Here is a 144179-nt window from a genome sequence, read left to right as displayed (position 1 = left end):
TTTGTTTTTTTATTAATTTATTGTAAGGGTGAATATATATATATATATATATATATATATATATATATATATATATATATATATATATATATATATATATATATATATATGATCTTTTCCATATTTATTGGAGATTAGTATTTCTAGTATGTAACAATTGTTCTTATAAATAGATACCAAAACCCACAATGTTGTGTGTGGTTAATTTTATTTAAATATATCGGAGAATTTCATATATGTCCCTCTTAAACCTCAAAATATCATATTTGTCCAACTTAATTTTTTAATATCATATTTACCCTTCATAAACCTTCAAAATATCATATTTGCCCAAATCCTTTTTTATAATGTTTTTAATATTTATAATCATTTTTCATAACTTCAAATTACTATAATAATTAAAAAATTTAACGATATTATCGATAATGGAATGTGAACTTCTAAATTGTTGGAATGTCGTCTTCTTGACAAACAAAAATATTCATCTTCAACCCTCTCTATGGAATGTATATTTTGATTGTTTAGTTTTTTTGTTGATTATGTTGTAGATGAATGATATTTTAGATATTAGTATATTACTATTGATATTTTGATGTTTAAAAAGTGCATTTATGATATTTTGATATTTAAGAAGGGCATATATGATATTTTGATGTTTAAAAAGTACATATATGATATTTTGAAATTTTATGAATGGTAAATATGATATTTAGAAATTTTATGAATGGTAAATATGATATTTAGAAATTAAGCTGGGTAAATATGAAATTAAGTTGGGTAAATATGATATTTTGATGTTTAAGAAGGGCATATATGAAATTCTGCCTTCATCGTTTCTTTCCTGGTATTTGTCTCATCATGGTGTCTTCTTCTTCTTTAATCATGGTGTCTTCTTCTTCTTTAAATGACATATTTCGTATGAATACTCTCTTTCACATGATTCATATTAAATTGTGCTTAACTAATTATCTCTTATGGAAGAATCAAATGGTTCCCTTATTTTCTTATCAGAAGCTTAAGCCTCACATTGGTGGTACTGCTTCCGCACCAACTGGTACCATCCTTGTTGAAGACAAATCAACTCTAAATCCTGCTTTCTTAACGTGGACCAATCTTGATTAGAAATTGTTATTCTTCTTAATTCTCCAATCACAGAAAAAGCAGTTGCTGAAGTCATTGGTCTCCCCACAGTAAAGCATATTTGGATTGTCCTCAAAAATGTATATAGTAGCTCCTTTTTAGCGTATTCATACTCTCCATGACTCACTAAGGCATTTATCCAAAGGTATGCTATCAGTCTCTGAATATGGTCATAAATTCAAGGGTATTTGTGATAAACTTACAACTATTGGACAACCTGTTAGTGAGATAGATAAACTAAATTGGTTTCTTTGCGGTTTGTGAGCCTACTTTGAAACCTTCTCCATTGCCATTCGAACCTCCAAGCCCTCACCATTTTTTATAGATTTGTTATCTCAAGATGAAAACCATAAGATGTTCTTACAAACTCTTAATGCCTCTTCCACTCCTCCTGTTGTGTTTATGTCTTAATAACCACGACCCACCACCAACCAAGATTGCCAACAAAATTTTCGGGGTGGCAGTAGATGTAACACAGATGGTGGCAGAGGTCGTGGGGGTCATCAACCTCCTCATTGTTAGCTGTGTTGAACAAACGATCATTATGCCTCTTCATGTCTCAACATTATGATATGTTTTATAGGTTATAATTCAAATCATGAGGCGAAATAACTTAACCCTTAAGTTCACATGCAACCAATTCGGATCTAAGTTTTCTCTATTGGCAACAATAATCTATGACCCTAAGGAAGCCATACTATTATAAAAAATAACAAGGTATTAGGGTTTACATACCTTTTTATTATTATAGTAAATAATCAAATCAATTCCTTTCTTCAAATGCCTTGGAAAGCAAGCAACAAAAACTTGATGCCTATAATGGTTTGTACCCACACCCTATCAATTAGAACACTTGAGGAGAGAAAACGAGAGAGGCGGAAATTCAACTTTAGTTTCTTAGAGGAAGTGTTGGACGATAATAGGATCCAAGGGATCCTATTTATAACTTATACAAGGAGATTTGGAAACCCTAATTTAAATATCATATTGATATTTAAAATTAGGTAATTATGTTATACTTAGTATGCTTGTTGTCTGCGTGACTCTTGCATGTGTTATGTGTTTTATGTTTACCGAGTGGGGCTCGATGTCGGGCGAGGGCTGATGAGTATATTGTATGCTAGTTATATGTATGCGTTTTTATGATTACAGGGTACGACCTGATGTCGGGCGGGGCCCGATGGCTAGTATTCATGCAATTTATCTTTGTGATTATGACACGTGTTGTGTGTTTATATTTTTATATGTTTATACCGGACAAGGCCTGATGACTAACATATCTGTATACCGAGCGGGGCTCGATGACGGGCGGGATCCAATATATGTTGATATGTATGGTATGTGGTATTTTGGGGAACCCACCAAGCTTTGTGCTTACGGTTTTCAGTTTATGTTTCAGGTACTTCTGTTTTCAAAAGGAAGGGCCCAACTTGATCACAACACATCCACCAACCTTTCTTCATTATAATGATTTTGGGATTGTACTCTAATAACCATTTTCTTACAAAGTACTTTTGAATATTTAGCAAAGGAGTATTGAATGTTGGCTTAAAGATAATTAATGTTTTGGTTGAATTAAATTGAAATTTCTACCTCATAATTTAGGGATGTTACATTTTGGGTAAACATATTGTCTTGTGTAGAAAGTACATTTTAAGTAACATACTTTTGGTAGAAAAGTACACTTTCAGTAGACTTACTCTTTGGTGTAAAAGAACATTTGTGTAAGTTATTACAAACTTGTGAACTCATTAACTTTTTAGTTGATACTCTTTCAAAACACATGTATTCTCAGGAAAATAAGAGCATGATGATTTCAATTATGGAATGAAGTCATGGAGTCACAATCTACTAGATATTAGCTTCAATAGCCTTCTGTTGGAGGGTTACTAATGTATTTTAGTTGATGTAACTTGAAACAAGTAGAAATGTAAACCCTTTATTAGCAATAATATTTCCGATATTAGGTTGTTTGTTGTGCTTGTTCTGTGTATGCAAATAACTGTGATTCATGATGCCGTCTCACCGCCCGATGTTTCTGCCACTAGCTGAGGGTGTATCATTGTTTGTTCTAAATGGTTTTATTGCATCAAATATACCTTTGGTGGCTTCTTTGAATGATTTAAAGCTCGACTTGTAGCTTAAGGCTTTAACCAAATTCCCGGTCTTGACTACTCTCACACCTTCAGCCTTGTTGTCAGAGCTTCAACTGTTCACATTGTTCTTTAGCTTGCAGTTTTACACAAATGGCGTTTACATCAATTTGATGTTAAAACTATGTTCTTACATGACTATCTAAATGAAACGGTCTTTATGGAACAACCCCCAGGGTTACTGATCCTCAATTTCCAAATCATGTTTGTAAGTTATCCAAGGCGTTGTATAGACTCAAACAAGCTCCACGAGCTTGCTTTCACTGTTTTAGTGCATTCTTGCTTGCTAATGGTTTTACCTGTAGTCATGTAGATACCTCCTTATTCATATTTGCTCACAACTCTTGCATCATGTACTTGTTTTTCTATGTGGATGACTTAATTCTCACTAACAATGATGAATCTTCAATCACTTCTTTCACTGCCCATCTAAATTGTGAATTTGCTATTAAAGACCTTGGAGACTTAAATTACTTTTTAGGTTTAGAGGTGAACTTCACTGATCATGGGCATTTTATTAGGCAGTCAAAATATGCTAATGATGTTATTTCACACACAAATCTGTTAGACTCCAAACTAGTGCCAACACCATTAGCTACTCATGAGACATTTACTTCCGATTGAGCTTCTTTTTCTGATCTAACTCTTTATTGCTCATTGGTAGAAGCTCTCCAGTATCTAACCATCACAATACCAAAAGTATCTTATGTTGTTAATCAAGCCAGTCAGTATCTTCATGCCCTAATGGATGCTCACTTTCACCCAGACAAACGCATCCTGCGCTATGTTAAAAGTACTATATACTTTGGTCTTATTTATTATCGACCATACTCGAATTCAATTTTAGGTTACTCTAATGTTGATTGGGCTTGCTGTATAGGAACTTGTCACTCCACTTACGACTATTCAATTTTTCTTAGTGGTAACCACATCTCTTGGAGTGCTAAAAAGCAACCCACTATTTCCCGATCCAGTTGTGAATCCGAGTATCAGGCAATGGCTAATACTGCAACATATATTGTATGGATTACACATCTTCTATGGTAACTTCATGCCTTGCCTCTTGATTGACCAACATTTCTATGTGACAATAAAAGCGTCTTGTTTATGACTCAAAATCTTGTGTCTCACAAGCGTGCAAAATACATCGATCTTGATTATCACTTTGTTAGACAATTTGTTGCCTCCGAAAAACAGTACATCAAGTTCATCTTAACCAAGGTTTAAGTGGCAAATATTTTCACCAAGAGTATTTTGCGCGCTAAATTTGAACAATTTTGTCCAATGCTACATCTCTGTCCAACGCCCAAATCTGACTTCGTATGAGGAAGTTATGATTTTTCGAAGTTTCAGCGTAGCAGTAGACAGCTAAAAACTTGAATTTTAGATCGAGCGATTTTTAGCCGACACAACCTAAATGAGAATTGAAGGTCTCATCATTAGGAGCACAACGGTAAAAAGTCTAACGAAAACGGACGTCGGATGAAGAAGTTATGAATTTTTAACGGATTTCCTGTCCCGGTCTGTTAAAAATAATAATATAAAATTTAAAGTCAAAATTAGCCGACGAAGTCTAAACGGAAGTTGTAGATCGTAATTTTAGCTACGCGTGCATATAAAGAACGTCAAAAACGGAGCTTGTATGCGAAAGTTATGGATTTTAGAAGTTTTGGCGCGAAAACCGAGAAATTTCGCATAGTCACACTTTGCCACGTCACCCTCGCCTCGCATGTGACACGTGTCCTGCTGAGTCACGAAGCTGCTGAGTCATCCGAGCACATGTCCCTATCCGAAGTGGTCTAGTGAAGATCCGACGCGTGCCTTCTCCCTCGTGTCCGAGCCCTCGCAGAAGCCACGTGCTTCCCTCATCGGATCCGAACTTCGGTCCAATCATAGGCCGCCAGCAGCTCCTTCGCACGCGCAACCCTCATGCGAGCCTCCCCCTCTGCGAGCCCTCTCAGCCGTTGGATCAGAAGACTCCTGACCGTCCGATCAGAAGGTCTTCCCTATAAATAGAAGGCTGCGAGCCTTCCCGGGTAACTTTGGAAATTTGCCATTTTTCACCCCTTTCTTCATATTTTCTTCACCTTAACATCCCGCAAAGCCCTGGTATCGATTGTAAAGCCCGGAATACTCCACGAAGTGCCCGAGAAGCCCGGAAAATTTATCTTTTCGGTTTCGAAGCCCGATCTTTCGCAGAGCCCGGTTTCTTAATAAAACTTCCGGTTTTATTAAAAACGATCGTTTTAGGAAACGAATTGCTGCCCGATTATCATCAAATCAAGTGAGTGTATATTCACTTTCAATTTACACATAGATATGAAGTATTTACCTTAAAATACGTGTTACGTGTAAATATGTTAATTGTTTATTTGAGGTGACTGTTGTGTTGATATTCTATACAAGTTTTAAACTGTATATATATTTTTATCTACAAATATGTTGGGTAGAACATGGGTAGTTAGTTGGTGTGTGATAAAATAAAGTGATGAGAGGTATCGATGTTTAAGATGATCTAGTCATCTAACAGAGTATAGACAACGGCCACAGACTATTTTAGATAGTCCAGTGGAACGTTAGTAGACTCGTAATCGGTACATATGTTTGAACTATATGTTCGTAAAGTGTTCTTGAACTATATGTTCATAAAGTGTTCTTGAACTATATGTTCCTTAGGTGTTTTTGAACTATGTGTTCATCCGTTAATTCTTCTTTTTGACACTATTACGTGTCGGGGTACGGGAGCGTACGGGAGTACTTTATTAGTATTTTCCCTATGCTTTTATTTTGAAGAGATTTGGAGTCTTCGTTTCTTTTGTGAAGTGATCGGACGAGCTTCATGAGTCAGTGTTTTCCTTTCCGATGCCGGATAGGGGTGAGTCTGGGGGTTCAGACCATAGCCTAGGCATTAGTTAGTGTTTTCATTTCCGATGCCGGATAGGGGTGAGTCTGGGGGTTATATACCTCACGATACTCAGACCACAACCTAGGCATTAGTTAGTGTTTCCATTGCCGGATAGGGTGCGTCTGGGGGTTATATACCTCACGATATTCAGACCACAGCCTAGGCAAAGTTCGATGCTGGATAGGGTGCGTCTGGGGGTTATATACCTCACGATATTCAGACCACAGCCTAGGCATTGATAACTACCCCTGACTTAATTGTCTTGTGGTTCTTTCTTTTACGAACAAAGGTTCGTAGTTAAACTTAGTCCATTCATTCAATATCTTTATCGATCCTTGTTTACTGCTAGAGGATTTCTGAAGCAGTTTAGTTAGTTAGTTGTTCATATCGATTCTTTAGGTTAGATCTAGTAAGATCACTGTATAAAGTTAGTATGTGGGGATCGATGTTGTTAGTTCCTGTTGAGTAAATCTTGGTGACGATGTGACGTCGTGCCGATTAGATAAATCTTGGCGACAATGTGACTTCGTGTCTATTTGACATAAATTGTTGAAGGAAAACAATGTTGTCACCCCGGTGTTTGTTTTATTTGACATAAATTGCTGAGAAAGCAATGTTGTCACCCCTAATGAAAATCCTTAGGCTAGGTTCCTTGTGATAGTTGTTTTAGGGACGTAACGTGAGGATAATGGGAATGGGTAATTGGGGTAATTTGGTTGACTGATTGATGTTTAAACATAATAAATTTATGTATTGTGGGTTGAAAACCCTATATGCTCACCAGGCTTCCAAGCCTGACCCACTCAGCTTTTTATGATTACAGGTAGTGGACCCCGAGCATAGTCGGATGATGATGATGAGTGATTTTGGATTATAGGCCATTAGTTATAAATAACTGTTGTAAGGCTTATAATGTCTTGTTTATGCTTTTGATCTGTATCGGAACATGACATCCCGAGGTTTTGTTATGAAATAAAAATATATATTTCTTAAAGCAAGGTTTTGATAAATTTTTATCATGTTTGACTTTGGGAACAAATTCCGCAACACTTTTAATGAAATACTCTGATTTTATTTTAAAAAGCATAAACGAAATCGGTCTTTTCTGGCCGTGAAATTGGGGATGTCACAGTATTCTAGTATAATACACTCTCTTTCTCCATATTCCATGCAATTTTATTATATTTTAAGTGAGTGAGTCCTGAAACAAAGTACGAACTCATATATAAAAACCTAGATGCGAATTCATTCTGAAAGAATGTTATTGCTGACATCAATGATGAATTTAATTAGTTTCCATAAAAAGAGAATTATAATTATGAATATCATTTAATATACATATAATTATGGAAATCATTTAATATCTATATTTATTTAATTAAATAATTATTTATTTTACTAAATTCCTATTGGTGCATTCTAGCACACAATAAATGTAAGAAACAAAATAACCTAGCCCTATATATATATATATATATATATATATATATATATATATATATATATATATATATATATATATATATATATAGGGCTAGGTTAAAGTGTTTTTTACATTTATTGTGTGCTAGAATGCACCAATAGGAATTTAGTAAAATTATATTATTATTTAATTAAATAATGATAGATATTAAATGGTTTCCATAATTATATGTATATTAAATGATATCGATAATTATAATTTTCTCTTTATGGAAATTAATTAAATTTGTCATTAATGTTAGCAATAACATTCTTTCAGAATGAATTCGTATCTAGGGTTTTATGTCAGCAATAACATTATTTCAGGACTCACTCACTTAAAATACAATAAAGTTGTATGAAATATGAAGAATGAAGGTGTATTCTAGTAGAATATACTCTCGTTCTCCTAGAATACACTCTTATTATTTTATATATGAGTTCATTCTGAAAGAATATTATTATTGACATTAATGACGAATTAAATTAGTTTCCATAAAAAAAAATGATAAATATAGATGTCATTTAATGTTTACTCAATTTTTATTGGTGCATTCTAGCACACAATAGATGTTAGAAACATTTGAACCTCTCTCTCTCTCTCTCTCTCTCTCTATATATATATATATATATTAGCTTTCTCATATTTATAGGAGATTAGTATTTATAATCTATAACAGTTATTATTATAAATATATACCAAAACCCGTTACGTGTGGTATATATATATATATATATATATATATATATATATATATATATATATATATATATATATATATATATATATATATATATATATATATATTATAAATATATACCAAAACCCGTTACGTGTGGTTATATATATATATATATATATATATATATATATATATATATATATATATATATATATATATAATTGATTGTTGCACCCTTTTTTATGGTCAGTTTAGTTTATGTTTTTTTGTATTTTGTATTTTGTTGTTGTTGTTGTTATCATTATTGCTATTACTATTATTATTATATATTTTTAAAGCTATTGATAATAAAATTAAGAAAAATATTATTATTAAAGTATAAATTTGTTTTAGTAATTATCACATAACCAAAGGGCCCTAGCGTAGCGGTAAGGACTGACGGTCATGGGTTCAAGTCTCATTATGAGACATAGGTGGTATTTAGAAGTAGGTTAGTTTGCCGGTTCAAAAAAAAGCTATCTCACACACACACACACACACACACACACACACATATATATATATATATATATATATATATATATATATATATATATATATATATATATATATATATATATATATAGGGAAAAGGGAGTATGAGGCTCTTAGGTTTCTAATGTTGGGTATAGAACCTGAAACTACTACGTCGTTTTGTGTTAAAAGAAGTGTCCGCCTCTTTTTCTTGTGACTCCACTCTTTGTTCGCTTTTAGTTTCTTTTCGATCTCCGCATTCCATATCACTTTTCTTGTGAAATCGAAATTGGGTTTTGTTTCTGTCGATGTTAATTCCTTAATTCAGTTATGAATATTGAGTATTCCATTTGAACATCCGATTTTGAATATTCTATATCAATTCCATCAGATTGTCGGATACAAGTGCAATGAACATCACAACAATATTGATATGGGCATATCATTTGAACGAATCTGGTGCCATGTTTACGATACATCACTCATTTGGGGTTTGTGATTTTTTTAATAACCAATCTAGTGTTGAGCTGTTTTTTATTCCCTTATTTGGTTTTATAAAAAAAAAGATATCCTTGAAGAATTTGGCTGAAGAAGTGTAATTATAAACTTTTCTTGTTTCTTCCTAGATCTACTAATCAAGAATTTTGATTAATGTGTGCATGAAGCAACTCCAAAGGAGGCAGAAAAAAATCAGCATAACTCAGTACACATCTCAATACCCACACAATTATCCAAAATATTCGAAGCATAACTCAGTACACGAGTACAAACTAAACCACCAATCTTTATTAAAGAGCATAACAAAGTGCATGAGAAGATATAGAAGAATGGTACATATAAAATTACAAGAAAATTAACATTTTACTTGCAACGAGGGCAGTAAGCAGTCATCAAAGTCAGTTCTTCATCACCGATTGTTATTTTATTGATTCTCGGATCTTGGTTTGAACCATACTAGCTTGCAACTCTTCCCTGGTAAAAATATTCATATATGTGAGTTCACAAAATTTTGTTTCATTTTCACAGAAAATTTTCTCTGTCAGTTATGCTCTTTTTGGCCATAGACTCTTTGTTTTTCATTTCTTTTGCAATAGGTCAAGGAGCCATGTGCCAACCGTTAATGATATCCATTCATAGTTTACATCTTGTGTTTACAACCTTTGTTGATATATTTTCATTCCTTTTTACTAAGACAGACATATATAAACCACTAAAGTATAACTATAGGTAAACTTAATGTCTTAAACTATAAAAAATCTGTTGATTTTGATTTTGTTGGTTTATATGACCACATGATAAGCATGTCATTATGGCCACAGGGGTTTAGATATAAATAAAATGGCATCAAACCAAGCCTGCAAATGTAATAAATGTAAATATGTAATTCTCCTGATAAGCACAAATGTAGTAAACAAAAGCTCATATATGGCTCCTTCCATTAAATAGCCATCACTCGTAGGCATTTAATCATACACCTACTAGGCATAACCAAACATAATCTACCCACCTTATCATTTACTTATCTATTATACCATATATAAGCAAAAATTGTGAGTGGATTTAAAATATATCATCTAAAGTGTATGACAAAATCGATTGTCATGGAATTAATCAAACAATCAAGGAATTGGATCATCAACCATGGACAATCAGATTGAACGGGAAGCGGATAATATAAATTAAACGAGACATGGAATTTTAAAAGATAAAACCTATTCGAAATCCACAAAGAAAATTTGATTGGAATGCGAAGAAGGGAAATTGAAATCAGAAAGTAAATGAATGAAAATGCAAGAAAAAAGAAGCGTGCTCTTATTCTACCACAAAACGACGTAGCTTTTTTAGGTTCTACATATAACCTTAGATACCTAACAACCTTATATTCCCTATGCCCATATATATATATATATATATATATATATATATATATATATATATATATATATATATATATATATATATATATATATATATATATATATATATATATATATATATATATGCGTGAACATCTATTATGGTTTTATGTTGGATTAAAAACCATGTATAATACTCGATTAGATGCATATATTCCATAAAGTGCACCACATAAAAAATTTAATAGTTAAATTGTCATATATATATATATATATATATATATATATATATATATATATATATATATATATATATATATATATATATATATATATATATATATGACAATTTAACTATTAAATTTTTTATGTTCCATATATGCATCTAATCGAGTATTATACATGGTTTTTAATCCAACATAAAACCATAATAGATGTTCACGCACATCTAAACACACCACCCTCATCATACATTAAAATAATTTTTGACTCATAGCTTTTTATGTATGTCTTTATTCTTTTAATAACAACACATCCAAAACAATGTACTAGAAAAACAGCCTTTTACGACGCTCATTGAGCGTCGTAAAAGGCTCAGACGACGCATATATGCGCGTCAAGAAAGGCCCTGTCATAAAGAGAGACGACGCGCATTTACGACGTTCATTTACGACGCGCATTTACGACACGCAATGCGTATCAAGGAAGGCTCTGTCGTAAAGTAAGACGACACGCATTCGCATGTCGTAACCTTACGACACGCGTGTTAATGACACGCAATGCGTATCAAGAAAGCCCCTGTCAAGAAAGTCCATGTCATAAATGATGATGACACACATTTTTGCGTATCATAATTTTAAATGTTTAAAAAAATATTATTTATAGATTTACTTATTTTCAAATTAAATTTGTATTTAATGTTTCATAATATAAAATAAAATAGCATATACAAAAAATAAAATCCATTGCATAAATTTAATGTCATACAAATAATTGTTCCATGGAAAGATAAAACAAATCAATAGAAGTTGTAACAAAAATTTACAAACGAATTAGATACAAAAAATACAATCCATTGCCCCTTTGCTTATTCAAGATCAACCTGCAAGTAGCTAACTAATCTGTACAAATTCACCCTTGTTTCTAATCATTTTCTTAAATAATTTACAAACATATTTCATTCATAGTACCTGAACTATAGTTGCAGCCTTGTTTCTTCTTCTTCTGAACTCATCTCTTGCAACCATTGCTCTAAGCCTAGTCGTCGTGTCAATTATGTGAAAAATACAACCGGAGAGTGGCCTGCCTTCATAATAGAAACAACTAACGAAGCAGGAAAGAAAGAGAAGGCAATACTCACAACAATAGCTGCAGTGAATGCATCTAGGTCCTACAAGATCATTAAAATCACTATTTAAATACACACTACATAGAAAGGTGTCAATATTTTGATTGCATGTATTTAATATATAGACTCCAACAATAAATAGATATGTTATGTTACCTTGAGAGACCTTTGAAGGGGATCCAAAATGCCATACCAATTTGGGATCCATTTTGCACTTCCATGCCATAAAGATATGAAAGCAGAAAATTAGCAAATATTAAGAACTTGTGTGAAGTATTAAGAACTTTAGATAACATCTTAATAAATAAAAGAATACCTTGATACGTGGTTGACCACTAATCTTTAGATGTCCCTAAAAAAACCCGAGTTTCTTTGAGCAGCTCTAAGCAAGTATCCTTCAACCAACTTCTGCAATTTTAAGGCAATAGTGAATTATGTACAATTAAAGGGTGTGATCTGACAAAGTATAGGAGACAAGGGAGTTGTTGCCAATACCCACCTCATCATCATACCTGCAACCAAAATAACAATTAGTGAAATAATGGATTAAGAGTTTTCTTTGCTTATCCACTGCACCTCATATGTTTCCATCACATTTGAAGGATTATAATGCTACATAGCTCTATTAAAGATGTTGCAATATCTATTTATTGTTATGCATGAAATCAAGACATATGATCTTCTAATACTAGAAAACAAGAGCAAGGTATAAAGCTACATACCTGAGTTTGCAAGAGGTATCGCAAGGTGCTGCTGACTCAAAACCATGCAGCCTTAGGCACTTATCAAGGACTGAACTGAGGATGCAAATCTGATAGGAAAAAAGATAAAAGTATAATTACAAGGATTAATAAAAGCTATTCAGAATAATAAAAAAAAGTCAAACCTTTAGTGCTTTCCAAGTGGTTGATTTGAGACCTGAAAAGGACCCGAGTTAGAGCAACTCCACTTGATAATGTTGTAGGGATACAGCTAAAAAGAGATAGCCATGTAAGAAAATAAAAACAAACTTCAATTATTGCATTTAACTGTAAAAGTGTACATGAAATTGCATTTCCATTTTCTTTTTCCAAATTCCAGCTTACCCTCCATTGTCTATAATGTGAAGGTCAATCCGGATTGACCAAACCAACTTCCCTGCAATTACACACAGTGATTCTGTATCTACAGTCTTGCTTTCTCTGCAAGATTGATGTTTTCATAAAAAAAGTTGGGAATTTAGAAAGAGTGATATTGATACCTTAAACCACGATCTATGATTCTTCCAAGCTCAATAGCAAAGTTTGTGGGATGACCTGTCTCAAATGAAGGATCTGCCATTGGTGAAAACTCAATGTAAATTGAAAATGATCCTTATTTAGTCTGTCTCTATAAGGTTGAACTAGTTGAGCTGTGAAAAAACCAATAACTTGAGTTTGTCCAATCTGCACCTCTGATGAACCATCTTCACTACACTTATAAACAATGCAACTTTTTTTTAAATGATTCATGTACCTGAATGAAAACTTGCTCAGTTTTGTTGGCAACTTCTAGAGAAATACGATGTTCCATCAGGTCTCAGTTTTGTGCCAGTGAATGACCCTTGTGCCAAGTTGCCTACCAAATAGTTATAAGACCAAAATACCCTCATTATATGAATTAGGTTTAGATCACATGAACAAATCTACAGGAGTTGGAATATTAAAAGGTAACTCACATGAAAGCATATGATCCATGACATCGATCATACAATGAACATCTATAGCTTTGTTAAGGCTCAAGGAGATAGCTGAAGCACCGTCTTTAATGGCTTCATCCTCAAAACAAGATACCATAAATTAACTTTTTGGGGGTCCATGGTAAATGAAACAAAACAAGTTTATGCATTTTTCGTAAGTCAATATTTTAGGGTCCATCAGTCAATGAGATCAACTAGCTACACATATAAGGAATAACCCTTAACACCTAACAGTTAATGTAAACTGTGATCAAAGAAACCATGTACATTACAATATGATCTGGTATGAAAAAAAAGAAACAACATTACAGAAACCCATTTGGAATCTAAGTAAAAAAAGAGTAGGCGAATCTAATAATCATAATTTTGAGGATAGGGTGGGTTAGGAACACATACTGGTCTGATTCTTCTTCTAATCATCTTCCTCTGCAACGTCTAAGGATTAGCATCTCTGTAATGTAGTACTAGCACCCATTACTCTTCTGCAATTCAAATGAGGTAAAGTGTATGATTGAACAAAAAATCAGTCAATTTCAGGGCCTCTAGAGACCTTCATTTGATCAAGTGTGGAAGAAGCAAGAATTGGGAGGTAAAGAAATTGGAATAATCCATCACAACAATCTTTGTAGCCTCCTATGAGGGCTGATGGAGGTGTAGGAGGGAATTACACTAAGCTTTCAGCACAACTATTTCCTCTCCAAGGGCAAATTACTTTATGCCCTTCATCAAGCTGATTGGCAGATTCTTCTCCAAGATCTGATAACTCATAACATTAACAAAAACAATACTCAAGTGCTACAAACAAAAATACAATACATGTAAGCCAAATTATAGCAAATTTCACCTTCTATAGGAGTCCATGAATCTGGTGCAATGTATTTCAAGGTGGCACCACAAGACTCACATTCAATCTTATCAATATCCACATTCACCCAACCTCTTCTTGCACAGGCAAGAGAACTAGCAGCCTGTATGAGAGTCATTTGATCAGTGAAATGATTGTAGAACATGTTAATAAAGGAGAGAAAGGGAATTTTACACGAACCTTAGGCTTTCCAAACCAATTTGCAGGCTGAAATGTAGACAATCGCCTTAAAAGATCACCCCTTTCCCATGGTCTACATGAAGGCTGAGATGAGCCAAGAACTGAACCACAGGCACTTGCACTCAATGAAATCCACATGAGTTGTGAACCAATTCGAGATAGGGAACCTAATTTTGACCCCTGCCCTTGACCATGACCTAACCAATCTGTACTACCAGCGTTAGTGGCAACATCAAGTGATGATTCCCCAGCAGAACTGATAAGAATTATAGAGAAATTCAATGCTCAATCAATCATTTTTGGTATGGAATTTGTAATTTGTAAGTAGTCTACAACAGCCATTAAAGTATTACAGATTATTAATCATATATTCCCTTGTTCATAGCATTCAAAATCGACTAATGGGAATGTCAAAATGTCTCTCCAATTTTGGAATCCCGGCTTTAAATTCCAAACAGACTTCAAACTTGAGTTCCAAATACGATAATTGAGATGCACCAGAACAATATTGATGCTTGGATTCATATCCCCAAATTGAATTGATTACGATATATTGTACAGAGTGACGCTATTGGCTATTGAAGCTAAGTAAATTGATGTAAAGGAGGTTTTGAACCAGAAAACAAAACATTTGTAGATGGCACAAGAACATGGAAATCTACTCCACCTTAAAATGAAGTGCAAAAGCTACAGACTAGGGTTTTTTTTCGTAATTCAACATATATCGAAGCTAAGTATATTGATGGGAAATATCAAATATTTTTCTATTTCTCGGACAAACTTGGGGGTAGCACAGGCTACCCCTAGCTACCAACTAGATCGGCCACAGCTTTCAACTGAAACCATCCTATTTTCACGGAAGCAACAGTCCATATGAGAGTATTACCTGATGAGGTTATTAAATTATATATATATATATATATATATATATATATATATATATATATGAAAATAACTGATGATTACGAGATTTAACAAACCTCAATGGATTGGAAGGGATAACCTCCATTACTATTCACACAAACAAGAAGATGTATGGGCCTTATGGACAAGAAAGTGGAGAAGGGTATGTTTATTGTACATCAGCATCGTCTCCTGGGAAAGTGGTTGGTTTTCAAGGCAGGAATGATGATTTTCTAACTGTAATTGGTGTACATCATCATCTTGTCTCTGTGACACCCTAGTGCTTTTCCATAAACATTAAACAATTATTGATTTAGCACAAAGTGAAAGCAAAAGAATAAAGAATCTCACTCGCCTGAACTTGATTCCAATCCAAATTAACAATAGCGAGCCTGTGAGTTTATTTGTCAATTTCAGGTACATTCTCCTCCAGGTATTCCAAAATTTTCAGCATAAAATTAGTATAATCATTTTTTTGGAACAATTATGATTTTGCATCAAGGCTCTATGACCAAAGATTGTCTGATCACAAACACTGGATCGCCTATCAAGTCGGGCTTGTGGCATGGATGAGTGGTTTTCGGTTCTCCTGCTTCGAGGAGCTTGAAATGAATTTCGGTGAAATAAAGAAGATGTTTTTTTCGTCTTGATGAGCCTTCAAAATCAGCATTGTATTCAGCAACCGGATCAGGGATAAGAGAAGGAGTATAGCAACCACTTCCACCATATGTAGCCACTCGATTGTTCAGTGTCCTAAGGATTAGGGTTACCCATTTTTTTGCAGGGCCTTTGTCTTACGTACACAGAATATTAGCCGCATTTAAGGGAACTACTTCTTGAAATCTGAAACCAAATATTATTAAAATGTCAATTCAAATGTAAATCTGATGGTTATCTTAGCTGGCATGATATAAAGAGCCTGATACACAAGAAGCCCAGTTAGGTACACAACAGACCGTTAGTACATAAACAAATAAAAGGATACATACCCAAGAACATAAATATCTGCAGGTGGAGCAACATGTAACCAGTCATCAAGATTCATATCACTAGAAGGGTATTTTCCATCGGCATTCCACGTAGCTGCAAAAATACTGGACAAAAATTGATCTAACATAAATAATCATTACTTTATCATTCAAGATGCAAAATAAATGTTAAACTAACTTTTCTTTAAGTAGTAGAAGGGCCAGACAAACCTGTAGTAATCAAGATAAACTCTACTCCGCCTGGGACTCTCAGTACTCTTGTGGAATTAAATCAATCACAGAAATATAGTTTGAGATTAAATTAATTTGATGGTTATCTGTTTTAGTCTTCTTGATAGCTAGTGGCTCCATTTAAGAAAAAGTATTCCTCCATTCGCCATCACCACCTATAGTTTTACACAGGACGATGCTCAAATTATCAGTTTGACAGAGATGAAATCTCGATGAGACCAAAAGACAAACAGTTGGTGGGCAGAAGAAAACAAAATTGATGACGTTTGATTGTATGTGTATTAAACCCACAATATAGCATGATCTTGTAACTTGAGAGCCAGAAATGAAGATTCGTCAGATACCCACCTCCATAAACACCTTTATCGGTCTGAAATTCCTCGGATTTGCTCCAAATACTCAACCACTTTCGAACCAATGACTTTGACCAAGAGAACTGTATCAAAGAGAAAAACAAATCATCATTCGACAAATCATCCTGAAAGGACAACGAAGTAAATAAGTGCGAGAGTGAGTTGGGAAAACAAAATAAGACCTTTCCCTTTTTGGCATTTCATCTATCATTCTTCTTTGCTAACGTTTTTGGTCGATAAAAATTAGGGTTTGGGAATCGGGGAATTTTAATGGTGGTGAGAGTTGGGAGCAAGTGGAAACAGAAAACTAGATTGCTTTGATCCGGTGAGGGACTGTGGTGTTCCGATAAGAGAGGAGGCAAGAGCGGATGAACCTGGTTCAAAAAACCAGAAGGGTGATTAGGGTTGTCTAGAGAGAGAGAGAGAAAAAAAACAGAGAGAATGCAGAGGTAGAGGAAGAGGGTTGCTTCAAAAGGATTATTACAGTTTTTTGTTTGAGGGTTTTAGAAGGAGAAGAAGGAGATGAATCAGGCGAAGAAGGATTATTTGGGTTTTTTGTTAGAGGATTTTAGAAGGAGATGAATCAGGCGACTGTTTAATTTTTTGGGATTTCATTTCCCACCATAGATTATTAAAACAACGGAGAACGCGCCTTTCTAAAAATATAAAACAACACATCTACACGACACGCTTTTTATGATAGGTGCCTTGTTTTTTTTTACACTAAATTTAGGCGCGCAAAAATGCGTGTCCTCTATTCTTCGAATTTTGGAAAACTGACATTAATTTATAGGGCACGCACAAATGAGCGTCCTCTATCAGTGTGTGTCATTAATTGCGCGTCGTAAAAGGTTATTTTTCTAGTAGTCATTTTGCATTTATTTCATTAAATTTGCACGGTTATTGAACACCTAACCAATAAAAAACTAAATATTAAAATTTGGTAATACTTACAAACATATAACAACCTAAAAGTATATTAAAACTATCCAACACAATTAATACATTTCATCAATGTAAAAATGTATATGTATTGTTTCTGCATTGCATAAATGTTTGATGTCAATTGTCTATATTCTTGACATTATACTCAAATTATATTCATCAACATTTTATATGGGTGTCATTCTTTAATTAAGATTAAATCTTTATTTTTCTTTGTTGAACAATAAAACCCAAAAAACTTGCGACTATATTCAAATTTTGGTAATTGTTCGGTTACTTGATGGACACCCGGTCGTCTTCCTTATATGGCTAGGAATTCAGAAGTAAAGTCCATACACTCTGATCTCATTTACAACTAAGCCCTAACTTGTTTTAAAATTATAGCCCATAAGAGATGCAATTGTATTCGATTTTGGAAGATTATATGGTTAATTTGTATGCTTAGTTGTTAAGGTGAAGTCCAGGTGGATAATTTGTATGCTTAGTTGGCATTTGGGGACTTAAATATGAAAGAGTAGTAACTCGTAAACTGTATTAGTTTTTTTTTTTTTTGAAATCATTGGTTTCGTCTTCTTTAATCACTCCAAGTGTATAGGCTACTCTAATTTCATGGTAAAACTACTGAATTTTCTTATTTTCCATTTGTAGCTTATGTTTTAGGATATAAAAGTGGGACTTCATAAATGTTGTAATTTTCTATTATATAGGATGAAAAGAACTGTAAGTTTTTTTTCCTTTTGATTAACAAAATTTCCCAAAAAAATAAAAACGAGATCTTCTAAATGTATAATCTTGGAAATGGTGGGTCAATCCAAGAAATCCACATAATGCACATAGCTGGTAGGTCAAGCCAACACCATTCACAAGATTATGTATTCTTTGATGGGTTTTGAGCAATACAACATTCTTAGGGTGTACATGCAACCCTAATGCTTTGGATCTAGGTTTTTCTCAAGTTATACATGCAAATAATCATCCAAAGCATAAACCCTAAGTACTAGCATACCAATTTCGAAATTCATATGTAAAATAGGGTTTGGAACATTACCTCCTTTGTTATATAGCAACAACAGGAACTCCTTGACCTTTGAAAGCTTGGTGCCCCAAGTGTTGCACCTCTAATGGAGTCACAAACACCCAATGCAACAAGATGACTTCGAGAGGGAATAAAAATCGGCTAGGATTCTCTAAAACTCATAGGGGCCGAAAATCCTTATGTTAGGAGGGTTTATATAGTCGAGGCTATTAGGGTTTTCAGGTGGAAACCCTAATTCACTTGCTTAGGCCTTAAGCAATCCATGAACCCCCATATGACAAGGCCTTGGACGAAAACTCTATGGGCTTTGCATAGATTTTCATCCACCCCATATCAATAAGGTCCATTAGCCCAAACTATAATTATTACTGATTTCCATAATCAGTCCCTCGATTATTAATCAGTTTCTTTAATCCCATAATTAATACTAGATTAATTTATGAAGTCCCTCCATTATTACTCAGTTTCTTTAATCCTATAATTACTACTAGATTAATTTATGATTAATTACTAATAAAAAATATGATTTCCAAATAATATATTAATCATATAATATATTAATAAAATCATTCTAAGTATCAATTTATTATTCACATAATAAATCCTACTCTCTCTCTCTCTCTCTCCACTTGTCATCGTATCAAGCTGCATGAGTGAAGGCAACCCAAAAAAACCATGCTCATAATCAAATCAAGTACATACCAAAAATAATTATAGACTTAGACACCTAATCCAACATTGTTAACATCTTGTCTTTACACCGCTTGTTGGGCAATGCTAGGTCAGTCCAAGAAAAGAGTTATAGCCCTCCTTTTCATCATACATAAATAGAAAAATTACAACGTTTATGAAGATTTCCCACTTTCATATCATATGACTTAAGCTAGTAATGGAAAATAAGAAAATCTAGCAGCTTTACCATGAAACCAGGATAACCTATGACTTTGTGCCATTAGCTCTTTGGAGTCCAAGAAGTTCTCATACCACATTTATATTTATGGTCGTACCTAACCCTAGCACCTTACAAAGCTTATTCATAGAGACCACATATACTTGGGGTGGTTGAAGAAGACGAAGCTATTGGTTTAAAAAAATGGAGGTACCCATTTTTATTCTTTCATATTTTAAGTCCACGAATGCTAACTAAACATGTAACTCATCTAGACTCCACCTTAACAATGTCACCAAAAAGAAGTCGGTGGAGACAAAGAGTATCCTTGACTAAGTGGACTGACCTACCATTGCTCAACAAGTCTAGTGTATTCACTATAAGTATATGTGGTATTATTCTTCCTTTAACTTTAACTATTCCACATTTTACATTTGATTTTAATGTTTGTAATTGAGTAAATTACATGGATAGTCCCTATGGTTTGTGGTAATTTGCATGTTTAGTCCCTAACCTTTTTTTCTAACTCGGATAGTCCTTATGGTATGTTTTAGTTGCGTCTATGGTCCCTATCAGATATAAAATGACTATTTTGCCCTTAATAATTATTTTTTATTTTGTATATGTTAATTTATTAAACAAACTAAAATAATAAATAAAAAAAAATATAATATGGACCCACTATTTCTTTCCTAACCTACCCACGTTTTGCTGTATAAACCTCCACACACCCCTTTCTTCCACCTCCATCGTTTGTCTTCACCGGAGGCTGCATCACCCATCCCCTTTCTTGCCGGAACAAATGTTTAACTTGCTTCTTTCGTCAAAAAGCTCTCTGTCGCTGCCTTTGGTCTGATCATCTTCTTCGCCATCGTTTCCTGTTCTTGTGCCCTGTTCTTATGCCAGCTCTTCATGTTTTTGCACCATCATCGCATGTTCTTATGTTACCACCTGCATCGCCCCTCATCTTTCTATTATTTGTTTAGGAGTGAGATTTACATGTTTATTTGATTCCATTTGGCTTGGTTCTTGAGAGATTTCGCTTATGATTTCCATGAATAAAGGAGTCTAGTGCTACGAAGAGAGAGAGAGAGAGAGAGGGGTGCGATTTAGGAATTCGTGAGTGTGTAGGATACGTAATCGAGTCTCAATGTTCAAATCTGGTCTTTGGTGTCGATTCACCTGAATTTAGGTTTGCTTTTATTAATCGATTTTCATTTGGGACTGTATTTGGGATTTTTGATTTTGTGAGTATATCAGAGTTTTTTGCACAAGTTTTGGTTTTTGATTTTTGTTTGAATTGCAACTTCGATGTTGGCTTTGGATTTGGATCGTATGTTCCATTTTGGTTTTTAGATTTGATTTTCAGGTTTTATTTTGCTTTTTGGATTAGAGTTAAAGCTTTTGTTGTAGATGTATTTTCTTATTTGTTGTTGAAGGTCAGGTAGGTAGTTTGTGTTATGTTTATGGTGATTTCCATGGATCTATAGCGGAGAGACGATGATCGGAGCCGGAGATCGTGACCGGAGGTGGTGTCGGGAAATGGAAGAGTATTAAGGTGGGGTGGGTCCCTTTAATAATAATATTTAATACGTTTAGTTTATTTAATAATAATTGAAAAAAATAACAAAATAACAATAATAATTAAGGGCAATATAGTCATTTTATGTCTGGCAGGGACCATTGACATAATAAAAACATACCATGAGGACTGTCCGAGTTAGAAAAAAAGGTTAGAGACCAAACACGAAAATTACCCCAAACCATAGCGACCATTCGTGTAATTTACTCTTTGTAATTGATTGTGAATTTTATTCTTAAACAATTTTGTAATTTATTTTATATAAATCATAATATTATATTTATTATTATAAAGTTTGTCGCGAGGGGTTAAAGAAATTGAATTTACAAATAAATTGAACTTATATAGATAAATTGAATTTATCTATAAACTAAAGACAAAACTGCAAATTTGATCCCTGTAGTATGCATTTTTTTGGGGTTTTAGTCCAAACCCCGACTTTTTTGGATTAGTAGTCCTTTTGAGCTAGTTTAGTTGAGCATTTGGTCCCTCTGAATAGTGAAATGACTGTAATACCCTTGGGGTATTTATTTTCTATTTTTCTTTCATTTCTTTTTTAAATCTAATATTAATTTATTTATTTTAATAATTAAAAAAAATAAAAATGGGCTCTCTCTCTCTCTCTCTCTCTCTCTCTCTCTCTCTCTCTCTCTCTCTCTCTCTCTCTCTCTCTCTCTCGCTCTCTCTCAAGAGGAGCATAGTTTCTACCCCAAAATCCGTTGTTATACATCGTCTTTTCTCTGCATCTTTACGCCTCAATTTGGATTTGTTTTTCTTTCTGGAAATCGATTCAAATAGGTTCACATTTTCTGGTAGGATCAATTTTTCTTTTATGGAAATCAATTAACAGGTAATGTGGAAAGCTATATGAAGATGATCAGCCGATTTTCTAGGTTTGCTCTTCAAGAACAATCAAAATTTTGGTTTTGGTTCTGGAACTAAAAATCAACGTCTGAATCTGAAAAAGGATTATGGGTCTTCAAGAACAATCGATTTCCAAAAATTTGATTTCGTATGTGGGTTTTTATACCATTTATAGGTTTAGGGTTAATTGAATCAAAGAAATAAAGGATGGCATTGAATAAAATCGAAGCTGAATCATCCCATAACTCGATTTGGTCACGATAATCAAAGCTAAAATCGAAGGTGAATCAAGAACACGATATCATAAGAGGCTCATATCTGCAAGTTTGGAATCGAAACCTGAGAAAGGGGATCGAACACGCCATGGCTGCATTTTGTGTGTGTATGTATGTTGGATCAGCAAGTCTGTATTTATGTGTATGTTGAAGAAGATGAACGCATAAAAGTATTATGGTGCCTGAGGTATGAAGATAAGGATGTGGATTTTGATAGATTTTTTTCCGGGTTCATTTTGTGTTCTCCCATTTGTGTTCATAATCACCTTCAACCTCCACCTATATCAACCCAAGAACTATGCGCCCAAGTGATTCTGCAACCTACAATCTTGCTTTGCTCCCTTTTGGTATCAGAAGTAGGCAAGAAGAAGAAGAAGGAGAGAGAGAGAGAGAGAGAGAGAGAGAGAGAGAGAGAGAGAGAGAGAGAGAGAGAGAGAGAGAGGAGGTGGGTCCTCTCAATTTCTAATTATTAAAATGAATAAATAATTATTAAACATTTAAAAACTGATTTTAAAAATAGAAAATAAATACCCCAAGGGTATTTAAGTCATTTCAGTTTATTCGGGGACCAAATCCGCAACGAAACTAGCTCAAAAGGATCACTAATCCAAAAAAGTCGGGGTTTGGACTAAAACCCCAAAAAAATGCATACCACAGGGACCATTTTTGCAATTTTGTCTAAACTAAATTATAAAGACGTTCAAGATTTTAAAATAATCTCATTTTCAAGTTCCTTGTAATTTTGAAAAACAGAAAAATCTCATTTTCCGGAAAAGTTTTAGATAATTTATCAAACCAAACACATTTCATTATTTCAAAATGATTCAATTCCTATTTTTTTTATAACAAATAAAAGAAAATGCCATCTCATTATTTCAAAATGAACCACTAATTCATTGTATCGTATCATATCAATACATATCTTCTCCGAAAACGAGTAACAAAACCCTCTATGCTCTTTTAGAATGATGGGTTCACCACAAAAATGGCATAAACCACATTACAAACTCCAAAATTGAAAGAAAAGCAAACCTTCAAAAAAACTAATTATGCCATTGAATCTACAACAGCTTCTCACCTTTCAACTGATTTCATGCCATCACTTCAATATTCTGCAAATGCATTACCAAACCAAAAACAATGCAAAAAAAAGGTTAAATGCAAGAAACAACAAAGTACTTACATTTTTCCCCATTACAACATTGCACTTTGAAAAATCCACCCAATCATAGCAACATCATCCAAGTAGTATAATTGGATAGAATTCAAAGTACAATGTCTTAATAACAAAATAAAATTGAAGATACAACACTCTAGTTTGGTATATTTTTCAAAGTACAATGTCTTACAATGGAGTTATTAGAGATTTCAATCCACGAATCAAGAGTTTTGATTGCTCTTCCAGATTCTAAAGTCTCACGAGCCAAAACCACTCCTTCTCCTAGGCTCTCTACACACCCACTCACCAAAAGGGCTGCTGCAGCATTGAGTGCCTAAACATAAAGATAGTCAAAAAGTCAAATGTTACTATCTTTTCAGATTTTTCAAGTCACAAAAAAAAAGCAATATACTTTCACCATTTGCCCAAACCTTTCGTAACCATTTAATGTAGCAAACATACCAATTTATGTAATCTTTTCGAATCACCAAATCTCAGTATCCACGTATCAACATAAACATGGTAAAATTCTGAGATATTATCACATGAACACAAACATGTGTAAAGTTCGAACTTTAGCAATTCAAAAGGCTTACAAATGAATCAGCAATAGATCCTTTTTCTCCTGATAATACACGCCTTAGGCTTTCTGCATTGTATTTAGAATCACCACCACGCAAGTCATCTACTGTGCAACGTGGCATCCCAAAATCCACTGTTAAAAAAGAAATCTCAAATTAGTTAAAACTTAAAACTTAAAAGCATGCATCCTAAATATTGCTCATAAAAAATATAAATATAGTAAAATTAGTTCTTGATTCCAACTCCATCCAATTGGCATTAAGTTGATGTGACAAGACATGTGCCATATATGATATACATTTATTGCATAAGTTATACTTTCCAGTTATAGGATTAGTATTTTGAAAGTGAAATTGTAATAATCATATAATCAGTGTTTGAGTGTAGAAAAAATGACTAAAGTGGGCATTCTTATATATTGTTTACTATTTAAATTCAACATACGAAAAACACTTATAAGCAACTATGATTCCAAATATTATTTTTCTTCATACAAATATCAGTATATGAGTTTTTTTAGGTTTTTAATTTAGGGTTCACAGGAAGGGTAATATAGTCTTTTTGTTATGTGTGACCTACTTCAATAAAACAAAAAGTTTATTATCTGGCTCTGGATAATCAGAAGGAACATCATTTCATCAAAAAACACGAATTGATTGTCTACAACTTGAAATTGCAATAATCAGATAATCAAACCCTTGGAGATATAGAATTCATAAAATCATATTGACATTCGTTCTCAAAAAATTGGTAAGAGACTTACATGGATCAAATGAGAACTTCTCAATTGAATTTTGGGTAACATCAAGGGCTAGCCCCGGCCCTACAATTGGAGAAAGATTAAAAGATCAATACATCAAGGGCTCAAACATTTCAATCCATTATAAAAGTATGTTGGTTGTTTATAAAAGTGTGAGGTATAATGATATATAACAATGCTAATATCTCCAAAAAAAAACATATAACTGATCTTACCAAGAGGACTCATTTCATCCAAGCCTTCAGAGTGAACAACAAGTGCTCTTTTCATGCCAAATCGTTGAAGTGCTTTAGCCATTTTATGAACCTATACAACATAAAACCATAATAAACAAACATGAATGCAAGCTTATCATGAAAGGGACATATAGGTAAACAAAGGCTAGAATTCTCCATGTAATAAAAAGGCAATGTTTTCATAACCATGAAGGCACTCAACTAAATCTTCCTTGTAGACACCAACAACTGCAAAAGGGACACGTGCTGGATTTAACATAGGACCAAGGATGTTGAATACGGTTTTCACTTTGAGTTGTTTTCTCACTGGTCTAACAATTTGCATAGCTGGATGGTATATTGGAGACATCATGAAACCAATTCCTGCTTTGTTCACACACCTTTTGACACCCTAACACAATCAAAAGCAAATTAGAGAAAAAAACTTTCAACAAATTCAATCACTTTACAACTGATTCAGTTTTCTAAGCCATAAGCATGAAGGAAAGATGAAGAGCTATAAACATGCAATTCAACAAACCTCAGGTCCTAATTCAATGGCAACACCCAATTCTTCTAATACATCAGCACTTCCACATGCAGATGAGCTTGACCTATTCCCTTGCTACAAGAAATAAAATGGACAGTTATAACCTCAATGCTAAATAACCTTTGAAAACAAGCCAATGGCATTAACGTCTTTTGCACATACGACAGATCGAGAGCCGGTCCTAGTCCCATATTTTAGGTTGTTACAATCTTTCTAGGGCTATTTTCAATGATGAGGATGAGAAGGGCATTTTCGTCTTTTGCACAAGAGACAGATCAAGAGAGAGTCCTTGTCCCACCTTTTTGGGTAGGACAAAAATTGAAACTTTTTGTCCTATTGACATCGGTCTGTGTCTCAGTCCAATGCATGTTGAACGCAGTACAACCTGTTATGTCATGCTATGTGTATGTAACATGTGGGGCCTACAAGTTGAAAGAGGATGCCACCTTTGCAACTCTTGCTCCACAGGCAGCTGCTAATATGGATGATCCGGTTGAGATATTTACAGTGTTTGCACCATCACCACCAGTTCCAACTATGTCAACAGCATCATCTAACCCTTCTACCTTTTTACAGTGTTTGAACATGGCTCTTGCTAATCCCACTACCTGTGTAATCATGATTACAAGAGGGGAATCAATCAAAGTTTATCAGAATTGGTCATTTCAAAGTTCATCTGATATGTCAGTTCATACCATACCATGGTCAAAATCGGTCATTTCAAACATCTCATACCACCCCAAAAACAAGTTCAATGTAGGATACACATTGATTTAGAACTGTAGTCCAAATATACAAATGGACAACAAATATCATCTACATTCTTCCATGAACAATAAATTCTCAATCAGTTGGGTAAACTCTCTTAGTTCAAAATTGGAAATGTGTTGACCTTTTATGGTCAGACAAGACCTTTTTCAAAGAAGATGAAAATCAAGAGCTAGGAAGAGTACTAGGTTAAATTACAAAACAGCTTTAGCAAAAACAAAGCTTTAATCTTCAAAAAGAACATAAATATATGACCCGTTTCATTGCAAACGTCATAACATCGCCAACTTTAGATGATATCGAAAGGTAGATTTGACCACAAAAGTCAAACAATTATATTGAAATGGGGAACAAGATATTGAACTTACTTCTTCATAAGTTTCACCCTTGGCTCTCAAAAGAACAAGAAAAGCACTTATCAACGATTCATTGGCATCTTGCAGCAGAAAATCAAGAGACTCCTCCGCCTCTGCCTCCGTCAAGTTCTTTCTATCAATCAACGACTCAATCAACTACACCCAGAAAAAATTAAACAATTACACAACACATAATCAAATAAAACATTAACCCACGAACAAAATACAAGTTAAAAACCTGGGAGAAAGATGTTGTTTTGGAAATCGAACCGGGTGCGTCTCCATTGGGGTGAGCAGCAGAAACCAAATTGTTAAAACTTCCATTAGCGTGTATATTGACTAAACGGTTTCTCTGAAGCTGAGATTTCAGAAAAGGGGATGAATTTGAAGAAGAGGAAGAAGAAGTTAGAAGTGGATGGTGAAATCGAAGAGCCGCCATTGATGTTAGAGACACAGAGATTGCTGAATTCTATTAAATGCGATTGAAAGAAGTACGAGAGACAGAATCAAATTCAGGCTCTAAAAGGGGGTTGTGTCGATGAAGAGTTTCGCTTCTTGCCATTACTTTTTTTTTAACAAAAGCAGAAATACATTAAATGGTCTGCTCGTATAGTCTGGTTTATTTGGTGAAATACAATGTGCAGTTTTTAATAGATATGGATTTCTTAGTTGGCTAATTTTTATATTTAGTCATGGGTTCCACTTTAGTTAATTTTTATATTTAGTACTTTTATTATCTTTTATCTTTCTTGACAAAGTAGATAAATAATGCCTTTGTCATAAAGACCGTTAATGGAGCTAACAATTAACGACTACACTCCAACACTTATAATAGAATTTCTATCCACAAATCTCATATCTGAACCTAACCCAAAACACCAAGGTTCATGAACAAAAACATCATCTCCACTTTTGAATTTATGAACAATTTAGCACATCAAGACTTCCAAAATCTCTAAGTCGCCTTTCTCCTAAACTGCTAGCACATAGTTCCACGACACCCACATTATTTTTTTGACATCCCCACTAGATTGTCAAAAAACTTAGATTGCAGAGATTCAAGTTTTTTCTGGACATGGTAAAGGAAAAAAACAACATATAATAAGTACCCAAAAAAACCTAGATCGCATGAATTCAAGTTTTTTCCATACCTTTACTAATAAAGGGAAAAATGACATATTATTGCCATTAGTTATTGTATTGATGAAATTTTGGAGATGATATTTAATTTTGAACGACACCTTCTTTCAAAAAGTTATATCTTTATCATTGGTGTTGTACCTGGCCATTTCAGAGACAAAGTCTTAGTCACAGAATTGATCGGTCTCGTCTCCGTCCTCCTCGCTCATATGATTGGTTTATATTCAGACAAACTCGGCCGATATACATCTAAAGGAGACTCATCCACTGCATGGTCAACTTAAATCTTGCTCCTCAAAAGGTGAAATATATTGGAGTTTGAGTTAATGTATTCATTGTCGTAAGTATTTGATCGGTTATTGTCTTGCTATATCATGAAATCTTGTGGGTCTTGAGCGCCAACAACTCCATCTTTGTGTCTGGTATTATGAGATAATTTACAAGAAAATAAATTTCAATAAAATAAGTCACCTACTTGAAATACATTTTATTAAGTTGTTTTCCAAAAATATCAAAATATCGAAATTATTTAACCTTTACCGATGGTGTTCATATCCTATAATAATTAAATGGTGGCCACATACATTTTCTTTTGTAAAATCCTAACCGCAAAACAATAAAAAAAATTAAATATTTTCTTACATTTTGTTCATACCTACTTCCAACTAATATAAAATAATGACATATGAAATCTTTATATTTTTTATTAATCTTCTCTCTTGATTTTGACACTTATCTTGATTAATGAATATTAAAAAAAAGGATAGAAAAAAATATGAGAGGATATTTGATTTCTCTAAAACAATATATGGAAAGACACACAATAATTCAAAAATACAATTTTTGTTGGGACTTCTCGATAATTTCTTGTCATGCAACTACTCTTGGAAATGGAAATTGATGAGAAGTTTACACTCTTCTGATTATGAACTAAAACGTATCATATAAAACGAGCAAACTTTTTATCAATTAAAGTATTAAACTAATTATATCCGAAATATAAATTCTATAACTTTCAAAAATATAGCATCAAATATGGAAACCTTATTACAATTAAACCATTCAACTTCCGGTTCGTGTAAATAACAGAAAGTTTGAGACCGATTTGTTATCTTGCCCAAATCTCCAACTCCAATTTCGCTCTAGGCCTGGCTCATAATGAGCTAAGTAGATATTTTTATTGGGCTGATTTTCGTTGGCCCATCTGAAACAACAAAAAAGCACCATTCTAACGATCTAATCTGTATTTCTGTTCAATATTTTTTCCCTTAACACATTCCTCCTGTACAAATATATACATTGATACTGTTTACTTCTAAACAAATTTAAATCTAACTTATATTTCATATCGAAACTTTTAAATTTACAATGAAGGTTGGACATTGAAAATATTTATTTGGCTTATTTTGGTCAGTGTGGGCTTTTGTTTATACAAAATACATGAATAATATACTCATTTATTCATCTGTCTTTATAGAGGAAGAAACTTGTCCAATCAATTTTTTGTTTGGTCATTCTTGTCCCATGTTACACACATTTATGAGATTAAAAAAAATGGGTTTAGACTTTAGATTAAGATCATGTGAATCGATCGTGTAAAAAGAAAAATGAAAGGGAAAATTTTAAGTAGTTGACAGTGAAGGGGCTTGCAATTTGCAAGTGCTATTGCTGCGGTGGCCAACAATGGTCCCTTTGGTCCGGTCACTTTACTCCCTTTAATAAATCAAAGTGTTTATATATATATATATATATATATATATATATATATATATATATATATATATATATATATATATATATATATATATATATATATATATATATATATATATAAAATGTAATGTTAATTATAAAAATAAAAAAAAAACATAATTTTCTGTATTATCTACTAGTTTATAATATACGAAAACCATAGTGACAAAAGTAATTAAACTTTCATAATAAAAACTCAAAATTATTAATTAGTTTTTTTAAATAAATTATTAATTAAGAGATATTTTTTTTAGTTACATATAAAGTTATAATCATTGATTCAAATAAAATACATGAAATTATATCACCTTATAATTTATATTAATTTTATTTTATTTTTTACTATAATGTGATTAATTTAATGTAATTAGAGTAGAAAATTTTAAATTTGAAATTTGAAATTTGAAAGCTACTCTAATAAACGAAAGTTTTTTTTTGTCACATGTCACACTCTCAATGAATTTGCCAAATATCATTTTGTAGTTATTTTGAATTAATTTTTTTTCTACATATCATTTTATGAGTTTTCTATTTTAATAAATTTCACATAATACTTTAATGTAATAATTACAATAAATGTAGTCATAAATGAATATCAATTTCATTAATGGACTTACCTTCTTATTTCAAAATTCTCAAATTAAAGCTCATTATTTTATTTTGTTTATTTATTTAAATTTAAAAGATAAAAAAATCAATTTCAATAATTCATTATTTTTATTATTTTCTTATAAATCAAAAGGTCTTAAATATTTAGATATTTATGTTTAAGTTTTTTAATTAACCCATATAATACATGAGTTTTACACCTAGTAAATAATTAATAGGTTGACAAGTGACATGACATTAATTAAGATGCCTAATAAGATAACACATGGCAAAAGAACTACTCTTTTATTAGTATAGGGAGATATGAATTTTTTAATGTATTATTCAATATAATAGATTTATCGGTTTTACTATATAAGTTATGTAACATTGACCTTTCACTATAACAAATCTATCATTTTTAACATTTTATATGTATTTTATATCAAACGGTAAAGCATAATAAAAATTTATAAATTCACTACACTGAATAATATTTTAAGGGTTTACTATGATAAAATGTACGGTTAAATTTACATGAAAACGTTAATTGTGTATTTTTCAACAAAGTTTAAAAAAAATTATCTCGCTATTTGTTTGACTTCAACGCCCATCGGAGACAGTGGTTTAATCATAGCGGATCATGTTTTTTTCACTCAATTTGGGTTTTCTCGACAATATCAACAGTGAATTTCAAAAAGTTTGGGTAAATATGAATCACATGAAACACAATAATGGAGGAAGGCAAGGAGTATTTGATCGTTTGGATCCAAGGTTAAAGAATTATGATTGCCCGGGTCTTGAGAAGGTATCATAATATGATTTTGCTACTAACTTTCGAGTGCATTTTGTGGAACAAGAGATCTTTGGAACATTTTGAGAAAACCATGGTGTTGTAGTGGATGTTTTATTTCTCCAAAATTATCCAAGGTGGGTTGGAGATTTGGGTTCATAAGATTCTCTGAGGTCAAAGATGCTTTTGTGACACTTAAATTGGAAAATTCCAACTATTTGCATTTACACCTAGGATCTAAAAGAACCAACAATAATCAAAGTGTGAAACAACATGAGGTTCAATTTGGTGGAAAATGAACCAAAGATCGGAAGGAAAAGGATCTTACACAAGCATCGTAGTGGGGGTAGTAAGAAACAAGGGGATGTTAAGGGTTAAGGACATGTTGAAAATGTTATTATTCTTGAGTTTGTGGGTCAAGTGGTTGGTGTTAGAAGTGACATGCATATATTATGTAATAAGGTGAAAAAAAATAATTTTATAAACGAAAAAATCTAATATACTCCCAAACTATTCATTAAATTCACATATGTCCACGACGAGACTTGAACCCTCAACCTCAAGGAGGGAGGGCAGCACCGGATACCACTGGGCTGGAAGCCCTTTGGTGAAAAAAACTCTTTGAATTCTAGGTTTGCATATATAATTCCTTTGGTTTTTAGTCTTTGTAGATTAGTACCAATGTAAATTATTTTCATTTATTCAGATCATCCATATTAATCCTTTATGTTCTTTCTGTTATGCTATATTCGCTAGGGTTTAGAAAAATCATTCAAATCTTAATATATTGAACTTTTGTCATAATAAAATATATAGGATGATTATAAGTATTATTTGAATTTGAGTCGGTTTCCACATAGATTTCATAAACATGTTGGCGTGTTATCTTGGTTGTTGCAAACTTATTCATTGGTCAAAAAGATCTTGTTCTAATTGAGATGTTAATGTTGATTGATATTGAAGGAATACCTTTAAAGGATTTGAGGTAGGACTCATTTAAAATTTTGTTCAAAGATGGGGTGCAATTGTGTATTTTGATGAAGATGGAGATGACAACTTTTATTCCACTAGGGCGTGTTTGAAACCTAAACATGTCAACATTTTCAAAAGCTATAATAATGGATATTGAAGGAAAAAAAATGTGTGATTCATATAAAAGAGGTGACAGTTGGATTCCTACCTTTAAAAACTAAGTGGAAGTCAATGAGTTGGAACTATGTACGATCAAGAACAATCCAACTAAGTATGAGGTCAAGAAGATGAAGAAGGGGAATTTGTGTTTAATGAAAATAGAGAAGGTAGTGGTGTTAGTGGTGTAACAGATACGTTTCTAAATAAATAACAAAAGTTAATAACATCTTAAACAACTTAGTGAATTTATATGTAGAAGATCTTTTGAAATTTTTTGGAGAATGTAAGATGGGGAGTCGAATAACAAGAGCATCTTGTCAGATTGTCCTCTACACTTCACTCAAAATGAAGTTCCAAGCCTTATAACCACCATTCACAACCCCAAAGTTGTTGCACGCAACTCCGAAACCGCTGTACACACTTTTTCAACAATTGATGTCTACGTTGTTGTTCGAATATTTTCAGTCTATTCGACCGGAAATATTACAATTATACTAATGCGTAGTAAGCAAATAATTCATTATTTTCAAGCTTGAATATTATAAAATAAGACGAATTTCAGTACTTGAAAGTCTATACATAACTATTATTTATGGTACAAGGTTGGGGTATGGTGTGAATTGATCACTACTAGAAAACAGCCATTTAATGACGCGCAAATTATGACACGCGTTGATAGAGGACACACATTTGTGCGTGCCCTAAAAAATAATGTCAGTGTTGCAAAATTAGAAGGATAGAGGACACACATTTTTTGTGCGGCCTAAAATTAGTGCCCAAAAAAAAAAACAGAAGACACCTACATGTCGCTTTATAATTGTAGTCTATGAGCGCGTGTTTTCGTTTTTTAATAGTAGGGGGTAATGAAATCGAAAAAATTAAAAACCCCATTTGTTGCGTCTCCTCCTTCCACAGGAACGCTTGCCTCGATCAGACTCACCACCATCTCTCCCTCTCTCTCTATCTCTCTCTCTATCTCTCTCTCTCTCTCTCTCTCCATGGTACAGACCACCACTATCTTGTATATGTAATGTAATAAATCGGGCCAAGAAGAAAAGGAAAGGGCGATTCCTTGGCTGACAAGCCTCCGCAAAGTGATTCATCTCAATCTTCATCCACTCCATTCTGTTTCTCCCCATTCTTTGCTTCTAATGAATCAGATATCGCCGAATAATAATGTAACGATTTAAGAAATCGCTCTAGAAAAAACGATCTGTTGTGGTTCACGTCTTGCCTCGCCACCGTTAGCAGCGTTGGCCCTAACTTCTTGATCGCATGAAGTATCGTTTTCAGGTAACCTCTGCTCTCCTTCATATACGTATGCAAATGGAGTATGATGTTTACATACAACAATTCACCTTCTTTTATTCCTAGATTTTCTCTCGTTAGCATCGCCAGAGTGGCTGACCCTGGAATCAGTCAGAACTGTACTTCAATTTCGACGAAGTGGCCCGGTTTATTACATTCCATATACATTTCCTTTCCTTCGATTCTAACCCTAGTTCGTTCTCCCCCCCCCCCCCCCCTTTTCCACTTATTTGTTCCTATAGGGTTCACGAAGCGTGGTTTATACGTCTAGGGTTTCTAAGTTTCGAGTATTATGCACATAAATGTCAGAAGAAATACGGTCAACCAACTCAAATATGGTCTGATTCCAGTTCTCAAAGCCCTCAACTCTGATTGACATGTGATCAAGGCTGGAAAATTTCATCTATTGGTTTCGCTAGCTTTGTGACTTCATCTTTTTTGGGAGTTTTGATTTTGATTATTATTCTATTGTTTCCTTATTAGTTCCATTCTATTTTGAGTGAATCACAGTTCTTTTTGTCTGTTTGCTATAAAAATCACATTTTGAATCCTCTTAATGTCATTTACTGTTGTGTTTTGTTTCCATTTTCACCTTTTCATTTTGTAGATTGAACCAATACCTAGTGGAAATTTACCTCCGAGGTTTGATCCAAACACATGCCATAGTGTGTGTTCGCGTCTTGCCCCGCCACCGTTAGCAGCATTGGCCCTAACTTCTTGATCGCCTGAAGTATCGTTTTCAGGTAAACTCTCTTCTCCTTCATATATGTATGCAAATGGAGTATGATGTTTACAAATAAAAATTCACCTTCTTTTATTCCTGGATTTTCTCTAGTTAGCATCGCTAGAGTGGCTGGCCCCAGTGTTTTAAAAACCGGTTCGAACCGGCCAGTTGAACCGGTCGGACCGAGAACCGGAGGTGAGGGCGGTTCGATTTGGACCGGTTTTATAATGATTTCCTGACCGGATTGAACCGGCCGGTTTTGGTAAAAAACCGGTTCAACCGGCCGAACTGAACCGGAATGGACCGGGTTGAACTGGATATTTTTGGATTTTTGTATTTGTTTTGGGCTTCTTTGTTTGATATTGACTTTTATAATGATTGTTTTTATATATTGCATTCTATTTATGTTTGTAATACTAAAAAAATGACAAGTTTTGTAATCACTGTATGCAAGATAATTAAAAACATATCAAAATATAGAACCGGTTTGACCATCCGGTTGAACCGGTTAAACCGGAAAACGTCACCCGACCGGTTCAATTAAAAAACCGGTTTTTAAAACATTAGCTGGCCCTGGAATCAGTCGGAACTGTACTTCAATTTCGACGGAGTGGCCCAATTTATTACATTCCATATACATTTCCTTTTCTTCGATTCTAACCCTAGTTCGTTCTCCCCCCCCCCCCCTTTCCACTTATTTGTTCCTATGGGGTTCACGAAGCGTGGTTTATAGGTCTAGGGTTTCTGAGTTTTGAGTATTATGCACATAAATGTCAAAAGAAATACGGTCAACCAACTCAAATATGGTCTGATTCCAGTTCTCAAAGCCCTTAACTCCGATTGACATGTGATCAAGGCTGGAAAATTTCATCTATTGGTTTCGCTAGCTTTGTGACTTCATCTTTTTTGAGAGTTTGGATTTTGATTCTTGTTCTATTGTTTCCTTATTAGTTCCATTCTATTTTGAGTGAATCACAGTTCTTTTTGTCTGTTTGCTATAAATATCACATTTTGAATCCTCTTCATGCCATTTACTGTTGTGTTTTGTTTCCATTTTTCACCTTTTCATTTTGTAGATTAAACCAATACCTAGTGGAAATTTACCTCCTGGGTTTGATCCAAACACATGCCATAGTGTGTGAATATTATTTTTCTTTTCATTTCCATGCGTGGGCATCATGAAAGCTATTTTTTATAAAAAAAAATAAAAATCCCACTTCTAGTCTCTTTACTTTTAATAAAAATGCAGGTATGTGGGAAATATCCATACACAGGTTACTGAACCACTTCTCCAAGAGGTTTTTACAAGCATTGGTCCTGTTGAAAGTTGCAAACTCATGAGAAAAGACAAAGTACCTATTTCACTACCTTCTTGCTGTTTTTTCAAGAAATTGTGAATAATCTTTACATAAATGTTTTCATGTCTACAGTCATCATATGGATTCATTCACTATTTTGATCGAAGATTTGCTACACTTGAAATAGTGTCTCTAGATGGAAGGCATTTGTAAGTGGTGTGTGTTCATAGATGTATATCCTGCACTGCAATTTCACTTCAAAACATTGCTATTATCATATAATTTTTGTAGGTTTGGACAACTTATCAAAGTTAATTGGGCATATGTCATTGGACAAAGGGAGGACACATCACGTATATGACTTAATACCCTTTTTGGAAATAATTTATATACCTATATTATTTTCTACCTTCTTTCCTCATGACATTATTACTTTCTTCCTTTTCAGGTCATTATAACATATTTGTTGGTGATCTTAGCCCCGAGGTTACTGATGTTATGTTGTATGCATGCTTCTCTGTCTATTCTAGTTGTTCGTGAGTACATGTTTCATCTCTCTATACATACATACATATATAGATTCAAAAAGTTTTCATTTTTTGATATATATTTTTTGTCTTGTTTTGCAGAGGATACTAAAGAGCAAAGTGATAGTGATGCCCCTAAGAATAATCCATAGTACACAACCGTTTATGTTGGCAACCTTGGCCCTCAAGTAAGACCTCTTAATCCTAAAATTTATTTGTATGAGACAAGTCTTGAGCAATTAAGAATTGAAAGTTGTAATAAACTCAAAGTATATGGAATTGTACCCTTACTAATGCTATTAGAAACAAAGTAAGTTAAAAATTACAAATTAATTGACAAATTTCATTCTTTTTGCAGGTGTGTCATTTTTTTCAATTATTTCATGCAATCTGGTGGTGTGAAATACAATACAACTAATGTTTGTCTCACACAACAAACAACAATGGGTGCATTGCCATTAACACAATTAAAATATTTCAAAGTCTGGAAGGTTTAAATATAATAACCAATATTCACATTTTTCTTTTGTATATTATTGTAAATTAGTTATTAATCACTTATTTTGAAATGGAATAATATAAGTGAGATAAATGGATGCAAGGGAATATTGTGTAGATATTGTGTTGTAACTTTGATTTGCAAATGAGATGAGGGAATATTTCTTGTCTTATGGTGAGATCGTAGAACATCAAATAATGCTAGATCATGTCACTAGTTGATCAAGAGGCTTTGGTTTTGTTATATTTGATAGTGAAGAGGTTTTGGTTTTGTTACATCAGATGAACTAGGTTGATATTGTGTTGTAACTTTGATGCTAACTTTTACTTGGATTGTTATTGTACGAAATACATTTTTTGTTATATCATGTATTTTTATGTTGCGTTGTGAGATATTAATTGTCATTTAATTAGAAAAATTAGTAAATCTATATATATATATATATATATATATATATATATATATATATATATATATAATATATTTTTTATAAATTTTAAAATTATGACACGTAATGTGTATCGTAAATGCGTGTCATCTTCCTGTATGACAGAGGCTTCCTTGATACGCATTGCATGTCATCTATGCGCGTCGTAAATAGATGACACACCAGGGGCGGAGGTTATATAGGGCCAGGGGGGCTGTGGCCCCCCTATTTTTTTTTATATATATAGCCTTTATGTATTAAAAAAGTTACATATTATGTCCAAATCTATAAAATTTTACTTTGGCCCCCCTGTTCTTCAATTTTTATACATATTTTATTTTCGGCCCCCCTAATCGAAACTTCAAGCTCCGCCCCTGTGACACACAAAAGCGTGTCGTCTGTCGTAAGACAGGGCCTTCCTTGACATGCATTTGCGCGTCGTAAAAGGTTGTTTTTCTAGTAATGGATGTAGGAGAAATGGAATAAATCATAAGTAGAATAAAGAACATGTGAAATTATGAATTGTTTGTTTATTAATTTGCAAGGGATTGAAAGTGAGGATAAAAAATTACGAGTCTAACCATTTGTGTTAAATACATAAATAAGATCAAAACATTACAAAAAGTCAATTCATGATATTAGTATTTGATAATAAAGTTATAACTAGATTATGACCCGCGTTAAACGCGGGGAACACATAAATAAAATATAAATGTATATAGATATTGCAGAATAATTATAAATAAAAAAAATCAGAGTTATTGATTTTATTGAAATGTGTATAAGATACACTGAGGTTGGTAAATATATATAGTCGTTGAAGGACCTCTTTGTAGACAACATTTTTTGTTTTATTAGTTGAACGACCTTTATCGCCACAAAGTACCTTCAAACCTTTTTTTACTTGTGATACCGGAAACAGCTACACATAGTTTAACTATGCGCAAAAACGGCTCTACGCAAGTATAATCCAACGTTTGACAAAGTACTTTAAAAAAACATTGTTATTTTATGGTTATATTTCGAAATAGAATTGTTTATTTTAAAAAATAGCAACTTATTTATGTTTATTTGAAATGAACCACATAACCCCCCCCCCCCCCCCCACCACCACCACACACACACACATACAATATTAAATATAAAAAAAAAAACTCTAACAAAGAAATATAAAAACATTTATGCTTGCTCGATTTAGATATTGCCCATTACTCATTGAAAATGTCAAAATACATAATTGGCACACAACTTACTTGTTATTATGAGACGAATTAAACAATTTAAACAAATGATGATTTTTTATTTTTATTTTATGACAATGATTCTTTCACATATAACTATTAAATGGTTATTCAAGATGAATTAAAAGTTCATTGCTATTTCTTGCCAATTTAGAAGTACGTTTCGACCACTTTTGCATCAGATAAAAAACATATAGGTTCTTTTAGTATTACTGCAATCATACTTTCATATAAAGTTACCTTTTTCGCATCAGACCAAACTCGGTGTTTTTAAGCATTATTATCCCTATATTATACATTCTTGATAGTTTTTAAAAGTTCGTTGTAATTTCTCATTTCTTTTTGAAAGTTCGTTGTTTTTTCTTGTTGCTTTTAGAAATAAGTTTTAGACTATTTTTTTGTATCAAACCAAATTTGAATGTTATTTTTGCATTATTACCACTGTATATGTTACATTTCATTTTTATTATTTGAATATAGTTTTTGTAGTTCAAAACCGATACAAATATAAAAATAATGACTACATATTAACCGACTATCTATAATGTATAATTAAAAATCAAGACACTATAATCATAATTTATTGATGTTAGTTAATATGTAATTTATTTGGAGATGAGGTTAGTTTTTGGTTACTTATTTGGAAAGTATAATATGTATTCTGCATTACAAGTGTTTATCTTTTAAATTTAGCGTTTGTTACTTTAGAAATTTATTTTGGCTTGAAATAACCATGATCATCCCATATTTAATATTTTTCTCTTCTTGCACCTTTACTTCCTACTGACTTGCATTCACTAAAACAAGATTTAACATTTTTTTTAAAAAAACAAATATGAACAATAAACTATTAAACTCAATGGATATGCTAAAAGAGACATGAGACTTGCCTTTTGTGAGATCAATAATACCAAATTAGACCACTTTCTGCAAAATAATTTAAGAACCGAAGAAAACCTGATTGCCCAAATATCTAATATTATTATTTAAGTCATAACCTGTTATATTCCGATAAAATTGAAAATTTCAGCCAAAACTCTGTTACATGCCATCAAAGTTGAAAAAAATCCTTTAAAGTTAAATGATGGTATTAATTTAAAAAATTATCTTTCACTTTTTGTTGGATGTATTTTTTTATGACAAGAATAATTATCAGTCCAAACATAATCCGTAAAAACCATCATGGCCAAATCATAGATCGCTTCATAGACAAAATAGAACACCACGGTCGTAGATGATAATCCAGTTAGAACATCTTTTTCTAAAAGATCAAGAAATGGACAATTTATTAGAATCTTATCACGTTGATAAAAGTCATAACAAAGTGACATAGATTGAATCGATAGTTTACAATAAATATAAAAAATGAAGCCCAATCAGAGATAGAAAAACCTGAGGATGAGACAAAAAAACATGTAAGACTACAAAGTTGGAAACATAAAAAACACATGATGCTAAAAATCTAGAAAAAAAAACAAAATTTATACATGTTTGTGAGGTGAGCGTAGAGAACTTGTGTCAGATTCTTTGAGACATTTCGTCAAACACCTAAAGTGTTTGTTCTAATAACCCATATTTTGAATGTAACATGACAAAATCCAATGTTACAGGAAAGTATAGAAATGAACTAAATTAACATGTATTTAGATTATACAAATTATTTTGAACAATGTTCCTTCAAAAATATACTTATTGTTGTTTCATACCTGCATACAAAGTTTAATAAAAACAATGTTAATTGTAATTATGCAATTTGATTCTACAATCAAATAAAAAAATTTCTATAATACCATAAATATGATATTCAAGGAAATAAGATCATTCCTAGTTTAGATTCTAACTCCTTAGCCTACTTTTGATATGGTTCATATGTTAATATTTAGAGAAACCGGTAGAAAACGATGTTGATATTAAGTGTTGTATATTGTTGTTACCGATAAAAAACTAAGTTGTAGTTTTAATTAAAAGTTCTTTTTTCATGGTATGTATGTTGCTATAAATTGTAAAAAAAAAATCACATAGCTATTGCAGTTTGTAGAGGTTGTTGAGTATCGAGTCCAAGTTAATAGGTTAAGAATTTAATATGAAAAATTATACATTTTTGTTTTCTTTGACTTAATCTAGACTGAATGATGTTAATCAATTTCATGTAAGCTGTGACAAAGAATATCAAAATATAATATGAATACGTATATTTGATACGGGAACAAAAAATAATCGAAAAAAAATATAAAAAAGCGAAAGAAGGTATTGATCTTCTAATGCACAACAATGAAGGTTTGAAGCAGATAATGATGATGGAAGTGATAAACAATAAGAATGATATTGTAGGAGAAGGTTTGAAGAAAAGTAACGATCGGAAATAAATGTGAGCCACAAATTCAAGGATGAATCATATATGTATGTGATAATTTGAATATGATTTTTTGGTATTAATGGTTTCCTAATAAAAATGAATTTTATATTAATGGTTTGCTAATATAAACATATCTATATTAATGGTTGATATTTAATGCCTTAATTGAAATGGTTTCCAATAAGAGAAAATGACAAAAATAGCCAATTACACTAATTGCATTACAAAAATAGCCAAAAAAAATCGAGATTACATATATAGCCACCCATTTCGCAGATGAGAAGGTCCCATCTGCGAAATGGGCTTCTCATCTGCGAAAGTACAAGTGCCTGAAGCACAGTTGTGCTTTAGGCACTTGTACTTTCGCAGATGAGAATTTTTTTTTTTTAATTTTTCGGTATAAATAGGGGTAATTTCGCAGATGGAAAGGTCCCATCTGCGAAATCCTCTGATCCTATCTGCGAAATGCAATTTTATTTATTTATTTATTTATTTTATTTTATTATTTTTTTTAAGGTTGACTACGAAATGAATTGGTTTGACTACGAAATGGGCTTTGCTATATAAAAACTTTTGTAGAAAAAATATCATTTTGGTTGTTATTTGGTTTGTGAAATACTCTCTATCTCTACAATTTGCTCAAAAAATGATTGAATATTTGGTTTGTCTTGTAACCGGTGGGAGATGGCAAGTTAATGGAACTAATATGGAATACATATGTCCATAGGGAGGTATTTCTGAACTTGCTTTGATATTTTCTGAGTATATTAGTTATAGTGATTTTGTATCTATGGTAAGAAGCAAAATTGGTTTGTTAGACAAATATAGAATTAGTCTTCGTTTCCACCATCCTGAATTAAGTTATTATATAGCTATAGTTGAAGACGTGGATGTTAGAATGTTGATAAACGTAATCAAATGTAGTGGAGGAAGGGCTGTGAAAGTGTTTGTGGTGGTTGATGAAGTTGAGGAGGTTAATGGGGGCGGTGAAATTGGAAACGAAGTTGTTGGTAATTTATGCAGTTTTAAAGGGAGCAACGATCCGATAGGTACTTTCAATACTCCTAGTGTACCTCAGTTTCACAGTGTTGCTGAAAATGTTAATGTTAGTTATTCACCTATTCAATATGTGGATCCCGAGAATTACAAGTATGTTGGTGATGATGATGTTGGTACATATCTTAATCATGTTGGTGGTCGTTGTGATGATGTTGCCGAACAAGAAGTTAAACTTATGAATAGGCGTGTGGTAGATAAAACTAAAAAGAAAAAAAATTCAACTCAAAAAAATAAAAAAAATCATGTTTACGGGAATTATGTTGATGTTGGTGATGTATGGTTAGATATAACCGAGCTACAAAGTAATTCCGATAGAGATGAGTTGGGTGATGAAGTTAAAGCTAAGTATCCCGATAACCTTTTTCACGGTATGCCCCCTGTACCAGCATGGCCAGTTGATAATAATGAAGATATCCCAACACAGATGGTAGACATTAATCTTCAAAAGATTCAATGTGAGAGTATATTTAAAAACAAAGAACTTTTAAAGCGGTGTATTGGTAAAAAATGTCTTCGAGAAGGTTTCCAGACGAGGACAAGTAGATCCACCAAATCAAGGTATGAAGCTGTGTGTGTTTCGAAAAATTGTTCTTGGTTACTAAGAGCAAAAGCAATTAAAAATACTGATGGACTTTTCCAAGTGAATAAATTTGTTGATGTACACACATGTTCTTCAACATTGTTGCAACCTAATCATCGACAAGCAAACAAATATGTTTTGGGTGAATATGTTGCTGATGTTTTGGCTGAAGACTATAGTAGAGTTTATCGGGGAAAAGAAATTGTTAATGATATTAATGCTCAATTGAATATCAATATCTCATACCATCAGGCATGGCGTGCGAAGCAATATGCATTGTTGTCGTTAAGGGGTACGAAAGAGGATTCTTTTACCAAACTTCCGGCGTATTGTCACAACTTGGCCAAACATAATCCGGGTACTGTCACACATATTAAAACAGATGTTGATGATCGGTTTGAGTTTTTGTACGTCTCACTCGGTTGCTCGGTTAGTATTATCATGTCCTAATTTTTTTTTAATATTTATTTTGGTGTATTTGAATAGATATACAATGTATTGTAGGTACGAGCTTTTGTCAATTTTTGTAAGCCGACCCTAGTAGTAGATGGAGCTCACCTAAAGGGCGAGTTCAAAGGTACCATGCTACTTGCAGTTACTAAGGACGGACAAAATCAAATATTACCGGTTGCATATGGTATATGCAAAAATGAGTGTACTGATTCTTGGACATGGTTTTTTCAAAAACTACGTGATTGCATAGGAAATATGCAGGAGCTTACAATTATATCTGATAGGTCTCCATCTATAGCAACATCCGTTGCCAACATTTTTCCTCACGCTCATCATGGAATATGTGGTGTCCATTTGTATTTCAACATAGTATCTAGATTCGGCAAGAGTAAGACGGTTAAAGGAATTTTTTGGGAGGCGTGTAGGGCGTACACAGTTGATGCTTTTGATGCTGCCATGGATGTTATGAAAAAGACAAAAGAACCAGTATGGGAGTACTTAAAAAGTATAAATCCAGAAACCTGGTCAAGGGCACATTTTAAAGGGAACCGATACAATCTTATGTCGTCCAACAGTGCGAAGTCTATAAATGCATTATCTAGACACGCACGTAAGGTGCCAATACTTATGTTGATTGATTTTTTTCGTGCTACAATGCAACAATGGTGGTTTCAAAGACGTAACTTTGCAGGTATTACGTAAATTTGTAATATTAATGTTTTATTAGTTTCGATGTTATTGATTTTAACTTCTTCATTTTGGCTGTTTTTTTAGCGGAAGCAACAACAACACTTACCCCTTGGGCGGATGAAGTTGTAAAAGAAAACAATAAATTTTTTTACCAAATGGGATGTTCGCATGATCTCAAATACAAAATGTGAGGTCAAAAAGGGGGCACAAAATGTGATTGTTGATTTTCAACATATGACATGTACATGTAGGCATTGGCAACTTGATGGGATACCTTGTGGTCATGTCATAAGATGTTTAACAGTGAACAATTACCAAGACTGCTCGAGGTTTGCATTAAATGCTTACTTTACCGAAACACTGAGGAAAACATATGAGGAATCAATAAACCCTCTGCCAAAGCCATCCGAATGGGAGATCCCCGATGATTTGATGATTGTTAAGCCACCTATAATGGATAAACGTCAGCCAGGCAGGCCAAGAAACACAGACCGCATTCCATCCCAAGGCGAGGGTCCAATTATAAAAGAGTGTTCTACATGTGGTCAACTAGGACACACGAGAAATAATTGTACTGGAAGGGCGTCTGGTAGCAGAGCAGGTCACATAATTTCTACTGCAGAAATGGCATATAATATTGGTGGTTCAGCGGGTTGTTCACAAACCCATAACGCTGATTTTGATATAAAACAACCTTGAAATTAAGAGTAATGACGAGTTGTTAGCTTATTATGTATTGTAATATTTTTATTAACTCTTACAAGACATTGCTATGCTTTCATATTTTAGTTAAGTTTGTTGATTATAACAATGAATGAAGCCTTTATATTATAAAATATAGTTTGCAGATTTATTTTAACAGTTACAACATGTTATTTAAAAAAAAACAACAAACGATCCTTTGGCAACCTAATCTGTTTCATGATAATATTACAACAACTTTATAACTAATTTTTAAACTCAGGGAACTGCAACGGGTACTTCTCTTTCTCCATTGTTATATAGTCATCCCTAATTCTCATTTTGTCTTCGAAACGATCCTTTTTTACCATAATGTGTATCAACTGCTCATCCTTCTCAGCAAGCCGTTTTTCAGTCGTTTTGATTGCCTTCTTACTCTTTTTTATCCAATCTTTATGCTCTTTGATTTTGTTTTTATTGAGGTCAATCCATTCTTCAGCTTGTTTGCATTCCGAACCTATATCATTAGCAAGTTAAGTGAGAAGTCGGGATGACTCTTTGTCCTCTTCTTGTTGTGCTTCAGCCTTCTTTAATTCTTCAAAATTTTCATGTGACATATATGACCCGACTGAAGAGAGTGTAAAAAAAGGGTCTACCGAATCACAGTAGTAACAATCTACTTCGTTGCATGAGCAAATTTCGAATTTGTGTGAGGAACTCATAATAAAATCGATGTTGTATTAAACTGGAGCAATAAGTGGTATTTATACATACTAGACAGTAATGAGAAGTCCAACTTTGAAATGACTAGACAGTAATGACAAGTCACTGTAGTAACCTGCACATCCCAGTGGGTCCCTTAAGTGACAAGAGATAAATGACAGTTTGACATGACAAAACACTGCATAAAGCTGAAATTCGTAGTCCAAATATAACCATTTCGTAGTCAAAGTATTATTTCATAGTCTATTTATTTATATAAATAGATGTTTAAGATCTATAAACCAAACACCCAAATCACCTAAACGAAACGAATTCCCATTATTAGAAATGTCGTCGAATGCAGCAAGTTCTTCGAATGAAGTACCTGGTTCCAATTCTGAAAGGCCATGGACGACAAAGGAGGTGTTAGTTCTAACACGGTGCTGGCTAAGTGTTAAGGATGGTGAACCGTTACTTGCTCCCCCGCATTGCCTAATTGGTGATGAATGGAGTCGCATCACATCTTTGTTTAACCATGAGATGGGAGAAGGGCAATAAAGAGAAAAATCAGATGTTGTTACTAAGTGGACGGATGTAAAGGAGGAAGTGACATGGTTCAATCGAGCATGTAGTTATGCGAAACGTAACAATGTTCGTTGTCGTGACGAAGAAGAGTTCTTGGAAGTTGTTACAGAGTTTTACATCTTTGAGCATGAAGGCAGAGACTTCGAATATGAGGAAGTTTGGAAGGTTGTTAGAGATAAACAGTATTTCAAGTAGACCGCTCTAATTTGTGTTAAGAATAAGCCATGGACTTGTTTTTTACGTTAATGCTTTGTTCGTATTATGTCGTTTTTTTCATGTAATTGTTGTGATGTTTTAATGGTTCATGGAATCTTGTTACTAATGTATTCTAAATATTTTTGATAACTAATGCAATGGCCATTTATTAACTAAAGTTAATCATACTAGTTTCTCACATAATAAACTAAAATATATATATTAACTCAACTTAATCATACGAGTTTCTCACATACTAAAGTAAAATATATTTTAAACATATGAAATACATACGAATTACATACGAAATACATGAAAATAACCTAGTACTCACATAATAAACTAAAATAGATTTTAAACAAACGAAATACATACGAAATACATAAGAAATTGTGACATCCCCAAAATCACGGCCAGAAAAGACCGATTTTGTTTATGCTTTATAAAAATCAGAGTACTTCATTTTATAAAAATGTTGCGGAATTTGTTCCCAGAAAAACACGATAAATACGTTATTAAAACATTTTCGAAGAAACGTATTTATTTCATTTTAAAACGTTTGGGATGTCATTGTTAATACAGAAACATAAGCATAAACAGAACTTACAATTATTTACACTAGTGATCTACGTCTCTTTAAATCTCTCAGTGTAATGTCACTTCATATCGTCACCTGTGATGTAAATAAACTGAGTGGGTCAGGTTGGGAAGCCTGGTGAGTACATAGGGTTTTCAACCCACAATAATATAGTTATTATGTTTAAACAATCAAACAATCAACCCAATTACCCATCCCCGTTATCTTCTTTTAGTCTTCCCTAAAGATATTATCTCAAGGTTCATCTCTTATATCATATTTACTTTTCATCTCCTTACATCGTATTTCCTTATATGATTGTTCTTACGAACTTTACCTAAGGATCTTCGCCTACATTGCATAGACAATACTAATCCGGGGATTACTCCCTCAATATGTGTCTAGCAAGAGTTAGGGTATCATCGCATGATTACGCAGCCACAACATCGCCTGGACTTGTAAATCATGATAAGGGTTAGTCTATCATCGCATGAATACGTAGCCACAACATCGCCTGGACTCGTACTTCATAATAAGGGTTAGACTATCATCGCATGAATACGTAGTTACAACATCGCCTGAACTCGTAATTCATCACCTACAGGTTGCTAGCCTGCTGGTGTTTCCACGGGGTTGTCTATAATAGTCCGTGGTCGCCATCTATACTCTGGTAGATGACTACATCTCCAAATTGTCGGACAAGGTTGTAGTATCCTACATCACCAATTCATAGTCACCTATCTATCATCACCTATCTCTCATTATTTTATTTCATCACTCACCAACTATTTCATCTACCCATGTTTTATCCCAACATATTTGTAGATATAAAATAAATATACAGTTTAAATCATTTAAAACATGTATAAATCATTCATCCAGCATACACAACAAGTATTCAAACAATATGCACACATAGCACGTAATTTATATTAAAATACTTCATATCTATGTGTAAGATGAAAGTAACTATGCATTCACCTGAGTAGGTGGTGACTCAGCACTCGGACAGCGCTTCGATACTCTCAAAACGATATTCCTTTGATAAAACCTAGTATCGATACCACTAGGGTTTAGTTTAACGATAACCGCGACAAATTAATTAGTCCGAGTATTATTAAGCGTTAATAATACTCGATATAACTCATAATAATAGCCCAAATAATTATTTTAAGGACCTAATAACATTTCTATAATTATTTGAAAGCTATATTAAAAATTGCGTAGGCGTAGCACACTTGCAGCGAATTTTTATTAAAAACCGGGCTTTGCTGGAGCAGCGTTTCCAAGCCGAAAACTTTTCTTCTCGGAGCCGTCGGGCGCTCCGGGGCTTTCTTCTCGTGCTAGGGAGGTTCCATAGACTTGGGAGGGGTTTAGGGAGGCTAGAGAGAAGTTAGAGAGAGAAAGAGAGGCTTATGGTGTGAAGAAAATATGAGGAGTTCACCCTTGTATTTATAGGAGTTTTATAGTAAGTAGTCTCTAAGCTTCGTCCGTAACTTTTGCATACAAGCTCCGTTTTTGTCTGTCTTTTTACCATTGAGTTCCTATTAATGAGATCTTCAACTTTCATTTAGACATCGTTGGCTAATTCTCATTCTATCTCGGATTTACAAAACTGTATCGAATTCGCCGCGCTCGAAAAGTAGGGACTAAGCTTCGTCCATAACTTTCGCATACGAGCTCCATTTTTGTCTGTCTTTTTACCGTTGAGTTCCTATTAATGAGATCTTCAACTCTCATTTAGACCTCGTTGGCTAATTCTCATTCTATCTCGTATTTACGAAACTGTATCGAATTCGCCGCGCTCGAAAAGTAGGGACTAAGCTTCGTCCATAACTTTCGCATACGAGCTCCATTTTTGTCTGTCTTTTTACCGTTGAGTTCATATTAATGAGATATTCAACTCTCATTTAGACCTCGTTGGCTAATTCTCATTCTATCTCGTATTTACGAAACTGTATCGAATTCGCCGCGCTCGAAAAGTAGGGACTAAGCTTCGTCCATAACTTTCGCATACGAGCTCCATTTTTGTCTGTCTTTTTACCGTTGAGTTCCTATTAATGAGATCTTCAACTCTCATTTAGACCTCGTTGGCTAATTCTCATTCTATCTCGTATTTACGAAACTGTATCGAATTCGCCGCGCTCGAAAAGTAGGGACTAAGCTTCGTCCATAACTTTTGCATACGAGCTCTATTATCGACGTTCTTTATATCCACGCGTTGGTATTTACGAGTACTATAACTTTCATTTAGATCCCGTCGGCTAAAAATCGACCGATCTAAAATTCAGATTTCGGGCTGTGCACTGCTATGCTAAATCTTAGAAAAATCATAACTTCCTCATACGAAGTCAGATTTGGGCGTTCTTTTTATCGATTTTCTTAGTTTAACATATTCTACGACTTTCGTTTAGATCGCTAAGGCTAAATCTCGCTCTATCATAAATTCACTATTTACGCTTCCCGGTATCGTGCCGGTTCCGTCGCGAAACTTCAACGGGTCATAACTTCTTCGTTATAACTCGGTTTTCGGCGTTCTTTATATGTAAGAAAACCTTGTAACATACTATACAACTTGGTTAAGATTATTTATTCTAAATAATCTTTTGTCGAAAAGTCGTTTTCGACCCCTATTGCCTCTAAATTGACTAGCCCGGATTTGCGGGCGTTACAGAAATACATGAAAATAACCTAGTACATGAAAATAACCTAGTACTCAAATAATAAACTAAAAAAGATTTTAAACAAACGGGATATATTTCAAAATATTCCAAGGTGCTTCAAACTGGAATTCCAACCCGTTACTTAATGACTTGTATTCCTCCTTAGCAGCTTCCAAGATGACATCCTCAGTAGCATTTAAACGGGTGTCGTCAATTTTGGTATAAAGATCGTTGAATAATAGAACTTCGGTTTTCATTTCATACCATCTTGCTAAGATGTCTAGTTCGTCACGATCGTTTCTTGTAGCCATTCGGTTTTCAGCATTGAAAATATTTGTTAGACGGCTCCAAAACATTGGATCATTCAACTTGCTTGTCTCGTACACATGAATATAAGCATGTGTAAGAACCAAGAACTCTTCATTGCTCCATGATATAGAAGTCATTTGGATTGAAACAAAGAGGGTAGAATCTAAAAAACAATATTTGAACAACTATATTGGTTAATTTAATAACGTTTTGCATGTAACTTAGGGTCAATTTATAGTAGTTTTTACACAAAATCGCAGTTCAAACTTCTAATATGTCTGCAATTCATAGTCAAAATTAACTGACGAATGCAGTGTACTATACTTATAACACAACAGATCACTGTTCGAGTTGACAATTCATCCCCGGTTGAATGACAACACAATACATTGCTGTTTGAGTTGAAAACTCATTGCACCAGGAAAGTAAGGAGTCGTTATAAATAAATTTCAATATCCGTTGTAATTGTATTCTATTACTTCCCTCCTTGCAATTATGGACTCACCACATATATGGAGGAACGCAGAGGAGGTCACTTTGGTTCAAGCTTGGATTACAACTGTAGAGGTGGATTTTCCACCGGGTCCCCCACAAGTTCGTGCTGGATCATTTTGGTCTCGTGTCTGTCATTTGTTTCACCATTTAATGAACCGCACTCAATATCGAAGAAGAAGAGATGTCAAAGCGAAGTTTCTGGATATGAAAATGAAGGTGAAATAATTTCAACGTATTTATAACGAGTTGGATAACGAACATGCAAATACGGATGAAGACATTCTACGGCAGGTGGCTTTGGAACTATACCGCTTTCAATACGATGGTAGCGAGTTTACCCACTTAGATGCATGGAATGTTTTAAAGAATGTCCCTTATTTTTAATATGCATGTTGGTTAAGTTAATTGTTTTTCGTTATTTAAGTTGCTTGTTGTTGTATGTGTCTAGTCGTTACTATTTAATAAACGTCAATTTCTTTTAATGTATGTTGTTCCCTCAATAGCCAATATTTAGAAAGCAATAAAATAAAACCGGGGTACATAAATAACTAACACATAATACGACATAAAAAATAAACTGGGTACATGGATAACTAATACGTAACACAGCAGTAAAATAAAAACGGAGTACATAAAAAACTAATACATAATACTACATAAACATAAATGTGCTACATGAATAACTACTGCATTGAGGGAGGTAACAGGACCACCGTTTCAGTTGGTATTTCCCAATGCTCATATGATGGTATACCATTCACCAACTCAGATCTATATGCAACTCGATACACATAATTAGTGAACTTGTATTCAACCATTCTCTGAATGGACTCAGATGTACAGGTTCTTAGACATGCTATAGCGTGGCCACATGGTATACTGCTTTTTTGCCATTTACCACAACTACATACCCTTCGTTCAAGTTGTACGTTGCTGGTGGCAAAAGTGTCATGGACTTCAAATGTATCCCCATACAAACGTTTTGCATTACAATTGTAAGACTTGCTGAGACTTTTTTGAACCTTACTCTCAACGTAAGGGGTCAACCCACCAGACAACCTCCCTGTAAAATTTGATATTTTAATAAAAATAGCAGCACAATAAAAAAACAAAATATAACAATCTCCCTTACCAGCCAGTTCGGCCCGTTCAGCATACTTTGATTTTATCGACGTGGTGGTTAACTCAATTATCGTTGTTATAGGAAACTCACGTGAGGATATAATTTGCAAAATTTCAGGGACGTCAATCGATTTAACATTGTAACGTATTTTTGGGAAAAATGCTCTTGTCCATTTTGAAATCGGTATATCGTCAAGCCAGTAAATTGGACTCATAAGCAAGGTGCAGAAAGGTGGTTGCCTACATGTACTTTGCAACCTTTCGAAACACAAGTAAAAATCATCAACGCTATATGCATTGCATAACTTCCAAAACAACAATTCGACTTCCGTATTGTTATGTCTGATAGACTCACGTATCTTTCGAGCTATATCTTTAGGACAATATCCATGATAGGAATCCGGGTAGGCACTGTCAACACCAAAGTCTATGTTATCACACATGTTGCTTATGAAACCAACCTCTGTGTCCTCACCTAAACAATATCTTAACCTCATCATGAACCATCTCCATGATTCTTCACACTGTAAGGTTCCCAAACCAAGTGCTAAGAGTAGTGGCTCATGATTTTCATCTAAAGCCACTGCGAAGTACATTGTTGTCAGAAAGCTCCCAAGAAGGGGTAAATAACCCACATATATCAGCGGTATCATGCACCTAAGGAAGGTACGAATCTACATAAAAACGAACACATATTAGTGTTATGTAAGAATTAATCGACATACATTACCATGAAATATTGTATAACTCAATAAAAGAAGTATGTTATACCACGCAACCTAAAGCCACAAAACAGAATTGAAAGCGGTTGTTATCGGTTTTCTTAATGGCTGTGAAGGTATTAGGATTTGTTCTTTGAAGGTTATGCAAGAAAATTGGTAGTTGAGAAAAGGTTCTTTGGCTGTGACTACTCATTTTCAATACCGATAATTGTGCTCTACAATGATCACACAAATGGAATTATAAATAGAAGATATTGTATCTCTACTGATCAAAATTCATAGTTTAACCCTTTAAATTCGTAGTTGAACATTTTGAATTCATAGTCAAACCAGTTCATTTCATAGTCAAATTTCACTGACCGACATGACAATACTACAGAATGTACTTGTCTGCATTTCATAGTTGAACATTTTGAATTCATAGTCAAACCAGTTCATTTCATAGTCAAATTTCACTAACCGACATGACAATACTACAGAATGTACTTGTCTGCATTTCATAGTTGACCTTTTTGAATTCATAGTCAAACCAGTTCATTTCATAGTCAAATTTCGCTGACCGACATGACAATACTACAGAATGTACTTGTCTGCATTCCATAGTTGAACTTTTTGAATTCATAGTCAAACCAGTTTATTTCATAGTCAAAAAGAATTGTCCGTAATATGATTTATTCTATAAATGGGTGTCACTCATTATGAAAAGATTTAACTGAGAAAGTAACTCCGATTTAAAAGAATAAGAAGGCTAATGGCATACTGCAATTGTGGAGGAGAACGTATCGTTAGGATTTCGGGTACAGCTAAAAACCCAGGAAGATTGTTCTACGCTTGCCCGTATTTGGTATCATGTTCTTACCGTCATTCAAATTTAAACCCTCGTGTTTACATGACACAAATTTATTTTCTTACTGTGGATATTAAATTTAACAGGGACCAAAATGCGGGTTTATCAGTTGGGTTGATGAAGAGAAGGACCAATCTTCTATGGTAATAGCTAAAGTAGCTAACTCTAATAAGCTCTTTCAATCAGAAAATAAGAAGTTAAAGATAGCGTTGGTTTGTAGTTGGGTGTTGTTCTTGGCAGTTCTTGTTTACAAGTTGTAAGCTTTTCAATATTGTTTTTATGGTTTTGAAGTTGTTAGGTCAATAAATTGTTGTATTTGTAACGTTAAAACAAATGTTGTGGTCGTTCTTATGTTGAATTTATTGATAAGTAATTAGTAGGTCATTAAATTGTTGTAATTGTCGTAACGTTATATTTTTTGTCATCCGTTGAGTAAACTCTAAAGATAAACTAATAATGAAATCCAACATTAATTTGTATATACATTTATATAATCCAACTACAGAGGAGCAAGACTAGACCCCCAAATAATTTTTGCCATCCGGAGACGGAACTCTAAAGCTGCGTTCTTTGGGTCAATAAGAACACGTATTGGTTGACCCGAAACCAATTGCTCCATAAACATACAAAGAAAAACACCGCAATCTCCCAAATGACTACTTTGTTGGGGAACGTTTTCTTCATAAATGAATTGCATATTCAATGGAATCCTTGGGATGTTCCTCCGCGCCCAATACTTAATCTTGTCCAAATAATTTGCCACCCGACGTTCAAATTTGCAAAAGATTCCTTCGGATTGGAATTTTTCATAAGCACCTCTACCAAGACTGTCATAAATATGCACTTCCATTGACGCTAATCGTAGTTCCCCAAATAGCCAATGATTAGGGGATGAATGAATCGGCAATAAGACCTGTATAAGGATCAGAAAATAAAATTATGTTTATTTACATCACAATACAAAAACATAACAAAAAAACGATATTATTTTCAATATAAACTATTAAGTTTACCGTATCAACATCCCACCAAGCAACCATGAAGTTGGGGTATGTAGCAATACCAGCCATAAATGCCCTCCAGTCCTGTCCTTCTTCCAAAGCATGAGAAACAAAAAAATTTGGAGGCATTATTGTATGTCGGTCGCTCTCAAACCGTCTCTCCATCAAAAGTCGGTACCAAATGGTTATATGCTGCACACATGATACTCTTGTTATTGACTAAAAAACAATTAACTTTTAAAAGAATTAATTAACAATTTATTTACCGCTGACTCCAACCATCCGTCGTGTGTATGCTCAAACAATGAGCTCCAAAAATCTCTATCTAACACGAAATTAAACAAACGATGCTGCACATCGTATGAATGAAATACATAATTTTGGATGACATCCTCACCGCCTGCTACGTAAGGTTGCAGGCGCAACCTGGAGAAGTCATGAGCAACACCAAAAACTGGAGGAGGAACTGGGCTTGTTGATTTCATACCAACCTTCTTTTTTGTTCTTCTTTTTTGTTTCGGTGTCGTGTGCAACTAAAAACAATATTCAAATGTTTAAATGTATATCTTTCAGATAATTCACATAAACATAAAATCAACAGTTTATAAATAAAACGAATACCTCGGTGTAAGGAGTGCATAAAAATTGTGATGGTTTTCGACTCCTAGGTTTATCGGGTGTAACTTCTTTGTCATCATCATCATCATGAAAATAATCTACATTTCCCATTATTATAAGTTCATCTTCATCCGGCACATCATCATCAAATTTGTTCCCTGCATTGTCATTCCTCTCCTCCCACTCCTACATTAAAGATAATATTTTATACTTAATAACGAAATACACATAATTTAATAAGCAATAATATCTAAATAAACAAAATATTAATATTAATGTAACTATATAATAACCTCTTTAACTTCACTATAATCGTTTACATCACACACATCATCATCAAATTTGTTCCCCGCATACTGAGTACTCTCCTCCAACACCTACATTAAAAATATAACTTTTTACTTAATAACAAAATACACTTTATTAAAAAGTAATTATTAAAATCGTAAAGGTAACATCTATAACAACCTTGTCGTCTTGAGTATCACCAAAAACATTTTGAGTTGTATTGTTTTTATTCATCACTTCATCTTGCACAACCTATATTTTCAAATATAAAATATGAACACAGGTATTCATATATGTTAATAAAATTTAATAAATAATGTAGCGTGTAACTAACCTGTTCATCATAATTTCTTTGTGACACTGTCGGTTCCTCAAAAATAATGTCGTTCCAAAATTGTTCATTATTCACTTCTTCAAAAAAAACCTCTGTAGGTTTTTGTTGATTCATAAACACATGCTGCTCCAGTGCATGTACCCGTTTCAACAACTCTTATAGCTTGTGTTTCCCACTGCCCCGACCTCTACCATGAGAGCGACCACTGGACGACATACTAGACGAAGATTCGTCTTGTCTCCTAAAATGGTCCCGTACTGGGGATGGAACTGCTTTCCCTTCACCATATACATACTCTTGAAATGACATATAATAAAAAGATGTCATCTCACCATCACCCGGTAACATGTTTTGTCTTGGTGGTAGCCCCTCCTAAAAAATTAAACATATTAAAAATGCATATAAAACTATAATAATCAACTTTATTAATAATAAACGAAATATTTTTAAACATGCATCTTTGACCAAATCTTGTTCACGTCAACCCATTTCAATTTTTTTGTTCCGCTCCATCTTTTCATCCGAGGCAAGTCTTTATTTTTTCTCAATGCAAATCCACATGCACGAACAGCCGGAATCATCTCATATATCCATATCTACAATTTTGTACAATAACAGTAATAAAAGTTAAAATAAAAATAAAAAATATAACAATAAAACAATTTAAATATAAGAAAATTTTTATACCCTAATTGGAGCCGTAAATCCTGAGACGGAATACTTTAAAGTTTGACCACGCTCAGGAAGTGATAAATAATGATGTATCTTATTCCACGGATCCTCAAGGTCAACATAAGTAAAATCCCATAGATAGCTACCCCAAGCGAAGCTAACAAAACAAAAAAAACAAAATTGATTATTATATAAATTATAACTTTAATAAAATAGAACTTTTAACGTAAAGAAAATATACCTATTCCAGAGATCCAAATTCTCAGCCAAATAAAACCAATCTTGTGGCACCCGATCGTTAACTTCTTTGCCCAAAAAACCTTCACACAAAATGTATATCAAACATACTCTAACTGCATCAAGGTCGTCAAGTGCTAGGAATGTTTGATTTAAAATTAAACTTTTCAGGTCGCCGATTTTCACCGAACTATTAGTATGGTCCGGAAATAGCCGTTCACGCAGTAAACATCTTTTTTTACTGCTTATTAATTTTTCTGACCCTTTTCTCCCAATGTTTTTTGGATACTCCCCAAAATTGAAGCCGGTAATCAAACAAAACTCTTCCGGCCCATAAACCATTTTGGTATTGCCTACTCGAAAATATAAACGTTTTATTCCATCTGGAGATAAAACAGGGTCCGGCCGGATCTGATGAAGGAACATTTTATGAAACAATAAAGCGTCCCCTTGTAAACGAGGGACATCAATAAAATAGCCAAAGACGGTATTTCTGAAAATAGCACGTCGGGCATCATCTAAAACTTCAAAGACTTCCCATATGTTACCGCCAGAGCCTTTTAGGTTCGCAAAGGCTTTCGTATTCATTAAACTAAAATCATGCTGCAAAAAAAAAACACAAAAACAAATTAGATAACTAAAAAATATATTTTTTTTTAAATATATGATTACGAACTGCAAATACTTTCTTAATTACTAATATATATATTTCCCCGATAAAAAACAATAACATACACATATATAAACAATTTTCCAAGTTATACAACAAATATATTTACGATAGAAAACAATATCATACATAATTATATTTAATAAATATTTTCAACTTAAACATATTTTCAACTTAAACAAATTTTCAACTTAAACGACAAATATATAAACAATTTTTATCTTTCTAATTAAAACTAACATTATATAACCATATAAACAAAAAAATTTAAAAATAAAACGACAACCAAACTAACAATTTTGCAAGTTATACGACTACTTTATACAAATTTTTCAACTTATACGACAAATAAAAACAATTTCTAACAATATATATACGACAAATTTTCAACTTATACAAATGTTATACGACAAATATATATACAAACAACTATTTTGCAGTTTATATAAACAATTATAGGATAAAAATTTACAAGATTTCAGGTTATACAACAACTAAAAAACTACAAAAAATAACAAATTGTAAACATTATCTACGCAGTCTCTACTTGTCTCTACTTGCATTTAAACTTCAAGTATACTAAAAATATACTAAAACTATCAAACACAACAAAATTACCCTTTTTTAACACTAAATAATACAACAATTGATAAAAAAAAATAACTTTAAACATTAAAAGAGTTAAAATCTAACCATATTTGCGGGATTGTTGACATAATCCTCCATTTTCTTCAAAAACTAGCCAAAATTCCGAGAGAAGCCCAAAGTTAGAGAGAGTTTTTGTGTAGAGAATGGTGAAAATGAAAAAAAAAATGTTTTTATACCTAAAAATCACCCATTTCTGTGCTTCAGGCACTTGTACATTCGCAGATGAGATGCCCATTTCGCAGATGGGACCTTCTCATCTGCGAAATGGGTGGCTAAATATGTAATCCCGATTTTTTTTGGCTATTTTTGTAATGCAATTAGTGTAATTGGCTATTTTTGTCATTTTCTCTTCCAATAATATGTTTTTAAAGTTGACTATTTTAAAACCTTTATAACCGGAAATTCAAGATTTAAAATAGGGGAAAATTTATTAAAATTAAATACATTCTATTTCAATGGATTTAAGTTAATTCTGTTTGACAATTGGAAAGCATTTATTAGAATTAAATATATTCCATTTGGGGAAGATAATGTCACCAATTTGATCTAATGGTGGAAAACATAAGATTGAAATGCAGTCAATGACCCAGATTGTTTCAGATGATATCATAAGATTTTTGTTTTAATATATATTAAAGATAACATAATTATTGATATGCTTATTTAATGAGTTTTTTTAAAAAGAAAAAACTATCAGGTTTAAATTTTGAAGCCAAAAACTATAAATAATTGAATTAAATTATGAACAATATTAATTAGGGTTAATGATGACATAGATCGTCAAAAGATGTCTTGAAGGAGATGCTTGCTTCAGTTTGTAGAGATTTGTGTGAAGCCAAAGCAAATGTATGATAATTGTAGATGCAAGAAAGAGGCAATACGCAAATTCTAAGAATACATGAGAAAAAGGAACCACCTTATGGTGCTACATTCTGTTATAAACACACAAAACATCAATTGAAGCACAACCATTGGCATAAGGAAGAAGAGGATTAAGGAATTCTGGTTTAAGAGAAAAAATATAGGAGAAAGATGGGGACAGTTATTCATGTTTTTGGCTAGATTTATGGAGAAACTGATGTCTCATATATAAATAGAATGACATGCTTTAATTGATAACATAATTGCCGATTTTAAAGATTCTATAATTAAATGTAATTATGCCCGAATTGTGAAATATATTTTTGAAAGTATGAATAGATTCTATAATTTAATGTAATTGTGTTTGAAATATAATTGGTAAATTTAAAGATTCTATAATTAAATGTTTGAATTCTATTTTGAGAAGATGATGTCATCAATTTGATCTAATGGTTAAAATCATATGATTGAAATACAATCAAGGGTCTTGATTGCTTCATTGGTAAATTAAAGGTTCTCTTTTAATAATATTTAGAGATAAGAATATTTATACATTAAACATATTTTTTCTAAAGTAAAAAGCAACTTCAAAGTTTTTTTAGGTACACTTTATTTGCGTAGAATTAATATCTATATAAAACAATTATCAAGCAGGAGAAAAACATGATAATAATGTTACATGCATATCTTCCACCCTTCAACCCAAATAAAAGAAACTATTATACTTTGAAAATGAAATATTGATGTATTTTAAACTATTGTGTATTATAATATTATTAAGGCAAGCGACTGACCCATAATGTGCACTTAACGTCAAAACCTGACATAAGGGTGAAACATATTTAACACCAACGTCATACAACCCAACAATAGGTCATGTCCTGTATTAGATTAAACACAATAAACAAATTTTTCAAAAGTACATATTACTCACAACAACCTTTTTTCTTGACAAATATATACTTACTATCCTACACCAACAACATAAATATCATCCTCATGAAAGACAACACATGGCACAACATTTTCAGTATACTCTTCGTTCTTATACACTCACATACACTCTCGATTTTTTACAATCTAAATTGGGCTTTAGAGTGTAGTCATGAAACCACTGCATAAATATGGTCTTCGTAAATAACCAAAGTATTGTAAGCTCCAATCAATGCTTTCACATGAATACATGTCAAAATATATGTTATGAATTGTGAATGTCTAGTGAGTAATAATGTGATTTCACATCTTTGAAGTAAAAAGGATTTGAACACTCATATAACAAATGGGAAAACCCCAAAATCATTTGAAAAAACTTCTAATAAAAATAAGTCATCAGTCATAATCATACACAAATAAGATAGTCTTTAACTCATTGAAAAGTCTTATTTCGTTAGTCATTGGTAAGTTATCATTTAATCATAATTAAATCAAAATATAACACCATTAGTTGTAAAAGATTAAATACGATGCAATATGTTTCTAACCCTTTCCCAAATCACTCACATATGTCAAACCTCATAAGTTATAAAGTGATAAGTGACTCTACATCATCATCATGTGAGAGTGTCCAAGCAAATAAGACATGTTTGTCAAACATTACAAGTGAAACTCTAAAGTTATAGTTAGGATAATGTGCCCAAACATGAAATCCGCATACAAAGTCGTTAGCCTTGCATGCAAGTGAGTCGTTTTATATAGTACCATCACTTGATCATTTGACACTTTTAGTCACCCGTCATCATTGTCATCATTTACCATGGATTTTTATGGTCGGACAACTTAAGTCGGTTACATCCTAAGATGAATGCACAATTTCATGAGGAAATTCATTTGTAAACCATCATATCCATTTAGTAATAACAAATACTATTTCAAAAATATCATTTTCATGAATACACACATAGATACATGTTATATTTCACATAGCAAGCAAGTTAGTAAACATTTAAACACACTTTATTTCCTAAACTCACCATTTGTTAAAATGGGGACATGTATCCGGTAGTTACTCACATTAATAGCCTTGTGTGTTATTCCACCTTCTTCCAAGTTATATTACTTCTTAATCACCACTTGTTGATCACAGTCAAAATGACTATAAAATGACTAAAATACACTTATTAGTTGCCTGTTTTGGGTCTTAAATACTTGTATTTAGTCATGGTTGCAGAAATCGGGATTAATCGTTTGACGTTTTCCAACCGTCGAGGATTAGGACATTAATCGGAAATTTATGATTAATCGGGTTTGGCGGGATTAATCGACCTTGGCGGGATTAATCGGTCAACAAAAGTAAAAAAAAAATCAAAAAAAGTCAAAAAATGTAAAAAAAAAAATTAAAATTTTAAAAAAAAATCAAAAAACTAATATTTTTTTTTTACTCCAAAATTTTTAAATTTTCAAAATTTCAAATATTATACCAAAATGTTCATATTTTCGTATTTAAAAATTTCCAAATTACAAATTTTTTTATTTTCTAATTTTGAAATACTTGTTTTTCTTAAGATATATTAATATTTAATTAATTTTAATATTTTATTAATAATCTATGGTCCCCGATTAATTCCCGTCAAGACCGATTAATCCCTTAACACCAGTCGACCGTCGAGCGATTTTTATAACCTTGTATTTAGTATAATTAGAAGACGTGGAAACAACTCGAGGTCAACTAGACAAGCCAAAATCAGATACAAACATTTTTGAATTTGCTTGAAAGCTCTGTCTCACCCAGTCAAGACGACCTATGTCCACGAGCACGAGGGGAATATTCTTTATTTCAGAGTTCTAAAACAGATGTTACAAGTACAAATTCACAAAGATTCACTTATCACTCTAAATTCAAGACATACAAATGACTTAACATGCATCCCTATTTATACTTAAGGGATCAAACATAAAACCCTAATAGGCCAAGCCCATCGGGCCATAGGTCAATGAAAGGTGTCAACCAATCACATTTCGCCATGCATCAAAATTTAGAACATTCATCCATGTCACACAACACATGAGCTTCAACAACACACATGATGGATCACCTTGAGCCATAATGGATCATCATGTTGCACATGTGATGCATCATGAACACTAGTGGCGCATCATCCATCATGGTGACACAACATGTTATATTCCTTAAGCATCACCAATTTATGAGCATCATAGAGGACTTTGTGACTCATTAGGGACATCATGGCTCATCAGGGGACCAAGATGGCCAATCTTCATGCAAGCATGGCATAATTCCTTCCCATTTGGCGTAACATTAATCAAAAGTGGCGCAAGTTATATATATATATATATATATATATATATATATATATATATATATATATATATATATATATATATATATATATATATATATATTGTAACACCCGTTTATTTATTAAATAAATAAATAAATAAAGGACTTGTAGCCCTAAAATAAATAATTATGTATAAAAGGATGGTCTCGAAGAGCTAATTGCCACCATTTTAGAAGTCGAGGGTTAAAAGTGTAATTTTCGGACTTAGTTTATAATTATTTATGAAGATAGGGGCTCTGTGGTAATTATTTGAATTTAATTTAAAAGGAAATGGGGTGGAATGGCTGATTATGTCATAACATAACTGAGAATTAGGGGTTTAAAAGATAAATTATGGATTGATTTTGAAAAGGATTTGTTGAAAGAAGGGTTTTTTAGTAAAATTTGGACTTAAATTGTAAAGGAATTGAAGGGGCAGGGTTTAAATGGAAACTTATAGACTCCTAATGAAAGGATCTTATGGAGGAGGGCCCGAAGCTGTCATTATGGAAAAGATGAGTGAAGTACCGAGTATATAACTTTTCTATCGGGCAAACCCTAACCCTAAACCCTCCTTTATGTTCCAGCCGCCACCTTCCTCCTTCTCCATTTCCGGTAGCGGCCACACCACTAGAGCCTCCTCAATCGTCGTCCCGCCTGCTGTCGCGTCGATGAAAGCCACCACTATTGCGCTACTTCCGTAGGCGTTGTGTACACTGGGAACCCCATCGAGACCAAAGCGGGGGGCGTGATCGAAGAAGAAGAAAAGGCCGCAAACGACCCTGATGCCGCCATTATTGCATCAGCTGCCGACGAAGAGCGTGAAGCGACGGAGGGAACGCTGAGGATGTCGGGAGAAGATGGAACATGGCTGTGACGTCCCGAAACCTTCCTTTTCTCCATTTTATTGCTGCAACGCTGCCTGAAGCCGCCGCTGCCGTCACCACGCACCACCAGGTGGGTGGTTGCGTCCAATTTTCCAAGCACGGGTGTATGGGTGTGTTTCTATTTCTGATGCACATGTATGTCGTGGTTGTGTGTTATTTCAGAGATGTGGAGATGGGTTGCGTGGCCGGGAAGCCGAGAGCTGCCATTGCCACCACCATGAGGTGGTGGCTGCCACCCCATGTCACCGCAGGCCACCACAAGGGTGGTTGCGGGTGTGTATTATTTAGTGTAGTGTGTGTGTGTGTGTTTATTTTTAGTATTTTCTTTGTAAATTGTAAAATGAGATAAAGAAAGGAAAGAGAAAACCACCACCTTCAGGTGGTGTCTGCCACCACCGGCCGCCGTGTCGGGTGGCGGTGCGTCTTGCCTCTTATGATTGATTTTTTTGGGCTTAGTGAAACCCTAATGGGCTCAAAGGAGCTCTAATGGGCCCAATGAGGCTTAATGAACTCTAATGGACCCAATAAAACCCTAATGGGCTTAATAATATTTTTAGTGTGCTTAATAGGCCCAATAAAGCCCTAATTGACATAAAAGGCCAACAAATTGATAAATGGGCTAATAACTGGATTGGAAAACCCTAATGCCAATAAAACCCTAACTTTAAGAATTATTTGGATCACACACAAGAATTATTTAATAACTCGAGATATTAAATAATAAACATTGGCAAAGATTAATCTAAGCGATAATGGACTTAATGGATTAAGTCCTTAATGGGTTAAGTAGGAAACTTAACCCTAATCATCATTTTATGTGAAACCCTAATTTCACTTGGGTTTATTGTTGGGCCTTCCTTTTGGGCCTTGATGATGTGGGTTATTAAATGGACTATCCAAGATCAAGCAAATGGTCTAGAGTAATTTAATGGGCCTAGGGTAAGGCCCATGTAAGGGGCTTGGGCCCAATTTGGAAAATTGGGCCATAGATGCGCCATAGTTTGGGCCTTAATGATTATATGATGTTCGGCCTTAGAATGAGACCATGTATAGGCCTAGGCCCAATTTGGAAAATTGGGCCATATGTTGGGCTTTGTTTCTTAGTTGGCTTTGTGTTTATGGATTGGGCCTTGTTGGGCTTAAATAAGCCAAGCATGGAGTAATATAGTAATTATCCAAGTATGTATTATGGTTATGTGTTGGTACCCAATTATTAATTGGGTGTTATTTTGGTGATTGACAGTTCGGGAATCTGTCAACCAATAGCTGGGGTTCAGCCTGCGGGACTTCAGCAGTGTGGGATTGTGACTACGGGACTTCAGCAGTGTGATGTGAGTTACCTTCCAGTAGCGGTGGGTCTACGGCCACAATGTCGGCCTACCAGTAGGAGTTGTATGTTAGATGATTGTCTTTGTGATATCATCTAGGTTGCTACTACCTGATATGTTATATGTTGGCATGATATGTATATGTGATAGTAGTAGAGTTCGATTGCTAGGACCGAAGGGTAGGTCAAACACCCCAGATATGTCTGACAGTATGTGATGATATGTTTATATGCTGGCATGATATGTTATGATATATGTGATAGTAGCAGTAGGGGGTGAAATAGTCCCCGGTAGTCGGGTGAAATAGACCGACGGGTATGTCAAGCACCCCATAATGACTTGACATAGGTAAGTTAGACACCCCAGAATTGTCTGACAATACATTATGTTATGCTATGTGGTAGTAGTAGGGGGTGAAATAGTCCCCGGTAGTCGGGTGAAATAGACCGACGGGTACGTCAAGCACCCCATAATGGCTTGACCTGGGTATGTCAAACACCCGATAATGGTTTGACCTAGGTACATCAAACACCCCATAATGGTTTGACCTAGGTAAGGCAGGCGCCCCAGAATTGCCTAACATTATATTGTATGGTATGTGGTATGATGGGGGAACTCACTAAGCTTCGTGCTTACGGTTTTTAGTTTTGGTTTCAGGTACTTCTTTTTCAAAGGAAAGGAGCCGTCTTGATCGCAGCGCATCACACTATGGTTTTCCGCACATGAGAACTTTGGGATTACACTCTGATACTGTTTTATGATAACATGATTGATTATTTCTACTTTGGTTTTGACATGACATGATATTACAAATGTTTTATTACACTGTTGGTTTTATAATTACGTATTTAAAAATGAAAATTTTGGCTTGTATTTTTGGGATGTTACACAAGGTGGGTTGCACCTGATCCTACATCGGCTTGGAAGGAGAACGAAACATCTCCTTATAAGGGGTGTGGATACCTTCCTTGTCACAACGCGTTTTAAAGACGTGAGGGCAGCAGATCCCATAAGAACTCTGCAGTTAAGCGTGCTCAAGCGGGAGTAGCACCAGGATGGGTGACCCCCTGGGAAGTCCTCGTGCCGAGTGGCCCAAAGCGGACAATATTGTGATACGTGCCAGAGGGGGATGTTACAAATGGTATCAGAGCTAGGGCACGAGTCAATGTGTTCGACAGGGACGTCGAACCCTATAATGGGGGGTGAAGGTGGGTTGCACCTGATCCTACATCGGCTTGGAAGGAGAACGAAACATCTCCTTATAAGGGGTGTGGATACCTTCCGTGTCACAACGCGTTTTAAAGATGTGAGGGCAGCAGATCCCATAAGAACTCTGCAGTTAAGCGTGCTCGGGCGGGAGTAGTACCAGGATGGGTGACCCCCTGGGAAGTCCTCGTGCCGAGTGCCCCAAAGCGGACAATATTGTGATACGTGCCAGAGGGGATGTTACATATATATATATATATATATATATATATATATATAATAATAATAATAATAATAATAATAATAATAATAATAATAATAAAGCTCTTAAAATCTTAAACACTAAACATACCTCTCTCTCTCTCTCTCTCTCTCTCTCTCTATATATATATATATATATATATATATATATATATATATATATATATATATATATATATATATATATATATATCTCCAAAAACTAAACTTTTCGTTTGTGAGAAATAACTACTGTGGCTAAAAGGATATGATTTTATGCATGATGTATAAGTGTTTAATGCATGAAGTCCAAATTAAATCCCCCAACTTTCTATAATCCCTCACTTATAACCTCTACTTTATACAACATGTCACTTGCAACCCTTCTACTTTGTAAAATGATATTTTTTATTTACTTTTTAAAATATCACTTTCACTTGCATTTACCTTCAACTTTGTAAAATATCACTTTCAGCCTTTCATTTTTTAAACTTTCGTGTTTATCTCGGTCCCCTTAAAATTTATTGTAGCTAATAGTACAAGTGGTAAACCCTTTAATTTGTAAAATGATATTTTTATTCTCTTTTACTTTGTAAATTATCACTTCACGCCCTTCAACTTTATAAATTATCACTTTTACGGTTTTACCCCTTTATTTTCTAAACTTTTGTATTTATCCCCGTCCCCGTTCATTGTAACTATTAGTCACTGTTTTGAAAATCGGACCGGACCGACCAGTTCAACCGGTTTAACCGGGAACCGGTCAAGGATCCGGTTCTTTATGTCCAAAAAACCGTTTGTTTTTAAACCGGTAAAAACCGGGCGGTTCAATGAAAACCGGTTAAAACCGGAGTGGTTGAACCAATAAAACCCGGCTCATGTATACCAAAATGACATCTGTATGCTGAAAATTTAACACGTGTTGGTTCCTTTTAATAAAGGAGGTCAGCCTTAAAACTTTCATTCAAGCGCCGATGTGGGATGAATTCCCTTTCATTCCCTCTTACTATTAAGCCACAGCCCTTTACATTTTTTTTTCCATGTAATAGATGTGGGATTAAAACTCATAACAATAAACAATCACATTGCCACTTTCTAATACTTTCCCTTTGTTTTATTAATTTATTTTGTTTCCTCTTTATTTTTATTTTTTTAATATATATATATATATATATATATATATATATATATATATATATATATACCCGGTTTTTTAAGCCGGTCCGACCGGTTGGACCAGTTGAGCCATCGAACCTTTAAGACGACCGGTCCGGTTTTCAAAACCTTGCTATTAGTACAAGTGGTAACCCCTCTACTTTTAAAATATAAATTTCACCACCTCTACCTTCAACTTTGTAAAATGTTACTTTCACCTCTCATTTTCTAAGTTTTTGTGTTTATCTTCGTTCTACAAAATTCACTAAAATTGAATGTAGTGAATAGTACAAGTGGTAATGCACAATATACAAGCATATCAATGCTTAAAGTGTAGTTTTAATCCCTCAACTTTGTATAATCTGTCATTTTAAACCCTCATATTTAGTAAAATGGTTTTTTTTCATACTTTTACTTTTTTAAAATATCACTTTCACCCCTCCGTTTTCTAAACTTTCATGTTTATCCTGTAGTATATATAAATATGATTTTTCCTCCTATACTCTGTAAAATGCATTTTCCACCCCTCTATCTTTTAGAAATTTACTTTACACTCTCAATAGAAAAAATCACTATAGTTGATACTATTTTATATAATCCGTTACTTGCAACCCCTCTATTTTGTAAGATAATATTTCTATTAATTTACTTTTTAAAGTATCACTTTCACCCCTCCACCTCCAACTTTGTAAAATATCACTTTTACCTCTTTATCTTTTATCCTCAACTTTGTATTATCCATCACTTGGAACCCTTCTATTTTATAAAATGATATATTCCATCTTTTTACTTTTTTAAAATATCACTTTCACCCCCTCCGTCTTCAACTTTCGAAATTTCACTTTCACTAATTCGTTTTCTAAACTTTTGTGGCTATTCAGTATCTCCGTAGTATATATAATCTGATTTTCTCTCATCTACTATCGTAATTCGTAAGAAAAACACTTAAAAACCCGCGCCAAAGTGCGGGCTCAAGTACTAGTGTGTGTGTGTATATATATATATATATATATATATATATATATATATATATATATATATATATATATATATATATAGGAAATTGATTGGTATCGTATTACCGTGGTATTAAAAACTTTATATAGGAAATTGATTGGTATCGTATTAACATGGTATTAAAAACTTTGTATCACTACCGTACCATGATTATTCAATTGGTATGATACTACCACTCAATCATGTTGGCTACCACCAAACTTACCAACATTTTTGATTCAGTTGGTAACATGTTAGTTGGTTTTTCATAATATTTTTGTCATGATATTTTTGTTGGTCTTAGTCCATGAACCCCAAGTTCATCAATAATTTCATAAGTAGTAAACAAAATATATGATTACATATTAGTTTTTTGTTAAAAGTAAAACACATGACTTAATTATAGGCGCAACTCTAATGATTAAATCAGTGCGGACATATATGGAGCAAATGAGGTCCCAGACCGCTACTCCAATATTGTCCACAAGTGTAAAAAAATATATTTTTTATTTTATATAAGTGCACCTGTTGTCCAAAAAAAAATTATAGGCGTAACTCTAATGTTTAAAGCTAGCTAAGCCCACCACCAAGTTAGAAATAAAATATTAGCTCACAGCCAAATTAAACCCAATACCCAATTCTTTAGTTATAGGTGTAGCTATAAGCACAATCGTACAAAGCAGGAAAAAAAAAGAGTTCGGTCCCGTTTGATAGTTGTTGGCTGAGAAAGTGCTGACTGAGAAATGTCTGTCTGGGTAAGAAATCCTGACTGAGTAAGAAATCATGTTGTTTGATTGTACATCTGACTGAACGTGCTGAGTGATGAAAATGACAATTTTACCCTTTTGTTATATATATAAATGGATTAAATTGCTGAATAATTATAAAAACATACATATTGTCATACAAAATATAAATTACACACAAATAAAAAATGTCATACAAAAAGTAAATTAAACATAAATCATTTAATATCCAAAAAAACATAAAGAAATTTAAAATAACATAATAATTTAACGTAAAGTAGGTGAGAGTAATTGATTTGCAATCTGATCACGCAAAACACGCATATATTCAATGGCTTCTGGACCCCATTATATGCCTTGTATGTTTTCTCTATCGATTCCCCCACCTTGGACGTCAGGAGTAACCATAGTGTCCTCCTCAAAATTTCTAAACAAGTCATCTTCTATATTGTACTTCCTTATAAAATTATGGACCGCGACACAAGCAATGACTATGTCTCTTTGCACTGTAAAAGGATAAGGGGTCATTTGTTTTAAGATTGGGAATCTCGCCTTCAATACACCATAAGCACGCTCAATAACATTTCTAAGTTGTGCATGAGCATAATTGAACCTTTCTTCTTTAGTTAAAGGTCTGCCTCTTCGAAAATCGGCTAACCAATACCTAGTATTGCGGTATGGAGCCATAAACCCACGAGTGTTTGTATACGCGGCATCACAAAGGTAATATTTATCTGCAAATGAATGTGAAATATATTATATAATGACACATATTATATAAAGAAGATAGATAATAAAAATTATATAAAGATTACAAACCTGGTGAAGGAAATGGAAATCCATAAGTCGAATTGAATGCAACTTCTTTCAAAACTCTTGAATCATGTGCTATACCTTCCCATCCAGCCCAAACAAAGGTGAATATCATATCAAAATCACAAATTCCAATTACATTTTGAAAACATTCTCCTTTTCCTCTTCCCCTATAACGAGTTTGTTGATCAACGGGTACAACCGCATGTACAAGAGTTCCATCTAATGCACCTATTGCTCCGGAAAAAATATTTTTCAACCGTCTATGTCGTTCCGAGTTATGTCTTGTTGGATTAGGAGTTGTTGGTACTATAATTTCTTTTGCAAAACACATCATTGCAGTTAGGACCTCGTGAAAACATTGATGAATCGTTTGTGTGGAGTGATAAAATCTTCCCTTAACCGCACGAAAACGTTCATTATGTCCTATAACGTGTAAGAACATAACCATCTTCTCTTCAATGCTAATTGTCCTACTAGCTTGCAACCAATTTTTTTGGGTAAAATGGTTGCATAACAATGCAAATGCCTCTTGTGTAAGACGCATCATATCGAAACATTGTGTAGGGTCTCCGTACATCAAATCTTGCGTATACACATACCCGCTTGAATCGTTATCTCTAATTCTATGGATTCTGATTAGTCTGCGCCGATTTAACCTCAACCAATAAAACACAAGTAAAAGAAAAGCTACAACTTCACCATCGGAAACCATACTTGACATGTTACAAACAATTAGGTAACATGTTAAACTAAAAACAAAATCATGCACCAAAAAAATTAGTAAACATCATCCAAAGTAACAAAAGGCATATTCAATATCCAATAACATATCATCCAAAGCAACAAAAGTCATATAACAAAAAACCAGTAAACATCATCCAAAGTAACATCCAAAAAAGTCATCAAACATAGGATCCAAAAGTCATGCAGATAACAAAAAGTCATGCAACAAAAAAACTAGTAACCAAACTTTTCTACCGGCACCCATCAAAGGTAACCATACTTCCTACCCGCACCCATCACCCACGACTCACAACTAGTATGCGAAAGTCGTAACCAAACTTTTCGAACATCAGCACTTTCACCAAATAGCAAAAGAGCAGTCTTGTATCTTTCATCTTCTTCTCCCCATTCCATTTTGTTCAATTTCTCCATACACGCATCAACATCCTTATCCATTTCACTTTTTTCAATTCTTTCATTTTTTTCTACTAACGACCTTGCAAGCTTGACAATCTCCTCTTCAACTTCTAATGCCCTTGCATATCTTTTTTTCCCACCAACTCTTTTGTTTCCACCAACTTTTGTATTTTTTGAACGCCCCGAAGATTCTTCACTTACACCTACGTGTTGTGTTGAGGTTTCCATTGGAACATCATCATCAAAATCATGGACACTAAATTCTTCTACAGGACGAGGGACTGTAGAAGATGGCCCCCAACTTTGAAAGCCGTTTGAGGTCGATCCTTCAAATAGTTGTGTGCAAAGATCAGGAAACAGCAGGGGTCTAGTTTTCAATGACAACACGTACTTGTTCAACTGTTTACAATTTTTATGATTATTAATATTTTTTATAAAAATAATCATAATAGTATTTGTTATAAAAATATTACCTTCCCCTCTTCCTTCCATTGTTCATCGGTTAGATTAAATTTATTTTTTATAGGATCATATATATTGCCGGTTTTGTTTTTCAGTTTCACCCAAGCAACATATTTTGATTTGTAGTAGTCAAAGTGGTTTCTCATTTGCTTCTGATCAACCTCTTTACCGTGTTCGTTTATCAATTTTTCGCGTACTGTCTTCCATGAACTAGCCTTAAGCCCAGAACCCTCACGACCATTAGTGGTTAGTTCATGGATACATGCATCAAGAAAAGTTTTGTCCTCACTTTCGGTCCAAACCAACATCCTAAAACATTAAAATTTAAAGTAATTTATCATAACTTTTATCATAACTTCTACCAGTGAATCAACATCATCCTAAATAATAATAGAACAATTAAGGTCAACATAGCTTATAAACAAAAAAAACAGCTTTCATAGCTTATAAACAAAAAAAAATCACAACATTGGCTATACATAAAAAAAGATTCCAGATGTCATAGCTTATAGACAAAAAAAATTCACAGCATTGTCAATAGCTTTTAGATTTCACAGCTTATAAAAAAAAAAAATCACAGCATTGCCAATAGCTTTCAGATTTCACAGCTTATAAAAAAAATCACAGCATTGCCAATAACTTTCAAATGTCACAGCTTATAAAAAAAATCACAGCATTGCCAATAACTTTCAGATTTCACAGTTTATAAACAAAAAAAAAATCACAGCATTGCCAATAGCTTTCAGATTTCATAGCTTATAAAAAAAAAAAAAAAATTCACAACATTGCCAATAACTTTCATATTTCACAGCTTATACATAAGAAAAAATTTCAGATATTGTTCCAAACCAACATTGCCATCATAACTTTTAATTTCACAGCTTATAACTTTCAATTTCACAGCTTATAAACAACAAAAAAATCAGATTTCATAACATTACAGGATTAGAACAAGAATAATTTTCAATTTCACAGCTTATAGTTTTCAATTTCACAGCTAATAAACAACAAAAAAACCAAATTCACAGCATTAGAACAAGAATAATTTTTGATTTCATAGCAGTAAACAAAAAAAGAAAAAAAAAATCAGATTTCATAACATTACAGGAAATTTTGATCTCATAGCGTTAGAACAAGAATAATTTTTGATTTCATAGCATTAAACAAATAATTTCATAGCATTTAAACAAAGATGATTTGCTGATTTCATAACCAATTTAAGATTTCATAACCAATTTTGGATTTCTGATTTCACAAATCATATGATCGAAGTACCTATTTTCACAGAAAAAGCTGAGAATCGAACCTGTTTCGATGTGTTTCTCGTTGAAGCTTGAACGGAGGGAAGGTCTGTGGTTGGTAGTCGGACTAGGGGAGGGACAGCGACGATGGAGAGCGACGATGGAGAGATTCGATGGCGGCCAATTTGCTTGTTGTCTCTCAATTAGGTCACGATAGGAAGCAAGAATGGAAAGGGCACGAAGGTAATTTTTTGAGTCAGCTATGTTTTTTGGTCTGACTGAGAACCTTATGAGCCAGATGCTTCTTATTGAGAAAGCTATTCACCAAACGGGTTTTGTCTGACCGAGTCAGCCCAAATCGCTGACTCGGTCCCAGTAAGACAAAAACAAACAGGCCCTTCATCTTTGCCTCCATGTGAAGCTGTGACGGAAACATCAACAGGAAAAGAAAAAAAATCCAGAACATATGTACCGACAAATGTCAAATTTAAATATTAAGATGTAATAATTTGTTTAATGTACTATTACTTTAAAAAAAAATTATGTTATTATATTTGGATGATTTTTTTTTGTGCCACTGCTATTAAAAATATATGCGTCCGCCGCTAGATATAATATTACATCATACATATTATAATATAACTTTTTATGTACAAAAATATGAAAGCGAATGCATTAAAACAACATTATAAAATACATCCAATACGTGGATCCATACCAAACACAACGCCATTAAGAAACTCAATATTACGTGTCTGGACTCATAAATGGTCTATATCCATAAACATGGGTTGTAAACTACAGTAAATGCCAAAAGTTTAAAGACAAAAGTTTAATATAACTTTTGTTTGTACATTCCATTAAAGCCATTTACTAATAAAATACCCATCTTCCGAGAATTAAAATTTAAAATTATTAATAGCAAACCGTATGGGTTGGGAAGAGTCAGATAATGAGTCAAAATAAATAAATAAATAATATTTTTAACACCGGATAACACAGCTTGGGTCAATTTTGTTTGTCTAATCACTTTTTGTTTGATTATTTAGTATTTTATATATAATTTTTGTATTATATTATTGGGGTTAATAACTAATTTGTGTAATATAATTACTCGTTTTATTGAAAATATGAAACATAATGGAATTTATACCAATTTGGCTGCATGTTCAACTAGTTACAAAAATTTAGTAACTTATCTATAAATAAAACGTTTAAAAACAATTAATTTTTTTTGTATAATCATATATCTTATAAAATTCTTAGTTTTGATTATATTTTTAATATTATTTTAATTTTTAGAAACAAAAAAAAAACTACAAAATTAATCCTCATTTAATAATATATAATTATTAAATATTTTTTAATTAAATTATTTTATTAAATATTAAATAATATTTTTCTAAATATCAAATTTATAGTGTTCGTATATTAATATTTTACACTTTTTAAATTGCATAACAAATAACTTTTGTATATTTTTTCTTTAAATTAAAACCCCGACATATTTTTTGTTTCAAATAAAAACATTTTCAATGTTTATTTAAAAAAGATAAATAAAATAAAAGGGTTTTAAAAAATATTTTTCAGATAAAAATATTTTCAACGTTTGTTTAAAAAAAGATAAAATAAATAAAAGAGTTTTATATTATATATATATATATATATATATATATATATATATATACTAGGTGTAACATCCATATATTATATGGGTTTATTTAAAAAAAAATTAAATATGAAATTTTAACAATTTAAAAAGTTTGAATTTATAAGAAAAATAAGAAAAATTTTAAATTATTAAAATTAACGAGACTTTAGTGTATTGAATACATTACATATATAAACTCTTTCTAATAATTACTTTATATATATATATATATATATATATATATATATATATATATATATATATATATATATATATATATATATATGTTACCTTACATATTAAATGAAGAATTTTAATTTAATAAAATGAAAATTACAATAAAATGACAAGTGAAAAATAGAAAATTCTAAAAAATGACATGTATCCAAATGAAGGAGAAGAGGACATGTGGCAAAAAAAACTTTCGTTTATTAATGAGGATATATATAAATTAGTTAACTGTATAAAATAATTATTTTAAAAAAGATAACTATTAATAAGAAATTTATAAATAATTAAATTGATAAAAATACGATATAGTAGATGAGTTATTGTGAATGCGCAGTTTAATTTTAAAAGCGTGATTATTAATAAACATGTTTTAGTTTTACTTAAAATAAATAGGAAAAGGGACAACAGAAAGCAAAATCGTTTTCCCTCCTTTACACGGTCTTCTTCCGTTCTTCGGCACCGCATCCATCACGCTCAATGCTTCACGGTGCCGTCACCTGCTCCGGTTCAGTTTCGCTTTCCGGTAGACGTAATCACAGTTCGTTTTACAGATACGATCATATTTCTCTTCCATTTCATTCGGAATCGTCGATCGCTTTTTACTCAACTGGTCGTTTATCGCCTTCATTATGTTGCTCGCATTCATCATGGAAGCCAGGGGGTTGGATTTTGAGTCGTTCACCGGTTATAAAGCGTGAATCATCTGATGTTTTTGAAGTCAAAGCGACGTCCGTTCCTGATGACGCCGATGAAAGTGATGCGGCGGCTGTGGCGAAATCGAAAATGGCGGAAACGCTAGTGCTTGGATTGTTGTTCGGAGTCTGGTACCTTTTCAATATCTATTTCAACATCTATAATAAACAGGTTTGCTTGTTTTCTTCTTCTAGGAAGCATTATACGTTTCATCTGAATTTGGTATTTAATTGATGTATGGAGGACGAGTATACATAGTTATATATGCATGTGAAAATCAATTTAATCATAAACCAATCGTGAAATGATTTTGTTAATTTAAATCATCGAGGATCTACTTGTTCCGAATCATTTGTTTTCAGAAATTTTGGAGTAACTCTGTAGAATCAGTTAATGTACTCCTATCGTGACTTAAAAAAATCATCTAAATCTAACATATTTTTTTGTTGGATCATGAATGATTGATATGGTGCTAGCAAAATAACTTGATCTAAGCGGAGTAGATATGATGATGGACCCACAAAATTATAATAAAACAGTGAAGTGGTATGAACATACATAAGAGTTGTTTAACCGATGAGATTCCAAAGTGAGAATATTAACTAACCTTTGAAAAATATTTTAGTTTGAATGGTACTTGAATCCCATTGGCTGACTTTTTTCATTGAACATAAAGATAAGATTATACAGTATACATGCTAATTTCATCCCTGATCAATGTTTACAGGTTCTTGAGGTTTTCCCAAATCCAGTAACTTTGACTGCAGTTCAGCTTGCTGTTGGGACTACCATTATATTTTTGACATGGGCATTAAATCTTCATAAATGGCCGAATATCAGTCGTACACAGGTATGCCATTCATATGAAGAAATTGATCAAATATATTTTATATTTTTTTATGCTAATTTAATTACATGTACCCAGCTTGTAGCAATCCTCCCATTGGCTGTAATGCACACATTAGGCAATTTTTCAACCAACATGAGTCTTGGAAAAGTTTCTGTTTCATTTACTCACACAATCAAAGCAATGGAACCTTTTTTCACGGTTATACTATCTACTATGTTTCTAGGAGAGGTTTGCTTTCTATCTATATCCATACATTTTTTACTAGTTTTTAATCAATTGACACGGTTGATGCGGTTTATTTTCATTTAAAAGTTGTATATTAATATATTTTGTCCCATATATGTATTGAATCCTATTTCCCCCACTGAACAGATACCAACAGCATGGGTAATGAGCTCCCTTGTACCTATTGTTGGGGGAGTGATACTTGCATCTCTCACCGAGGTGTCCTTCAATTGGTGAGGGCACAGTAACATTTTGTTTTTGTTAATGCAAAAATAGCACTGTACTTTCATTTAATTACGTATTGTGGCATCCTGCTTTAATTTGTTTCTGATACAGTATTATATTTCCAATTCTTTTCTTATTAAACTATTAAAGCATTGTATTTTGCAAATCTACCAAGCATAGCATCGTACTTTTAAAGTTTTCGTTAGTAGGACATTATACTTTAAAAACTTTATCCATTTATGAGATTGCAACTTTCTTTGTATTTGGATGACATTGCTGTAAGATGAAGACATAAAAGTAGGATGCTATAATAAACACATCAATGGAAGTGCGTTGCTGTTGACCCAACAACAAACGTGACATCACTATCATTAATTCTTATTATGTTGTAATGTTTTGCAATTGGGAAATAGGCCTGGATTTTGGAGTGCAATGGCATCCAATTTGGCAAATCAATCACGCAATGTTTTGAGTAAAAAAGTTATGGTTCAGAAAGAGGTAATCTATTCTTGGCTAATAATTCTTTCTGTTTATTGATGTGGTATCATGAACTGCAAGTATACCTAAGAACCTGCAAATTTTACAGGAACCATTGGACAACATTACCCTCTTCTCAATCATAACAATTATGTCTTTCTTCTTGTTTACCCCTGTTGCCTTGCTCGTTGAAGGAGTCAAATTTACCCCTTCTTACCTACAATCCGCTGTGAGTATATTAATAAAATCAAGCACTAATTTGTTACCCTGTGGTTTATATTAATAACATCAAGCCATTTATTCCCTCTTTTATATTTTCAGGGGCTAAACCTCAAACATGTGTACATTAGGTCTCTCCTTGCTTCAATCTGCTTCCATGCTTATCAGCAGGTAATCTAAATTCTAAATCAATACAAATACACCTATACTTTGAGTGGGCTTTAATTTTGACCTGTTTGACCTAATTCTTTTATAGCTCACTTTTTGTGATTTTGATTTCACCCGTTTGATAAAATTTGCCATATAGGTTGCTTACATGATACTGCAAAGAGTATCTCCAGTTACACATTCTGTAGGCAACTGTGTGAAGCGAGTAGTGGTCATCGTATCCTCTATCTTCTTCTTCCGCACACCGGTCTCATTTATCAACTCCATAGGTAAAATTTACTATAATGCCCTTCTCTTGTATCTTTTCTTAATAAACCAAAATCCAGCACTCTCACAATTTTCATTCAGGGACTGGAATTGCCCTTGCCGGAGTATTTCTATACTCACAGGTGAAACGCATCAAGCCCAAAACCGCATAAACTTGTTACTTGTGTTTACAATAAAATTTGAAATCTTCTGGTAATAGATTCCACTACATTGTTGTTAAAAAGACAACAATACCCTTTGGTAGATATTCTGAGTAAAAAAACTTCATTTCCAACTGTTGTTTTAGTTCATTTGAAGGTTATATTAGTGATACTGATGTTGAAGCACAATGTATAGCTTTTTAAGCAATAGAAATTTCGAGGATCTCCAATTGATTACAAGACTATGTAATTAACCTGGTAACATTTTTTTTTCCGGATATAATAACATATGAGTTTGACAAGTCGTAAGCATTTGTATATATAATTGTTTTTTTAGCTTAATTTTTCATTTTATATATCCAATCACTAGAGAAAAATGTAATTATAATCATAAATTTATAAATAAATTAATTTTTTTCCAGATATATTAACTTCTATGTCATTTTACTAGCATACCTCAATAACAAATACCAGTCACAGTTTCAGATTCATACTGTGTTATTGGTTGCATCATGTTCGTTTCCTTATATACCTCAAGTAAAAACCACATATCATATATGTTTCACAAACTAACCACATATCATATATGTTTCACAAACTACTTTCAAAGTCATTTGCAACCAAATGTCCACCATTTTGCAATGCCAAGTTATCAACTGGACTCCATTATCTACAATTAGAAAATCTTCATTTTACCAAGGGTTAACTTAAAAAAGATGACTTGTTGTTGAGGGACAAAAAAGATACAAATGCATGTTTGGGATGAAAAATGTTAAAAGTTTCTCGCAAGGGGACCCAATCCATAGTTTTTGACATACCACATGGACAAAATTTGTAATTTCTCTAAACTAAAAGATGTTACAAACCCTGGAATAGCAATAAGAAAAAGAGAATGGATTGGATGTTGAATCCTTTTACAAACATCTTTGCTGGAAAACCTTTTCAGGGTTGTGAGGAAAATCAATATGCATTTTAGAGGCAGAAAGCCAATCTTTGTCACTGCAAACACACAATTTGCCGAACTAGTTATAGACTAGGGTTTATTTTCATTCCATGGGGATAAGTGTTTTTTTTATTCATTACTTGATGTGGTTGATGGTTTGTAGGGGACAATAAATATAAGATTTAGGAGTAGGGTTACTCGGTGTATGCCTTATTCGTTTAAAAAAGATGTTATTTTGGAATGAAATTTCATTATATATATATATATATATATATATATATATATATATATATATATATATATATATATAATTAGTAAAAATATAAAAGTATTTAAAACTATATTTTAATTAAAGAGATAAAAAAATATAATTAAAAAGAAGATGTTAAATATATATTGAGTGATCAATAAAAATTAAAAGATATGCTCTCCGATGGTAAACACAAGCATTAAGTTTTGTATCTAATATTGGAAAAAATCTTTGTGATTTAAAAAACTATTATTACTATTATAACTCGTAATTACTACTATTGGTATTATTAATATTGTTATAATAATAATTATTATGATTACCGTCAGCTTTACTATTATTTCTATTTATATAATTGTCATTTTATGTAGTTTTCATATATATATTTACACAGGACGGATTCAATGCTTGAGACGGGGTGGGTGTGGGGGGCATGTGCCCCCAATGATATGTTTTTTTAATATAATTTATTGGTTAATTTAATTCAAAAATTTATACATACAATACCATGCCCCCATTAAAATTGGGCTAGGATCTTCACAAGATGTAGTTTAGGAGCATTTTTGGCTGAAGGAAAAAAATTGACAACTAACTAAATTAAATCCACTTTGATGCATATTATCATAATATATTCTCCTACAACTAAATGATGAATGCGTCATGACTCATGTGTATGTATGTTTATGGAGTCGAAAACATGATATTTAAGAAATATGTATGAAGTTATGAACATATGGCAGGAAGTTTTTTAATACCCCATTTCAATTTTTTCATTATTTTATGTAATTGAAACTATTATGATTGTTACATTTCATTTTGTCATTTTGTTTTATTCTTTACATTATATAATTTAAGGGTTATAAAGATAATTTTGAATGTTATTCATATAAGTTTTTTTAGAAGTAGTATTATGAATGATAAAAGAACTATCATATGTAAATTTTGTAGTATTTTTTATGTGATATTGTTAAATTTATGAAATTTTATAAATGTTTGAATTTTGAATAGGGAAGTACATTCTTTGTGGATTTTATGTGAAATTGTCTTTTTTTATAGGAATAGAATAGTAGAGACAATTTTTTTTATTGTAACTAATTTGATATCACCTAATCATATTCATATACTTGATATAGTGTCCCAACAAAAAAATATTCTGAACCCGCCACTACTTTTGCACGGTTTCGAACATTATGGATTATCTGAATGGTTCAGCAATATTTCAACATGAGCATGTCGCTGGATGATGGTTTTTTGACATGCTTGCCCCTTTGCCCTAATACCCTTCGACACCCGCCTAATCGCATACTCTTTCCAGTCGACGTTCCTTCAGCGAATCCTATTTCCGGCCAGCTCCGCCACTCCCCCATCGCTGCCCCTTCGTCAGCGCCAGCGCCAGCGCCGACGGTAAGCTTCTTTTCTTCATCTCTGAAATCGACTTTTCCATGAAACCATCTCTGAAATTTGATTTCGAAAATACGTGCTTAAAACCTGTCTTCGAAAATCCGGGTTTCGTATACGAAATACTGGTTATATTGGCTTTAAATTGTAGGCATCTGATTTTCTGTTGATGAAATTTAGATTTGCTGAATTGTGTTGTTGACCCTCTAAATTGTAGTCATTAACATAGGCAATTAGGGATTCTTTCCGTTGTTGAGTTTTAAAGATGGCTAAACTACTGGCTATATTGGCTTTCTGTTACTATAGGGCCAAGATTATACAACATAAATCATTACTAGAGGGCCTTTTAATTTACAATCAGCTCCCTCCAAGAAATTAAAAGGCCTTTAAGTTGAATTTATGTTTCTTATTGGCCTTTGCCATTGGTTGCTAACTTGCTATGAATTTTTCTTGCAATCCAAACATTTTCAAAGAGTATTGTTATAGTGCTCAGTAAAGATATTGCTTATGGCTTTTTACTTGCAATTGGTAGGGGGAATAGTCATAAAATTTCATCAAGTATTCAAAAAAGATATTGCTTATGGCTTTTCAGAAGAATTACCTATGAAGAAATTGGTGATGATGTATTTGTGTCGTTGTTTAATGAGTCTAGTGACATATCTGAATAAAAACACATGGTTGTGGTTTTATGTTATGTTGATAGATGTGGACTTGTTAAGGTGATATCTGTTGGTATTGTGTGTATAAGAGATGCATCTTCAAATTCAATGTTGAGCTCATTTTTCGTGCTCAGTGTATAAATTTGTTTAGATGTCTACCAACATATGTATGAACCACAGTATGATAAGGGTATACAATAGTTGATTAATCAGTGAAACATTTTAAGTTTAAGTGTAATGAGCAGTCTTGCACCATTTTTTATGTAATTTTGGCAAGTACATTTTATTACACTAATTAGAATCTTTTTTGGAGATGGATTGTTGTAATTCTGTAACACCCCACTAAACAGATGCAAAGTGAGTATGCTTTGGTATTTGAATAGTTGATTTTTGATGCTAACGATGATTTTGTAATTTCAGGAAAACAATCAAATAAGATTGATGTAGGATTTTGTCTTGCAGTTTTACACAAAAACATGGCTGAAGTGGATCTCACAATGGCATTCAAACTAACCCCTTCTCTTCTAGAACAACTTGGGAAAGCATTAAATGAGCTACAATCCCATTCAGACACCACTTCAAACACTGTCTCATTCACCGAAATAAGTGACCACTTTCGTGACCTCGAATCAAAAATGTTAAAAAAATACACCGAACTCGAATCCAAAGAGAAATCCTTCAAACAAGAAGAATCCAACAGCCGCCAATCCCTAGCGGCAAAAGTGGCGGCAGTTGCCGAAAAAGAACAAGACATGTTCGACCGCATTCAGCTCTTAAAAGACGCCGCCGTCGCCGCCATTGCTGAGGCCCGCGCCAATCACCTTCCGCCACCTGTCGACAACACCGCTGATGATGTCACCGATGACATGGACAACACCAAGGTAATAATACCAAACTCCCCTGAAGAAACAAATGACGATGGTGGTGGTGGTGACTCGGTCACGTTTTATGACGAGTTGACTCGGTTATGCGACCAGATGGATGCAAAAGGACTTGTGAGTCTCTTTATGGAAAACCGAAAAAATATATCTGTTTTACGTGAAGAACTTAGTCATGTACTTAAAAGTACAAAAGAACCAGGTCGTCTGGTTCTTGACACACTTGAGGGTTTCTACGCCGACGACACCACCACTGCTGCCGCCGCCGCCAGCGGTGGCGGCTCTCAGGGAATGAGGCAGTCATGTATAGCTATTATGGAGTCATTGAGTGCCATGTTGGCAGGGGGGGAGATGGGGGCAGATGTTTTGTTAGGACTTGAAATTAAGCAAGAAGCCAAGGCTATGGCTAATGAGTGGAGGGGTAAATTGGTAATTAATGATAATGATGATGATAATGATGGAAAGTCATTGGAAGTTGAGGGTTTTTTGCAGCTTGTTGCGACTTTTAGGGTTGCATCAGAGTTTGATGAAGACGAACTCTGCAAATTTGTTTTTGCGGTTTGTGAGCGTAGAGAAGCACCGAGTTTATGTCGGGCTCTTGGTTTAGCACACAAAATGCCAGGTTTGTGCCTTTGTGGACATCATTGGCCCTTTTTGTCCCCTCCCTTAAAGCCCTTAGTTTTGAGATTTTCATGGTGTACAATGGAGATATCATATCGTTGGTTTTGTTTTGAGTTGGAAATTAGGGTTTGATGTTATTTTTTTTATTTTGGTAGGTGTTATTGAGGAGCTGATTAGTAGTGGGAAGTTGATTAGTGCGGTGCATTTTGTGCATGGATTTGAGCTTGCGGATAGATTCCCAACTGTACCACTTTTGAAGACTTATTTGAAGGATTTGAGGAGGAGTTCACAAGGGAAACGTGGTAATTGGGGCAATCCAGAGAGTGGTCTGGTATGATCCCTGGTCTTATTATTTTGTTCTTATCTTTGTTTTATTTTGAAAATCTCTATTTTTTGACATTTTTTTTTTCACAATATGAAAGTACATTAACATTTCTTGCATTTAACTTGATTAATTATTCATGCAGAACGAAGGAAACACGAAAGAGCTCGCAGCACTACAAAACGTAGTCTACTGCGTGCAAAAATACGAGCTGGAAACGGAATACCCACTCGAAGCAATTTACAGAAGACTGGAACAATTAGAAAGAGCAAAAGTCGATAGAAAAAGGTCATCACGTGATCCACCTACTATTAATAGGTTTCGTGACTCACCTACCAAACACCACCACCAAAATAAAAAACAACGATCAAAAAGTGGCGGCTTCGGCGGTGGTGGTGGAGGTGGAGGTTACGGGCACCACCGCCACCATAATGGGCGGCATGCTCCTCCTCCTCCAGCCTACATGGATAGATCGCTTTATGCCGCTCAGCCCGGTGAGCGGTACCCTCAGGTGGATTACAGCTATCCGACAGCGGCTCCTCCACCTACTCAGGCGGCGTATTCTCAACAGGTTTATGAACAGAGTGCGTATTACTACCCTCCACCGGATGCGGCGGTGGCAGGGGCGGGGGCAGCAGCTTACGGGGTGTATACGAGTAGCGGTGCACCGGCGGCCTATCAACCAGCTCCTTATCAACCGTATACGTACCAGTAGCGGTGGGCCCGCTTTTTACTGTCAAAAAATATATGTAAGTGGTCAGGACAAAGGTGTTTTCGGTATTTAGGTCAATTTTGTTTTTATTTTTTACTTTTTAATGCTAGCTGCTTTGTACACTTTAATGATAACTTTGTTTTGAGGCAAAGCTATAAAGTGCTTAGCCTTTTTTCGCCTTTTTGACTTAGTTGAAAATGATATCATATGTGAACATCAGTATACCTTTTTACATCAGGCTTAAGCCTAAAAAATCACGTGGATCGCAAGCTTGCTTTTTTTTTTGCGAGTTTACTAATTATACCCATTTACTTCTAGTTCTTTTGGTCATTTTAGATGTACATTTAGGATTTATCAGAAAAATAACTCACCAGTATAATGTGTATTTGTACTGCATAAGCCTAACCAAATACTTCATATTGATCGTTTTTACCCCATAAATATCGTTTTGAAGTTGTGCGGTCTACAACAATACTTCAAGATATTTTTACTATTTTATAATCCAGCTTGTTATGTAAATACTTTTTACCAATTTTGGTGAATAAAAATGGCATGTCTGTTAACTTAAATGGTTAAAAACTAGCATGTTTGATGTATAAAAAGACCTCTTTTTATTTCAAATCCGAAATTGTGAGAAAATGCATGGTCGTTCTGGAAATGGGTAGAGAGAGTTTTTGAAAAATGCATGGTTATATCCGTAATAGTCTTATAATACAAATTCCTCGTGCCCTGATCTCCAGGTTATTTTCCTATTTTTACTTTTTAACTGATTAAATACTTTTCATCCTGTTTGTGACAGTGGATCTTGAAAGATTTAGTTTCAAGTTAGTTTGTTCTTTTAGGCCTGCTATCGTCAAATGGATATAGATGTTGAAGCAAATTGTGAATAGTAAGAACTAAGAACATTACCCAGAATAGCAATGTACTTGATTCGTTTACCTATAATAACATTATACTTGATTCGTTTACCCAAAAATAACAGCATACTTGACTCTTTTACCCATAATAGCATTTGAAGCCACCATTGAGTGGTTCACATATAAGACACAAAATAAAAAACATATTTTAATTTTGTATGTGAACACCCATGTAAGTAAATACTTGTAGTGAACAAATAATTTTCGGGGTTAGTGCAGTATAATAGAAAAATACATTGCTAGTTTTTGCATTTAGCCCTTTTTTCAACTTGCCATTTTCCTGGTTTCAGCCAATTCTTTAAGTCTATCACTCTATTGTCACCTTGAGTCACTACATGCCTGATTGGGTTGTTATCTAATCCCTTTGATTCTAATAAACTACCAGTGTTGAATTGATAAGTAATCATAATTCATAAGGGGTAAATGTCAAAACCGCAAAAGCTAGATGGGTTGTTTCAAAGTGCTAGATGCATGGTTACTTTTCTGAGTAACTCACAGTTTTGATTATAACTACATATTCATCAATTTTGTTTAACTTTAGATTATGCAAGAGCCTTGAAGAAATATGTTAAAAGTTTGATTCATCAATTTTGTTTTACCTTAAACTATGCAATTCAGTGGACAACATATGCATTTATTGTTTTATTTTCTTCACTCTTGGTTGTCTCCTCACATACAATTGACTGTGTAATGTACAAGTTTTGTCATAGATATTAAATCTCCATAGCTTAGATATATAACCATGCATGCAACCAGTGTCCAATTAGGAAATCAGAGTACAAGTATGGGATAAGTAATAATGGTTAAGATGTATAATGTATATGTATCTACATGTTTCCCTCAATCTTTTGTATTTGGGTCATAAACAACAAACATCAAAGGAGAAATAGTATATATTGTTTCTTCTTTTGTATATTCGGCAACAAAAAGATTAGAAGTATGTGTAATTTGTAAATAGGAACCCCAATCGTCAATTACGTAAGTTTGTTAAGTGCTTTGTATTGTTTACACTTTAGAGTACTGTAGGATAGTAAAAGTCAAGCCTGGGCATTTGGTCTAGTGGTATGATTCTCGCTTTGGGTGCGAGAGGTCCCGAGTTCGATTCTCGGAATGCCCCTTTTTTTATGTGCTCTTTCCATTACTTTTGTGCTCTTTCCCTATATTTACGAACCCACTACTGATTTTTCCGTCCTTTTACTAGTTTCTTTTTGTATCCAAATCAAAATAAAATAATAAAATATAGTAGCCAAGTGGTTTGTCAATACGGCTATTGTCAAATTGGTCATAATCTTTAATTATTGATCATCACGTACTATGTTAGACAATATTAATTTAATCTAATTTTGAGTCCATGTTCAAGCCTAAAAAATTATTTTCTATAAATAATAAAATTTTCAAACCGAACTTTAAAAAAAAAACAAAAACATGAATAAATCATATAGTAGCACATGATATATAATAATAATCTTTTTTTTTTTCTTCATAAAATCCAATGAAAATTGTGCATTTAAATAGCATTATAATATACATCCATGTCGTGGATCCCATACCAAAACACTAGATCATTCAACAATCGCCCGCCAAACTTAATATTATGTCTTTGGACTCATAACGGTCTATATACATAAACATGAGGTGTAAATCGAAATAAATGCCAAAAACTCAAAGACAAAAGTTTAATATGACTTTTCAAATGTATATTTCTATTAGAGCTCTTAATTACTAACAGATAAAATTACAAAAACGGTGTCTTTTACAAAAGTTCGTAGATTTAGTCTCAAACTTTTTTCTTTACGAGCATGGTACATATTGTTTCAGTTTGTTACGCAGTTGGTTTCTAACCCATATAAAATGTTTATTTTATCCTTTTTAATTTCTTTTTTATTTTATAGAAACGAATTTCATTAAAAAAACAATATCCGACATTTATACAATTTCCTTAGTTTGAGTTCAGATACCAACTTGTAACATCCTAAAAATACAACCTAAAATTTTTTGTTTGAAAACATTACTAAACCATAATATCAAATATCAAAAGATAAAAACCATGAATCGTGTATCTCAAAATGTCATAATAAATTTATCAAATAGAAACTAGTGTCAAGGTCATATCAAAATATCAGAGTCTAACTCCCAGGCTAAACTGTGGTGCGTGCCATGCCATCATCCCGAGCTCTTTCTATTGCTAGCTGAAGTATCTGAAACCAAAATTGAAACTGTAAGCACGAAGCTTAGTGAGCTCCCCCAAACTACCACATACCATACAATAACATATAAACACATATTGGGCCTTGCTCACTGCATCAGACCGAAGTCCGGAACTGACTAGGGCCTCGCCCACTGCATCAGACCGAAGTCCAGAACTGCATCGGACCGAAGTCCGGAACTAACTAGGGTCTTACCCACTGCATCGGACTGAAGTCCGGAACTGACTAGGGCCTCGCCCACTGCATCAGACCGAAGTCCGGAACTGCATCGGACCGAAGTCCGGAACTAACTAGGGTCTTACCCACTGCATCGGACTGAAGTCCGGAACTAACTAGGGCCTTGTACACTACATCAGACCGAAGTCCGGAACTACATCGGACTGAAGACTGAAACTAACTAGGGCCTCGCCCACTGCATCGGATCGAAGTCCGGAACTGACTGATCACAGCATAACATAATCAAAGCATATAACATAATCATATATACTGCATACTGCATCGGACCATAGTCCGGAGCACATAACACATAACATGTATGTATCACAAAGACATCAAGCATACTGAACTACTGCATCGGACTGTAGTCCGAAACTACTGCTAACTAAACGGGTCGACATTGTGGCCGTAGACCCGTTCCTACTGAAAGGAAACTCACCTCGTAAGGCTGACTGCTGAAATGCTGATCAGGTGCTGTCTGACTGCTGCTCCGGTAACTCCCCGGCTACAATTCTCAAAAGATACTTAATCAAACACTGATAACTAATCTTAGGGTAACATGATTATTTTACCCCTGGTCAAAGTCAACAACCTGTTGACCTGACTCGCCGAGTTGGGCCGTCAACTCATCGAGTCCCTATCTTTCCTTCTATTTCCTTACCCGACTCTACTCGCCGAGTTTAGCCACAACTCGACGAGTTCCCCTTCCTTATTGACATCGTGCCAACCTTCATCCGACTCGCCGAGTTGTATGATCAACTCGTCGAGTTCACCGTCAGCATAAGAACACGTCCAATCTGTGACTCGCCGAGTTGTACAAACAACTCGTCGAGTCTGTTCTTACAGGTAAGAAGATTTCCTTGGACTCGCCGAGTCAAGGCGTAGACTCGTTGAGTCCCTCTACACTCAGATCCATGACTTAACTCACCGATTCCTTACTCCATTCACTAAGCAGACTCGCTACTACTGAACCGGGAATCTAAGACTCGCGAACTGACTCGTCGAGTCCTTTGCATGCAGTTTCTATTTAGTCGATTCTATTCCGCTTTATTGCATCCAATTCATAGATCTGAGTTTCTGGGACTATCTGAACACGTAAAGTTAACGTAAAGTTGCTAACTTTACGTGTACCTAAGAGGCAATAAAGCAATAACACTCAAACTTGGCTATTATGGGAGGTTACTTGACCAGAACCAGGTTGCCAAAAGGTGGCCTTCTTGAGCTCCTGGAGCTCAAAAGAGGCTAGATCCAAGATATGGCTCGATTACAAAGCTCCATCACTAGGGATTTGGGGTTTTTAAGCTCAAAACCATTAATTTAGGGACAAACTAGATCTAGCAGTACAATAATCAAGATGAAAGCTTTATTACCAGAAAGGATGGCTAAAGAGGAGTATAATCTAGATCTACTTCTTCTTCCTTAAGTTCTTCTACCTTCTCCTTCTTCTTCTTGCTCAACAATGCACCAAAAATTCCTTCACAAGGGCAAAGATCACTCACACACACTTCAAGGAGGCTAGGGTTTCTGGAATAAGTCCTTGAGAGGCGAAGGAGGCTGGTTTGGGGCTATAATGATGTTTAAATAGGGCACACACCCTGAAAATTAGGGCTTCATCCAGACTGACGGACTCGCCGAGTCTGGAATATGGACTCGTCGAGTCGCCATGCCAACTTCACGTGCTGACCCGCTGCTACTCGACGAGTTAGGGCCACTGACTTGTCGAGTAGCTTCTAAAATAAGAAGAAAAATAATGTTTAAATGCGTACCAGGAACGGGGCGTTACACTATGGTTTGGGGTAATTTGCTCGTTTGGTCCCTAACTTATTTTTTTTAACTCGGAAGATCCCTACTATTTGTTTTTGTTTCGCGCTTGGTCCCCTACTGTTTGTTTTTGTTAAACGCTTGGTCCCTGTCCTACCTAAAAATACTATTATTTAAAAAAACATGGGGTAGGTAAGGTAAGGTGGGAAGTGTGGGGTTGGGGTTTGTTTATTTCAATAAATTTAAAACATAAGGGAAATATAGTCTTTTTAGGTAAAACAGGGACCAAATGCATACCAAAAACAAATAATAAGGACCTTCTGAGTTAAAAAAAAATAAGTTAGGGACCAAACTTGCAAATTACCCTAAACCAAAAGGATCATTCGTGTAATTTACTCTTAATTAAAACTCATACATATGTTATACTTTCCACTCTCTGTCTTCTCTCTCTCTCTCTCTCTCTCTCTCTCTCTCTCTCTCTCTCTTTATATATATATATATATATATATATATATATATATATATATATATATATATATATATATATATATATATATATATATATATATATATATCCCTTTCTAATAAATAAATAACTTCAATATCATGCTGCCATATGTACAGTTTTTAAACTGCCACGTGTAACCCTCTGAATAATTCCTACCGAATTTTTGTTAAAATTACTAAATTTAATTAATTTGTTCCTACAAATCAGTAAATCACGTTTAATCAAGCCTCTAAATAACCGGCATTTGAATTTAAATTTAAATTTTAAATATACAATAAACAAATCAATTAGACCGGCATATAATATCCCTAATACCTAATATACAGTAAACAAAATAATTAAATCACTTTCCCTCTCTTAAACCTCTTTAATTACGTGATTCACTGCCACAAATTTGTTGCGTTTAAATTTTAAATTTTAAAGATACGCAATATTAAAAATTACATATATAATATTCCTAAAAAAAGCAATTGATATTCCAATATCCCCCTCTTAAATCTCTTTAATTCCATGATTCATTGCCACAATTTCATCAATTAAAAATATTCGGTTGACTTTTTCCTTTTTTACTTTAAAAATCATAGAGATATAAAGATATTATAGAGATTATAGAGATATAGAGATATCATATCCCTGCAAATCAGCTATTCAAATTACAAATACTTTATCATTATACCTATAAATGCGTATAATGATCGATCCAGAAAAATGTTTTCTTCACTTTTCTCTTCAAAGCTTTCAGAGTATTATTCTTCTGCATCTCTGCATTTACATTCATAACGATCCATCAGGTTAGTATACAAAACTCTTCACTTCCATCGTGCTTTTTTTTCTTAACAATAATCATATGTCAATCTGACACTATTTTTTTTTTTTTTAAACATTCATCACATATGTAATCTGCATAAATATTTTTTACTATATTGTTTGTTTTTTAAGCTTTTATGTATATTACATGTTGTTTAAATCTTTTAAACACCTATTCAAATAATAAAAATTTAGACTACATTGCTATTTAATGTATATAGTTCACTTCCACAGCTATGTCGTTGTAACTATATTGCTATTTCTCACTCTAACTACATTTTTATTGCTCACTAAATTCTTCACTTCAACCCTCCTTTTTTCTGAATTTATAATCATAGATGTAAACTTATGTCATTACATTTTATGAATTATGTCACTGTAAAACAGAATAATTTTGTAATATTCATGTCATCTAAATAAAAACAGAAATATAGATAATAATAATAAAAATTTTATATATTACATGTATATTTAGGACTTCGATAATTTTATGAATTATGTCGCTGTAAAACATAATAGTTACTCACCTTTAAGTTTCATTTCATTCGTTTTTTATTTTGATAAATAGGGAATATTTTTCTTTACTTTTTTTTGTCATGTATTTATAATATCTCTCTATTTTACAGATTCATGGCTGCTGGTGATTTTACTCTCATATGTGATCTTGATGTCTTGAAGGACAGCTTCACTATGAAGCTTCGTATTATCAGATTATGGACACTGGAAGATTATTATAAAAAAGACGAAATTTTCACCATTCAACTTATTCTAATGGACGAACAGGTCCACTATATATGGTTTTAATTATTTACATGTTTATATTCATGTTTTTCTTTTTAAGTTTTTAATTTGATAACTAAACTTGACTTTTCATGTTAACATAAATTATCATTTAGGGTAAGAAGATCCAAGGTTATGTCCCCAATGCTTACATTTACAAGTTTCGTAAAGTTCTAAAAGAAGGGAAAGCTTTTTTCATAAAAAATCCAAATTTGGGAAAGATGGATGAAGGAAAATTTCAATTAACTGATCAAATGCAAAAGCTCACCTTCACTCGTGAGACTACTGTCGCTCCGTGTCTCGAGTTTTCTGGATCAATTAATGGGTTTGCTTTTATTGACCATCATCCCATTATCGTCGGCACTGTTCCACTAAATATTTCATTGGGTTAGTATTTTTTGTTTACCTAAGAAATTATATATATTTTAAATAAGTTAATTTAATTTAATCTGTTTTTTTTTTTGTATTAATGCTGATATATAGATGTTATCGGTTTGGTGGTCGCAATTGGTGAAATTGATGCTCGAAATGAAGATAGAATGTAACAGCCCGGAATCTCAGGTATTATTAAAATTATGTTTTTGGGGTGATTTAAGAGGGGACTCGGCGAGTTGGAGCCTAGACTCGCCGAGTAGGATCGCAGACTTGGTCGCGGGTCCGCGACTGGACTCGACGAGTCCAGATATGGACTCGGCGAGTCGACGCTGTTCAGCAGAAACCCTAACCGTTCAGTTTGGATCGTATTTAACGCCTCTTAGGCCGTCATTTTCAGTCTTTTGGTCGATTGAGAAGAACCCTAATCGCTGTGGACGTCTAGAGCAGGAGAGAAAGCTTTTGGAACTTGGAAGAATTGGTTAGGCAAGAAGAAGAGGGATTTGGCTAAAGGAATATCAAGGAGGATTGAGCCCTGAGATTTGGGGGACACAGAGAGTGCGTTTTCAGGTAATACTCGGACCAAATCTGTTAGTTTGATGTGTATGTGAGTTTAGGGTTTATGAAACCCATTTAGTGATTAGGTGGGTTATTATGTTATTACCCAAACGCTTTTACCCCAGTAAAGAGATGTTTAGACGTCCAGAGGGTTCCATGGTTGTATATCTTGGGACCATACGTAATTCAGGAAGCAGTTACTCGTCTGCATGGCATGGACTCGCCGAGTTGTTCTTCAGACTCGGCGAGTAGCTTGAAGATTTACTGGGACTCGCCGAGTTGTTCTTCAGACTCGGCGAGTGGAGTCGGGGTGGCCCCGCGATTCTTCCAGGAGTAACTCGTCGGGTCGATGAGGGTACTCGACGAGTAGATAAGGAATCTCAGAAAGTTGGAAGACGTCTAGACTCGCCGAGTCGCCATGGTACTCGCCGAGTCCGGTTGAGCTGACCGTTGACCGTTGACCAAGAGTTGACCTAAGTCTGACTTCTTAGGGATAGTCACACTTAGAAGAGATAAGTATTAATGAGTTACGTAATGTTATAGGGAGGTTGTAGCTCGTCGGTTGTGCACGAGTCATTTCAGGAGTTGCTAGCTTTCAGCATATACGAGGTGAGTCTTCTCACTATACTGTACCCGGAAGGGTTTGACTGTGTGACCGGAAGGTCGAATATGTTATGTGATATGGTCAAATATGTTATGTGATATGTATGCTTTATGTGATAAGTAAATTGTTATATGTGCTATGTATGATATGTGGGCCGGAAGGCAATATGTTATGGGCCGGAAGGCGATTATGTTATGGGCCGGAAGGCGTTGTATTGAGGACCGGAAGGTCAGGGCCTGGAAAGGCGTATGTGTGTAAGTGTATATTGGGGAACTCACTAAGCATTTATGCTTACAGTTGTTGTGTATGTATTTCAGGTACTAGCGAGGACCGTGGGAAGGCGCCGGCGTGATCGATACACACTGAAGATTGTTTTATGATCTTGGGAGTTTGAATAATTGTATTGACCGAATAATTAAACTATTTATGCCTTGTTTTTAATGGAAACAATTATGTTTTAAAAATGAAAAATTTGTTTGAAAAATTTGAGTTGTTACAATTGGTATCAGAGCCTTGGTTTGAGGGATTCGGGTGCACCTTTGGGGGTAACTGAACTCAAACCGAGGATTTGAGGAAACTTTTCAAATAAAGGCATAAACTTTTGTAAATGGTTCTGTGGTAAGCAAGAAAGAAGCAGTGTGTACGATCAGTCAGCGCCCGAACGGTAAAGATCCCCAAAATACCTTACAATATTATATGATATGAATTGTTATGCATGCTAGAAGACTAGGTATTCATGATAGGACTAGAGTGGCCTGATTTGTGATGCCTTAGTCTAGGGAAGTTGCCTATATGAGGTGCTTTGCTAGTATGCGGGTAGATAGTGCATATCAGAAGTAGAGTACTCACTATCTGGAGTTTGGGGAGGAGGACTTGGGATGAACATTGATGCGGTGTGGTCGGTAGTATTGGGCCCGTACTACCGAGGACACCGGGTCAGTGGGAGGCCCAAGTAAGAATCCCTGGATATCTGGGACTGAGTAGGGTTGCGTGACGAGTATGATTATACTCGGTAGAATCTCTGATAGTTTTATGTTGTATTTCAGAGATATCATGGTTAGACCGCGGCACGGGGCAAGTACGAGCGGTGTGAGTGACGAGGATATTCGTCAGATGATCCACGAGGAGGTGGCGGCGGCGATCCGGGCTGAGATCCCGGAGATGTTTGGGTCTATCAAGACCACCCTGATGGAGACGTTCGACGAGCGGTACGCCGCATTGACTGAGGCTGCAACCGCTGCAGCTACCGCAGCTGTGGCCGCTGCTAGGCCACAGGGGGGTGATTCATTGCTGTTCCGAGAGTTCAGCAACACGAAGCCACCAGAGTTCGATGGGACGCAGGATCCGATTGCTGCGATGAGGTGGATCGCAGATATAGAGGGGTGCTTCTACACTTGTTCATGCCCGGAGCACCTGAGGGTACGGTTCGCTTTGAACCAGCTCCGTCTGGGAGCCAAGGACTGGTGGAAGTTCGTGACGGCGAACTTCACTTTAGCAGAGACTGCGGCAGTGACATGGGAGGGGTTCACTACCATGTTCAGGGATGAGTACGTTCCCCCGGTGGAGCGGGAACGATTGGTTCAGGAGTTCTTAACCCTCAAGCAGGGTACTGATTCGGTGGCGGCGATCACGCGGAAGTTCCATGAGAGGGCGATGTTTTGCCCCGAGCTAGTGGCCACAGAGCAGGCTCGGATGAGCCGGTACTTAGGTGTTCTGAGGAGGGAGATCCGGGAGTTTGTGTCAAACTCCACTTACCATACTTTTACTGAGCTTCAGGCGAATGCCAGGAAGCGTGAGATCGAGTTAGAGACTCAGGCCAGGGAGGAGGCCGAGTCTCAGCAGGCATACCGGCGACCGGCTCAGTCTCAGCCGGCAGCCAAGCGGATCAAGTCCGCCGATTCGAGGACGGGAGGTTCGAAGAACCGCACTTGCGTAAAGTGCGGTAAGGGTCACGATGGGGCGTGTCGAGCCGGTGCTTGCTACAAGTGTGGCAAGGAGGGACACATTGCTAGGGAGTGTCCCAAGGGATTTATGGTTTGCTTTCATTGCAACCAGACCGGCCATCGGAAGGCCGAGTGCCCTCAGCTTCGTCAGGGATCTGCACCTGTTGCCAGGACTACTGAGACTCGACCGGTGAAGGTCGAGGCCCCGAGGGCTCGTGGGAGAGCCTTTCAGCTGACTGCGGAGGAGGTCCGCGCTGCGCCCGATGTTGTGGCAGGTATGTTGTAATTCATGTATTTATTTTAATGTCAAGATGTTATGCTTATGTTATTATATGCGTAGGTACTTTCCTTGTGAACTCTGTGCCTGCCTTAGTGTTATTTGACTCGGGTGCAAGTAGGTCCTTTGTGTCCTTAGCCTTTAGTCAGCATATCGGCGTTAGTCGTGAGTCGTTGAGTCGACCTTTGAGAGTTTCTATAGCTGACGAGAAGGTGATTTGTGCTACGGAGGTTCTTCGGGGATGTGTACTAGAGATTTTCGGGGTTGGATTCCCGATTGATCTGATTCCTATCGCGATGGGGGATGTCTGTGTCATCGTGGGCATGGACTGGCTGAGCCGGTTCGGCGCTGTCATCGACTGTGAGCGTCAGTTGGTGACTATACGAGACCCTAGAGGGGGAGTTCTTTCGGTGTACGGCGAGGGTACCCGTTCGGGATCAGCTTTTTGTTCGGCCGCTAGGGCGAGGCAGTGTCTACGGCAGGGCTGTAAAGGTTTTGTGGCGTATGTGATGGATACGCGGGAGGTTTCCGTGAAACCGAAGTCAGTTGAGGAAGTTCCGGTGGTGCGCGAATTTTCAGATGTCTTTCCCGAGGAGTTGCCGGGAGTACCGCCTGTGAGACAAGTAGAGTTTAGTATTGATCTGGTTCCGGGGGCAGCACCTATTGCTAAAGTGCCCTATCGTCTTGCACCTTCAGAGATGCAAGAGTTGTCCTCGCAACTCCAGGAGTTGCTGGGGAAGGGATTCATTCGGCCGAGCAGCTCGCCATGGGGAGCACCTATTCTGTTCGTCAAAAAGAAGGATGGTTCACACCGGATGTGCATTGATTACCGGGAGTTGAACAAGCTAACGGCCAAGAACCGTTACCCGTTGCCGAGGATCGATGATTTATTCGATCAGTTGCAGGGAGCATCTTGGTTTTCCAAGATCGATCTGAGGTCAGGTTACCATCAGGTGAGAGTACGGGATGAAGACGTCCAGAAGACAGCGTTTAGGACGCGATATGGGCATTATGAGTTTGTGGTGATGCCTTTTGGGCTCACCAATGCCCCGGCTGTGTTCATGGATCTCATGAACAGGGTATGCAGGCCGATGTTGGATCGGTCGGTGATCGTATTTATCGACGACATTCTGGTGTATTCGAGATCGAGAGAGCAGCATGAGGAGCATTTGAGGGAGGTCCTTGAAGTATTGAGGTCGGAGAAACTTTATGCAAAGTTCTCCAAATGTGAATTCTGGCTGCGGGAGGTCCAGTTTCTAGGACATGTGGTTAATCAGAAAGGGATATTGGTCGATCCGGCCAAGGTTGAGGCGGTGATGAGTTGGGAGGTGCCGAAGTCACCCTCTGAGATCAGAAGTTTCCTTGGGTTGGCAGGGTATTATCGGAGATTTATCAAGGATTTCTCCAAGATCGCAGTGCCACTCACCAGATTGACCCGGAAGGGTGTTACATTCTCATGGGGGCCCGAGCAGCAGACCTCCTTTGAGACACTTTGCCAAAGATTGTGCGAAGCCCCGATATTAGCTCTTCCAGAAGGGATGGAAGATTTCGTGGTATATTGCGACGCATCAATTTCGGGATTTGGTGCAGTGTTGATGCAGAGGGGTCATGTGATAGCTTATGCATCGAGGCAGCTGAAGCCTCATGAGGCGAGATATCCCACGCATGATTTAGAGCTGGGGGCAGTAGTGTTCGCTCTCAAGATTTGGCGTCACTACTTGTATGGGGTTCGATGTACGATATACACGGACCATAAGAGTTTGAAGTATTTGATGGATCAACCCAACCTAAATATGCGTCAGAGGAGGTGGTTGGATGTGGTCAAGGATTATGATTGTGAGATCCTGTACCACCCAGGCAAGGCTAATGTGGTAGCCGATGCATTGAGCCGCAGGGCGGAGAGCACTACATTGCGCGATGTGTGCTTGAGATTGACCGTGCTGACTCCTGTATTGGATGATATTCGTAGGGCACAGGCTGAGGCTGTGCGACCAGAAATGCAGAAGAAAGAGCGGGTTGTGGGGTTAATCTCAGAGTTTGTCAAGGATAGTCGAGGCCTTATGACGTTTCAGGGTCGGATTTGGGTGCCGTTCGTGGGCGGTACGCGTATTACGTTGATGGAAGAGGCTCATAGATCGAAATTCTCGATCCATCCTGGTGCTACAAAGATGTATTTGGATTTAAGGAAGGAATATTGGTGGCCCTGTAAGAAGAGGGACGTGGCATGGTTCGTTGAGAGGTGCTTGACCTGCCGTAGGGTTAAAGCTGAGCACCAGAGACCGCATGGCAAGTTACAGCCATTGGAGATCCCCGAGTGGAAGTGGGAACAGATCACTATGGATTTTATCACCAAATTGCCAAGGACTGCTAGGGGAGTAGACGCAATTTGGGTGATTGTGGATAGGTTGACGAAGAGTGCACACTTCCTTGCCATCAGTGAGAGTTCTTCAGCGGAAAAGTTAGCGGAGATATACGTGAAAGAGGTGGTATCTCGGCACGGAGTGCCGATCTCGATTGTGTCAGACCGCGATGTGCGCTTCACTTCCAGGTTCTGGAAGAAATTCCATGAGGAGCTGGGTACTAAGTTGCATTTTAGTACCGCATACCATCCCCAGACAGACGGTCAGAGCGAGCGGACAATTCAGACACTGGAGGACATGCTCCGAGCGTGTGTGTTAGACTTCGGGGGTAGTTGGGATGCGTATTTACCATTGGCGGAGTTTTCCTACAACAACAGCCATCATTCGAGCATTGGTATGCCGCCTTTCGAGCTGTTGTATGGTAGGAGGTGTCGGACTCCCATTTGCTGGGGAGAGGTGGGACAGAGAGTGATGGGCAGCACGGAGATCATACTCCAGACGACAGAGCAGATTCAACAAGTGAGACAAAGATTATTGACTGCCCAGAGCCGACAGAAGAGTTATGCAGACAGGCGCCGATCCGAGCTTGAATTTCAAGTCGGCGACTTCGTTCTCCTGAAGGTCTCTCCTTGGAAAGGAGTGATTCGATTCAGGAAGAGGGGCAAATTGGGGCCCCGGTATATTGGGCCATTTCGTGTGGTTGCAAGGGTAGGCCGGGTAGCCTATCGGTTGGAGTTGCCAGCGGAGTTGGGTCAGATCCATGACACTTTTCATGTATCGCAGTTGAGGAAGTGCATAGCCGATGAGTCGGCAGTGGTTCCATTGGAGGATATTCAGGTGGATGCGAGCCTGAATTACGCAGAGAGACCAGTGGCGATCAGGGATCGGAAGATCAAGGTTCTGAGGAACAAGGAAGTACCTCTGGTGTTGGTTCAATGGCAACACCGTAAGGGATCAGAAATGACTTGGGAACCGGAGCGCGAAATGCGGGAGCAGCATCCGGAACTATTTGCAGAGTGAGACTTCGAGGGCGAAGTCTAATCCAAGTGGGGGAGAGTTGTAACAGCCCGGAATCTCAGGTATTATTAAAATTATGTTTTTGGGGTGATTTAAGAGGGGACTCGGCGAGTTGGAGCCTAGACTCGCCGAGTAGGATCGCAGACTTGGTCGCGGGTCCGCGACTGGACTCGACGAGTCCAGATATGGACTCGGCGAGTCGACGCTGTTCAGCAGAAACCCTAACCGTTCAGTTTGGATCGTATTTAACGCCTCTTAGGCCGTCATTTTCAGTCTTTTGGTCGATTGAGAAGAACCCTAATCGCTGTGGACGTCTAGAGCAGGAGAGAAAGCTTTTGGAACTTGGAAGAATTGGTTAGGCAAGAAGAAGAGGGATTTGGCTAAAGGAATATCAAGGAGGATTGAGCCCTGAGATTTGGGGGACACAGAGAGTGCGTTTTCAGGTAATACTCGGACCAAATCTGTTAGTTTGATGTGTATGTGAGTTTAGGGTTTATGAAACCCATTTAGTGATTAGGTGGGTTATTATGTTATTACCCAAACGCTTTTACCCCAGTAAAGAGATGTTTAGACGTCCAGAGGGTTCCATGGTTGTATATCTTGGGACCATACGTAATTCAGGAAGCAGTTACTCGTCTGCATGGCATGGACTCGCCGAGTTGTTCTTCAGACTCGGCGAGTAGCTTGAAGATTTACTGGGACTCGCCGAGTTGTTCTTCAGACTCGGCGAGTGGAGTCGGGGTGGCCCCGCGATTCTTCCAGGAGTAACTCGTCGGGTCGATGAGGGTACTCGACGAGTAGATAAGGAATCTCAGAAAGTTGGAAGACGTCTAGACTCGCCGAGTCGCCATGGTACTCGCCGAGTCCGGTTGAGCTGACCGTTGACCGTTGACCAAGAGTTGACCTAAGTCTGACTTCTTAGGGATAGTCACACTTAGAAGAGATAAGTATTAATGAGTTACGTAATGTTATAGGGAGGTTGTAGCTCGTCGGTTGTGCACGAGTCATTTCAGGAGTTGCTAGCTTTCAGCATATACGAGGTGAGTCTTCTCACTATACTGTACCCGGAAGGGTTTGACTGTGTGACCGGAAGGTCGAATATGTTATGTGATATGGTCGAATATGTTATGTGATATGTATGCTTTATGTGATAAGTAAATTGTTATATGTGCTATGTATGATATGTGGGCCGGAAGGCAATATGTTATGGGCCGGAAGGCGATTATGTTATGGGCCGGAAGGCGTTGTATTGAGGACCGGAAGGTCAGGGCCTGGAAAGGCGTATGTGTGTAAGTGTATATTGGGGAACTCACTAAGCATTTATGCTTACAGTTGTTGTGTATGTATTTCAGGTACTAGCGAGGACCGTGGGAAGGCGCCGACGTGATCGATACACACTGAAGATTGTTTTATGATCTTGGGAGTTTGAATAATTGTATTGACCGAATAATTAAACTATTTATGCCTTGTTTTTAATGGAAACAATTATGTTTTAAAAATGAAAAATTTGTTTGAAAATTTTGAGTTGTTACATAGAAAGAGGCATAAGATGAGACTACAAATCCAAGACGTCAAGTTTGTTTTTATTACCTATAATAATATAATTATTGTGTATATTAACTGTTTTGATTGCAATATCAAAAAAAATAATTATTTGCTATTTCTAATTCCCATCTTTTTTGTTAGTGGTTCTCAATTGGATGTTAACCTATGGGGAGATTATTGTTACAAATTGAATGAATACATCCAAAAGAATCCAAACATTCTCCGCATTGTCATAATCCTTCAATTTGCAAAGATTAATCTCTGGCAAGGTATAATGTTTTTTTAATTATGATTCATATTGCAATGACTATTTTCTTTCTTTATTTATTTTTTTGTTTTTTTTATAAATCGGCAATATGTTAATACATATTATGATGTAACAAAGTTCATCATCAATACCGACATTGATGAGATAAAAGTTTTCAAAAAAAGGTATATTACTTTATGTTATTTTTATGTTAATAATAAATGGCAATGTATGTTATAAATGATGTAACTATGTGGTTAATTAACAGTTTGAATCAAGATGGTCCCCATGAAAACTCATCCAGTACTTTCTCCTATATGAAATCTAATCGAAGTTCTGACAAGGATGATTTTGTGCTTAATCATGAGCTGAAAACAATCGCTGATATTTTCGAACCAATTGAGGTAACAAAATTCTGAAATTTCTATCAATCTTTCTAATTTCTGTTTTTCAGAAATTATTTATGTAATTAACACATTTCATTATTTATTACATTTTGAATATCAGCGTTTAAATTTTAATATTCATTACTTATAATATTATTGTATTTTTTAAAATCAGATAAAAAAGTATATTATTGTTGCGACCATAAAAGGAATTCTTCAGCACACATCGGCATTACTCGGCATGTACAAATTGCAATACAAAGGCGGTTCCAAAAAATCCTTCCAATGAACCCAGTCTCACCGGATCACTCAAAAATGAAACATATGAATGTCGAAATCCAAAATGCACAAAAACTGAAACATTAACAGTTCCGAGGTTAATACATTTTGAAAGACATTTTGAAAAATATAATAGTAATTTCCCCATCATGTTGACTAATTTTGATAATTTTACATTTCTTAAAAGGTTCATGATTCCGGTAAGAGTTCAAGATCATACTGGAAGTATGACTTTAACAATGTTTGAACAAGATGCGAAAAAGCTTCTAAAAATTTCTGCAAAAGATTTGGTTGCAAAAACAGCTAAGGTGAATGTCTTTTAGATTATTATTTAAAAATAAATTATTGGTAATATATATAATTACATCTTTTTATTTTTTACTTGCAGCTTGGCTTTTGTACTAACGCATACCCGTCCGATATTAATATGTTGTAACATATGAAATTGGCTTTCATAGTTTCTGTTTCGAAATACAATGTGCAAAGGAACACCAATCAAAAATACTATTTCCAGGATTAGTGATGATGAGATATTGATTGAGGAGTTGGAAAAAAAGTTTGTCGTTGCAGAGGTTATTATAATTGATTTTTTTTTCCAAAATATAATATACTAATAAACAGGTTTATTAATTATTCATTTCTTTTTTGAACAGGGAGTTAATTCACAATCGTTTGAACATGGTACCATTGATTGTGAATCTCAAGATAACATATTTATAAAGGTGTATTATAAGTAATCTAAATATCTCATGTTAGTATTATCTTTAACTTTAATAACCTCTAATATTACTTTTTTTTTTGTTTTGTAATTTTAGGATGCCATATCTCAGACTGATGATAATGTGACACCAATGAATGTTTTCAAATCGACAGCCACAAGCCCAAAAAAAAATTAAATGAAACAAAAGGTTTGAAGCGAGCTCTTGAGGATGATTTTGTTTTGGATGTCAATGACAACATGTCATCATCAAAGACTATGAAAGCCAAAGGAGGAGGGGAAGCTGGGCAACATAAACTTGTCAAAGTTAAGTTGGAAAAGTGATTCGTCACCTACCTTTTAAGAACAATAATCAGTTTTTAAATTTTTTGCTATGGTTTTTAAGACGTTTTAATTTTTTTGGTAAGAGATTTGATGGATTTGGGTGTTTCTTGGTTTAAATTGATTGTTTCTTAATAAATTTGATAATGACTTTATATTATGTGTTCTTTTCTTAATAATTTGTTTCCTAATTGTCATAAAGTACAATCAGTAAATCACTATCATGCTCATTAAAATATATTGCTATTTTCTACAAAATTTGATAAGTAAAGAAATTCATACCTTTTTTATATCTTCATTGTTGACTTTGAAGGATTTACAGGAATTGATGTTTCATAAACTACAATAGACCACATGGAACTTTATAAATTAGTTTATCCGTAAAAAAAAATTGAAATATGAAAAATTAACATAAAACAATAGTTACAAACATGTGACCAATACAAACTTATGAAGGAGAAGGGATGGGATGATAAAAAGGAAAAACCTTAATCATTTAAATTTTCGAGAAAGCTTTGTCAGTTCCTGAAGATCAATTCACAGAGAATGACAACATAGTTAAGGAACTTAAAAAAAGCAAGCATAATTTGATGTACAGTTTAACACGCAACAAAAACAAAAAACAATTCTAACTTACTGAATAATAACGGATCAAACCTGTTGAGTTTTGTTAAATTCTTCTCTCTTACAATCTTCAAGGGGACAACACTTAGAACAACATCCTTTAGTGATGCTGCATGTGTACACAAATTGAAACATGTCACACCAAACCTAAGATGCTTGATATTGCATGATTAAATAGAGAACTTGCACAAAGTTACTTTGCATCATAACTATTCAATTATTAGAATAGAGATCATACAAACAGTTAAAAGAAAAAAAGAAAGAAAGCCCAACAATCTGACAACGACTCATCAGTAGATAATAACCAATAATTAATAGGGAATAATTTTTTTTAGAACAATATAAAAGAAACAGATAAAAAAAGCCCAACAACACAATAAAAAAGTTTTGCACAATATGCTTATGCTTGGGTTGCACCATTGCTGTTTTGTTCTTAGAAATGTGTATATGCTTTTATCTTATTTGCTGTTTTGTTCTCTGAAATGTGTAAAATGACTATAACGCCCTTAAGTAAAAAGACAACCATGAAATTACTAGATCAATTACTTGTCCCCTCTATTTCTTCCCTCTATTTCTTCTTTTTTAGCATGTCCATAAGAATAGCTTCAGGTACAATCAGTACCTAAAATCTGTCAATAAGGATCCAACATGGGAACAATAAACAATGAGATAAATTCCTTTACTGGCAAGTTTTAACATTACTTGAATAATAAGCGAGGTGAAAAGGATGATACCATTTACTTTCATTCAAAGATCTGAAATCCATCATTTATCTACATTATGTCTTCCTTCCGGGACAAACTCAGCGACTTCGCTACAAGAATAGGAGACAGCAGAATGTGAATATCAATATCTATAAGACAGAACCAAGCTGTTTCAGCAAAAGGGATACTTTGGCTAATGGGAATTATATATAGGATTAGGTTTAATGTCAGCTGTTATGGCCGGTTCACGCCCAACAGGGTTGTAACTTTCCAAAAAGACCCTCAATCCATAATGTGTCATTAGGAAAGAACAAGTGGCAAAACTATGTGTTTTCTAAAAACCTTAAATTTCAGAATAATAAAAAAATCCATTCTTTCATATTCGAATTTTAGTGATCCGGTGATTTTTCAAATCATTTAGAAGCAGTCGATCCACAATTTCAAGCAACAATTTAGCAAATTTAGCAAACCATATATACACAAATAAATTACTTATCTTTTTTACTTTATAATCAATGACGTCTGACTTGGACATCTTCCATTTGCATTCAATTTTACGATAAATCGATCCTGTCAGGAGTGAAAAATTTTAAAAATCGAAAAGTATTCAAATAAAGTTTAAACCCTAGATCCAAAAAACCTAAATACCTTTTGCTGATATACGTTGATCACGCTCTAATCCCTCTCTGTTCTCAGTCCCGACTCTCTGTCTTCACCCTCTTCTTCAACTGTCGGCCTGTTGCTTGCTAACCGAGTGAAATAAGTCTTACAATCCCCTTCGATTTTTGCCTCCGTCCGTCAGCCTACGATAAAGGTCCGTCGGTAGACTCATACGGCGTCACTACGCTGTAGGACTCTCCAAATCCCGTCTACCACTGCTGCACGACTCTTCGTTTGTATATTTCTTAGTTTGCTTTTGGAAATCCTTTCATCATTTACTTCACTGTATTCTTTGTCCTTGAAGATAAGTTCCTGTGGTATTCTTTTTGTGATACAGAACAATCAACTTTAATTCAACTTTAATATTATACGGATTATTTGATATACAATTAGAATTGTTTATTTTCTATTTGTTGTAATAAACTTTTATAATTTATAATATAATTCGTGTCTTTTTTAATTATGGTTAAGATTATTTATTGAATCCTTTAATATTTTTTTTTCATTGGTTAAAAAGTAACTAATTTACCAATTTCTATATTTGTACTTTGAAAATAAATTATATTATTTTTTGGGTTCCCATTGATGTTGATTAAATCTCACACTTGGCAAAATTAATTGAAGGCCATTGCAATCACCTTACATTTTCAAACCTATTTTTCATTTATACAAATACATGAGGGTAAAATATAATCATTACCTATTTTTCAATTACTTTTAAACTACTCATCATATTTTATATTTGTTTTATAATATTTGTTATAATTGTAACATTATACATAAGTTTTATTTAACGTACCATTTGTATTTTAAATTCTAATTAAATTTTTTTTATATACAGATGATAGAATATACCATGGATTTCACTTCAGCTAAAGAACGACGAAGATTAAGGAAACTATATTTGGATAATAGAAGATTTAAAAAATACCTACCATATCAGACGGTCATACTTCATCTACCTCAACACCTTTTAACAATACCCAAAACGGTAATTTATTCGTCTGTTAATTTTTTTTGTATAATTACTATGTTATTTGTTAAAAAATATAAAAATTTTAAATCTATATAATTAATTAATATTAATGTTATTTTCCTTATTAATTATATTTCAAATTATATGTAGCTAATGTCTTCGGTCATCGTCAACATTTGAAAAGTAGCTATAATAAAATTTCTCAATATCATTGCTCAAGCTTTCAATCTACTTCAAATATCAATTATATGACTCCCCTATCTAATATATCAAATGGTATGTATAATTTTTATTATTGTTATTATACATGGAGTATTCTTTCACATTACAATAAGTATATGATTAAAAACTAACATTTTTATTTCAGCTTTATCTAACAATCCTTATAAAGGTCCAACATCCTCATCCAAGCAGTTTTCTCCCGGAGTGCACAACTTAAAACGAAAGTCTGCACATATATCTCCTATACGTATGTTCGACCTAACAACAGGTGATCATATTAACGATCCACATATTCTCTATGCATACATGTAGTTATATCAAAAACCAATCATAACAGATACAAACATAACTTACAAACTTAGCTTATAGATTATATTTTAATTAAACTTTCTTTCTATTATAGATTATGAGAGAAAAAATGATTTTTCTTCAGCTAAAGAGAAACGAAAACTAAGTAAGTTATATTTGGATATTAGAAAATATAAAAATAAATCAACCATATCAAACGGTCAAAGTTCGTCTGCAACGCCACACGTTAACACGAGCCTGAATGGTAATTATTTTGTGTGATTTACTTATTTTTATTATCCTAACTATATGTTTTATGAAATTACCCAATTTTGTTTAATTTTCATTATTATTAAACAAAGTTAAAATTATATGCAGGTGATGTCTTTAACCGGCGTCAACATTTAAACTCTTCAAAAAAGCTCACACATACTTCCTCTCAAAAGGAAAATATCACCTCTGACAAGACTCCTCAATATCATTCTACAACCTTGCCATCTCCTTCAAATCTAAATTTTAGGAGTCCACTTTCCAATATCTCAAATGGTATGCATATATTTTTTTTATTATACATACAATATTATTTTATATTACAATAACTACATGATTACCATATTGTTTTTCTTTCAGCTATTTATAGCAGTCAACATAATGTTCCAACACACTTATCAAGTAACCGACGATTTTCATCATCTTCTAATTCCAAGAAATCAAGCAATTTTTCGACGGCCACACACAATCAAAATTCTTCACGAGTACACAACTCAAAAAGAAAGTCTGCACATATATCTCCTATACCTATATTTGGCTTAACGAGAGATGATAATATTAATGGTGGAGATATTATCCAACCCACACATGTTGGTATATCAACAAGTAATAATCATAAACAACATTTTACATATTTTATGTTGGTAATTATAACTTTTTTATAGTTACATTTTTTATAATGTTCTATTTAACAGGTTATTTAGATCATGGTGATCAGAATGTTGTTTGTGAACTATGTCACGCTAAATTATGGAAAGACGAATCTTCGAGAGGCAATAAAACAGGGGATAAAATCTTTTCTCTATGTTGTGGTTATGGGAAGGTAGAACTACCTCCTTTAAAAGAGCCACCGCAAAGTTACAAACAACTTTATCTTGAGATAAATTCTAAAAGCAAATACTTCATGAAAAACATTCGTCGTTACAATTCAATGTTTTCATTTACATCGATGGGTGGGAAAGTTGATTCATCCATCAATAAAGGAAACGCACCATACATATTCAGGCTTAGCGGTCAAATTATCATAGTATCGGTAGCCTTCTCACTACGAATGGATGTCAACCAAGATTTTCCCAGTTGTACATATATGATACCGAAAATGAAACATCAAATAGACAGAAATGTTTCGGGTATACATTCTAATTTACTAATACTTTCTATTATCACATTAACAATATTACTTTTATATTACTCATTTGTATATTAAAATAATTTTATTTACAGGGGGACCAAGCATGACTCTACATCAACTGATGATTCAACTGATCTTCAAATTATAGAATATTTGAAGCTTATGTTGGATTCAAATAACGAGTTGGTCAAGTGTTATAGGATGGTTAGAGATGTTTTTAATTCAAATCCTCGTGCTGACCTAAAGTTAAGAATTATTGGAAAAAGAAAACATGATGGAAGGACATATAACCTACCAACTGCATCTGAGGTTGCCGCTTTAATTGTAGGAGACATTGGTGATTTTATTGATAACAGAGACATTGTAGTGCAAACTTCGTCTGGAGCTCTACGTCGTATCAGTGAATTACATCCTTCTTACCTTGCTCTACAATATCCTCTACTATTTCCATATGGTGACGATGGTTATAGAGTTGACATCCCCCATAGAGGTGTTACGTCTTCGAGCAATAGCAAGCGTTCGAACACTACAATGAGGGAATTTTTCGCTTACAGAATTCAAGACAGGGATAATTATTTTTCATTGATTTTGAATTCAAGAAGGCTTTTTCAACAATTTTTGGTAGATGGTTATACAATGATTGAAAGCGAGAGATTATATTACTTACGGAAGCAACAAAAAGTTCTCCGATGTGAATCTTATGCTAAATTGCGTAAGTTTCAAGATCAAGGGAATAAGAATATTTCGGAATTGGGCCAACGGGTTATATTACCTTCTTCTTTTACTGGCGGTGCACGTTACATGATGCAAAACTACTTAGACGCCATGTCGCTTTGTAAGTGGTTTGGATATCCTGATTTTTTCATAACATTTACATGCAATCCAAAATGGCCAGAAGTTCGAAGATTTCTTAAAGACACTACTCTTAATCCAGAGGATAGACCTGATATCCTATGTAGGTTGTTTAATATCAAACTTGATGCATTGATTAAAGACCTATGCGAAAATGCAATATTTGGCATGGTTCAAGCAGGTATTTAAAATTTTTACTTCATACTAACCATATTTTATTCTAATGGCATGTTTTATTTAAAATATTGTTACATTTTCTACATTATTAAATTTATTAATACAAAGTTGTTTATTTCTATAAATGCAGTTGTGTATACAATTAAGTTTCAAAAGCGCGGTTTGCCTCACAGTCATATTTGTCTATTCATGCAACCTGATTACAAGCTTCCTACCGTGGAACACATTCATCAATTTATTTCAGCTGAGATTCCCGACATTAACCAAGATCATGCTTTGTATAAACTTGTGAAGGAGTTCATGATACATGGTCCATGTGGTGCTCAAAATGTTAATTGCCCTTGCATGGTGGATAACAAATGCTCTAAAAACTTCCCAAAGAATTTCTCTGAACATACTTCAATTGATCAGAATGGTTTTCCTGTATATAGGAGAAAAAATGATGGATCGTTTGTCGAAAAATCTGGTGTCCAGTTAGATAACAGAAATGTTGTTCCATACAACAAATACCTGTTGAAACGATACCAAGCACACATAAATGTTGAATGGTGCAATCAAGGATCTTCCATCAAGTATTTATTCAAATATATTAATAAAGGTCCCGATAGAGCAACTGTTGGTTTTGTACAAAGCAATAATGACTGTGATAAAGATGATACAGTCGATGAGATAAAAGAATACTATGATTGTAGATATCTTTCTGCATGTGAAGCATCCTGGAGAATTTATGGATATGATGTTCATTACAGGCATCCTTCAGTGATGAGACTTCCTTTTCATCTTCCAAATCAACAACAAGTTATCTACGGTGCAGATGACGACATCTACAATGTTCTCAACAAGCCTTCTGTTGCTTCTTCCATGTTCACATCTTGGATGGAGTGCAATAAAGTTTACAAACAAGCAAAAAAACTAACTTATGTTGAATTTCTAACAAAGTTTGTTTGGAAGCTTGATTTGAAAACTTGGAAGCCAAGGGAGGTTGGATATTCGATTGGTAGAATTCATTCACTGTCACCTAATCTTGGTGAAACATATTTCTTAAGAATTCTTTTAAACAAAGTGAAAGGACCAAAATCATTTGAAGAAATCCGCATGGTTAATGGTGAAATATGTCCTTCATTTAGAGATGCATGTTATGCTCTCGGCCTCTTAGATGATGATAAAGAATACATCGAAGCAATTAAGGAAGCAAGTCAATCTGGATCCGGTTATTACTTACGTTTCTTATTCGTTATCATGTTATTATCTCACAGTTTGTCTAGCCCGGATGTTGTGTGGGAAAATACATGGGAATACTTATCAGATGGAATTCTTTACACTCAACAACAAAGATTAAAATCTCCAGGTATTATAATATTCTTTACTTTTTTATTTTAAAATACATGTTTAAATCAATATACAGTACTAATTTATTTCAATAACAAATTTGTTTATATTTTTTTTTGTAATTATTATACCAATTTTGTTTCAGGTCTATCACTTAATGAAGATCAAATTAAGAACCTAACTTTGTTTGAGATTGAACAAATTTTACTTCGTAACAATTCAAGTCTCAAAAACCTTACAAGAATGCCTTTACCCGATGTTGATTATGTGTCCTCTTCAAACAATCGTCTTATTAGTGAGGAACTAGATTATGACATACCAAATTTAAAGAACGAGTTTGAATGGCTTTATATTGCATTAACATCCGAGCAACGAAACATTTTTGATGATATCATGACTGCAATAAATAATAATGAAGGAGGTGTTTTCTTTGTCTACGGTTATGGTAGAACAGGTAAAACTTATCTTTAGAAGACATTATCTGCTGCAGTTAGATGTAATGCTCAAATTGTTTTAAATGTTGCGTCAAGTGGGATTGCTTCTTTATTATTAACCGGTGGTAGGACGACACATTCACGGTTTATAATTCCTTTGGTTTTTACTGAGGTTTCTATTGGTTCGATATCACCAAATAGTGAACTCGCCAGTTTATTACGAAAAACCTCATTAATCATTTGGGATGAAGCACCCATAAATTCACCATTTTAAGGAATCTAGCATACAAAAGTTTTCCTAAGTTATTTTTTTATTGCATTACTTCACAAATTCAAGTTCCAAACCTCTCATAAATTCATATTGTAATTGTTGGATTAGGTGTTTAATCCAATAACTAAATTAGTATAATCTTGAATTATTAACAAAGTCCTTTTGGGTTTCCATCAAACCTAGTAATAGACTGGAATGTTATTTGGATAGAAATAGACAGATTTATTAATTTATTATATGATTAATAAATTAATTAGAAATAAAAATAAATAAATTAATTAAAATCTTATGAGAATAATATATTAATTAGAAATAATATTATTTAATTAAGAATTAATCAGAAATTAATTGGAATTAATTTTGGGATTAATTGGAATAATTAACAGTGGAATGACTAAATGTGAATATGTTCAAAAGTTAAACATTGACCAATTCTAGAACCTCCCAAGAGGGTGGATGGTTTCTAGATGGTCTTTAGGAATTGTCTTGGGCATTAAGAAATTAAGCCTAAGAATTCTTAGGGGGCAAGAAAAAAAGGGATAAGTAGGGATGAGCATAGGGACCGGGGAACCGGCCGGAACCGAAATCGGCACCGGAACCGGAACCCGATGGAACCGATCGGGACGGGACCGGGACGTTATTTTTGTGGATTTTTGGACCGGGAACCGGTAGGAACCGGAATCGATAGAACCGACAAAAACCAGAACCGTATGATGCTATTTTTCAAGGACCGGTTCCAACATTTGAAGACATGACAAGAACTCGTAGAACCGGAACCAGTAGAACAGTCGGGCCGGTTCGGTTCTTGATTTTGGCCGAAGCCGGTTCCCGGGTCGGGTCCGGTTCGGGCCAGTTTCGGCCGGTTCGGTCCTTTTGCTCATCCCTAGGGATAAGGCTTATCCAATGAAACTACCTTATCCTAGCATCCCTGGTCACATATATAAACCCTCCTAGGGGTTCATATTTCCGGCCATCATTATTCTAAGAGTTAGAACCGAAAATACCATTCCCTCTCCTCTCTCCTCTTTAACCTCCAATTTGTTAGGGTTTGGATGTGAGCCATTAGAGGCACGAAACTTCTGGTGCTTGCTTTCAGAAGACCAACAAAGGAAGGATTACTAGTTTATTTTCAATAATAAACTAAGATATGTATTTTCTAATAACCCTTCAGTAATTTTGAAAATAGAAATGTACTTTTAGGGTTCTTGATATTCAATAGTTGTTTGAAAATCATAGTGAGAACATATATCCTTTAGGGTGCATGTGAACTTAGGATTTATGTTTTTCTACCAAAAATAGATCTTTTGTAACATATAAAACTCATCAATGGTATTAGAGTCATTGTTCCCATTAATATTGCACAAAGTTGAATAAATCAAAATTAGGGTTTATAGAAACTAAACCCTAAGGAGACAATTTTTGAAAATCTCTAAGGTTCTTGAAACCATAGCCTCCACCTTATATTTTCGACATTTGAAAGGGTTTTAGAAACCATAGCCCATGTAACTTCCTAAAAATTAGAAGGTACAAATTTTAATTTTTTTAATTCAACACATAAACACCATTTATTCTTATCAACCATTCAAAATTATGTTAGAGTAAAAATAGTTATCAAAGTACAATCCAAAAATCATAAAGTGCGGAAACGTGGGTGGATGCACTGCGATCAAGTTGGGCCCTTCCCTATCGAACTGGAAGTACCTAAAACCATAACCATAAAATTGTAAGCAAAAAGATTAATGAGTTCTCCAAAATACCACATACATATATACATACATACATCAAGCCCCGCCCGGAATCCATTAGGCCCTGCCTGGCATCGGGCCTCACTCAGTATTCATCGGGCCTCGCCCGGTGTAGATTTGTCATGAACATGCAATGTACCCCGCCGAACACTCATCATGCCCTACCTGACATCGGGCCCCGCTTGACATACATACAAACACATACAATACATGCAAGAGTCATACAAACAACTAACATTCTAGTAACAATAATCCATGGGGCCAGCATTGGTGCCTTCGACCTACCAAACACAGTGAGGAAACTCGCCTCAAACTGGAGATAACCAAATCACATATGTTGCTGCTATCGGGCCCCTTACACCGAACGCATCTAAAATATCCTTAATCAAAATTAAGGCAATTCCCCATAATCCAAGGTTCAATTCATATCTTCTCATAATAAATAAAAGGCCATTTTACCATTCCCATGTATGACCTAACAAACCATGGTCCAAAGCCCAAAAGACCGATTAAAGCACCTTGGTGCGTACGCCCCGAGTACCACCTTAGTACGCCCTACGTACGATGCATAAGCCCAAAAAATTGTTGTGAAAATGAGATGTTTAAAATGTATTGTATATAACGGTCGATTACTTATTTATGTTATAAAAAACTACGAAACACAGTGGATATTTTACCAATTAAGGAGTAAACTATATCCTTTGAAAGACCCACACCGAACTCATTCAAAGGTTTATTACGTGGCTATAAGTCACATAATACTAACAATTTTTCAAATGCATAATGTTTTAAATATTCAACTTCCTTTATAGAATCACTTTGATACATCTAGTCATATTCAAATGGTTTCAAATTTTTACCAATTTATGCATGCATAAAAAATTAGTAACAAATTGTGAATATATATATATATATATATATATATATATATATATATATATATATATATATATTCACTAACTGAGTTCAATCGGGTTTGTTAAAAAAATGGGTTCAACTGAAACGGTTCACCCGGAAAAATAACAATTTTAACATGTATAAAAAATGATGCCGAAAGGACTAAACCCAAATCGTTTTTTTTTACTTAAAACAACTTATACTTAGAGTTAGTTGGTCTAAACAAGACATGAGCAAGCTTATGTTGTAGAAGTGTGAAAGCAGACACATCTATTTATAATAGAAAACTCATTAATAATTTTTCTTTTCTTAAAATCGATGTGGGACTCCTTAATGCTATTTAGATATGTCTTCTATTGTCTATAGTTTATATCTTTTTTTTTTCTTCATTTTTTAACCAAACACATTAAGGTAGGTCCTTCAAAATATTTAAGGTAGAACGTAAATGGTTTTTTGCATATAACTTGTTATAAACTTTTTAATTTTAGGTGGATCAAGTGACATACCTTCCTATAACATAGTCTCAGCCATATATATATATATATATATATATATATATATATATATATATATATATATATATATATATATATATATATATATAGGGATTAATGTGGACCAATCATTTAAAAAACATAGATAAGGGTAAAAATATAATCTTAACTAATTAATTTTGGTAATTAAATAATTAACTTGCCGATTCCTTTAATTTAGGCAAATTAATTTAAAGACCTATGCACCAGAAGACGTCGACAACTACCCGACTTCTTCCTTCTCCTTACCCGTCGGCGTCTATCACTTGTAGTCGGACAATTAAGAAGATTTGATATTATACTTTATTTTCCGTTGACTCACCGATTCCCCATGAGAGGCAACGTCTATGACTAAGGTGATGTTTGTTTTTTTTAAAACCTCTTCAAACCACTTTTTGCTGCACGACGTAGCCCACGTGCATCACTTTCCATTTCGCAATAGTTTGTTTTTTAGAAGGTTTCAGACTGCAAAACATCTGCGAGCAACACTTGACTTGCCTCTTCAAACCTATTCAGCTTTCATCTTTTTTGAAGTGTTTTTTTTAGAATTTTGGTATAACTTATTATTTTAAAAAAAAAAAAAAAAAAAACTTAGACTTTTTAAACTTTTATTTACAGACTTAATACAATTTCTTATTATAGTTTCCAATTTTTTTTTTTTTAACTTGAATTTAAAAAAAAATACTTTAAGTTTTTTTTAATTTTTTCACCGTTTGTTTTTGTTAATAATATTTTCATTTACAATTTCATCTTTTTTAATGTGTGTAGTTTTTTACGAACTTTGTAAACATCGTTTGCAATTCTTTCTTAATTTTTTTATTATTTTCTTTTTTATGTTTTTTAAAATTAGTTTTTTTCTAGAATAAAATTGTTAGCTTCTTTTATATATTTTATATTTTTTTGGTTGTTCAAAAAAAGCTTCTTTTATATTTTTGTAAGTTTTTTTTAAAAAGTTTTATATTTTTGTTTTTTTACATGTTCTTTTTAGTATTCTTTCAATGTTTTAAGACTAGAATAATTTAAATTTTGGTGTTGAAAACTATTTTCAGTTTATAAAATTACTTTATTTAAACCTCAGTTTATTGCAGCAGTCTGTAGATGTTAAAAAACAAACATGTTTCTTATTATGGGTTGCAGCCGTTTATTCCACCTATTCTGCTACAGAAGATTGCAGAAGTGGTCCGCAGACTTCACGAAATTTTGTTTCGAAAAAACAAACAACACCTAAATGGTTGGGAGGTATTATTGATTTCTTTATCGTTGTAGGAAGTTATGAAGATTTTTAATTTCTTCTCCATGGGATGCTTATTTAAAACTGTTGTAGGTATTTGGGGGTTATTTTTTTGTTTTTTTATAAAGCGATTAAAATTCTTGATTTCTTTCACATACAACCTACCACTGAAATCTAATTTATTGTTTTGTATGTAAAGTTAAACAACAATTCGTCAACTAATTTATTATATCACCTTAATAACATATAAATAACAATTAAATTATATAATTTTAGTTACCAACTATCGAACAAAATTGTTAATTCTCTTGACTTGTTTTCCATGTCGGGCTTTTAAACTTTGTAGTTCTCATCCGTTTTTTGTTGATTTTTTATTTTTGGAGTCCAAAATTACATTATAAAAAAAAAAAAAATTTATGTCAACGATAATTTCTTTCTTTCAAAAACAATAAACAAGTGAATCTTATTTGTTTTTATTTGTATTCCACAGATATGAGGCTTTTATGAATTTTAACAAAGTTTAGCTTTTATAAATTTTGAGTTCAATTTCACATTTTGCAGGAATGATTTATAATTCTTTAGTGTTTATTACATTATGTTAGAATTTATAATTTTATTCTTTTAGGATGCATTGAATTCACAATTTCCATGACGATTGTATTTTTTGATTCATTTACTATTTGTGTTTTTTAATTACAATTTAAAGGAATTCTATATCATTCTTGTAGAATGCCTCTAATTCCATGTTCTTAGCTTGTTATTCTTATGTCACTTTGATTTTATGAAAGTTATTCTTAAGGAATGTTATGATCAAGGGCATGAAGCTAATAGAGATAAATTATGTGTGAAGGGGAACATGATGATCAAATGCCTAATTGGGTGATGAATTGTGGGATGGGGATGAATAATGGTTACCGATCTTCCACAAAGAAAACAATGTTCATGGTCTTATTCTTTTAGAATGTATATTCATATTCTTGTAGAATTGAAAAAAATTATTCTCTTAGAATGCATCATCAACATATTCGTATCTTTTTTCATGTATTTTATTTCAAGAATGTATTTTAAGTCCATTATCACAAAAATGTTATCACATTATCAAAGAATATTGTAATATTACTATTTTAACATTGGAATGATATGTTATTGTTCTCGTTTTAAGAGAATGATTCAAAGTTCTTTATTATTTATTGTTGATATTCTCAAAGAACGATTCAAAATTCTTTATATATATATATATATATATATATATATATATATATATATATATATATATATATATATATATATAAATTTGTTTATTAAAACATCAAAACACTTATAAAAAAAAGTACAAAAAAGCTTGAATTACAATAGTTTATTTATGATAAAAAAAAGTGGTAAATAAGGTGAAATAGTCACAAAAGAAAGAAAAAAAAGACTTTTAAGGTCACATGGCAAGGTTCGATTTTTCATGTATGATTCGAAAAAGGATAGAGTACACAAAAACATCTTGTATATTTCTGATTTTAAAATAGTAAAAAAAATATTAAGTCTAATAATATAAAAAATTATATTAATACGATAACATCTAAGGTCTAAATTTAATTTTTTAGGTCATCCGTTATACTCACCACTAACCAGTATAATGGTGAGTGTCACATCATCAACACTAGCTATCACTAAAAAGTTTTGATACTCACCACTATATCCCTCTCATTTTTTTATTATTAAAATAAAAAATATATGTTTTTTAATTAATTAAATTGTAGAGAGAGATGGAAAAAGGTAGAGAGAGATAGAGATGAATAGAAAGAGAATGAAGCTGATTGGGTGTGATGATCCGTGCTCCTCACCACATATGACCACGAAATTGTTCCACCACTAACCACCATTAACACTATGAGATGGTGTTCATATTTGTGGTTAGTGGCCACATAGACCACGAAAGATCTCGTGATGACCATACCAGAAGGCCTTAGAAATATGTTGTTCGTTATAGACAATCAACATGTTTAATTAATTTAAATTAAGTTTTTATTTTATCTAGACAAAACTTCAAAAATGGTCCCTGTGGTTTTGAAAAATATCAAGTTTAATCCCTAAGTTCAAAAAATCTCACAGATGGTCCCTGTGGTTTCAAAACTTTTAACAAATGGTCCTTTTCGCTAACTCCGTTAGCTTTTGGCCGTTAAGTGAAGGGCAATTCTGTCATTTCACTTCCACAGGGACCATTTTTGAAGTTTTACCTTATTTTTAAAAAAAAATATATATATATAATTATTTAATATTAAAGGGTCCCACCCCTCTCTCTCTCTCACACACACACTTCCATTTCCTGATGAAACTCCAACATGAAAGCTTCGACATGATTACCCAAAATCCCACATTTCATGTACAAGAGCTTTGATGGGTGTCTGTAACCCTTAAGTCCGATGACAAAGGCAACGACTTCGGTGTTTGGGAGGGTTTTGTGGTAATTTTGAATCAGTCAAGATTCAACAACCTTCGATCTCTCAAGATTCAAACCTGGTAAACCCTAATGCAATATCAAATCAAATTCGAATCTGAAATCGATTTTAAGGGTGAAATCGATTGTAGCTTTCAACTTACCGGCCGGACTTCGCGTTGTTTGCAAGCATTTAGGAAAGAGTCGGTCCGCTTCTACGGCGGTGGTCGCCGCCGCACCTCCAGGAACAGTATCGTCAAAACGTCGTGACGATTCATTACTACAACAACAGGATGGGATACAGAGCGTCATTTTACACTGCAAGAGATCATTCAAAGCGTCCAGAGGTAACAAAATCAATCAAATTTCATTTTAATCACGATTTTTCAACAATTGATATACTTCAATAATACTCCAAACATCTTTGACTATAATGATTCTAGAACTACATTTGGCCAGGTTCGGTGGGGTTGTGTAAGTCTAATGATACACCGATCCTTGTAGCATCTTTTTTGATGAAGTTGATGTGATAAAAGGAAATGTGTGTGTATGTGTGTTTGAAGGAGACGAAGAAGAAAAGGATGAGAAATGCTTGTGGACTCTTGAATGAGATTGAAGGGATCGAGAGATCTGCTTGTTTTGTAAACGAATTGTGTGATTCATTATAGTTTCCATTAGCAGAAGAATCAAAACCAGATGTGAAAAGGAGGGTGGAAGAATTAGAGATGGTGTATGGATCAATTAAAAAAGGTCTCGATCCAATTTTGACTTTTTCAGTCAAACATTATTCCCTCATCCATACGAGAGAAAGAGAAAGAGAGAGAGAGGGTGGGACCCTTTAATATTAAATAATTATATTTTTTTTCTTTTTTTTTAAAAAAATAAGATAAAACTTCATAAATGGTCCCTTTTTTGTGAATTGACAGAAATATCCTTCACTTAACTGCTAAAAACTAACGGAGTTAGTGAAAATGACTATTTGTTAAAAGTTTTGAAGCCACAGGGACCATCTGTGAGGTTTTTTAAACTTAGAGATTAAACTTGATATTTTTAAAAACCACATTTACCATTTTTGAAGTTTTGTCTTTTATCTACTTTAAATTGTTACAAAGTAGAGCATGAGTCACTTTAATTAATTTTAAAATTCCGTAATAGAAATGTTCTTTACGTGCCATGAATCAGAAAGGGACAAGAGAAAACGAAATTGTTTTCCCTCCTTTCCACGGTCTTCTTCGGCACCGCCTCCATCACTCTTCTCCCTTCCATGGCGAGAATGCTTCACGCTGCATTCACCGGCTCCGGTTCAGTTTTGTTTTCCCAGAGACCTAATCACAGTTCCTTTTACAGATACAGTCATATTTCTCTTCCTTTTCATTCGGAATCATCGATCGATGTTTACTCAACTGGTCGTTTATCGCGTTCATTATGCTGTTCGCATTCATCATGGAAGCCATGGGGTCGGATTTCGACTCGTTTACCAGTTATAAAGCGTGAATCATCTGATACTTTTGAAGTCAAAACGACGTCCGTCCCTGATAGCGCCGATGAAAGTGATGCGGCGGCTGTGGCGAAATCGAAAATGGCCGAAACTCTAGTGCTTGGATTGTTGTTCGGAGTCTGGTACCTTTTCAATATCTATTTCAACATCTATAACAAACAGGTTTGCTCGATTTCTTCTTCTAGGGAAGCTTTATGTTTCGTCTGATTTTGGTATCTAAACGATGTATGGAGTACAAATATACATAATTATATATGCATGTGAAATGCGATTTAATCTCGAAGCAATCGTGAAATTAAATGATTTGTTGATTTACATGCTCGCTTCCTCAGCCTGTGTGTAAATATCGAGTTTCTACTTGTTTCGGATCATGTATTTACAGTGATTTTGGAGTAACTCTGTAGAATCAGTTCTTGCATTTCTTTCGTGACTTCAAAATAATCATCACATGGAATTGTAAATCTAACATTTCTGTTTTTGCTAAATGTTTTAGTATATATCTAGGCTCTATTAGAATTGTAAATCAAACATTTCTGTTTTTGCGGGATGACTAATATGGTGCTACCAAACATAACATGATCTAAGTAGACAAGATGATGGATCTACAAAAGGAATAATCAAACAGTGAAGTGGTTCACTGTTTTGAACACATACATGATAATAATTAGATTGTTGAGATATCAAAGTGAGAATAGTATGCATGATTAGTTTCACCAAGTCACCAACTAACCATTGAAAAATATCATAGTTTGAACTTTGAATAGTTGAATACCATTTGCTTGACTTTTCATTGAATATATGGATAAAGTTTTATTGAAGCTAGGCTAATTTCTAGACTATTTTCTTTTTTCTAAGGGCTGTGTAATTTAACCATGGAAATACATTATATACGTTGATTATAGGCTGATTTCCAGTCTAATCACTGATGTTTATTCTCAAAAGATCTATAAATTAACGTGGACATACAACATATATAAACATCAGACATAAAAGATCTTTGCAAATAAAGACAAAAATAAGATCAGGATATATAGTCTGAGAAGGCAGGTGATTAATAAGATTAACTGCTGAAGATACAACTTCAACCCAAAATTAGGGGGAACTTAAGAGTCAAGTAACAACAAAAAATTTTAATCAGCAATACCCTTGTCAAATTAGTCTCTTAATGGATTGATTTATCACTACTTTCTCTAAATTTTTTGGTCTGAAGAAATAAGGCAGTTCATCCCTGATCAATGTTTACAGGTTCTTGAGGTTTTCCCAAATCCAGTAACTTTGACTGCAGTTCAGCTTGCTATTGGGACTACCATTATATTTTTGACATGGGCATTAAATCTTCATAAATGGCCGAATATCAGTCGTACACAGGTATGCCATTCATATGAAGAAATTGATCAAATATATTTTATATTTTTTTATGCTAATTTAATTACATGTACCCAGCTTGTAGCAATCCTGCCATTGGCTGTAATGCACACATTAGGCAATTTTTCAACCAACATGAGTCTTGGAAAAGTTTCTGTTTCATTTACTCACACAATCAAAGCAATGGAACCTTTTTTCACGGTTATATTGTCTACTATGTTTCTAGGAGAGGTTTGCTTTCTATCTATTTCCTTACATTTTTTACTAGTTATTAATCAATGACACGTTTGATGCTGTTTATTTTCATTTAAAATTTGTATATTAATATATCTTGTCCCATATATGTAATGAATCCTATTTTAACCACTAAACAGATACCAACAGCATGGGTAATGAGCTCCCTTGTACCAATTGTTGGGGGAGTGATACTTGCATCTCTCACCGAGGTGTCGTTCAATTGGTGAGTAGCAACGCACTTTCATTTGTGTGTGTACTATAGTGTCTTGCTTATATTTCTTTCTGTTACATAGCATTGTACTTATAAAGAATTTGTTATTAATGCATTGTACTTATAAAAATCTCCCAATCATAGCATTTTGGTTTCAAATTTTTCCTTATTATGACGCTATACTACCCAATTATAGCAGTGAAAATTGCTTTTTGTTTGGATGACATTGTTATAACTGGGTAGAATTTCAATTTCCAAAGTAGAATGCTGTAATAGGAAGAAATGAAAGTAGGAATGCTATGATGAACAAATCAATGGAAATATGTTGCTATTTATTGCAGTTAACCCAATAACAAACATGGCATCACTATCTTAAATTCTTATTATGTTGTGATGTTTTGCAATTGGGAAATAGGCCTGGGTTTTGGAGTGCAATGGCATCCAATTTGGCAAATCAATCACGCAATGTTTTGAGTAAAAAAGTTATGGTTCAGAAAGAGGTAATCTATTCTTGGCTAAAAACTCTTTCTGTTTATTGATATGGTATCATGAAATGCAAATATACCTAAGAACCTCCAAATTTTACAGGAACCATTGGACAACATTACCCTCTTCTCAATCATAACAATTATGTCTTTCTTCTTGTTTACCCCTGTTGCCTTACTCGTTGAAGGAGTCAAATTTACCCCTTCTTACCTACAATCCGCTGTGAGTATATTAATAAAATCAGGCACTAAGTTACCCTGTGGTTTATATTAATAACATCAAGCCATTTATTCCCTCTTTATATTTTCAGGGTCTAAACCTCAAACATGTGTACATTAGGTCTCTCCTTGCTTCAATCTGCTTCCATGCTTATCAGCAGGTAATCTAAATTCTAAATCAATACAAAGACACCTATACTTTGGGTGGGCTTTAATTTTGACCTGTTTGACCTAATTCCTTTATAGCTCAATTTTTTGTGATTTTGATTTCACCCGTTTGATAAAATTTGCCATGTAGGTTGCTTACATGATACTGCAAAGAGTATCTCCAGTTACACATTCCGTAGGCAACTGTGTGAAGCGCGTAGTGGTCATTGTATCCTCTATTTTCTTCTTCCACACACCCGTCTCACTTATCAACTCCATAGGTGAATTTACTATAATGTCCCTATCTTTTTTCTTTCCTTAATTGTCAGTAAACCAAAATCCAACACTTGCAATTTTAATCCATCTTATTCAGGGACTGGAATCGCCCTTGCCGGGGTATTTCTATATTCACAGGTGAAACGCATCAAGGCCAAGACCACATAAACTTGTTACTTGTGTTTACGATAAAATTTGAAATTTTTTGGTAATAGATTCCACTACATTGTTGTTAAAAGACAACAATGCCCTTTGGTAGATATTCTGAGTAAAAAACTTGATTCCGGTGAGTTATACAAGTAACTTCCAATCGTTGTTTTAGTTGATTTGAAGGTTATTAGTGGTACCGATATTGAAGCACAACGTACAATCTTTTATGCAATAGAATTCTCTAGGATCTGTGATTGATTCAATCAACACTCCTCTTTATTCAGTAAAGTATATATATGCATAAACTCTTTGTAAACTAGAGATTAACATGGGATATAATCTCCATCAAATCAAACTGTTTCTTCTCACCACCACTGCCGCCACAGTTGACTGGAGGTATCTCTTCAAGAAACGAGTCAATGGTATCCACTCCCAGCAACTTGTGATCAAGTGCAAACTCTGGGACCTTATCGAAGTCAAAGTCAGGTACCAACCTATCACTTAAGTCAAACTCATAGTGGTCAGTGATAGCCATCGGCAAAGGGTGATTGTTGTTTACTGATGATGATTTTCCACGTGGCAAATTTAAGCTACGGATGTAGTTTTGGAGGATTGGGCTTGGTTTGGGCCACTTGGATCGACATTTCCTCTTGGTGTATTGCCTTCTCTTGGTTGCGTTCCAGTGGTTCTTGATGGAGTTCTCGGTTCTTCCAGGTAATTTCTTTGCTATTTCTGACCATTTGTTTCCTATCTCTGCGTGAGTTGTGATCAATATCTTATCTTCTTCTTCCGTCCAATAATCTTTCTGGAAAATTCAAAATTCACAACACAAAGAAACCGAATTTTGTAATACAAATTGATTCCAGATAAAATATGACAACATAAAGAAAAAAACAAGTTACATAATGGTCAAAATAAATTTGTATTGAACCGTCTAATATGTGGAAATGCTGTGTTTTGCATTTTGTCAATTATCTATGGATGAATTAGAACGGGACACGTTAACTTTTATGTTATTTTCCTTGCATGCACGCCTCAGTAAAAATGATCAGCAATCACATTTTCAGGATAATATCTTTTCACTATTGACATATTTTTCTGTCTAATTGGTATCACTATAGTAGCTTAGATATATGATCCGATCCAACACTTCTTTTGTAAGAAGATCCAATTATTTTTTTCTTCAATCCGCTTGATTGATGTTTTGATTTTTATAGATCCATCATGTCATGTTTAAATAACATAGAATGTAGTTAGAATATAATTTGTAAGTTATAACCTTAATGCGTTTTTTAAATACAATTAATGAGAATGAAAATCGGAAAGCAAACCTTGATGTCAGGCCTGAGATGATTGTGCCATCTTTCTCTGCATTGCTTGCCAATCCTTCCTTTTAACATTTGAGCGATATATGACCACTTCCTCTCTCCATGCTTTTCCACCAAATGCTTTAACACCCTACAACACACCAACAATTCAAAAATGTTGAAAAGAGTATTAACATTAATTAATCTATTGTTGTTGCGTTACCTATCTTCTTCTTTTGTCCATTGCTCCTTTGATGAATTGGTTTTCTTTTTCCCATTACTTTTTATGATACCACTCTCGCCTGTCACACATGATCCTTCATCTGCTCCAAAAATATTCGGATCACCTACATTCACAGAACAGTCCAATCCGGATACACCCATCAGACTTTTGTCCACATTGGTCAAACTCCCACAACCCATATAATTCATCATCATTCCACAACTATTTTCCAGTTCAAACGGCTTAAACTCGAGGTCATCCAACCCATATGAAAATGTGCCAAATGGGTCATATCCATACCCAGAAACATGGATACCATAATCAGCAGGGTGAAAAGTAGATGGACACATTGGAGGAGAATCATTTTCTGTTTCTGGGTTGGGTTTTAAGTGGTGGTTTAAGAGAGGGAGTAGTGGATGTGGATCTTCTTTGAAAATTGTTTCAAACTCCATGACAGAAAAAGCATCGACAACCCTTTCGCTCGTTTTCGTTTCTGTTTTTTGTTGTTATTTAATAGGTGAGGAATAAAGGAAAGCATTAAATTTTGTATTTATTAATTTGGGAGTATTTTTAAATTCTCAAAATCTAAAATAATGTACAAGTTTAATTGCCTAGTTAACAAATTTTAAAAGCAATAATCTTCAAAGTTTTAGCTATGAAAATTTTCAGGCTAACTTGTGGGGTGTTTATTTTTGTTGACATTTTTCGAATCTTACTATAAATGAGATTTTGTAATAGAAATCATTTTTTGCATCAACTCATTGTTGCTCGAACACATTCTTAAGAGTCCTTTACTGAAAATGGTCCTAAAGATCACATTTGCTTTAGTCGTCTAAATGGTCTTCATCGATATGTATGGCTTTAGGGAGGAGGGAGTCATTCCCACTGAACCCACTGCCACATCAGCTTTTCTCTTTGATTTTTCTTCATCTTTCTGAACCCACAACATATGGAAATCCAATTTTTTTCAACCCACTCAATTAAAAAAAATACTAAACAACTAAGGTACAAGTCTTAAAACATATGGTACAAGAGAAAGTAGAGAGAGAGGATGAAGTGGGTCCGTGAAGCCAATTAAACAACCCGCCGAAGGAAGAGTGGTACCAGCGGTAATTCTATTGCTAATTAAGATTTTACCTTGATTATTTTGTATATTTTTTTTAGTTGAGTGGGTTGAAAAAATATGATTTCCGTGTGTTGTGGGTTCGGAAAGATAAAGAAAAATCAAAGAGAAAAGTTGATGTGGCAGTGGGTTCAGTGGGTTCGGTGAGTTCAATGGGAACGACTCCCTCCTCCCTTAGTGATTCGAAAAATATCAACAAAAATAAACACCCCACAAGTTAGCCTGATAACAATGCTAATTGCACATTACATGCAACCGTTTTTAGTAACCAACTTATATAAGAGAAACTCAAGGTAACCAGTGACATACTTAGGCTATGTTTGGCGAACTAGCTGATAGCTGCTAGCTGATAAAAAATAACGTTTGGTAAAATTAGCTGTAATATATTAAATTACATAAAAGGACATGTAAGAGTATGCGTTTCTATAATTAATTAAGGGGTGTATTTGGAAAATTATCAGCTAGTTGTGGTGTGCCAAACACAACCTTAGTAAGCAATCTGTAAATTTGATTTTGATTATTAGGAGTTGGTGATGTTAATTGGGAAAATATTATAATCTTATTATCTTTAAAAAAAAGTTCCTCGTCTAAAATACAAAATATTGAATACTTACTCCTAGTCTCCTAGGGTAAATAAATTGTTATGCTGAGCGAAAAGACTATAGTTAGTTGTCTATATATAATTTACTCGACTTGCAACTATAAAATTTATGAGGAATTCATATTTCATGGACCAAGTTATGGCAATTACATAAAAAATTATTAAGATATATTTTAGAGCATATTTCAAGAAATTGGCAAATGATTTTTCGATTATGGTCGAGAATGTTATTACGATCAAATTTTATAATATGTAGCACCTGTTTAAAGGTCTACAATGTTTATCATTGATTGTGTGTTCATGTGTTGCTTTGATGTATTTAGTTTTATGAATTTCATATATTACTCTAGAATAACTTTTATCTTAATAATCTCATTTGAAATTAATATTCGTTGAATTGACCAAGATACCTTTTACTCTTGGATAATTACTTATTAACATTAAATATATAATTAATTACGTAACCGATGCTCCATTGTCTAATTTTCTCCAACATACAATTTCCTTGAATGCAAAAGGATCAATGAAAACACAAACGTTAGTTACAAAATATACAACTTATGTCACAAACATCTAAAACGTGTATAAAAGAGGTTAATTACAACTTATTATAATGTTAGAATTTGGGCCAAATTTTTCATTAAATTTATATGGTCCACAGTACACAAAGTGATTGGGGGCTCGACCCCATTGTTGACTTACTACATCCGCCAGACTGCCACCGCATAAAATGTTCACCAATATGATTCGTTTTTTCGTTTAAAATGGTAAACCTTAAAAAGTTTCAGATTTTCGTTTAAAATAGTAAACTTATAAAAAAATATTGTTTAGATAGCAAATTTGCTCTTTTTTTATTTATTACTACTTTTTGTTATTAATATTTAATAGTCCGCTTAGGAGATAACCATTGAGGCCGACTTGTAAAAACGGGCTTCTTTAATCCAAAAATGAAGAAAACTGAAACAAAAGTAGACACTTGTTATGCTAATTAATTTTTAAAGTTATTAGCTTTTTTTCTCTAAGGTAATTAGTTGGGCTAAGTTCAGGGACACAAGGAAGGAACTTCATCTGTTAATAGGGTCTAGCCAAAAGTCTTCAAGGGGGCTACTGGCCACAATAACCTCTCTGGGCTTGGTCTTTTTTGGCAAATTTCAAAACTTGGACCATTTGAGTTTGCAGTGTTCATTGACTTTGCAGGAAAGTCAAGTGTCTAGACTCTAGAGGGATAAAGGAGAGTCTCCATGGGTATGTATGGCAGGGTTAGAAAACACTTAAAATGGACAAAATTTGGTTTTCCCACTATGCAATTTGCTTTATACCTAGGTTATACAACCATCCAAAATGACCAAAAATCATTTATCTAAGTATTTTGACAGATATAAATATTTAAAAACTAAAAATTAAATGACCAAAAATAACATTCATATGAAAAACAGAGACATCTTCTAAAATGACTTGCATTATGTTTAGAGGTGGGTGAATATATAATTTTAGTTATCAATTATCATTTGACCACGTGTAGTAGTTGATAATATTTCGTGATATATTCTTAGATGAACATAACATGTAATCTCCATGCTAGCAATGTTTAAAAAACATAAAAGAGCCAAGGAATGAAAAAGGAAAAGGTCAATAATTATTATAAAATAAAATAAAAAATAAAAAAATAATAAAATAAAATAAAAAAAAAAAAAAAAAACGAATGTTTGAGACCTGATTTAAAACGAAAATAATCAGATTCTAAAGAAAAATGTAAAAGCTGCTCCAACAAAATTGACTTTTAATGGTATATACTATATGGAAATTATCTAATATATCCTTTATGCTACTTTAATCTTTTCTTGCAACTGATTATCTCTAGACCTGGCAATTCGTGTATTCGTGTCATGAAAACGTGTCAGCCACGAATTTGACACGATACGATTACACTATGAAAAATAAGCTTTATCTCAATTTTTAAGATGTATTTGTGTCATATCGTGTCTCTCACAGATTCGTGTCTGAAATTGCCAGGTCTAATTATCTCATTCTGATAATGATTTTCTGGCAACCAACGTTTAAACACCCACATACTCCTCTAATTCATGGATTCCTCAAAACAAGTACAAATTGTGAAGAAAATATAATATAAAAAGAAAAAGATTGATGTTAGTACTATACTATTATTACAAGCATCTTTGCTGGAAAGCCTTTTCAGGGTTGTGAGGATCAATCTGTGAGTGATGGGGGAAATCAAGAGGCATTTCAGAGGCAGAAAGCCAAGCTCCATTCAATACTTTTATAACTTCTTCGTAAACAACCCTATTCCCATCTCCTGTTAGATGCAGTCCATCACTGTAAACACACAATTTCCATTGCAAACCTAAGTATTTTCTCAAATATTTTTTATTCTTGTCTTAATTGATAAAAAAATAAAAAAATAAAAAAAAGGCCAAAAAATTACTAACCTAAGAAACTTTTTCTGCCATCCCTGTGTTTCTTGCATCTTGGACCATATGTTGACTGAAGCAACACCGAGTTCCTTAGCCACCTCAACACAACCATTTACATAAGTTCTTGTGACTTCATTTGTCCTTTCAGGAATTTTCATTGCTTTTTCACCATATAAAGATCTGTTGCAATTTTTTAAGAACAAAAATATTAAAACTGAATTTGGAAATGATAACTAAAATGGAATTATACTTTGCATATTCTAGACGCCCTTCTTCGTCAACTGGTGGGGGAGTTATAAGCACTATTAGCATTGTGGGGGAGCATTCCTGCATTACGAAATTGATCAAATATTGAGAACCTAGAAAGTAAATTGAATTGAAACTGGAATAAAAAATATATATATATATTAAATGGGTAAACCTTTAAATGATGAACAATTTTTCTCAAATTTTCTTTGTATTCTTCTAGGGGGACATGTTGGCGTTCGCTTGTCCTCCCTGAAAGTGCAGCATCATTAGCACCAAAAAAGACTGTAGTAGCAATAGGAGGGGTGGTAGAATCCTGCACAAAACACTACCATTCAATGATCAATTGTCTAAAATACCCTTCAATCATGTCAAAATGTCACTCGTTTAAGATCTAAATAAAAACATGGTTGAATTCAAAGTTTCCGACCTCAAGCATCAAACATTATTCTATATATGTTCTAATTTGCATCTTGAGTAACTTTTTTCTTTTAAATAACTTGTCTTGTTCAATCAGATCCAGCCTAACAAGCAATAATTTCAAACAGTAGAATCATTATAAATTTTAAGCCATATTATTCAAAGTTAAAGTAACACAGCTACCAGCTCACAGCAACAAAGTTCGCGATCTCATTTCAAAAGCTGTTCCTAGATTGTTTGTAGATACAATCTTAAGCCATACGATGAACAATAGAAAAACTAATTGAGTGAATATATCGATATGAATTACCAGAGGGAAAATGTGGTTCAACAAGAACAAAGCCCATCTAGTGTTGTATCCGCCATACCCTCGGACCACTATATCAGCCTTTTTATAAGGAAAAAAAAAAAACGAGTCAGGAATTTGCCATATTTGCAACAAACGAAAGAGTGTTTTTCAAAATCTGAGTACTAGGGTTTTATCTTAAGACCAAGGGAGCGGAAAGGATTGAACCTTGCGAGAGTAAGCATCGGTTAGAGAAGCACCCCATCCACCATATCTGAAGGATTGGTCTGTTATTGAATCCCCAAATAATACTATTTGAGGCCTCATTTGATTCTCTCTCTAGTCTCTAGTCTCCACACACGCGATGGGTGTTTGAATCGCCGAAAGTCTGAAAGAAAAGATGGATCTGCAGACTCGTATCGTCGGTCATACTCTTCACTCAAATAATTTGAAAGGGGTGGTTTGATAGTTGTTGACTGAGGTTAGAGCTGACTGGTGACTGGGTTAGAAGCTGACTGAGTTAAGAATTCTGACTGAGTCTACATCTGACCCAGTTTCTGATGTTTGATTATTCTGTACTGAATAATGAAAAATGACCATATTACCCTTATATTGTCTCTGGTTCTCAATAAAATATTTATAAAATTACAATTGCTTCATTGTCTTTAACATAAATGCGTAAGTCAACCAACTGCAAAGGCTTATTAGCTGCAACAAAGATTACAAAATAATTATATAATTTTAATAGATCTCTTGGCAAAATTGTTTGAAAATCATTCTACAAAACAAAACAAAAGATGAAATTACAAAATGATTTTTTTCACTGAATTCATGAACTTACACAAAAGATGATATTAAAAACACTTTTGACAAGAATTATTTGTTTGTATTTTTTTTTTTTTTGGTATCAATAATGATGAATCTACAACACTTGGTTTCACTATAAGGGAATTATGAATAGAACTAACAAAAAGAAAAGAAAAGGCAAAACCGGGAAACACACCTACCAGTTCTCTTGATCCAAGGGAAGACATTGATCTAACATCAAATAAAGAATATACAACACCACCACTAATATAAACCTTTTTTTAGTGTCCTTTTGGCAAATTTGTCAATGATCGATTCTTTGATCTCATAATTGTTTCATCACTAATAATGCTGGACCTGTAAAGGAAAAAAATGGATTACAAAGTCACATAATTTTCTTCAAATCAACATTGCTCCATAACACCTACTGTACGTGTAGAAGAAAGAAGAAAGGACACTCAATTTGTAAGATTAACCAACAGGAAGTAGACAATTTCATTTTCCAATATGATACCTCAAATTCTTAGTAGATAACCACTCTTAAAAGCTTAAAAAAATCAACGCAAACAAAGCCCATGAATTTGATTACAATCTGCGACTTCAAGAAAAATAAAACGAGCCAACTTTGAGATTAAGAACAAAAGGGTTAATTACGAGTGATTTAAATCGTTTTAGCAAGTGGGTATCAACAGGAAACAGTTAAGTGATCGACTACAACATGTAATTCACAAAAAATTAACCAACATCTCCATCCCCCTGTTATTCGATTTTGACCTGCAATCAGATTCAAGACGTGCGTGAAGATTGCGATCGATTCCGAACGGGGTTAGGGTGAGAGTACAGAAACCCAAAAACATTTATATATTTTAGAAAAATGGTAATACCTACAACTTGATTAGCAGAAAAAGGGGTGAAATCTCGTTTTCTTCTTAGTGCCATGGGAGGGAGAATAATAAAGAGAGACGACAGCTACGATCGATCATGAGAGAAGGGATTGGGAGTTCGGTGGTGAATGAGGTGGCCGGTGCTAGAGAGGACGGTGGTGGAGAAGGTGGTCGACGAGGCTGAAGAGCATCAAAGACTCGATGGAGAGGGCAGAGTGAAGTTCATTCAAGGAGAAGAAGAAGGGCAACCGGGGAAAGGAAGTTCACTTCTCAGTCAGCAACAATTTTTTTGAGGACGGAGTCAGGATGTTGGTCAGCAATAACTAACCGAGTCAGCCAACTCTAAACCCCATCAAACACTCTGACTGCTGACCCGGTCAGCAGTCAGCTCTGACTGGACTGAGTAAGTGCAAAACAAACAGCCCCTAAGCAGATCTGACTTCGTGTTCCCGATTTTTTTTTTTTAAAGGGGGGGTGATTGGGAGTGTTTTTTTTAAGTAGAAAAAGTATTTTTAGATAAAAATTCTTATTTGTTAATGTTTTGAAAACCGGACCGGACATCGAACCGGTCATTTTACCGGGTTGATGGTTCAATTGGTTTGATCGGTCGGACCGGTCCTAAAAACCGGATGGTTACTCTAATTGATCCTTTAGGCCTCAACTTTATGTAGAATGACTCTTCTACATACATCAACAGCTAAAAAGTCATTTTCAACAGCTAAAAAGTCATTATCTTTCTCCCTCGATTAAGGGGGTGTTTGGGATTGTTTTTTAGTCTCAAAAGTCATTTTCAACAAAATGACTTTCTTACTTATAGCTTTTTTTCAAAAACGAGGTTTTAAAATATGTTTGGATTAAATTTTGAGTGGGCAAGGCCAAAAAGCCAAAAGTCACAAATTCATGAGTTTTAAAACCACTCGTTTTTCTTCTTACCAAAAAGTCATTCTAAAAGGACTTTTAAAATTGTCAAACACCTTTTCAAACTTTTAGCTTTTTGAAAAAACCAAATGTGCAAAAAGTCATTTGAAAATTAATCACAAACACCCTCTAAATCCATTCTTATTCCAAATCTCTTTCTTCTTGGCTCCGCCGCTTCTGACCATTCCATTCGTAATCAGTGGAGCGCAAACAAATCGGAGAGGAAAACGAAGAAATCACCAAGGTCGTCGGCATGCGGTTGTGGCTTCTCGACTCTCCTCGACGGCCTGTAACAACCCTCCCCCATTTATTGTTTATCCAAAGGTCTTTGATTAAGCAAGAGACAAGCAATGAACGATTCCTTGTGATTATCGATGAAGTTATCGATTGGTGCCCTGCCCCTCTAATCAGATAAGTTTATATTCTAAGTTCTTCTTCGGTTTTCATTCCGATAAAAAACATCCTCTTGGTTGTCTCTGGTTTTGATCTTTACATACTCTACCAGTGTGTATTCTATTACAACAAAATTTATTGGGCGAGGACAAGCAAAATCAACTCATAATTTGAAGTCGGTTGCTTTTGTCACCGTTAGGGAAAATGACTGCCAACCACCATCACCACAATGATCTAATTGAAACATCCCCAAAATATGGTCCAAAATTTTCGTTTTAAAATCAATATTAAAACCATAAATCATCCATCATCACAATAAAAATCAAGAACCAAGTATCTCAAGAACATCATGTCAAAAAACTGTATCAAAATCATATAAGTAATCATCAGAGTCTAAAACAATCCCAGGCTGAAGTCGTGGTGTGTGTCATGCGATCATCCCGAGTCTTTCCCTTTGCTAGTGGAAGTACCTGAAACCAAAACTGAAAATTATAAGCACAAAGCTTAGTGAGTCTCCCCAAGTTACCACATACTCACATGCTGGGGCTAGCTCACTGCATCGGACCCCGCCCGACATCAAACCGAGGTCCGACATAACATGGGCCTAGCCCCTACATCGGGACCCGCCCGGCATCAGACCGAAGTCCGGTATACATATCATGAGCATAACATAAACATAAACATAAGCATGACTAGAAAGCTAACATTCCTCGGGCTTGCCCCGACGTCAGACCAAAGTCCATAACACATAATCATACACATGCAAGAATCACTAAGACATCAAGCATACTAACGGCATCGGGCCCCGCCCGACATTAGACCGAAGTCCAGAACATAAAACCTACATCGGGCTAACCCCATCACACGCCGTCACACATAAACAAGTCGGCCTTAGTGCCTTAGACATGTTCCTATAGGTGAAGACTCACCTCTCAAATTGAATGTTGGACTCGTGCGTGAGGAATCTTTGTTGGCTGCTCCCACGACTCCCCGGCTAACTCTATACAACAATACTTAGTCAGACAAACTGAGAATCCTTTTAAGGGTAAAATGACCATTTTACCCCTACTCTGATTTAGACCATAAACATGGGTCAATTCCATCTAATCTTTCTAAGTCTACTTATGGCCCATTAAAGTCCCACTAATGGCCCAATTTCTAAATTGGGCCCAACTTCTCAATGGGCCTTCCTTAAGCCCAAACATATTCTTAGCCCAAATTATATGACTTTTGATGGCCCACTAAAGACCAAAGGCCTAAATTCCAAATTTGGGCCAAACTGAGGCCCAAAACACCATGCTTATGTTTGTTGAGTACGCGGGGCGTACTCCTATGTACGCTAAGCGTACTGGCTAAGTGGCATGTACGTTGCGCGTACCTGCATGTACGCCCAACGTACTTCCCTGTTAAGTCACTTTTCCCATTAAGTGCTTAATACTCTAATCCAAAGGCTAAAAACACAGATCCAAATCCTCTTCAATGTGTTGATGCATAAAGTCGATCGCTTGGTGGCTTGTAACCCACCAAATGAACCCAACTTGGAAAAATAACAATGAACTTCCATGGAAATGGCTAGATCTAATGCATGGTTACATAAAGGCCTTAGAGGTTGAAACTTTACTGTTAAAGGGATACTTTGATCTCCAAGGGTGGAAACCCTAAGCTAAAAAACGAAGTTGCATGAAAAAGGTCCATCCTTTGGACCTAAAAAGGTCCAAAGCTCCATATCCTAAATCTAAGCTTTTAAGATGAAAGATGGAAGCTTTATACCTCCTTTGAGTGCCAAAATATGAAATGGTTACAGATCCTTGAGCTCAAGATACTCAAGTTCTTCTTCTTCAACTCCTATTCTCTTTTTCCAAGCTTATCTCGAGAGACGGATGTTACAATTCTCCCCCACTTGTCTTAGACTTCGTCCTCGAAGTCTGCTGTGTCTGAAAACAACTTTGGGTAGTGCTCCTTCATCTCCTCCTCGGGCTCCCAAGTCCACTCCAATCCCTTACGGTGTTTCCATTACACCTTCACTAGCTCGACCCTCTTATTCCTCAGTTCTTTCGTCTTGCGATCCCGACGTACTCCTCGTGTATGCAACGCATACGCTGTTCAGACCCAAAACCCTATTTTGAGGGTTTGCACCATATATAATCCTCTTTATGGCCCCAAGACCTTCACTTTCATCAGCCTCCACCTAAAAACGTCCCTCCAACTAACCCTAAGTGAGAATAGTGCATTTTGAGCTCATCTGTGTTTTGGTGGTGTTCTTGAAGAAGAAGAACGTGGTAGAAGGACCTTGGAGCTTGGAAGAAGCTTGGATCTAAGATTCTCTACTTGCTAGAAACTTACAAAAGGTAAAAATCTCCTAGCTTGATCATATTTTTCTTATAGATATAGTTATTTCTTCATTTAGGGCATTTTTGGTCCCAACTATGGTGATTCTTGAGCATGGCATGCTCTTAACCAAATAAGTCATCCTTTCAGACCCAATGAGGGGTCTTGAGTCATAAAAACGAGGTCTTGATGCTTAGTTCTTCCCATGCATGCTCTAAAATGGTCTTTAGATGTTAAGAAGTTAAGTTTGATGGTATTAAGCACTTAATGAGCATGCAAAGTCATAAAGTTGGAAACTTTATGAATCTCAGTGGTATTTTGGCATTGGATATGCAATTGGGACATTAGAGCTTAATGCATTAAGCTATTGTTAAGGATAAAAGGTTTTGGTGTGTACAACGTGCATAACCCAATGTACGCCGCGCGTACAGGGTCAACCGCCCAATTCCGGTCAAAGTTTGAGTATGCCCCACGTACTCATATAAGTTGACCGAGTTGACTCATTGACCTTGACCTTTGACCAGAGTTTTGACCAAGTTTAACCCTAGGGGTATTTTGGGTATTTTGAGTTGATTAATTGAGAGTATGTCCTTGGTTTTGGTTAGGTGATCATTGAGCCGATTTTTCGGGACCAAGATTTATTTAGCTTGCATTCAGATTGACTGATTGAGAGGTGAGTTTTCCTCACTGTACCATGGGTCGAAGGCACCAATGTCGGCCCACTAGATTATTTATCATGGTTAGGATAGTATTATGCTGGATTGTGGCTGATTAGAAGATCTGTATGATTATATGTATTTTGTCGGTTTTGTGCTTATGTTTATCTGATATATATGATAATATATTGCGTTGGGTTGAGGTTGCACTACTTTGTGTGGTATCCTACAAACCCGGGAGCAATCCAAATATGAGACGAGGGCCCGATTGGCATGCCAGACTCATACTATGGGCTCGGGGGTAATCCATGTATTGGCTGAGAGCCCGATTGGCATGCCTGACTCATACTGTGGCTCAGGGGTAATGCAGTCATTTTACTTTTGTGGACTCAATATATGTTGTTATATGTACGTGTGTGTTGGTACTTTGGGGGAACTCACTAAGCTTTGGCTTACAATTTTTAGTGTATTGTTTCAAGTACTTCTGATGATCGTGGAAAAATAAAGGCTTGATCGTACACATCTTCCTTTGTGTCACTAAGTCTTGGGAAAAAACTCTTATTTGGAAATAATGATTTTGAAACAATGACCTTTTTGTAAACAATGTTGATTAATGGTTGATTTTTAAATTTTTTTAATTTATTGTGATTTTTTTTCAGTGTTACAAGGGCTATTTTTGTCATTTTGTGAAACTTGCTTAATGACCATTTGTGAAATTTTACACGATGACCATTTGAAATATTACAATGTCAGTCTTTCCTTTTTTTTCCGTTTTACATTTTTGGCCTCCTATTTTACTTTTTTTTAATTCGGATTTTTTAAAATAAATTTCCTTAATTTTTTCACAACTTCGTTGTGCAACTTATTGCAAAGATGCAAGATCCAAAAGAGCACCCTTTAATGGAATCAGATTCATAACACCAGAAGCAAAAAAGGATTTAACCCAAGGCATAGTTTATTCGAAAATCACCAAACCCTAAGAGAGAGTGTGTGATTTTCGTCTTAGGATATATATATACATATATATATATATATATATATATATATATATATATATATATATATATATATATATATATATATATAAAGAAAGAAAGAGAGAGAGCGCACACGTGAGAGAGGGAGAAAGATATATAAAGAGATAGATAGAGAGAGAGAGAGGTTAGACGATTTTGACAAAATGAATAATTAGCTATTGGGTTCAGCTTAACAATCTATTTATAGTTATGCAAGGAATATTCCGAAATGATATAAATTTTAGGGTTTATCCTTATTTGAATTAAACGTGTCATATTCCTATCCATGGGATATGCAAATCGTCCCCCATACATCTCCAGGAGGGTCTAAAATATTCCAATAAATCCCTTAAATTAATTAATATTCAGCCACCTTAATTAATTAAATCATTTTAATTAATTATCAAAATAATTTCTAATGAGTTTATTATTTTCTTAATAAATTAACACATTATTAATTTTTTTTCCTCATGCTACTTTGTCATGAGGCAAACCCAAAATGACATTGTTATTAACAATAAACATTATATCCAAACAAAAGGGTAGGATGGACCACTTCTTTATTTTATAAATATTTAAACAATAAGAAAATGTTGATTTTTTTTAAATAAACTAAAAGGGCAGACAACCCTTTTAGCATTTTTCATGGACCAAACCATAAAAAATTAAGGTGTTGTTTGTTTTTTATAGGTAAAATGTCTGCAGTCTGCGGACAAGATCTGCAGACATCTGTTGGATTAGATGTCTAAACCCATAACTATTATTGGTATGTACTTGACCCAAGAGTAGCATGGTCCATTTAGGTTGCATATCATCAGGGCAATTTGTTAGGATGGACTTTTGAGAGAAGATGTTGTATATGATTTATTAATATATTATAGGTTATAATATATTAATATGAAATCATATGTTTTAATTAATATTGATCAAGAATTAATTTGGAATTAATTTAGTGATCAAAAGAGACTAATTAAATCTATGGGGGCTAATTATGTTAATTAGTTATATTTATATGTATTGGGCTTATGATCCATGTTGGACCAAGTTTATGTATGGATACATAAAGAGTTGGGCCAGATGAACCATGGATCATAAGACCCATATGGTATGGATTTGGGTTATATCCATGACCCTAGAAATCTCACATATAAATACATACTTCATTGCCCAAAATCGTTACTTGAGGACATTCTTGGAGTTCATGGTGGCTTTTGGGTACATGGAGATTCTCTCTCAAGTTCATCCTTTGTTCATGATGTGTTGTGATTCCACTTGAGGCTTCCACACTATTGGAGCTAAGCTCTTAAGGCTAGATACATCAAGACTTCAAATTCCACAATAAGGTATGTTACCCTAACTAGATTCTTGTGTTATATATGGTAATTGTATGCTAGTTATAGGTAATACCTTGGAAAGTTCATATTTGCATGTATAATAGAGAAAACATAGATCCAAGGTATTTAGGGTTGCATGAACACCTTAGGAGTGTTAGAATGCTCAAAACCCAACAACATCTGCAAGTGAAGAGGTGGACCAAATGTTTGCAGTCTGCAAAAAGAAGACTGTTTGTTTTTTAAAGTCTATAGACAGTTAAAATAATTAAAAATATTACATCTTCAACATAAAAAAGTTATTATTATGATTAAGTGGGATATTAAGATCCCAATATCTAAATTGTTTAAGATCATATAATCTTAATAACCATGATCTTATATGTTGATTTTACATTACATTTCTAAATATAAAACAATTAAATGATGCACATGAAATAAAAAATCATATTTAACCAAACCAACATTTACAAAGTTACGATCAAAGGATGTAAACTTAAATGCAATATTTTTTTAATAAGTAATACAAATTATGTTTTCATTAGCAATCGGAAATGTATTAGCAAAACCAATGGACTAATTGAATTCAAACCCACACCAAACACAATAAAAAAAAACAAATTTTCCACTAACCAATCATCCCTTGCCCACCACCAAGAGCAGATAAACCAGCAAACCAAACTCCATTCCTTTGTGGACACTGCAAGTAGTTAAAATCATGTGGGGTCAGTATATATTCAACCATTAGCTCATCTTATCTAATAAATGTAGCAAAATATTAAGTACTCCTTAATCACACTCTCAACTTGAGAAACATCAAATTTGCAAAATTTACTTTAGCATTTATACAGTGATGTTTACGGAATGGCGATTTAGAAAGATGTATCAACAATGTAATTGCAATCAGTAAAATTATGTTGGAGACTAATGAATGTGAAGAAAGATACGCATACTATTGATTAAACCAATAGCTTGAACTCATGGGATTGTTAAACTCAATCAACCAATCTTCAATGAAAATCTTCATATGATAGGAAGAAAATATATATATTTTTCAACTCAATCAACCAATCTTTATTTTTCAAAGACCTCAACTCTCTCTCTCTCTCTCTCAAACATTTCATCAAATGCGTGGCGGGCAAATATGTAATGGCAAACTATATGAACAACTATCTTCATATTAACCACCAAATCACCTTCAATTTCAATTTCATTATTTTCTTAGAACTCCAAAGAGAAACTGAGATGCTACATTAAACATCAAAATGGGTTTTACAACAAATTGCAGCATGATTTAGCACAAATTACAGAAACTAAAAAAATAACGTATTTTCAGGATATCCTCTAGTTTGGTGGCTCGACACGGTAGCAGCGGCGCCGACCTGGAGATGTTCGACGACAAGAGGAGGAGACGAGGCTGAAGAAAATCGATGATGAAGGGAGTCGTCGATTGTGAGGAGGTAGCGATGGATGTCGCTGGCGGCTATAGACGTCGACAACAAGACTGCTGTGGACGACCTACGGTATGGATGGCAACAACAGCGAGAGGAAGAAGACGAACGATGAAGGACGGATGGTTGAATGGTGAGAAGGAAGGAGGCGCTGATATGATATGTCGAGAGAAATAAGATGCGTGCGTTTTTTTTTTTCTTTTTTTTGGTTGATTAAAGTGTGCAAACCTCTAAAGACACAAAGCCAAGTCTGTGGCACACAGAGTTCGCGCAAATGTTTCTATGTCTGCAGACTTCCGAAAAACGAACACAAAACAAGCTTGTATGTCTGCACGTGGTCTGCGCGACACAGACAAAAGAGGGCACGCAAATTTGCAGACAAAAAACAAACTACCTCTAAACCTCTAAATATATTTGTGTTAATCGGTTGGTTTTATCCGTTTCAATTTAATCAGTTTTGTTTAATTGTTTTTTATATCTGAAAACTAACCGTAACCAATCCAAATAAAATTTGAGTTAATTAAGTTTGGTTTATTTAGTGAAGGTTTATCCGGATTGATTACGTGTTAAATCAAATAAAATTTCGCATGTAAAAATAACTATTAAACTAAAAGGAATAAAATTGGAATATAATTTTAATAATCAAATAAGTTTTAGTTTTCTTTATTGTAAATATATGTAACTTTTTTTTTTCAATACATACAAGGGGATACTTTAGCCTTCTGATTACATATGATTCACATGTAAATCTCATGTGATTCACATGTAAATCACATATGATTCACATGAAAATCACAAGCGAATCACATATGACACATGTAAATCACATGTGATTTACATGTAAATCACAAAGTGAATCACATAGGAATTACATGATTCACATTTATATCACATGTGAATTGCATGATTCACATGTAATTTTCATATGAATTACAAGTGATTCAAATGTAAATCACAAGTGAATATTAAAAGATACAATTACATGTGAATCTTACATGAAATAAGCACACGTGAATCTTACATGATTTATACACATGTTTTTGTAAATGTTCTTGCATTAATCATTTTTTTCTCTTTTAGATTTGGAAGAATACTGGGAAAGAATTAAAGATTAAAAAGAGATAAATTGAAGAAAATATAGAAATATTTACACAAAGACATAAGTGCATTGAAATTTTTAGCATTTTTTTTTTATTTTATTTTTAATGGAATAAAATACTTGTACTATTGTGTTTATAAATTAGTAAGTAAAAATTGTTTCTTTATGATTTATTTACGAGTATTATAGTATAAGAAATATGTATACATGCATTTGAAAAAATATGCATATATGCTACTAAAATATTGATTTTTTTTGGTTAAAAAAATTACAGTTCTCTTTTTATTTTTTTTAAATATTCCATTTTTTAATGAATTTACTAAATTTTAAAAATTTCATGTATCAATTTAAAAAAAAATCACGCTTTCTAAAAAAATTAAAAAATTTGCAATTTAAAAATAACGATTTTTTTTTAAATATTTGAAAATCTGTTTTATAATGTTAATTTGAGAGTTTTTTTATTAATATTTATAATAATACAAAAAGTTAGATGAAATTGATATGATGGGGATTATGTTTTTAATGAGTTAATTTTAATTAAACGTTTCATCTTTAGTTGAATATTTTATTGAATTTTCTCAATTTAAAAACATAATGAAAATTTAAATAAAACATTTTTATTCGGTTAATTAAACTGGATAAATAGAAAACCAAATAGACCGAAGTTCGATCGGATGACTTGCACCTCTACGCTAAAGCAAATTGTAAAGATTTTTGATGTATTTACCCAACTCACAACACATGACAGGACAAAGTAAGGATGTTTTGACAGATAAAAACTGGAACTTCCCTCAATAAACCCTAAACCCTAGAAATCTTTTTCATATAGTCGTCTTAACGCTCTTTTCCTTTCCTCCCTCATCACTATTCACGTATCATCTGCTTGGTATTGTCCTGATCTTTTTGGTACTGAGGTTGTTCAAGGTAAAATATTACTTCTCTTATGACTCTCTAACCTAGCCGCCCAAAATCACACTCCACTCTTCGCCCGAGTGAACCTCCGCTGCACCTGATCTCTCTCTCTCTCTCTCTCTCTCTCTCTCTCTCTCTCTCTCGTTAATCACTGATTCCCTGTTATTATTTTTTCTTTTGAAGTTTCTAGCAATAAATTTTTAGTTTCGAGATATTGATTATTGTCGGAACTTTGAAATTGTTTTTGTTTGTTACAGGTTTTGTATTAGACTATTTTGATTAGTTTTCAATTTGCTTCACTATGTTTTATTGAACAACATTTGCTTGGATTCTATTTCTTTCAGTTAAGAAAGACGCCGCATGATTCCCCTTTTCTCATAAACCCCTAAAGCTGAAAGCTTAAATAAAACCCTAGTTTCTCGAATTCTTTCTTCACCTCCCTCCATTCCACTTTCTTCTAGTGTCACAAACAACTGGGAAAAGATTAAGAGCTAAATGGGGATATTTGAACCTTTTCGTGCAATCGGATACATTACAAGCAGCGTTCCTTTCTCTGTTCAAAGATTGGGCACAGAGACCTTTGTCACAGTCAGTGTTGGCAAATCCTGGCAGATTTACAATGTAAGAAAGCTGTTTTTTTCTCCATTCTGCTGGTTTTTGTAGTATTGACTCTATATTTTTTTTGTGGGTTTTGTTTAATCTAAATAAACATAACATGTGTTCTTCTTTGCTTGACAGTGTGCTAAGCTCAGTTTGGTTCTTGTTGGTAAGTTTACTTATACATTTTAAAATTTTAATATATGTTCTGCTATCAATAAACTAAAAAGAAGTCGCATTTAGTTTTATTTTGTTGTCTGTGGTTGGATCCCTGAGTCTAATATTTGGATTTTCTTTAAAGGTCCTCAACTTGCAAAAAAGATTCGGGCTCTTGCTTCATATCGTGACTATACATTTGCTGCATATGGAAATGATATTGGGGTATTCAAGCGTGCTCATCAGGTTCTCAATTCACATCCTTCTTACTTCTTAAAATTGTTAAAAAGATCTTGTTTTATTCATGCAAAGTATAGTTTTGAAAAAAGTACAATTATGCAAATTAAGCTGAAAGGCATTGTGCGTGTAAACAGGTGGCTACATGGAGTAGACACAATGCTAAAGTCAACTTGTTGCTTCTATTTGGAGAACATGTTCTTAGTGTTGATGTAGAAGGCAATGTTTTCATATGGGCCTTCAAAGGAACTGATGAGAATCCCTCTCCAGTTGGACATATTTTGCTAGATAATGAATTCACTCCAAGTTGTATTATGCATCCAGACACTTACTTAAACAAGGTAGCATTTGTTGCTGCTTTATCACATATTCTTCACTAGTAGTAACTTAACTTACTGAAAGCATGTAAACAGGTGATTTTTGGAAGTCAAGATGGTTCACTTCAACTTTGGAACATCAGCACAAAGAAAAAACTTTATGAGTTTAAAGGGTGGAATTCATCTATATCCTGTTGTGTTTCTTCTCCAGCTTTAGATGTGATTGCTGTTGGGTGTGCTGATGGAAAGATTCATGTTCACAATATTCATTATGATGAAGAAGTGGTTGCTTTTAGTCAAACTACTCGAGGTGCTGTGACAGCATTGTCATTCAGAACTGGTAAGGGGATTTTTTTTCCCTCACATTAAGTCCTGTATTGGTAAAGTGTCTGAATGGATAATGATCTATGTCTGGATGAAGTGCTGTGTACATAAGGATTGTATTATTTATAGACTGAATAAACCGTTTGAATGGGACTAAATGACCATTTTACCCATACATTTAAAAAAAGGTTTCAGTGTTCATCAATTTTAACATGAGATGAGCTGGGAGGAAAAAAAGTAGGGAAAGTAGGTAAAGGGTCAGTGTTTGAATATGTTAAGTCAAGTTTATTGGCTTAACCGATTAAGTCATTCAGTCAAGATTAAGTGAAAAAGAACCATGTATAGCTGTCTTGATCTCATTGGCTGATGATTGTTGAAGAATGTATGATTATATTTCTCAAATTTCGTTTTATTTTGTAGATGGTCAACCTCTTTTAGCATCTGGAGGTTCATCTGGTGTCATAAGCATATGGAATCTTGAAAAGAGGCGGCTACAATCTGTTATCAGAGATGCTCATGATAGCTCTGTGATTTCATTGCATTTTTTTGCTAATGAACCGGTGTTAATGAGTACATCTGCAGACAACTCTATAAAGGTAAACTCATGAAACATCTCTTATGATTGTGATTTCATTGCACTTCTTGGATCTTACTTCATATGTACTTTTGTAGATGTGGATTTTTGATACAAGTGATGGTGATCCTCGTTTGTTAAAGTTCCGAAGTGGTCATAGTGCGCCTCCTCTTTGTATAAGGTAATGAGATGTTTACAATAACACCAAACCTGTTACTATGAATGCATTATAAAAAGTCAGTATGGAGTGTGAATTTTGAGCTATTACTTTTGTTTTCTTTTATGTATACAAAATGTGTATGTGTTAATATATTATATATGAACCAAAGATATTATATATATATATATATATATATATATATATATATATATATATATATGTTGTCTGTCATGTTGATAGAGAGGCTTTGCAGGTTCTATGCTAATGGGAGACACATTCTATCTGCTGGTCAAGATCGTGCATTTCGCCTCTTCTCTGTTATTCAGGTAGAATACCATCTTTGCACTCACACACAGTATTATATGCACACACACATACACACATGCATACACATTTATACATATATACACATATATATATATATATATATATATATATATAATATGTGTTCTGTATGGTTTTACCTTTATTGTAGTTTACATCAAAGTGTAATTGAAATTAAACACTTGATTTTTATAATAAATTTTCATCGTATGTGTATCTATAATTGTTTCAATCAGGATCAACAAAGTAGAGAGCTTTCTCAGCGTCATGTAACAAAAAGAGCAAAGAAACTTAAAGTGAAGGTATGATGAGCATGCAGACCTATTTTTTAGCATATACAGTTTTGTTAAGATTCATGTTTTTCATCTTACATTTCTAATTGTTTTTTTTCCAGCAAGAAGAAATAAAATTGAAGCCTGTGATTGCATTTGATGTTGGTATGTTATCTTATCAAAATCTAACATTGCTCTGTCGCAGTTGATTCATAAATTTGTTTTTTATGTTTTTACTTAAACTTGTCATCTAATGTTTTGCTTTGGGGTTAATTGTAATAGCTGAAATTAGGGAACGCGATTGGTCGAATGTGGTTACTTGTCATATGGATACTCCACATGCATATGTTTGGAGGCTACAAAATTTTGTTCTTGGTGAGCATATCCTGACACCTACCACAGATATTCAAGCTCCAGTGAAGGTAATTATTCTTAGCCACTTGTCTCTATCATTACTTGTTTTACTACAATAATTTACAACATTATTAATGTATTGTTAGTAAAATAGGCTTGAGCCACATTATATCTCAATGTTTTTTTTTTAATGGCAGGCTTGCACTATCAGTTCATGTGGGAATTTTGCTATACTAGGCACAGCAGGTGGCTGGATTGAAAAATTTAACCTTCAATCTGGTATGAGCAGAGGATGTTATGTGGACATGTCTGAAAAAGGAAGCTGTGCTCATGATGGAGAGGTGGTTGGTGTTGCCTGTGATTCAACAAATTCTCTAATGATCAGTGCAGGGTATAATGGTGATGTAAAGGTATGTACTTCATAAACAAGCTATTATCAAAATATTATGTTTCCTTTTTTGCAGAAGGATATAATTGTAATAATGAGAAGTTAAAAAAACGGTGTCCTTGAAAAATGCATAAACTAAAATGGGCTATATTGCACCAAACTATGAAAATGGAAGCTATCACATTCCATACCACTGCATAAAACAAACATGTTTTTCTATTTCTCCATTTCTTTGGAATGAACCATTCCATTCCTTGTCTGATTCCATCATACCAAATACTACATTAAAATGCCAGTTTCTGGTATATCTTAGTAATGTTGCTTTTTTAGGTTTGGAGTTTTAAAGGACGAGAACTAAAATCAAGGTGGGAAATTGGTTGCAAAGTGGTTAAGATCATCTACCATCGTTCTAATGGTAATTTATGTTTGCCCTCTTATTCAACTTTATCATACACACACAATGACACAAAGGACACGTAGTTTTACATGATGATTTAATTGATGAGGCACTGTTGATTGATTTCAGGTCTTTTGGCTAGTGTTACGGATGATTTGGTTATACGAATGTTTGATGTGGTGGCATTAAAAATGGTTCGGAAGTTTGAAGGTCACACTGATAGGATCACAGACATTTGTTTTAGTGAAGATGGAAAATGGCTTTTGTCTTCCAGTATGGATGGCACTCTTAGGATTTGGGATGTGATTTTTGCAAGGCAGATTGATGCTATACATGTTGATGTATCTATAACTGCCTTGTCTTTATCACCAAATATGGATGTTTTGGCTACAACTCATGTTGATCAGAATGGAGTCTATCTCTGGTAAGCTCTTTCTATTTTCTGCTCCATTCTTATTCTTATACCTCAAACTTCATAATTCGCCCAATTTTAGCAGTGACATATGCTTCATGATTGGGATTTTAATAAAAAAAAAGTTGAAATTTATATTGTTATGTGTGTGTGTGTGTTATCAGGGTAAACCAGGCAATGTTTTCTGGGGCCCCACATATTGATTCTTATGGAAGTGGAAAGGAGGTGGTGAAGGTTAAATTGCCTTCCATCTCTTCAGGAGTAGGAGGAGAAGAGGGTTCTAAAGATGATGGTGATTCAGATAATAAGCCACCTACTTTCACCAACTCTCAGCCTCCTCAGCTGCTTGATAAACAAATTCCAGATCTTGTTACCCTTTCAATGTTACCCAAGAGCCAGTGGCAAAGTTTGATCAATTTGGACATCATTAAGGTTTGTTTTTTTACTCTTCAAATATGCATATTATTATTGGCTCTCAAAAACTCGACTTAAATATTCATTGTTTTGGCTATTGTGATGACAAGTAGTTTTGCAAATTGCAATTTTCAGGAACGCAACAAGCCGATTGAGCCTCCAAAAAAACCTGAAAAGGCCCCATTCTTTTTACCTTCAATACCCTCCCTTTCTGGAGAAATTTTGTTTAAGGTAACAACAACAACTGACCAGACCACCCATGAAGAAAAGGGAACACAAGCTGATGATCAGTTTCATAAAGTTACCAATCTGCCCTCATCACCCTTTGTACAATATATCCAGTCATCTGTTGAGACCAAAAACTGTAAGTTTATCGTTACTCCTTCCTAAATGTGGTTTCAAAATGACAAGGTTGCCCCTAAACTAAAGCACACACATACATCATCATCTCAAAATAATACTTGTATGTTTGTATTTATTCTTTTCAATTGTGTTTTTGTATGTGATCAGTTGAGGGGTTGACGGATTATCTGAAGAGTTTATCTCCTTCAACATTGGATATGGAACTACGGATGCTTCAGATTATTGATGATGATGAAGAACAAGAACCTGAAAAGAGACCAGAGCTGTTAATCCTTGAACTGCTACTTGAGTATTTAATACATGAAGTATCACATGGGAACAACTTTGAATTCATACAGGCTCTCATCCGATTGTTCTTGAAGGTTTTGCACTTTTGTGATTTTGCATATGCCTTTCAAATTTTAATTCTATTGGATTTGGAGTTGATTGGATTGATGTATTAATAATGCAGATACATGGTGAAACAATGAGACGACATTCCAAATTAGATAAGCTTCTAGAGGCTCAGTCTGGTATATGGCAAAAGCTAGATGGGATGTTTCAGAGTGCTAGATGTATGGTTACTTTTCTTAGTAACTCACAGTTTTAAATTTTCATCATACCACCAAATTTTGTCAATGTCACAAGGACTATTTATGAACTTGTAGAAATTAGTTTTTTGGTAAGGATACACAAACTTCGAGTTGTTTGGAAAATAGGAACAAATGTCTGTTTGATTTGATTCCATCACTTTTGTAACTTGTATTACCTTATATTATGCATATTTATATTTATTTAC

General features: G+C 34.2%; 10 protein-coding genes and 1 non-coding gene across 16 annotated transcripts; 7 read left to right on the top strand and 4 right to left on the bottom strand.

Annotated features, from left to right (window-relative positions):
- Nucleotides 1–23738: 23738 nt before the first annotated feature.
- LOC111913554 (anthranilate phosphoribosyltransferase, chloroplastic) lies at nt 23739–28748 on the bottom strand. The gene is made up of 11 exons (XM_023909276.2): nt 28560–28748; nt 27517–28347; nt 27291–27434; nt 26601–26762; nt 26146–26229; nt 25828–26016; nt 25605–25695; nt 25393–25452; nt 24644–24762; nt 24238–24381; nt 23739–24000 (listed from the first exon to the last, which is right to left on the bottom strand). Exons 2-11 carry the CDS (start codon nt 27715–27717, stop codon nt 23980–23982), a joined length of 1215 nt encoding a protein of 404 aa, XP_023765044.1. The 5' UTR covers nt 27718–28347; nt 28560–28748; the 3' UTR covers nt 23739–23979.
- A 26390-nt stretch (nt 28749–55138) lies between these two features.
- On the bottom strand, nt 55139–57355 carry LOC122194778 (uncharacterized). Its single transcript, XM_052769429.1, has 4 exons — nt 57256–57355; nt 55897–56495; nt 55671–55812; nt 55139–55579 (listed from the first exon to the last, which is right to left on the bottom strand). The coding sequence occupies exons 1-4, from the start codon at nt 57286–57288 to the stop codon at nt 55430–55432; spliced, it is 924 nt and encodes a 307-aa protein (XP_052625389.1). The 5' UTR covers nt 57289–57355; the 3' UTR covers nt 55139–55429.
- A 12355-nt stretch (nt 57356–69710) lies between these two features.
- LOC111913608 (L10-interacting MYB domain-containing protein-like) lies at nt 69711–70857 on the bottom strand. The gene is made up of 3 exons (XM_052765354.1): nt 70853–70857; nt 70337–70634; nt 69711–70262 (listed from the first exon to the last, which is right to left on the bottom strand). Exons 1-3 carry the CDS (start codon nt 70855–70857, stop codon nt 69711–69713), a joined length of 855 nt encoding a protein of 284 aa, XP_052621314.1.
- Nucleotides 70858–73837: 2980 nt separating this feature from the next.
- On the top strand, nt 73838–77014 carry LOC111913553 (triose phosphate/phosphate translocator, non-green plastid, chloroplastic). The gene is made up of 9 exons (XM_023909274.2): nt 73838–74312; nt 74869–74991; nt 75067–75219; nt 75364–75449; nt 75855–75939; nt 76028–76147; nt 76240–76308; nt 76445–76574; nt 76654–77014. Exons 1-9 carry the CDS (start codon nt 73926–73928, stop codon nt 76722–76724), a joined length of 1224 nt encoding a protein of 407 aa, XP_023765042.1. The 5' UTR covers nt 73838–73925; the 3' UTR covers nt 76725–77014.
- A 2057-nt stretch (nt 77015–79071) lies between these two features.
- On the top strand, nt 79072–82752 carry LOC111913552 (FRIGIDA-like protein 3). Of its 2 annotated transcripts, none has more exons than XM_023909273.3 (4): nt 79072–79309; nt 80425–81462; nt 81617–81792; nt 81929–82752. In XM_023909273.3, the coding sequence occupies exons 2-4, from the start codon at nt 80439–80441 to the stop codon at nt 82496–82498; spliced, it is 1770 nt and encodes a 589-aa protein (XP_023765041.1). In that variant the 5' UTR covers nt 79072–79309; nt 80425–80438; the 3' UTR covers nt 82499–82752. The 2 variants fall into 2 exon arrangements, with proteins under 2 accessions (XP_023765041.1, XP_023765040.1); XM_023909272.3 differs by having other exon boundaries at nt 79073–79309; nt 80383–81462.
- Nucleotides 82753–84457: 1705 nt separating this feature from the next.
- Nucleotides 84458–84529, top strand: TRNAP-UGG (transfer RNA proline (anticodon UGG)). The gene has a single exon. It is a non-coding gene; the product is annotated as a tRNA-Pro (tRNA).
- A 5012-nt stretch (nt 84530–89541) lies between these two features.
- Nucleotides 89542–100175, top strand: LOC128127070 (uncharacterized). Its single transcript, XM_052765349.1, has 9 exons — nt 89542–89694; nt 89808–90078; nt 90175–90232; nt 98883–99018; nt 99176–99183; nt 99467–99587; nt 99738–99851; nt 99933–100001; nt 100095–100175. Exons 1-9 carry the CDS (start codon nt 89542–89544, stop codon nt 100173–100175), a joined length of 1011 nt encoding a protein of 336 aa, XP_052621309.1.
- Nucleotides 100176–103530: 3355 nt separating this feature from the next.
- On the top strand, nt 103531–108023 carry LOC111913607 (uncharacterized). The gene is made up of 9 exons (XM_023909335.2): nt 103531–103558; nt 103650–103772; nt 103908–104057; nt 104171–104338; nt 104423–104668; nt 104758–104995; nt 105287–106227; nt 106354–107571; nt 107698–108023. Exons 1-9 carry the CDS (start codon nt 103531–103533, stop codon nt 108021–108023), a joined length of 3438 nt encoding a protein of 1145 aa, XP_023765103.2.
- Nucleotides 108024–116249: 8226 nt separating this feature from the next.
- Nucleotides 116250–125269, top strand: LOC111913548 (triose phosphate/phosphate translocator, non-green plastid, chloroplastic). 3 transcript variants are annotated; one of them, XM_042899876.1, is made up of 11 exons: nt 116250–116751; nt 117835–117957; nt 118033–118185; nt 118329–118414; nt 118818–118902; nt 118991–119110; nt 119199–119267; nt 119405–119534; nt 119627–120165; nt 120270–120393; nt 121351–125269. In XM_042899876.1, the coding sequence occupies exons 1-9, from the start codon at nt 116356–116358 to the stop codon at nt 119695–119697; spliced, it is 1233 nt and encodes a 410-aa protein (XP_042755810.1). In that variant the 5' UTR covers nt 116250–116355; the 3' UTR covers nt 119698–120165; nt 120270–120393; nt 121351–125269. The 3 variants fall into 3 exon arrangements, with proteins under 3 accessions (XP_042755810.1, XP_042755812.1, XP_023765036.1); XM_042899878.1 differs by having other exon boundaries at nt 121346–125269; XM_023909268.2 differs by having other exon boundaries at nt 120270–125269.
- On the bottom strand, nt 124990–126754 carry LOC111913549 (GDSL esterase/lipase At5g62930). 2 transcript variants are annotated; one of them, XM_023909269.3, is made up of 6 exons: nt 126546–126754; nt 126342–126419; nt 125787–125939; nt 125616–125692; nt 125381–125545; nt 124990–125267 (listed from the first exon to the last, which is right to left on the bottom strand). In XM_023909269.3, exons 1-6 carry the CDS (start codon nt 126642–126644, stop codon nt 125099–125101), a joined length of 741 nt encoding a protein of 246 aa, XP_023765037.1. In that variant the 5' UTR covers nt 126645–126754; the 3' UTR covers nt 124990–125098. The 2 variants fall into 2 exon arrangements, with proteins under 2 accessions (XP_023765037.1, XP_023765038.1); XM_023909270.2 differs by having other exon boundaries at nt 125787–125927; nt 126546–126751.
- Nucleotides 126755–137951: 11197 nt separating this feature from the next.
- LOC111913547 (U3 small nucleolar RNA-associated protein 21 homolog) lies at nt 137952–144178 on the top strand. 2 transcript variants are annotated; one of them, XM_023909266.2, is made up of 19 exons: nt 137952–138124; nt 138457–138733; nt 138851–138878; nt 139011–139111; nt 139240–139443; nt 139516–139759; nt 140164–140339; nt 140416–140498; nt 140731–140803; nt 141038–141103; nt 141196–141238; nt 141356–141495; nt 141625–141837; nt 142146–142230; nt 142342–142636; nt 142789–143056; nt 143174–143402; nt 143549–143763; nt 143853–144178. In XM_023909266.2, exons 2-19 carry the CDS (start codon nt 138608–138610, stop codon nt 143988–143990), a joined length of 2727 nt encoding a protein of 908 aa, XP_023765034.1. In that variant the 5' UTR covers nt 137952–138124; nt 138457–138607; the 3' UTR covers nt 143991–144178. The 2 variants fall into 2 exon arrangements, with proteins under 2 accessions (XP_023765034.1, XP_042755809.1); XM_042899875.1 differs by having other exon boundaries at nt 138370–138733.
- The last annotated feature ends 1 nt before the right edge of the window (nt 144179 follows it).

Source organism: Lactuca sativa, chromosome 1 (genome assembly GCF_002870075.4).
Source record: "Lactuca sativa cultivar Salinas chromosome 1, Lsat_Salinas_v11, whole genome shotgun sequence".
Taxonomy (NCBI): Eukaryota; Viridiplantae; Streptophyta; class Magnoliopsida; order Asterales; family Asteraceae; genus Lactuca; species Lactuca sativa.
This window is presented reverse-complemented; position numbering and strand designations above follow the sequence as displayed.

Coding starts and splice junctions, on each gene's coding strand:
- LOC111913554 (XM_023909276.2), bottom strand. CDS start 27,717: ATGGCGGCTCTTCGATTTCACCATCCACTTCTAACTTCTTCTTCCTCT. Junction 27,435..27,516: donor AAACAACATCTTTCTCCCAG/GTTTTTAACTTG, acceptor TTCTGGGTGTAG/TTGATTGAGTCGTTGATTGA. Junction 25,696..25,827: donor GTGTCTACAAGGAAGATTTA/GTTGAGTGCCTT, acceptor TATGTTGTATAG/GTTCATAAAATGGCTAAAGC.
- LOC122194778 (XM_052769429.1), bottom strand. CDS start 57,288: ATGGAGGATTATGTCAACAATCCCGCAAATATG. Junction 56,496..57,255: donor TCAACAATCCCGCAAATATG/GTTAGATTTTAA, acceptor TTTTTTTTGCAG/CATGATTTTAGTTTAATGAA. Junction 55,813..55,896: donor AATTTGGATCTCTGGAATAG/GTATATTTTCTT, acceptor TTGTTTTGTTAG/CTTCGCTTGGGGTAGCTATC.
- LOC111913608 (XM_052765354.1), bottom strand. Junction 70,263..70,336: donor AATGGAAGGAAGAGGGGAAG/GTAATATTTTTA, acceptor AATTGTAAACAG/TTGAACAAGTACGTGTTGTC.
- LOC111913553 (XM_023909274.2), top strand. CDS start 73,926: ATGCTTCACGGTGCCGTCACCTGCTCCGGTTCAGTTTCGCTTTCCGGT. Junction 74,313..74,868: donor TCAACATCTATAATAAACAG/GTTTGCTTGTTT, acceptor CAATGTTTACAG/GTTCTTGAGGTTTTCCCAAA. Junction 74,992..75,066: donor CGAATATCAGTCGTACACAG/GTATGCCATTCA, acceptor ACATGTACCCAG/CTTGTAGCAATCCTCCCATT.
- LOC111913552 (XM_023909273.3), top strand. CDS start 80,439: ATGGCTGAAGTGGATCTCACAATGGCATTCAAACTAACCCCTTCTCTT. Junction 81,463..81,616: donor TTTAGCACACAAAATGCCAG/GTTTGTGCCTTT, acceptor TTATTTTGGTAG/GTGTTATTGAGGAGCTGATT. Junction 81,793..81,928: donor GCAATCCAGAGAGTGGTCTG/GTATGATCCCTG, acceptor TTATTCATGCAG/AACGAAGGAAACACGAAAGA.
- LOC128127070 (XM_052765349.1), top strand. CDS start 89,542: ATGGCTGCTGGTGATTTTACTCTCATATGTGATCTTGATGTCTTGAAG. Junction 90,079..90,174: donor TCCACTAAATATTTCATTGG/GTTAGTATTTTT, acceptor GCTGATATATAG/ATGTTATCGGTTTGGTGGTC. Junction 100,002..100,094: donor AAGATAACATATTTATAAAG/GTGTATTATAAG, acceptor TTGTAATTTTAG/GATGCCATATCTCAGACTGA.
- LOC111913607 (XM_023909335.2), top strand. CDS start 103,531: ATGACTCCCCTATCTAATATATCAAATG. Junction 104,058..104,170: donor CGTTAACACGAGCCTGAATG/GTAATTATTTTG, acceptor AATTATATGCAG/GTGATGTCTTTAACCGGCGT. Junction 104,996..105,286: donor ATTCGTCGTTACAATTCAAT/GTTTTCATTTAC, acceptor TTTTATTTACAG/GGGGACCAAGCATGACTCTA.
- LOC111913548 (XM_042899876.1), top strand. CDS start 116,356: ATGGCGAGAATGCTTCACGCTGCATTCACCGGCTCCGGTTCAGTTTTG. Junction 117,958..118,032: donor CGAATATCAGTCGTACACAG/GTATGCCATTCA, acceptor ACATGTACCCAG/CTTGTAGCAATCCTGCCATT. Junction 118,186..118,328: donor CTACTATGTTTCTAGGAGAG/GTTTGCTTTCTA, acceptor ACCACTAAACAG/ATACCAACAGCATGGGTAAT.
- LOC111913549 (XM_023909269.3), bottom strand. CDS start 126,644: ATGAGGCCTCAAATAGTATTATTTGGGGATTCAATAACAGACCAATCC. Junction 125,940..126,341: donor TGAACCACATTTTCCCTCTG/GTAATTCATATC, acceptor ATTGAATGGTAG/TGTTTTGTGCAGGATTCTAC. Junction 125,546..125,615: donor GGGCGTCTAGAATATGCAAA/GTATAATTCCAT, acceptor AAATTGCAACAG/ATCTTTATATGGTGAAAAAG.
- LOC111913547 (XM_023909266.2), top strand. CDS start 138,608: ATGGGGATATTTGAACCTTTTCGTGCAATCGGATACATTACAAGCAGC. Junction 139,444..139,515: donor CAGACACTTACTTAAACAAG/GTAGCATTTGTT, acceptor GCATGTAAACAG/GTGATTTTTGGAAGTCAAGA. Junction 140,804..141,037: donor GCCTCTTCTCTGTTATTCAG/GTAGAATACCAT, acceptor TGTTTCAATCAG/GATCAACAAAGTAGAGAGCT.